The 144,179-nt window shown below is 38.7% G+C and overlaps 9 protein-coding genes and 1 long non-coding RNA gene across 16 annotated transcripts; 4 read left to right on the forward strand and 6 right to left on the reverse strand.

Annotated features, from left to right (window-relative positions):
- Window positions 1-3,806: 3,806 nt before the first annotated feature.
- On the forward strand, window positions 3,807-10,160 carry LOC101739639 (tubulin gamma-1 chain). 2 transcript variants are annotated; one of them, XM_004926183.5, is made up of 10 exons: window positions 3,807-3,974; window positions 4,060-4,262; window positions 4,707-4,853; window positions 5,294-5,430; window positions 5,958-6,152; window positions 6,605-6,725; window positions 7,142-7,273; window positions 8,094-8,276; window positions 9,012-9,198; window positions 9,932-10,160. In XM_004926183.5, the coding sequence occupies exons 1-10, from the start codon at window positions 3,926-3,928 to the stop codon at window positions 9,946-9,948; spliced, it is 1,371 nt and encodes a 456-aa protein (XP_004926240.1). In that variant the 5' UTR covers window positions 3,807-3,925; the 3' UTR covers window positions 9,949-10,160. The 2 variants fall into 2 exon arrangements, with proteins under 2 accessions (XP_004926240.1, XP_062524521.1); XM_062668537.1 differs by having other exon boundaries at window positions 3,828-3,956.
- On the reverse strand, window positions 10,146-14,775 carry LOC101739874 (cAMP-regulated phosphoprotein 19). 2 transcript variants are annotated; one of them, XM_004926185.5, is made up of 4 exons: window positions 14,314-14,775; window positions 13,995-14,041; window positions 11,820-11,936; window positions 10,146-11,722 (listed from the first exon to the last, which is right to left on the reverse strand). In XM_004926185.5, exons 2-4 carry the CDS (start codon window positions 14,031-14,033, stop codon window positions 11,531-11,533), a joined length of 348 nt encoding a protein of 115 aa, XP_004926242.1. In that variant the 5' UTR covers window positions 14,034-14,041; window positions 14,314-14,775; the 3' UTR covers window positions 10,146-11,530. The 2 variants fall into 2 exon arrangements, with proteins under 2 accessions (XP_004926242.1, XP_004926243.1); XM_004926186.3 differs by having other exon boundaries at window positions 14,194-14,325.
- Window positions 14,776-14,826: 51 nt separating this feature from the next.
- On the forward strand, window positions 14,827-35,721 carry LOC101744650 (structural maintenance of chromosomes protein 6). The gene is made up of 18 exons (XM_021348037.3): window positions 14,827-15,177; window positions 15,660-15,815; window positions 17,084-17,325; window positions 17,974-18,224; window positions 19,362-19,559; window positions 20,407-20,600; window positions 21,386-21,532; window positions 22,033-22,160; window positions 22,809-23,028; window positions 23,623-23,788; window positions 24,296-24,515; window positions 25,152-25,322; window positions 25,829-26,016; window positions 26,753-26,921; window positions 32,789-32,899; window positions 33,771-33,953; window positions 35,097-35,230; window positions 35,559-35,721. The coding sequence occupies exons 1-18, from the start codon at window positions 14,964-14,966 to the stop codon at window positions 35,578-35,580; spliced, it is 3,114 nt and encodes a 1,037-aa protein (XP_021203712.2). The 5' UTR covers window positions 14,827-14,963; the 3' UTR covers window positions 35,581-35,721.
- Window positions 35,722-35,791: 70 nt separating this feature from the next.
- Cyce (cyclin E) lies at window positions 35,792-59,456 on the reverse strand. Of its 2 annotated transcripts, XM_012690398.4 has the most exons (9): window positions 59,177-59,456; window positions 58,349-58,402; window positions 58,194-58,260; window positions 57,837-58,120; window positions 57,421-57,622; window positions 42,641-42,752; window positions 41,956-42,387; window positions 40,950-41,155; window positions 35,792-40,222 (listed from the first exon to the last, which is right to left on the reverse strand). In XM_012690398.4, the coding sequence occupies exons 2-9, from the start codon at window positions 58,360-58,362 to the stop codon at window positions 40,037-40,039; spliced, it is 1,503 nt and encodes a 500-aa protein (XP_012545852.1). In that variant the 5' UTR covers window positions 58,363-58,402; window positions 59,177-59,456; the 3' UTR covers window positions 35,792-40,036.
- A 429-nt stretch (window positions 59,457-59,885) lies between these two features.
- On the forward strand, window positions 59,886-79,313 carry LOC101744506 (protein pigeon). Of its 3 annotated transcripts, XM_062668535.1 has the most exons (15): window positions 59,960-60,014; window positions 60,081-60,167; window positions 60,506-60,931; window positions 61,574-61,713; window positions 64,325-64,456; window positions 66,069-66,239; window positions 67,172-67,352; window positions 68,946-69,250; window positions 70,455-70,631; window positions 71,975-72,175; window positions 72,386-72,547; window positions 73,321-73,511; window positions 75,132-75,346; window positions 76,376-76,579; window positions 77,936-79,313. In XM_062668535.1, the coding sequence occupies exons 2-15, from the start codon at window positions 60,107-60,109 to the stop codon at window positions 78,085-78,087; spliced, it is 2,718 nt and encodes a 905-aa protein (XP_062524519.1). In that variant the 5' UTR covers window positions 59,960-60,014; window positions 60,081-60,106; the 3' UTR covers window positions 78,088-79,313. The 3 variants fall into 3 exon arrangements, with proteins under 3 accessions (XP_062524520.1, XP_037867051.1, XP_062524519.1); XM_062668536.1 differs by lacking the exon at window positions 60,081-60,167 and having other exon boundaries at window positions 59,886-60,014; XM_038011123.2 differs by having other exon boundaries at window positions 59,947-60,167; window positions 76,382-76,579.
- On the reverse strand, window positions 79,299-81,639 carry LOC101739501 (replication termination factor 2). The gene is made up of 4 exons (XM_004926182.5): window positions 81,384-81,639; window positions 81,106-81,285; window positions 80,524-80,733; window positions 79,299-79,998 (listed from the first exon to the last, which is right to left on the reverse strand). Exons 1-4 carry the CDS (start codon window positions 81,450-81,452, stop codon window positions 79,474-79,476), a joined length of 984 nt encoding a protein of 327 aa, XP_004926239.1. The 5' UTR covers window positions 81,453-81,639; the 3' UTR covers window positions 79,299-79,473.
- A 766-nt stretch (window positions 81,640-82,405) lies between these two features.
- LOC733051 (CG10993-like protein) lies at window positions 82,406-83,593 on the forward strand (the record flags this gene model as incomplete). The annotated part of the gene is given in 2 exon segments (NM_001044135.1): window positions 82,406-82,669; window positions 83,243-83,593. Coding segments are annotated over 2 exon segments (609 nt in total). The 3' UTR covers window position 83,593.
- A 549-nt stretch (window positions 83,594-84,142) lies between these two features.
- LOC101739361 (uncharacterized) lies at window positions 84,143-84,994 on the reverse strand. 2 transcript variants are annotated; one of them, XR_002430514.3, is made up of 2 exons: window positions 84,525-84,943; window positions 84,143-84,444 (listed from the first exon to the last, which is right to left on the reverse strand). XR_002430514.3 is itself a non-coding variant. In XM_004926181.5 (2 exons), the coding sequence occupies exons 1-2, from the start codon at window positions 84,635-84,637 to the stop codon at window positions 84,165-84,167; spliced, it is 378 nt and encodes a 125-aa protein (XP_004926238.1). In that variant the 5' UTR covers window positions 84,638-84,994; the 3' UTR covers window positions 84,143-84,164. The 2 variants fall into 2 exon arrangements, 1 of the variants encoding a protein (XP_004926238.1); XM_004926181.5 differs by having other exon boundaries at window positions 84,143-84,429; window positions 84,525-84,994.
- Window positions 84,995-88,924: 3,930 nt separating this feature from the next.
- LOC101739222 (uncharacterized) lies at window positions 88,925-91,581 on the reverse strand. The gene is made up of 3 exons (XM_004926180.5): window positions 91,265-91,581; window positions 90,565-90,825; window positions 88,925-89,177 (listed from the first exon to the last, which is right to left on the reverse strand). Exons 1-3 carry the CDS (start codon window positions 91,367-91,369, stop codon window positions 89,064-89,066), a joined length of 480 nt encoding a protein of 159 aa, XP_004926237.1. The 5' UTR covers window positions 91,370-91,581; the 3' UTR covers window positions 88,925-89,063.
- Window positions 91,582-118,860: 27,279 nt separating this feature from the next.
- LOC134198839 (uncharacterized) lies at window positions 118,861-119,606 on the reverse strand. The gene is made up of 2 exons (XR_009973087.1): window positions 119,490-119,606; window positions 118,861-119,207 (listed from the first exon to the last, which is right to left on the reverse strand). It is a non-coding gene; the product is annotated as an uncharacterized LOC134198839 (long non-coding RNA).
- Between the last annotated feature and the right edge of the window lie 24,573 nt (window positions 119,607-144,179).

Here is a 144,179-nt window from a genome sequence, read left to right on the forward strand (position 1 = left end):
GAAATTTCAGACAATAATAGTCTTTTTGTTAGTTGTTTTGTACTTTGCTTCACAGGCCATTTTAGGTGAAATGTGTCGCTGTTAGTGTTCCAGGTAAGTCCCAACGTTTTTGATGTTTCATCAATTTTGAAATCGAAGCTGTTTGTTGTTGAAATTTGCTCTTTAGGTAAGCCTTCTAATAAAGTTGGATAGTTGCTGGACCATTTGCGTAAATTCATCCCCGCACCCTTTAGTAAATCGATTAGGGACCGCTGTAACTCCTTGGCGGTTTCAAATGACCTTTCGCCACTCACAAGGTCATCTACGAAGAAGTGGTTCTCCAGGACCTCTGCAGCTGCAGTGGGGTACTTATGACCTTCATCAATGGCGAGTTGTTTGAGTGTACGTAAGGCTAGCCAAGGAGCGGGTTTGGTACCGTAGGTCACCGTACAAAGTTTATATTCTTGTAAAGGTTGTTCTGGTGAATCTCGCCAGATAATTTTTTGTAGGTGTTGCTGATCATCATTTATCCACACACAACGATACATTTTTTCAATGTCAGCAGTAAAGGCAAATTTGTATGTTCTCCACTTCAAAATAAGCGACTGAATATCTTTTTGAAGGTTGGGGCCCTTTTCCAAAAGGCTGTTTAAACTGTGACCACTCGATGTTTTTTGAGATGCATTAAAGACTACTCTCAATTTGGTTGTTGTAGAGCTCTCTTTCAAAACACCGTGATGTGGTAAGTAACAGTCGGTGGATGTTATATGAGGCGACAGTTTCATGTGGCCCAGGTCCGCATATTCTCTGATAAATTCTTTGTACATAGTTGAAAGTTTTTTATTTTTAGCGAGCCGTTTTTCCAGTTGTAAAAATTGTGAGACAGCGATGGGTCTCGATGAACCTAATTTTTCTTTAAGGTCAGGGCGGAGTGGCATCTTCACAATATATTTTCCGTCGGGAGCACGTTGTACTGTTTCCGAATAAAATTGTTCACACTGATCGTCCTTGGAAATATCTTCAGAATTTTGTATTTCTTCGCTCTCCCAGTACTTTGTTAATTCATCAAAGTTCACCAAGGTCACGTGGCAATTAAACGTTTTCATTTTCCCACATAGGATCCATCCTAGATGTGTCTGTTGTGCCACAGGGGATTGACAGCTTCCTTTTAAAACTCCATTGAGTATAATGTCTGAATAAACATCGGCACCCAGTAGTAAGTCGATGGGGCGAGAGATGTTGAAGTCAGGATCAGCCAGCTTTAAGTTTTCCAAATGAGGCCAATTCGATTTTTCGAAAGTAGCATTCGGTAAGTTATTTGTAAGTTTTTTCATTATAAGTGCTTGTATTTCGAAGTCGTATTCAGAGTTTATTGATTTACAAGATAAGTTTAGTTGACCCCTGCAATCACCAGATACTGAACCAACCCCTGAGATGGTAGCAGCGAACCTTTTCCTCGGCAGGCGTAATACCTGAGCAGCATTTTCTGTTATTAAGTTTACTTGCGAGCCCTGGTCCAAGAGGGCCCTAAGTTTTACATAAGTGCCATCATAAGCCTTTATTTTCAGTAGAGTTGTAGTTAGTAAAATTTCAGTTTTATCCGATGATAAGTGATTAGTTGCTGAGAAGAGGAGGCTTGTTGTCCAAAGTTATTTTTACCATTCGCTGGAATTTACCAGTTCACGTTGTGCAACATGGTATGATGTTTCATGTTACACTCCTTACACGTTTTCGCTGATTTACATTCTTCGTTATTGTGGCTATAGAGATAATTTTTGCAGAGTTTCAATTTCGCAACAGTGTGGTTTCGCTGTACAGTATCCATGTTAATAAATTTAGCACATTGCATTAAAACATGATTTCCATTACAATTCGGGCATTTTCCATAAGTAGCGTGATAGTTATAAGTTTTCTTAGAGTCATATGTAAATTTTTTTAGCCGGTTTCCAATGAGATGTTTTTTCGGAAGTGGTATTTTTAACAGATTTTGTTGATTTTGCAGTTTCATATGCCATAAACTTGCACTCCAAAAAATATAAAAAATCTTGCAAGTTTTGTAATTCTCTGTGATCTCGGATTTCGTTCATATAATCATTTAAAGTTGTTGAATCTAATTTCGGCAACATTAAATGCACGATCATTGGATCCCACGTTGCCGTATCCAGCCCGATGTTAGCTATGCCGTTCATGCATTCCTTAATGACGTCATGCATTTTCTTGAGATTGTTAGCGTCGGGTTGATGTATAATAGGGAGACTCATCATTGTGTTGAAAAACGATGAAAATTGTAGGCGGCGATTATCATACCGTTGCACTAAAATATCCCAGCAGGAGTTGTAGTTTTCAGCACAGACGGATAAATGCTGTACCAGACTTTCTGCTTCCCCCTTCAATTTGGTTTTCAGGTGTTTCATTTTTTGCGCTTTGTTAATTGTTGGGTTGTTATGGATGGTTTCGAGAAACAGGTCCTTAAAAGAGATCCACTTACTGTAGTTTCCGTAAAAATCAGGTAATTCCATTCTCGGTGTCGACTGCTGATAGTGTGCATTCGACCAAATTTTAGATTGAAGTTGTTTTCTCAATTCATCATATTTTTCTTCTATATCTGAGTACATGCGGTAATAGTGATCGTTAGACCCCTTCAGCTGAAAGTCAATTTCCCAGTGCAGTTTGTCGATGGACTCCCACTTTGATTTTAAAATGTTAAAATTATCTTCCAGCTCCCACTTTTCACTAGTTCTAATGATGTCAATTTTAGACAATGCATGATAAATCGCATTAAAATTGCATTCTTGTTTATTTAAAAGTTGTTGTATTTTCTCAGATTTTCCGTCCTCGCAGTCTTGAGTGTAGTCAACAGAAATGTCACTTAAATCAAAATTCACACTCTGTTTTTGCTGTTTCAAGTATTTAAGTCTGTTATTTATGTCTGTTTTTGTTGCTAGATACATTTCTTTAGTTTTGTTGTAAACGTCTTCAGAGAAATAATGTATAGTTTTGTCTTCCAGTTCCAGTAGTAATAAGGCATTTCTCGCCTCGAAGTCTCTCCACTGTTCTTCCAAAGATGACAAACGTATGTTGAGGTACTCTTCAGTTTTTCGAGACGAAGAATCTTTGCGGTAGTTTGTACACAAAGTCTTGATATTCTCGAAACAAGTTGATTGAAGTTCAAGTTTATCCATGTTGATGTTATGAAATAATGTGATAGCTCACCAAACTTGGCACGTAGTTGACGGTGACAAGTACAGCTAGGCGTAGTTCACGACACGAAGATCCAATTTCGATGAATTAGTCGTATCCAAATCTCACTATGTTTATGCACTCTTACCCAGTGTGTGCGCCCTTGTCTCAATGCGGCTGGGGATTCTCGCTTGTGAGAGGCCAGCCGAACCGATTCGCCACTGTTGTAAGAGACACAAAAACATGCGAGAATAAGCTCGAAGGACCAAAAATGATGTTGGGGCCCAAGGGGAAGTTTTGTTGAGTTCCAAAGAGTAAACTAAGTATGTTGTTTGAGCACCTTTATTATGTCGGTTAAGGACAGATGGTAACGTCTTAACGAGTGCGTGTTGCTAAGTGCACTGCCTCTAATAATATAATAAAATAACCTGACACCACAATGACGACGCACGGCGTGTCCACGTATTATTTAGGTATGTGCAAACCGTACAGATATATTTAGTGCATACTGCATAAATAATAAACTTAATATGATTTACTGCATACTGTAATACACTTAATATATTTAGTGTACTTATTATCTATGGTTGTCTAGTTTGTATGGGCGGAGATCCTCTTGCCTTTTCTAATAAGGATAAATTTTACCAATATAAAATATCTATGGTTGTGACTGTTTGTTTAGATTGTCGAAAATCTTGAATCTTTTAAAAATCCTACAGTTAATTTTGATAATACTACTACATATCCAGAATTAATATAAATCAAAATGCCGAGTGAAATGATAACGTTACAATTAGGTCAGTGCGGAAACCAAAGTGAGTATGTAATAGAAGACAATGTTTCGGTTAATTAAAATTAATTGTTCCTAAAGTAAACCTACCAATTTGTTATATACTTTAGTTGGCTTCGAATTTTGGAAACAGTTGTGTATTGAGCACGGAATATCGCCTGAAGGCATATTAGAAGAGTTTGCATCGGCGGGATCTGATCGTAAAGATGTGTTTTTCTATCAAGCTGATGATGATCACTACATACCACGAGCAGTTCTGCTGGATTTGGAGCCGCGTGTTATACACACGATTATGAATTCACCCTATGCTAAAGTTAGTACTAATATCTAATCTTTTTTGTCTAATTATATTATTATATATATTAAGCTATCTAACTGTTAAGTGGACAGCTTAACTTGAAGTAGTAGTGGCCTAAAGGAAAAGGCGGCCCGGGTACTCGAATCTAGCGATGTGAATATACTTACTTGACATGACATATGCTGCATGTTTCATATTGTGCATGGGTGAGCAAACTTATGGCCATCCTGGTGTAAAGTGGCTACTGGAGCAATAGCCACTACAATGTGAAGACTAACACCCTTTTTGAGATGATGATGTCTCAATTGTTTGTATACAGCTGTTGTTTAGCAGTAAAAATAGACAGGATGGTGTTACCGGTTGAACAAAAAAGAAATACAAGTCATTATATTGGTATGATCAATCATCAATTAATGTAATATTATGACTATGATTAATATAAATTCAATATTGCTTTAGTTGTACAATCCTGAGAATGTGTATCTATCTAAACATGGTGGGGGTGCAGGGAACAACTGGGCTTCAGGATATGCTCAGGGGGAGAAATTGAATGAGGAAGTATTTGATATAATCAACAGAGAGGCTGATGGGAGTGATAACCTTGAGGTAAGGCACAGGAAGTACAAGTGAATTTCTGAAATGTTTTATTATATTTAAAAATATTAAATAGTTAAAAATATTCAGAATGAATGATATCCATACAGTGTGTCTCTAAATGAGTATTAAACCATTAAATTTATAAGTATCTAATGTATCAATTCTACTATTAAATCAACATGACTAGTAGTTTAAATAATAATATTAATTTTTTTTATAAATCAGAATGGTAGTAGAATGGTAAATCAGAATGGAAGTGGAAAAATTCCTTAATGTTTCTTGTATGCTCACTTGGCCTAATGTCTGAGTTCTTGGTATCTTTATTTAAGGCTCAAGAACTCAGAGATTCATTTGTAAAATGTTATAAAGAAGAGTTTTCTATATTGTTAGATTTAAAAGTTTTAGTAAATGTTTTGAGATAAAATTAAACAGTGTTTTCCTCTCTACAGGGCTTTGTTTTATGTCACTCAATAGCAGGAGGTACAGGTTCAGGGATGGGCTCATATATACTGGAACACCTGTCTGATAGGTTTCCTAAGAAACTTGTTCAGACATACAGTGTCTTCCCAAACTTAGATGAAATAAGGTATGTAGTAATTACATTCAAAAAATTACATAGATAAAATCTATAATGCCAAAAAGGCAAGATACATATTTGATGTCTCAGTGGTTGAATTTACTTTTACCAAGAATTTTACCTTATTTCTTTATCTTTATCCATAAATGTAAATTCAGATACATTCTAGGTACATGCTTTTAGATAGATTACTAGATATATTGTCATCAATTAGATTGAAAATGTATTATGGGTGTTAATATTTATTTAGCCTGTCTACTGTACAAATACAATTACAATTATATGAATAACTTGGGCTTGGGGAATGTGGGAATTATAAAATCAGGTGCAGAGACTATGAATGCATGAAAATGTTTGTAAGTCATGGAGGTAGTGTTGCATAGCATATCTGCAGAATGTAATTTTCAGATACTTTTATCCCAATTTCTAAAAAATTTACCAATTATGTGTATAATGTACATGATGGTATTAATAATAATAATAAGGATGATTTTCATGAAATGTTTTATGCATTAATTTAATGCCATATATTTCAGTGATGTCGTAGTTCAGCCATACAACTCTTTGTTAACTTTGAAACGTCTCACTGAGAGTGCAGACTGCGTGATGGTTCTGGATAATACAGCATTGAATCGCATTGCCAGTGACCGCCTCCACATACAGAACCCATCATTTGCACAGATCAACACGCTTGTGTCTACTATTATGAGTGCAAGCACTGCTACCTTGAGGTAATTTCCCCTCTCTGTACATTTATGACTTTTTTATAATTAGCCGACTTTATTTACATATTCAAAAGTTACATTAAAATGTTAATAAATGAAATACTATTTGTTGTATTGGTACATTACAAGTATGAATTTTTTTCATAAGTTTCAATGTACTTTTTGTTTAAGGTCTTCTTCATAAACTTTTTCATAAAATCCTCGTTGTGCAGTGTTTGGTATTGTTCGTTGTTTACATGTGTACTTGTAGTCTTGTAGACCAATGACTTGAGCCCCAGTCCATGTCTCAAGGTGGGTGGCGGCATTCACGATGTCTTTGGCTTCTGTAACTGTTTTGCATAACCTAGAGCTCGTTCTTCCATACAAGCAGTTAAAGAAGAATATTTTTAATTTGTTTTATAAAAAGAATGTTTATACTAGTTGATGAAGACGACATCAAAGTTTTGTTATTCCTGCAGGTATCCGTCATACATGAACAATGACCTGATCAGTCTGGTGGCGCCGTTGATTCCTACCCCTCGACTGCACTTCCTCATGACTGGGTACACGCCCCTCTCTGCCGATCACGAACAAACCGCAGTGAGTTTTGCCAATAGTAATTAGCATTTTTAAATCCAGTAGTAGTATAAAATTGGAAAAGACTTAGATGGAAAGTTTGAAAGAGGATATGCAAGAGAAGAGTGCGATTGCAAAGATGATGTATGATGGAAAAAGAAGACACGCAGCGCCGACCCCACGTGGTGGGATGAGGGCAAGGAAAACAAAGAAACGTTATTGGAACCCTGAATCAGTTGTACTATAAATTCTGAACATAAACATTTCAACTGAAGTTAATTCCTGATCAAAGTGGATCATCCTATCTGCCAGAAATCACGTAGAACAATGTCTTGCCGAATATTAATTTTAGGTGTCGAAACCAGAGAAAGAGACAACTGAATGTGTGTGTTAGGAAATTTACACCGGAACGCTCGTGAATTCTGGTTTGTTGCTTGCAGGCTCCGAAAATTCGCAAAACGACAGTACTAGACGTGATGCAGCGGCTGTTACAGCCCAAGAACATGATGGTGTCGCTCAGTCCGGACAGGGCCAACCAACACTGCTACATATCCATACTGAACATTATACAGGTGAGTCAAACTGACATCAGTTACTAGGGTATGTATAGTGTCAAATGTCGACGAATGACGTCTCAATCGTCCGCAACCACGAGCGGCTTCATTTCGCGTTTATTATTTTAATTATATGTGTGCTTAGTGCGAGTGTTTTAACGTTCTCGATACCGTAAAAGTTAACTCAAATTTGATAAACAGTTGAAACAGCGCCCCTAGCGGCAAACCTAGGGAAACATTCCAACTGCATACAAATTTGAGTTAACTTTTCTGTCTCAAGCCAGGCGACGACAGTAGTTATGTGATAAAATAATTCACACACAATAAAATAATAGAATAGAATCAGATGTCTAATAGCAGATTACACAATATTGTTGTGCCGTGAGTTTCTCTTTGAATCATACCTGGTATGCAGTCCCAGCAAATTGGTTTATATTGAGGCAACTGGAGGTGATCTTCGTGTTGATACTGTAGTGTGTAAACACTCAAGTATGTATACAGCCTTATTTAAAGTGCTTCTTCAGCACCACCGTCTTATGGCACAATAAACCGGACCTTCAAACTGAACGGACGTATTATTTACTCTCTTCTAATCCGTCGTGACCAGTGTGCTTAGTGCAAGTTTTTTAACGTTCTCGATAACGTAAAAGTTATCTCATATTTGTATGGAATGAGATCGTTTGCGTACGTTTGCCGCTAGGGGCGCTGTTCCAACTGCATACAAAATTGGGTTAACTTTTACGCTATCGAGAACGTTAAGAAACTCGCACTAAGCACACTGACCACACCACAATACATTATATAAGGTGTATAAAGGTCAGCACTGACGTGGTTGCAGGGCGAGGTGGAGCCGTCGCAGGTGCACAAGTCGCTGCAGCGCATCCGCGAGCGGCGCCTGGCCGCCTTCATCCCGTGGGGGCCGGCGTCCGTGCAGGTGGCGCTCTCGCGGCGCTCGCCCCACGTCACGGCCGCGCACAAGGTGTCGGGCCTGCTGCTCGCCAACCACACCAACATCTCCTCGGTCGGTGCACTTCCTCTACTATCGACCCACATTGCCCACATCTAGGATTCTAGTGGGATGTCATGTTCTGCAGTAGGGTAGATACCACCGCTCCGCCTATTTCTGCCGCTAAGCAGTAATGTGTTTCGGTTTGAAGGGCGAGACGGCCATTGTACTGTTAAAAGTGAGACCTTAAAACTCATCTCTAAAGGTGGGTGGCGGCATTTACGTTGCAGATGTCTATGGGCTCCGGTAACCACTTAACATCAAGTGTTAGATCCTGGTTGCTAATTTTGGTTTACCAAAGTTGGTAAACCGCGCTGTTTTCACTCGACGCTAATTGTAACATTTTAAATATTGTAACAATTTAATATTATCAACATTCTACCGACCGCAGGAGCACACAGTGAGCACATTTCGCGTTTCATGTTAAATAGTAATAAAGTAAAACTAGTTGTAGTTGTGATCTCAAATCCTCAGACTGCAGTTTCACGAACGCGCCTTCACATCTATACTAATATATAAATCTACAGTGGTTTTACGGATGTTCCGTTTTAACTACTGAACCGTGCATCCGATCGACTTGAAACATGGTATCAATGTAGAAAATACATGTACTTAATGGATAGACTAATATTTATATGAGTGTTGGACTCCCTAATAATAATGACAATAAATAATAATGTTAATTTTAAATGCCCAGCGAAGCGGACGAGTATGGCTAGTTCATATAGATAATTAAACGAGTGATTGCAGCTGTTCGATCGATGTCTGCAACAATTCGACAAGCTGCGCAAGCGCGAAGCGTTCCTGGAGGTGTTCCGCAAGGAGCCCATGTTCCGCGAGTCGCTGGACGAGCTGGACGCGTCGCGCGGCGTGGTGGACGAGCTGGTGCACGAGTACCGCGCCGCCGCCACGCCCGACTACGTGCACTGGAACCCAGGTCCGCGTCTCCACCGCACCACTCATAACCAGACGTGACAAAGGCAACGACTTGACTCTGCCCCTGGTATTGCTGAAGTCCATGAACGACGGTAACCACTCACCATCACGTAGGCCGTGTGCTCGTCTGCCTACAAGGGCAATAAAAAAAAAAGACTCAAATCTTGGTAATTCCAATGAGTAACAACAGTTTCGCAGCTTGATCGTTAAGGGACTCTTTAAGGGTCCGTAAGCTAGTTTCACTACCACCACAGATGCTCGGTTGATCTGATCCCAGTGGGGTCAATAAATAACATGCGTACAATGGAAGTAAAAGCTTGAAACTCCGTACTATATCTCCACCGCAATAAAGGACCTTCGTTACAACACGAACAGGCGGATTTTTCACTGATGTTTTGTGTTAATTCTGATCATACTATTCATTTTTGTAATATACCATGCTCCCTTTGCCCTTTTTTTTTCATTACAATGAAATATTATTCTTAGAAAAATATTTAAGTACCTAGTTCCGTAATTTTGAATTAGTTTTATTTTAACAATTATCGAATTATATAGAATATCGTTGAACAATGATTGATGTGCGCGACCTCTGACAGTGTTAAACTCGACTCGTATGTACACATGGTCTGCCTCGTGGCTACGCGTCTTACAGTAGAGGAGTGCATGACCGTACTGTGTGTACTATTACCTCGTTACACACATGAATGAGAAACCGTATATTTCTTTTTTTACAGAGAGCAGCCAAATATAACACATACAGGCGACGGAATGTTGGATTCATATCACGAAGCTCATCACCAGCAGAGTTTAAAGAAGAATGCCAAAGATGAGTCGTCAAATCTATAATTCTAAGACGTTGACAATTTAATTTATAACCAAGTGCCATTATGTAATCTCATTTATACCCTGGCCGCCGCTGCCGTGACGCCTTGTTCAAATAAAACGAGCTTTTTTTTTACCCAAGATCTGTTTTATTTTCAATAATCACTAATTATTCAACATCTTAATCTTTACACGATCACCTTCGTATTTCACATTATGTATTTCGCGCATTATGTATGCGATTCTCTGATGCAACTGACATTATGAGTATCTTAAATAACAAAGGAAAGACTCCAAGGTATATTTTAAATTTACAATTAACAGTATGCATCTCATCAGAGAGCAGTGAATCAATACATCTCATAAACCTTCATTATGGCATTTTTATATACATGGACTGAAAATAATTTTCAGTTATTTCACATGCTTTCACATTCCAATTTATGTACTAAATGTTTGATAAAATGACATGTTATAGCATAATGTTACAGTAAATCTTGTGATATAAGAAAAACAAATATAATATGTTCGTAGTGCATTCAGTGATGGCCAAGCTGCAAAAAAACTAATCGTAATGTTAATCATTATATATATTCAAATTTTGAATGATTTTAAAATATTAACATTACAAAGGACAGTTAGTTATTCAGAATATACATACAAAAATAGCTATCTAAGTAATAATCAGGCTAGTGCTATTGTAACATTAGCTGAACTTACACTACTAATTTGAAAGAAGTAATTATATCCTTAATGTAACGATCACACTCATACATATTAATAGATAACATAAGGACCAAAGCTGGAAAACTAATAATGTTCACTATAATAGCTGAGAACAGTTTTAATTTTGCAGAATGAAGCATATACACTTGTTATGTCACTAAATTCATTTTTCATGACAAGAACTAAGCCATAGTGGATATCCATACACACAGTGAGAGCCTAAAGTAAGAAACCCTGCTTCGGCTGACTTAATGGTGTTACTTTGATACTAATGCAATATCATGGTTAAATATTATTCATTGCTGTAGTGTTCAGGTATCATTGGCACTACCACTTAACTTCGTTTTTGAGAATGAGTGCTTATGATTCAAATGCTAAAATCATCAGATTATTTATAATCAATAACTAACTCATTCTCACAAACTATATTAACAGTACAGATTCTAATGGACACATTTCTAAAGAAAATAAATGAAATTTTAATTTAATTAAACTGATCCCAATCACAAATTTGAATTTTTATGCAACCAGTACCAAAGAACACATCACACTTTAAATAAAAGGACATTATTTAGGTCCTATTAAATGGTGGATAAAAGTATGATTACTTCAAGGTTTTCAATTATTTTAGAAATGTGTCTGTGTTTTATTCTTAATGAGATGATAAAATGAAAATAGACTACACTATACATTCCAGTATGTAAATAGTGAATAAATGTTTTTTATGATGTGTTCTTCAATATTAACTTTTTGCAATTGTAATGTGGATTCATAGTGATACAAGGCTAGGATGTCTGACTTGGTGTAGTGTATTTTGGCTGAATGATGGAAGTCTTCCTTAATGGTACGGTTTCAGGAGTAGGGATTGCATCACCAGTAGGCAACTTTGCTGGTGCAGCTGGAGCCTTAAATGGTGCAGCTAAGTTGCCTGGTCTCTGCTTTGCCATTTGATAGTCGCCAGAATCAAAGAATTTTTGCTGAAAATTGAACAAGCGTTTAGAAAAAATGAACTATAACTAAAAAGTAAACTAACAGTAAAAGTTTCTCAGTGTTAATAAATAGTTAAATACATACTCCCTTGGCTAGTCTTTTTTGCAGAAATGCAGAATGACCACTGGGCCCTCTACCCAGCATCGCATTAGGGAATTTCGCTTTTAATTTTGCCTCTTCCAGTTTTTCTAGTTCTTTTGGCTGAAATAAAAAAATATTGCAATAATTAAAATTTATTGACAAAAAATAAACAATTATGGTCAATTAATTTAACAGTAAAACAGTTCAATTACAAAACTACAATATAAAATATTTGTTCCTAAGAAGTTTGTTTAAGAATTTTTGCATAAGAAAGCTGAGAAAGGAAAAAAAAATTATGAAACATTTGACACACCTATTGCTACTATGAAGACTACAACTATGAAGTCGTCGTGGTCTAAATTAATAAAACGTTCGGTGCATTTGTATCTTTCGATGCATTGGTGTTCGAATCCCACTTGCGGGTACTAATTTTTCTAATGAAATACATACTTAGCAAATGTTCACGATTGACTTCCACGGTGAAGGAACAATAACATCGTGTAATAAAAATAAGGCCATGAAGCAGGCCGAATGCGGGCAACATTGGAGGAAGCTAGTGCAAAAACTGGACCAAGGTGGTCACGACCCTCAGTAATGTGGAAGCGACAAAGAAGAAGAAGAAGAATAAAAATCAAACCCGCAAAGTGATAATTTGAGTAGTTACTGGTGGTAGCCAGTTGTAGGTGTCTATGGGCTCCAGTAACCACTTAACATCAGGTGGGCTGTGAGCTCGTCCACCATTCTAAGCAACAACAAAAAAATGTGGACACAGTTATATCAGTAAACAATTATTTTTATTAATGCTTAGGTGGGTGAACAAGCTCACTGGCACCTGGCACTGGTGTCAAGTGATTCCATGATTTTGAGTATGTATTCAGAAAGTTACTACTGAAGAGGGTGTTGATTCTTTCCTAAATATGGCAGAGCATTTATGATGTATCGGATATCATATTTGATGCTGCTAACCAGAATCTGATCAAATTCAAATTTATCAGGTTTGATAAGCATGAATTATGTAAATAAAGTATATAGATACAGATTTATCATAATTTCTGATCCAATGACGATGAGGCAATAAATTCGTCTTTTCGCATTAAAAGTGTACAATTTCCAAAAATATTTGGAATTGAGTTAATATGCGGAATCATTTGGTATCACCAGTATTTTTCTCATAAATACTGTCAAAAGAGCGTAGTTTAGTTTTAGTTTTTTTTTTAGTTTACCTATATTTTGCCTACTTAATAGTCAATATATATCCAATACTAGTACCATTATAATTATCTTTATCTAAACATTATAATTATCTAAACATTTATTTTTTAGTTTTTACCAGTTACATTATCTGTCTTTTAAAGTATTAAAAGACAGATAATGTAACTGGTAAAAACTAAAAAATAAATGTTGCAAAGATGATTAATATTAAAAAATCATATGTTAAACCTTTAAAATGCTCTCCCGTAAAATTTAGTAAGCTTTGAGATTATACAGTTTTCATGCGAGAAAACGAATAATTGTGCTCCTGGTTAATTGTTTGGTTGTGTAGATATTAGATAAGGTGTTTAGTATTCTTTGGTTTTCACAAGTTGTATACATAACATTTTTTACTACCTAGGACCTCTTGTGAGTCCGCACAGGTAGGTACCACCGCCCCGCCTATTTCTGCCGTGAAGCAGTAATGCGTTTCGGTTTGAAGGGTGGGGCAGCCGTTGTGACTAAACTGAGATCTTAGAACTATATCTCAAGGTGTGTGGCGCATTTACGTTGTAGATGTCTATGGGCTCCAGTAACCACTTAACACCAGGTGGGCTGTGAGCTCGTCCACACATCTAAGAAATAAAAATAAAAAAAATATAATTACACTACTTTAATGGTTAATTGTTACAATCAATTGATACATTGTTATAGTATTTATTATCAATAAGAACCAATTTACACACATGGATTATTATTATTATTGATTTACTGTTTTGTTTGCAAGGTTATTTGTTCAGTGTAATAATATACAAACAAACAAGTATCTAAGGATAATTTTTTGATGAACTGTCTTTCTAGGTATAATTAATTTACAGTATTGCAAAGTATTTTTAAATCAGCTATCATTTTTTATTCAAAAATAGTTTATTACGCCTGGAAATTAGGTTTAGGTTTCAAGAACATTCTACGATTTTATCTACTTACATCTTTTGGTGGATCATTCTGGTCTGGTGAGTCACTCATGTTGCTTTCTAAAAATAAGTTTAATTAAAATATTAAGAATGTAGCTTATACATTTTAAAACATTGGTTTATTTTAACAACTTCTCTGATGATGTGACAAGATATCATACAAATAAATCTATAGATTTCAATATTTTACGACTAAGTCTAAATACATTTACACTCTAGACACTCTTTAGGCTTCCATGCGCTTGTGAACGATTATGGTAATCTTTTTAATAATTATTATTTCAAACAAATTAAAAAAAAACAGGTATGTAAAGGCACGTTTGAAGGCCTACCTTTATGTATTTATTGACAGGCCTATTAACTTCAAAAATTGCTACAAAACCACTTTTTATTCAAAGTTAGTAGAGAATAAAGGAATCCCGAATTAGTATCGGTATAGTACTATAGAATTCCTATGCTCAGATTTTCACGATTTTAGTTTGGATCGTCTCTTTTCCTGTTTCATTCTCTTCAACAAAATTTAACTGACAAAAATGGCGTTTATTGTTTTTTAGTTTTGATTTTTCTTAGGAGCAAATTTTCACAATTTTTGAGCAAAGGAATCTTTTGCTTGGGTTTGCTTGTTTATTCTATATTGGTAAAACATTGTTATTATTTTTCTTTGCTTGATTTTAAATTTGTTTTGCTAGAACGTAAATTTATGAAAGTAGAGTTTTTATGGATGAAAGTAAATTTGATAAGTAATAAAAGTGATCAACTTGCAAGATCATTAAATTAGTCAGTAGTAATCAGCTGTAACAGCATGTCGCCCTTTGTCATTGTCATAGATTAAACACTTGTCATTGTCATTTGTCATTTACTAAGTTTGACTCGGTTATAAAATATATGTTTCTCTCACTGCTCACTGCTCACTCATTGTTTTCTCGTTTAAAGTAATTAAATGGTAACCTACATAATCTAAGTTCATGATTTAATATTAACTATGGAAGTAGACACAAATGAAGAAAATGATGGTACCATTATTAGTATTCATATGCGTAACTGGTTTTGTCTCGAAAATTTGAAAATAAAGTTTAACAGAAACGTAAATTTTATCGTTGGTCGTAACGGATGTGGAAAAAGTGCTATTCTATCTGCATTAGTGATTGGCTTGGGCAGCAGAGCTGATATAACTTACAGAGGAAATAATGTGCAATGTGAGTATTTTATTGAAACGTTAACTAAGAACTTGAAAGTCTTCGCGCCATTTATGACAACATTGGTCATTTAAGACCGAATTAAAATTAACATGTTAAATATGTAACGCATAATGAAATTGCTTTAAATTTCTTTTACTTACAATTAAAACTTGATGTATCCAATGCTACAATTTCAAAGGCTTAAAAATGGAATTACAAGCCAAAATTTCAATTAGAGACCAACAATTACAACCAACATTTATATGTGCATTAGGTAGGTACTATGTTTTACAAGTAACCTATAATTTATATGATTGACAATACATCTTTAAAATTAGTAAATATGGTTTAAATTTGTGTAAATTAATCATAATTCAGAAATTCCAAATATTTCATAGTTTTATGTTCAGAATTGCCTGAGTTTTGAAAATAAATAATAAAAGCTTTAATCAAATCCACAACTAAGTAAAAACTTAAGAAAACATATTTCTCTATTTCAGCTTTAATCAGGCGTGGAGCAAATTCAGCAACCATTGAGATTCAACTGAGAAACAGTAGTTCTAGAGCATACAAACGTCACATTTATGGCGATCACATTACAATAATCAGAGAAATCAATGCAAGTGGTTCGCATTATAAAATTAAAGCTGCATCAGGTATGTACTTATAATATTTCTATAATCTATTAAAGTCAAAGTTAATTATTGTACTTAAATTTATCTTGCAGCATTATTTAAAACAGAATAGAAGTATTGTAAAAATCTGATTTGCAATGATATTTAGAAAACAAGCTTATATACAAGTTTCAACCACTCACTCCATGAAATATCTTCCCTTTTTTGTTTATTGCACAGATACCCATTTCATCATCATATCATCATCTCATAGCCTACTTTGTGTTAAGTGCTTACTGCACTCCATAGACAGACATAGATATTCTTATGTGAATTCCACCACTTCATCACTATGCAAAATGAAAAATGTAATTAATGTAAAGATGGGCATCTTTGTTTCCTGCATCTATTTTTTACTAAGTATCAACATGGTGAAAATATTTCTTGTTATGTAGGTAGAGTGTCTTTTTCTAAAGTCCAATCTCATTACTATCAATTATCTGTCGCACTAAATGTCACACACCGGGTTGATTTTGCTCTGATGAATCTCTCTCAAGGGTAGGATAGAGTTAATAGTCATGCCCTAAAGGATAAGACAATCAATGCACTCATATAAATCAATCTCACTGTTTGTCAAATCCCATAGTCAAGTTCCAAATTTTGTAATAAAATTGGACTTATTTGCATTAGCAGGCTAACATGATAAAGAAAAAATATTATAATAACACCTGCAAAAATATAATTTAATTAGTTACTGGTGGTACGGCATCTTGTTATCTTACATAGGTAGGTAATTCATAAAAGATACAAATGGTACAAATAATCAAAGTGTAGAAAATATAAATTAAAAGAGATATACATATTTGTTACAAAACTTGATACTGATCCTTATCATATAATGATACTGATACTGACTGATACTTATCATACAATCAAAAAGTAAATATTTTAAATTTAACAGTCAAACAAACTTACTCTTGTGCCATGACTACTGGAAATATCCATACGTGCAGAACTCTAATAGAATAAAGAAGCCAACTTTGCCAACTTAAACTATGCCTATAATTTAATCTATCTGTTTGCAGTTTTTTGTATACATTAGGAATCAGATATTGATATATTTAAATATTTGTATACATAATTATGGATATTAAACAAATCTGGTCCCCATAAGAATGTAAATGTTTCTAAATTGGGAATCTAATCTATGAAACTTGGCCCAGCAATCAGGCCCATTAACCCTTAACATTCTAACTTCATAAAAATTCACTTTTCACATACTTGATCCCATTTTTATAAATATTTTACAGGTGAAATAATATCAACTAGGTTAAAAGAAGTTGAAGCAATAAAACATGCTCTTGGAATACAAGTTGATAATCCCATTTCGGTGCTTAATCAAGATGATGCTAGGAGTTTCCTTGGTAAAGGACCTGAGAAGATGTATGCCCTGTTCCGGAAAGCCACAAATTTGGACCAGGCAGAAGATAAATATAAAGAAACATTGAAAACATGTGATGAGGCAATTGAACATTTAAAAATGAAAGAGCAAGTAAGTAAGTTTGAAAATATTTTAATTCTAGATGTTAGTCCTAAATTCTTGCTTGGTACTTTTTTTTTTTTTTAGTAGCAGCTCCCACCAGTCTTGCTAAGACTAGGCTCGGACAAAGTCATGTATGATTTTCATGTACTTTTATGGTGGTATAGCACCATCTTTCAATTGTGATGTCCACTTCCAGGAAGAGTGAGAGAGAGTTTGATTAGTAGACTTGACTTAAAAAAATTTGAAAAACTAACAGATTGAGTTTGATAAAAACAAATTGTCTATTGCACTGATTTTACGATAAGACTTAAAAACAAAAACTGCTCATTATGTATAAATATTCTACATTATTATGTAAATGCTAACTTTGACTTGTCTCAATAATTCACTGCTAGAATTTAGCGGGAACCCAGATTAACTCGTTGATTAGCAATTCACACGATTTTTTGCTACAATAACCTCAAGTACAGGGATATTCTCTAGATTTTAAAAACGAATGTTAAATAACAAAAAATATTTTTGGAGTATTTATGACTACTTTTCTTTTTGTAAATCATTAGGAAGTGGCCAGTACATTGCTCAACTGATCATTAAAATGATTACTAGCGATTTTGAACGTAGTTGCTCAAACCAATTCTATTTTGTAATTTTTGTCAGGCTTCGAAAGAGTTGGAAAAAGAATACCATAGTCTAAGGGCGAGCTATGATCAGATGAGGTCATACGAAGAATTTGAGCAGCAAATTCAGCAATTACAAAATGAATATTACTGGAGAGAGGTGGTTGAGGTTGAGACAGAAGCACATGATGCTGAGACACAGTACAATACTGTTTGTAAGAAGATCACTGAGCTCACACAGAAGGGTCAAGACATTGAACAAATACATAGAACAGGATTGAGTGCTCTTGAGTATGCCATTCATTATTTTTCTAATTGTAAAAATATTTTGTTGGAATAGCTCTCGGTTACAATTTAAATTATACTTTTTGGATTATCAACTGTAGGGCTTAAAAACACATGTATCTTACACAAACTTATTTTTCATTGAAATTAAATTGTTTCAGAATCGTAATTTCGGAATTTTTAAAATATGATTTTACCATAAACATTACTTATCTTCCTTATCACAAATAAAATAAACTCGACGAAATTATATAAAGTGTCTACTTTTTCCTTTGGATTTGGTTTAGCTTGGCACCTGGAGTACATTGGTCACCCGAGCGTATAGACATTCCAAACTTGAATGTTGCGACCTACTTTGGGACGGCCTTAAAGTGTAAATTGTAAAGAAAGGATTACCTATCTTTCAATGAGTCCGAACGGGTAGGTACCACCACCCTGCCTATTTCTGCCGTGAAGCAGTATTTATTGCGTTTCGGTATGATGGGTGGCGTAGACGTTGCACTTTAGTATAGAGACTTATGTTTCAAGGTGCGTGGCGGCATTTCCGTTGTTTATATCTATGGGCTTCGGTAATCACTTAACATCAAGTGGGCCATGAACTTGTCTATTCATTTAAGTAGTAATAAAAAGTAAAAAAAGGCTACGTAAAAAAAGTTCATAAATATCATAACGCATTTGCAACGCGATAATTGCATTTGGACTACTGAAGTGGCATTTCTCTCCTCCAGGGAAACAGGCTGCATCATGACGCGCTCCGCTGCGACCTCCGTTACCGGCGCCAGCAATGATAAATAGTACTTTTGCCCAAAACATGTCATTACGGATCCTCCCGATCCATTAACGATGGTTTTAGGTACCACAAGTACCGGTCACCGTCCTCGTCGAACCCGTCGCTTGCGACGAAGGGCTCGACGAGCGAATTAACCCACAGACACAGCCCACTGAGTTTCTCGCCGGATCTTCTCAGTGGGTCGCGTTTCCGATCCGGTGGTAGATTCTGCGAAGCACGGCTCTTGCTAGGGTCAGTGCTAGCATCACTCCGGTTTGAGCCCCGTGAGCTCACCTACTAGTTAAGGTTACGCTGTAAAAGCCTCTTAAGGCTCTCAGCTTAGGTAGGAAAAATTAAAAAGTACTTTTTTACAGAGTCTTAAAGAGAGAGCGAGATGAAAAATCGTTACAAAAGAATGCCTTACAACAAGATGTGTCGACGTACGAATCTCAAGCCCGAGAAGCTCAGAGTTCGTTGAGAACGGTGCAACAAACCGTTCAGAAATACCAGGACAGGTTCGACAGAGAACAGAAGAAAGTCTTAGATTTACAGAGGGAGATAGGGAATATACAGTAAGTCATAATTTTGTAGTTTAATGCCCTAATTCTATATTTTGCATTGAGTAAAAAAATATATCGATTGGTGAAAGGCTATTTGGTTTAAGCGACATTTCGCTTTATACTCGACATGTATCTTTGTAATTAAAGGTCCCTTTTATTTAGTACTAGCTGTACCCGTCCGCTTCGCTAGGCAGTTAAAATTAACATTATTATTTCTCACCCCCACAAAGATTCTCATCATTAACGCCCCCGCAACTGGTGAAGGGAGTACAACACTCATATAAATATTGGCCTATCCATTAAGTACATGTATTTTCTACATGGATACCAAGTTTCAAGTCGATCGGATGCACGGTTCAGTAGTTATAACGGAACATCCGTAAAAACCACTGTAGATTTATATATTAGTATAGATTAGCATCAAAAATTCGATGTTTTTAATTGAACTTCAACTAAGTTTACTCTATTGAAATAGCTGAAGAAGTTTTTTTGTTATGATATTTTTTCCGAATTTTAAACTTTAAATGGTCCTCCTGAAAATTTGCACAAATGTCGCTTAAACCAAATAGGCTTTCACCCCTCGATATAGTTATTTGCCTTTAGCTCTTTTGTTTTGTTTTAAGAGAGTATACATACTAGGAAGTTGTCACGGTGTTTCCCGAGCGCTATGACATGTCCTTCTTCCAATGAGGCTTGTGGATAGTATTAAGCGGTAGGAAGCAGCTTGGCTTTGTCCCTGGCATTGCTGAGGTCCATGGGCGACGATAACCACTCACCATCAGGTGGGCCGTATGCTCGTCTGCCTACATGGGCAATAAAAAAAAATCAAAATCGCCATTAACAGCGTTTGTGTGTGAAGATCAGGTGCGCAGCGGAACGAGCGCGCGCGGCTGACGTCACGCGCGGCGGCGGCCCGCAGCGCGGCGGAGGCGGCGCGCGCCCGCGAACGCACGGCGCAGCACGACGCGGCGCAGGCGCGCGGGCACGCCGCACACACGCGCGCGCGCGCTGACGACGCGGCCGCCGCGCTGCGGACGCATCGCCACGCGCTCAGTACGTTACACATGCACATGCGTGTTAACACCGATAACCATTGCACGCTTACGAAATACTTAGACTTATATCTCTTTTTGATGTGAAACAAATAATTTTTTCGTAATATTTTATTTTACCATTATGACATATTTAGTTCCTATCACAATCTGTTCTTTTCTGCATATTACTTTTACAAAATAATATCGATCGTTCACATCTGCCAGGCGTCCCGTGACGGGTCACATTTTTTTTTAAATTTTCTTTACGTATATTGTTAAACAATTAAAACCGTTTAAAGACATTATAAACTATACTATAAACTTCGTGTAAACAATAATAATCAAACATAGGAAGCAATTAAGCCGCCCATGTAACTGTTGAATTGTAATTTAATGATTGAAATAGGCTAATGATGATGTATCTTTTTTTTTAATATAAAGTTTTCTCAGTACATATATACTTGAATACATACTTGAAAAGCTTGTTAGTTAAGTAATCGATTATAATTTAAAAAAAAACCGTGTCTTCCTCTCGGCGCTATAGCAGGAGTTGCAAATTTCTCCCTTAAATAGCTTGAGTCATGAGGGCATCATCTATTTTGACTTTGATGCATGATATTTAACATCCTCCAAAGAAAAGTACTCAAGTATTTATTTTATTAATTGCTTAGATGAGTGTACAAGTTTACAGCCCACCTGGTGTTAGGTGTTGAGACATGAGCTCTAAGGTCTCACAATTTTGTGAGTAGTTTTTTCAGGTAGACCTTGACGTTTAAGAGTAATGTCATTGTAATGTTTGTTCAGATCGATTAACCCAACAACTGCGCGACCTGGAGTCCTGCTCCAGCGACTCGCTGGCCGTGTACGGCAACAGCATGGTGACGCTCCGGAAGGAGGTAGAGGAAGCTGTGAAAAGAGGAGAATTTAGTGCTCCTCCCAAGGGACCTATAGGTTAAAATTGATCTTGTATAATTAACTCATTTAATTAGAAGTTTGGTTTTTAAAATAAAACTTTAGTTTTCTTACTTCAGTCGCAAAGGAAAGAATCATGCGCTCCGGTTTTCACATTTTTTTATTTTATTTTTATTGCTTAGGTGGGTGAATGAGCTCACAGCCCACCTGGTGTTAAGTGGTTACTGGAGCCCATAGACGTCTACGACGTAAATGCGCCACCCACCTTGAGATATAAGTTCTAAGATCTCAGTATAGTTACAATGGCTGCCCCACCCTTCAAACCGAAACGCATTACTGCTTCACGTCAGAAATAGCCAGAGTGGTGGTACCTACCCGCGCGGACTTACAAGAGGTCCTACCACCAGAAAAATAGACCAGCAAGCTTGAGACAGTCATCTTACTGTCGTACCACGGAGACTTAGACCTCATGTTTCAAGGCTGACGGTCTAGTCCAACTTTTAAGCTATCGTTTAATGAATAAAAAATTTGATTGACAGGTGATTACATAAAAGTAACCGAAAAACAGTGGGTCGGGACCCTGGAGCACATCCTCGGTGGCTCCATCACCACGTTCTGCGTGAATAACGCCAGTGACTCTAGGAAACTTATCGACATCATGAACAAGGTGAGTGCCGCTCCGCCTTACTGGTGGTAGGACCTTTTGTGAGTCCACACGGGTAAGTACCACCACCCTGCCTGTTTCTGCCGTGAAGCAGTAATGCGTTTCGGTTCGGAGGGCAGCCGTTATAATTATACTTGAGACCTTAGAACTTATACCTCAAGGTGGGTGGCGCATTTACGTTGTGGATATCTATGGGCTCCAGTAACCACTTAACACCAGGTGGGCTGTGAGCTCGTCCACCCATCTAAGCAATAAAAAAAATACAAAATGTGTGCAATTCACACGTGGTAGAAGTGAAACCTTTCAAAATTAAAACACAATTATCCTAAACGTCTTAAGTATATGTAAAATTTTGTCATTAGTAAATAATTGTAAGGTAGCGCCCTCTGTGAATTGATATTTTAATTTCACGTATAATCCTAAATTAAAATTCACTACAAGAGCTTTCATATACACGTTAGTATTAAAAAATCTCACAGATGGCGCTGTATTAAATAGTATGTATATTTCTGTCTCATTCTTTGCTGGCTTCATCCTACACATTTTTGAATTTGTGTCTCTTACCTGTCGTTTTTTCCGTTGCATCCGGTTTGAAATCACAACGATTCTAAAGTTTTCATTTCAAAAAAAGCTCTGCGCCGCCTGCCGCAGGTGTACGGGCCCGCGCGCAAGCCGGCCGTCTCGTGCAGCGCGTTCCTGCGGCGGCGCCACGACGTGCGGGCGCGCGAGGTGCGCGGGGCGGGGGGCGGCGCGGCGGGGGGCGCCCCCCTGCGCTCGGCGCTGGGCTGGCTGCAGGTCGACGACCCCGAGGTCTACAACCACCTCGTGGACGCGCTGCGCCTGGAGACCGTGTTGCTTGTACCCGATCACCGTTAGTATTGTCAATCGACATTTTTACTTTTTTTTTATCAAATTCGAACTACCAGACTAAGAGCTCACCGCCCATTTGACATTCTAACTTGACCACCGCTGCTCACGTTGAATGTGTATTAGATAATTAGATTAGCCAATATATACATATTAAAAATTTAAATTTAAAATTTATTCTTATTAATTAAAATAAAGATATAACAAAAAACATTATAACCAAACTATAGTTCGGCCGCTGTAAGGTTACTTTTCTGACAGATCGTCATCGCAGAAATCGGTGTATGTCGAAGAGATGTAGATGTGTTTGAAACATAAATGAAAAATCTTTTATGTTTTATACGATCCTAACGAATGATTGTCATTGAGATATAAGTCATTTCGTTAAATTAGGACAAAATGCTTGTATCATTGTACTAAATGTCCTTTTGGAAATTTCGCATTCGGCGGCCGGACTATGGTTACTTTAGTTATTAATATTCGCAGTAATGTTAGAGTTTCTTGAGCAGTATACGGGTACTTAATATGTAGCCTGACTGTCGCAAAATATCCCATCGACAATTTTGAAAATATTTGGTGTTCCGTCTGTCGAGTCCAGAGACAGCGGTGGAGCTGTGCTCGGAGGAGCACCGCGTGCCGCGCCACCTCAGCAAGGCCGTGAGCCGCGACTGCGCGGAGTACTACCCCGCCCCGCGCTACCGCTCCTACGGCGTGCGCGCCCGCCCCCCGCGCTACCTGCAGCACTCCTCGCGCGACCGCACCAGGTGCGCACCCACCACGGCCGCAAGTGCCAGTCGCAGCACGAGGCTCGCCACTTCGATAAAGCGGCACGACACGAGAACCCTCTTATCGTGGCCGCCGGTAACTACATTTCCGATCCTGCGGACAGAATGGAAAGCAGTCGACGTCGCCCAAAACACGGCATCTCGGATCCTCCCGATCCACTAACGGTGCTTTTAGGTACCTCAAGCACCGGTCATCGTTCTCGTCGAACCCGTCGCTTGCGGCGAAGGGTTCGATGAGTAAATTAACCCACCGACACAGCCTACTGAGTTTCTCGCCGAATCTTCTCAGTGGGTCGCGTTTCCGATCCGGTGGTAGATTCTGCGAAGCACTGCTCTTGCTAGGGTTCGGGTTAGCAACGTCATCAGGTTTGAGCCCCATGAGCTCACCTACTAGTAAAGGCGACGCTGATATAGCCTCTCAAGGCTATCAGCTTAGGTATAAAAAAAAATGGGGCTCGGCAGTCACGTGGAGCGTTTGATGTTTAGGCAGCTAAAGTCGGAGATACAAGAAGCGCAAGTAAAGTTGCGAGAGCTGGAGGGCGGCGCCCGCGCGTGCGAGCAGGAGGCGGAGCGCGCCCGCCAGTACGAGCGCGCGCTCGCCGACACGCTGCACGCGCTCGCGCTCGACAAGATCGACAAAGAGGAGAAGGAGAAGATCGCCATAGCTGAACTCGAGCAGTACCAGGAGCCGCGACAAACTGTGCTGGTCAGTTCATCATTTGTTTCCCTATGCCTTAGCACAGAGGTCGGCAAAGTCTTGAGTGTGGCTCTGGCACAAATATCCTACGGGCATGCCCGGCTTCTAATATTAACACCCTTGACTGATGTCGATTATTATATATATTGATCGAAGCAGTATACAATATCGCATTTATTTTATGATTTGCAATAATAAATGTTTACTACATTTACAAACACATTTGGCTCTCAGTTTTTTGTAAGTCGTTTTAATTTGCATATTTGGCTCTTTGGCTAATAAGTTTGCCGACGACTGCCTTAGTACATCTGCTTTATTGTAAGGATGGGCGTACGAGCTAATGATCACGTGCTATTAAGTGATTACCGGCGCCCATAGATGTCACCACCACCTATAGCCCGAGGTCGGAGTCTCTGTTGTATAGTGTAACGGCTGTGTCGCCCTTCAAACTGTAACAAAAGTAGTGTTAATAAGTTTGAATACTCGCGATTGTAGTAGTACTCGATAGATGACGTTACTAATGTTCGAAATGTTGCTCTGGCTATGTTACGTCCTTTAGTATAAAATTGCATGTCTACGCGTCCTTATTTCTATCAGGAAAAGGTCGCATGTACAGTTAATCTCAAGTATGAGCTCTCTCCCCAGGAGGACGAATTGAAATTGTCCAAAGAAAAAGCCCAAAGCGTACAAGAACAGTTGAACGCGCAGTTAGCGGAAGAGCAGCGTTGGAGAGGCCAGCACCAGCAGCTCGATAACAAAGTGAGGGAGCTCCGGAACCGACTGTCGGACCTCACGTCCGCCTGCAGGGACCTCACGGTGAGTCCAACACCGCGCGCTTAGTCCGACTATTGGCAGCACTGCAAGACATGAGCACTAGGCAATTAAATACCATTACAGTAAAAGTAGACTATATTATATAATTTTATACAGGATATCATTAACGAGCGGTTTGCTAAATCCTTGTATTGCTTTTTGCACACTATTTAATTTTAATCATAAAACGAATATAATATAATTTATTATTAAAAAAAAAGCTCAGTAAAACTTATTAAATATGCAATTTATTAAGTATATAATTTATTTATAAAATATCATTTGGAAGATCGATATTTGAATTATTTGGTTTCACACTCTTTTAAATAATGCGTCTACTGGAGAATATTGTATATGGCACAAAGTCTCCTATGTACAACTTGATTTATTTTGATTTATGTATATTGTCTAAATTAATTAATTAAAATACTGATGTTAGGTACTGGTTTATTAAGAAATTTCTTCCTCGGCATCTAATATCTCATCGTTGTAACTTCTTCTCGACTCAGGAAGAAATAGATCGGGAGCAAATCAAATTAGAGAATATTGCGTCTCAAATAACCGAATGTGAAGTTCGCGTGCAAAAATACCGCAAGGAGTTGTCTCGAACCAAAGCAGCCTTGGAAGAGAAAAAGGAAGTCGTCAGAACAAAAATTGAAGAAACGTCGAAGCTTTGTCCTCGTGTTCGCAACCCCAGGTACCAGCTCGCCTCGCACCACATCAGTACCACACTCGTACCACTTTCGCATCACGCTGGCACCACATTCGCACCACACGACACCACACTCGTATTTTTATTTTTTTTTTATTTTTTTATTGCTTAGATGTTTGGACGAGCTCACAGCCCACCTGGTGTTACGTGGTTACTGGAGCCCATAGACATCCACAACGTAAATGCGCCACACACCTTGAGATATAGTTCTAAGGTCTCAGTATTGTCACAACGGCTACCCCGCCCTTTAAACCGAAACGCATTACTGCTTCACGGCAGAAATAGGCAGGGCGGTGGTACCCACCCGCGCGGACTCACAAAAGGTCCTACCACCAGTAATTACGCAAATTATAATTTTGCGGGTTTGATTTTTATTACACGATGTTATTCCTTCATCGTGGAAGTCAATCGTGAACATTTGTTAAGTACGTATTTCATTAGAAAAATTGGTACCCGCCGGCGGGATTCGAACACCGGTGCATCGCTCGATACAAATGCACCGGACGTCTTATCCTTTAGGCCACGACGACTTTATCTCACAAATAAAATTGTACATGTGTTATATTATAATAATATTTAAGTTAGCTTTTTGTGTCGCTTTTTCCTTTCGTCCGATTTCAAATCATAATAATCCGAAATAAAATTTTAAATTATCGAGCGAGTACTGAAATCGACATAAAATTTCTTCGAAACTTTTATTCCTCCATCTTTTCATCATCAGACAAAAAGCATTGATAACGGAAGAATTGAAAAATACAAAAGATAAGATGAACGCGATGCGATGCAACGGCATGACGAAGGTGCAGGTGGCCGAGAAACTGATCGTCGTTAAGAAGAAATATCATGAGATTAGCGCGGAACTGCAGCAGCTCGGAGCCGTCATTGAATCCGTGAGCATTGCTTTACTTTGTCAAATAATAATAATATAATAATTGAATTTATTTACTCCACAATACAAATACAAATAAATGTTCAATTAACACAGTGATTATCAAACTTATTTCTTTTACCGCCCCCTTTGAAAATCAATTATTTTTCAGCGCCCCCCATTTTTTATACACCCCTAAAACTTTAAAACCACAATTTCATTAATTTAATTAATAAATGTTGTATTAATTTTAGTAAATTTAGTAAGTACCACGTAGTACATATATATTTGTAGATGCTATTATTGTTTCTTCACATTATTATACGTCCGTACATTGCTACAGAGCCTGTATTTACAAATTTGCAAAGTAAAAATGAATTCTTCTCATCAATATGTTTGTTTAAATTCAGAATTACCAAAATAAATTGCTAGTTCACTGTAGGTACTATTACTATGCTAATTTATTAGAACGAAACTATTTTTGTTGAATATCTTTCTCATTAATATAAGATTCTCATCATAAGATAATTAAAAATTTATATTTCGACTAGTAAATAATACTACTAACAATAATAACTTATTAAAGTACGAATAAGCTAAACCTGGAAGTCGTAGAGGATTTCATTTATCTGGGCTCCGCCATAGCTAGTAATGGATCCTCCGAAAAGAACCTCAGATGGCGAATCAGTATGGCAAAGAGAGCTATGTCCCAAATGGACCGTGTTTGGGTGGCATTTTTCTTTACGACGCAGAGACTTGGATCCTCAAGAAAGCCGACCGCCAACGTATCAACGCGTTTGAGATGTGGTGCTGGAGGAAAATGCTCGGGATTCGTTGGACAAAACACAGAACCAACGAATCCATTCTTACCGAGCTCAAGATTCCAATGCACCTCCGCACTACATGCGCGCGGAGGAGTTTCGAGATCTTTGGACATATCGCCAGAAAGAGAGGTGACAGTATGGAAAAGCTGCTGGTGACAGGCAAGGTATGCGGGAGAAGGCACAGAGGCAGAAATCCAATGCGCTGGTTGGACCAAATACGCTCCACTCTCAATACCTCAGTCCACGTTGCTATTCACACAGCCGAGGACAGGCAGGAATGGCGCAAGATGATGCAGGAGAAAGTTATTAAAGGAGGCCACGACCCTCAGCACTGAGGATTATCGAAACTACGAAAAATAAATTAATATCATTTCGTATTATAGATAAATATGGGTAATTTTTCATAGAATTTTAGTTTATAATTTAGAACTGGTTCAAATAAAAACCGCCGCCTAAGTCAGCGTTTGTAATAATTAATATCTATACTAATATTATAAAGAGGAAAGATTTGTTTGTTTGTAATCAATAGGCTCCGAAACTACAAAACCGATTTGAAAAATTCTTTCACTATTTGGAAGCTTCACTATTCCCAAGTGACATAGGCTATATTCTTTTTTGAAAAAAATTAGGTATCCTTACTAAATAAAACTCCAATAACCCAAGGTGTAAAAAAAATTTACCTAAAATATTATTTACGTCGCGTGCCCTACGAAAACTATTGATTATAGAATAAAATAATGTACTACGACTTTGTAAAAAACATTATTATTTACAAAAAGTGTCGCGACAGCATAATAATATTTATGCCGCAATAAGTGTTCTTTTATTTAAAAAAATGCCCCTGGTAAGACACGGAGTGCCCCCCTACCTTCGCCGACTGGTGGCTTCCTACTTGGAGGACAGATCGGTCACGTGTACTGAGCACGGTGGGATCGTGCACAGGTTCCCGGTCGTGCTCGGTGTTCCACAGGGGTCGGTGCTCGGCCCCCTTTTGTGGAATATCGGGTATGACTGGGTACTGAGAGGTGCCCTCCTCCCGGGCCTAAGCCTAATCTGTTACGCAGACGACACGCTGGTCATGTCCCGGGGGGAGTTTTGCTGAGTTTGCTCGTCTTGCCACCGCTGGGGTGGCGCATGTCATCGTATCGGGTCGGGGTGCAGTTGAAGTACCTCGGCCTCATTCTGGACAGTCGTTGGACCTTCCGTGTTCACTTTCAGAACGTGGTCCCTAGTTTGTTGGGGGTGGCCGGCGTGTTAGGCCGGCTTCTTCCCAACATCGGGGGGCCTGACCAGGTGACGCGCCTTATACGAGGCGCCCGCGTGAGGCCAGTCACTGGCCTTGGGGGTAGCGAAGTTGCTGCAACGGCCGCAACGCACCATCGCGGTCAGGATCATCCGTGGTTATCGCACCATCTCTTTCGAGGCGGCGTGTGTACTGGCTGGGACGCCGCCTTGGGTCCTGGAGGCGGAGGCGCCCGCCGCTGACTATCAGTGGCGGGCTAACCTTCGTGCCCGGGGCGTGGCGCGTCCCAGCCCCGGTGTGATCAGAGCGCGGAGGGCCCAATCTTGGCGGTCCGTACTGGAGTCATGGTCCAGGCGGCTGGTCGATCCTTCGGCTGGTCGTAGGACCGCCGAGGCGATTCGCCCGGTTCTTGTGAATTGGGTAAATCGTGACAGAGGACGCCTCACTTTCCGGCTCACGCAGGTACTCACTGGGCAGGGTTGCTTCGGTGAGTTCCTGCACCGGATCGGAGCCGAGCCGACGGCAGAGTGCCACCATTGTGGTTGCGACTTGGACACGGCAGAGCATACGCTCGTCGCCTGCCCCGCATGGGAGGGGCGGCGGCGTGTCCTCGTCGCAAAAATAGGAAACGACTGTTCTGGCATCGACGCTCGGTGACGACGAGTCGTGAAAGGCGATGCTCGACTTCTGCGAGTGCACCATCTCGCTAAAGGAGGCGGCGAGGCGCGTGAGAGATGCACAGGCCCGCCGCCATCGAGCGGGGTCCAGGGAGGCGAATCTCGCCCAAGCCCTGGCCCTCTAAGTGTTTCGGATCTCCCTCACATGTCGGCCTGGGGACCGGCGAAGGGGGCCTAAAAAGACGATGTGCAAGCTGATCTGCACACGTTTTACGCATGAGCATCCGTGTGATTGAAGGCCGGCTATCCTTAACCCACGCTGGTTCTGACCCAGCGGGGTATTCCGTAGGATAGACCATTCTAACCGGCGCCATCTAGGCGGGCTTCGGACAGCCTGCCGACCGAGAGGGCTGGTGGTCGTGGCGCCGACGACCACCAGTCCGGCGTCCCGAGGGGGAGGGTGATGGGAGAGATGTGCTCCGCACTAAACACTTCACTTTCCCTCCTTTGCCTTTTCATGAGCTCTGTCTCATGCGAGGTTTGGATGCTGGTTGTTGAGCGACAAGAGGTTTTAGTCGGTTCGACTCCGACATGCCCCGTCCTCCATCCCCAGTGAAGGGCGGAAGCCCGGCGATTTCCTCTTGACAAAAAAAAAAAACCGTGTGGCACTCGGGAACTGCGGTATAGCTATTGCATAGCATTTTTTATCAACTTATGACATTATAATTAGACAATGATAATTTAATATTAAAACAATAATAAAACAAGACCACGCTATATTAAACCTTAATAAAGGCAAAACCTTAACTGTCCCCTTCATACTCATAAGCTAAACCGCGCGAGAGAGAGATGGGCAGACTTTTCATGATGCGCATGCAGTGTGACGTCATGCCACGCGCTTATTCACAAACTCTACACAAGCGCAACGTGTGAATGTGTTGAACGCGAGCTACATGGTAGGCGGAGTTAGGGACGTTAGGTTTTTTTCGTTACGGAATTTCATGATTCGGTCGCCGCGCTCAAGGCCCGTGATAAAAGCTATGCAATAGCTTAAAAATGTATGAACTTGTAATAAAATCTCCTTGGCTATACTATTTGTATCTGGCTGGTTTTGGTATCATTAAAAGTTTAAGTTCGAAAGAATATAATTCCAAATTAAAATTAGGAAGTTAAGTGATTTTACTTATTTTTCGTACTGTCAAGATGAGTGAATCTAATGAAGATATTCGATAAATTTTAAAATTTTACTACAAAAAAGGTAAAAAAGCAACGCCAGCCGTGAAAAAATATTGCGATGCTTATGGACCTAGTGCAGTGTCTGTGAGAGTAGCACAAATTTGGTTTAAGCGTTTTCAATCCGAAAATTTTGATGTCAAAAATGCACGTCACTCTGGTCGCCCTATTACGGATAAAATCGATGCCATTTTTGAAAAAGTGGGGCAAGATCTGCATATCAGTAGTTACGACGTAACTGAAGAACTGGGAATTGACCACAAAATAGTTATGGCGCATTTGAAAAAAAACTGGGTACACAAAAAAGCTCACTGAAAGAAACCTAATGAACCGTGTACTCATTTGTGATTCTTTATTACGACGTAATGAAACCGAACCATTTTTGAAGAAGCTGATAACTAGTGATGAAAAATGGATCACGTACGACAAGAACGTACGAGAAAGGTTGTGGTCAAAGGCCGGTTAGGCTTCACAGACTCTGGCAAAACCCGGGTTAACTCGCAACAAGGTGATGCTGTGTGTGTGGTGGGATTGGAAGGGCATTATACATTATGAGCTGTTACCACCAGACAGGACCATCGATTCTGAACTCTACTGCGAACAACTCATGAGATTAAAGCAAGAAGTTGAGAGAAAGCGGCCGGAATTAATCAACAGAAGGGGTGTGGTTTTTCATCACGATAACGCTAGACCTCACACATCTTTAGCCACTCAGCAAAAATTAAGAGAGCTTGGCTGGGAGGTGTTACCTTGCACCTTCAGATTTCTACCCTTTTCGGTCTCTTCAGAATTCCTTAGGCAGTGTCAGGTTAACATCACGAGAGGACTGCCAAAACCAATTGTCGCGGTATTTTGATCAGAAGCCCCAAATTTTCTATAGCAATGGGATCATGTCCCTACCTACAAGATGGCAAAAAGTTATCGAACAAAATGGTACCGACATACTTTACTTAAATGCGAATAAACCATATTAAAAAATGTTGTGAATGTTCTTATAAAATGCGAAGAAACTTTTTCCCCAACCTATTATTATATTGAAATAAAATAGTAAACAATGTTTACAATAAGTGAGCTGTTTAGGCTTACTATACTATTTGACATTGGACGGTAATGGGTAAATTAAGTAAATGAAATTACAAGTTTTACAGCGCCCCCCTAACCCACATCAACGCCCCCCATTTTTTCCTGGGCCCCTTAACGCCCCCCTCTAGGTTTCAAACGCCCCCCAGGGGGCGCTATCACCCACTTTGAGAAAGACTGAATTAACATGACATAAAGATTCTAATTCTAAACAATCGATCTTCTATCTATCTATATATATATAAATGAATTTCCGTTCATTAGTCTCGCTAAAACTCGAGAACGGCTGGACCGATTTGGTTAATTCTGGTCTTGAATTATTTGTGGAAGTCCAGAGAAGGTTTAAAAGGTAGATAAATATGAAAATGCTCGGAATTAAATAAAAATAACAATTTGGTTTTTCCTTTGATGTGTCCCCCTCGGACGGATTCCTTTTGTTTGTTTAAGTTTATTTTATACAAAACTTTAGGTCTTTTATTGATCGATTGAGGCACTACGAAGTCTGCCGGGTCAGCTAGTAATAATATAATAATTGCATTTATTTACTCCACAATACAAATACAAATAAATGTTCAATTAACATGACATAAAAATTCTAATTCTAAATAATATTAAAATATATATTATTATACTAACACAGTGGAGATAAAAAGGCCGCGGCACAGCTTTGTGAAACTATCGCTGTTATTCTGCCGCTGCCTGTAATCTTAATCTATAAACTTAAATTTAATAATACCTAAATTTAAAATTATGTGGCATAAGATACAGAATTTCTGCCTCCGCACTTTGCAAAGTATTTGAAAGGGCCTGGAAATGACCTATGCTGTCGCGAAGTCACTCTAGTATTCTAGAGTTAAAGAGTTTTACAGTGATTTAACTTCATATTACACAGATCAAGGAGACCGCCAAGCAACATCTGCAGTTCAGTCACTTCGCGCAGACCTACATCATCAGGCAGCTGTACTACATATTCCAGTCCATCCTGACGCTGAGAGGATACTGCGTGAGTTCCTGCTTGTTCCCTTATGACTACTAACAAATGAATGTGTCATCTTTGTATTCAATTAACTTCGAATTTAATTTATGATACCGTTCAGAAATATGAAATGCATTACTTAAAAGTCAGGATAGTTACGTAAAGCATTGATATCAGATAGTAACCAGCAGTAGACTAGCGATACATATCGGGAAGGTCGCCCTAAGTACTAACTTTACTGGTGGTAGGACGCCTTGTGAGTCCGCACGGGTAGGTACCACCGCCCCGTCTATTTCTGCTGTGAAGTAGTAATGCGTTTCGGTTTGAAGGGTGGGGCAGCCGTTGTAACTATACCTGAGACCTTAGAACTCGTATTGCAAGGTGGGTGACGGTATTTACGTTGTAGATGTCTGTGGGTTCGGTGGGTGTTGATGGTGGTTGTAGCACAATAAGCAGTCCGTAATTGGATGGACAGTTAATTTCTTATCACAGACATTATAAGAATATTTAGAAGAAGGAGAAATTACGGAGAACAGAAGGCACAGACAAAGCAGTAGCAAGTTCAAACACAATAATAGAAAATAGAGAAAAGCAATAGATCGCAACAAAGCAAGAGAGTACGCGTAAGTCGAGGAGTGACACAATCTTAGCGTGGCGTTGATCAAACCCGAATTTCTCCTTCTTCTAAATATTGTTATACTGTCTGTGATTGGAAATAAACTGTCCATCCAATTAAGGACTGCTTATTGTGCCGCCCGGCACTGGTGATCCTACAACCACCATCAACACCCACTAAAGTAGGCTCCGGTAACCTTTTAACATCAGGTGGACCGTGAGTTCGACCATCCATCTAAGCAATAAATAAATAAGTCCATCGCTATGGGCGTGGCGTGTCCAGGGGAACATCGAGGTGGACGCGGCGGCGGGGCGGCTGCGCCTGCAGTGCAGTGCGGGCGCGGCGCCGCACAGTGCGGGGCTGTCCGGCGGCGAGCAGTCCTACTCCACCGTGGCCTTCCTGCTCGCGCTCTGGGACTGCGCCGAGATGCCCTTCTACTTTATGGACGAGTTCGATGTCTTCATGGTCAGTTCTACTTCTCTTACTAAGCAACTGATCCATTAACGGTGCTTTTAGGTACCTCAAGCACCGGTCACCGAACCGGTCGAACCCGTCGCTTGCGACAAAAGGCTCGACGAGCGAATTAACCCATAGACACAGCCCACTGAGTTTCTCGTTGGATCTTCTCAGTGGGTCATGTTTCCGATCCGGTGTTAGATTCTACGTAGCACTGCTCTTGCTAGGGCCAGTGTTAGCAACACACTCGGTTTGAGCCCCGTGAGCTCACCTACACGTCAAGGAGAAGCTGAAATACTCTAGGCTAGGTAATAGGTAGGAGAGAAAAAAACAACAGGCAGACAGGCTAACTCGGGATCCACCTAATATTTAGATGGTTTCGGAGCTATTGACTCGAACGTATACCCCATTAGTCAATTTGAGAAATGTGATTGGAACCTTAATGTGCATTGTTTCAACAAATGTGTGATTGCGTTATGGAATAAATATAATCCTGGCAGCATCGATCGTGAAGATATTTTTTCCAAAATATGTTTTATGAAGTACAGATTTTTTTTTGATATGTAGGTTTTTTTTTTATTGCTTAGATGGGTGGACGAGCTCACAGCCCACCTGGTGTTAAGTGGTTACTGGAGCCCATAGACATCCACAACGTAAATGCGCCACCCACCTTGAGATACAAGTTCTAAGGTCTCATGTATAGTTACAACGGCTGCCCCACCCTTCAAACCGAAACGCATTACTGCTTCACGGCAGAAATAGGCAGGGTGGTGGTACCCACCCGCGCGGACTCACAAGAGGTCCTACCACCACTAATTACGCAAATTATAATTTTGCGGGTTTCATTTTGATTACACGATGTTATTCCTTCACCGTGGAAGTCAATCGTGAACATTTGTTGAGTATGTATTTCATTAGAAAAATTGGTACCCGCCTGTGCGGGATTCGAACACCGGTGCATCGCTTTAACACGAATGCACCGGACGTCTTATCCGTTAGGCCGCGACGACTTCAAAAGGTAGGTATTTAGTAAACACTCATAATATTGTTGAATCGAAATACAATTATATAAATCACATCCATGTTCTCCACTCATTCAATGCGCTTGACATTCTGTATTTAATTTTAATACAAACATTCATCTTGTTAAAGGACGACGTGAATCGTAAAATTATAATGCAGTTATTGATCAATCATGCACTTAAAAATTCTGGACGACAATTCGTCTTTCTCACGCCAAAGGACATCTCCTGCGTATCTGCCGGGCCACAGATCGACATCCACTTGTAAGTAATTCATTTCTACTAGATGTCAGGGTTTAAAATAAGCAATTATAAAAGCATTTCATCAATAAATTGCCCTATTGAGGTAGCGGTTTACTATAGTCAGTACCGGTCTTGTGCAGACCAGTCCAGTCTAGTAGTACTGGAATCTATCTGTGAAAGTTATTTCACATTCGGGGTTTGGGTGTAATCCTAGCTTGGAATGTGGGACATTAAAAATAAGATTGTTGAATGAATATATTCAACAAATAAAATGTGTACCTTTACAAAAATACTATGCAACTATTCAATTCAGTATTCTGACGATTATAATTCATTTTCTCTTTTCCAGGCTGCCCAATCCCCGATCCTAGTTATCATGAATAAAAATAAGAAAGTTTAAATATTTGTGTATAATCATTTGTGTTCAATAATTGTGTTGTAACTTCTATCATTATTCTTATCTAACGTACGTATGTACGTTTTTTTTTTAAATAAATGCCTAAGTAAAGAAACTGTCTTTTCGCTAGTACTGTTAGCATAGAAGGTAATATTTCTGTTATTCACAGAAACGAACAACGAAAATTCACATTTTCAAAACCATTTATTTAATACTATATCGCCGTGAAATCCAAAGTGTACATACATAAATGTGATCAATGCATAATTGCACTATAGATCCTAGTACTAACAACTATGGTTAATTCCACTTATGAGATCACATGCACATCAATCCGGAATACAATTGAAAAAAAAAAAATTATTAATATTTTTTTACTTCCTTTTTTTATATTACTTTCAATAAATTGATATAAAAATAACTTAAATCTAAAAAGCGATGTTCGTATCACTAATGATATATTTATATATTATTCAGATAAAACGTAACAAATCTAAGTCTTATTTATAAGGCGACAAGACACCTTAGTGGATAAGCGTAATCGTTCAACTTAACACTACAATGAAATTTACTTAGTTTTATACAATACCCGGTTCTACGACGCTGCTATAAGGTACACTTTATATTAACAATGGAAGAGAAAACTCCACTACAAACGTCAAAATAAACGTCATTTGTAATGATACAGAAGATTTAAAATCATAAAATATTTAAAATGAACGCAATCAACCGACTACCGAATTATTCGTACTGATAATCCTCGCTTCTAAAAGAAAAATAAATATTTGTACAAACATCCATTTAATTTGGATTCATAAAAAATTAAATTGTTATCGTATATGTTGAACCATACAGTTACCACATGTTAAGGACGATGTTTAATGTATATTTACAGCTTAAACAGGTAAGTATAAATGAAAAACTATTATCGGCACTGCGCGATAGTCGCGGTTCGCTAAAAAAAGGGAGCACAGACTGTAGTGCTAGTGCCAAGGCCAGCGCTTGAGTCCGTTTTGTGGGATTCACATTTGAACGACAGTAACGCCTGTTATTTTTTTTTATTTTTTTCTTTAAAGTAAAATACGAGTAGTACAATATTGTTTTGTGGTTACTATTTTAAGGAAACCTACATAAATGACAAGCTTTGAGATAAGTGCATTAATGTCATTGACGCCCGTTTCATACAGCCGAGATGCAGTAGCAATTTTTTTTGTTTTTTTTTTTAATTGATCTAATTTTTTTGCTGACGTGTCGACAAGCCCACGTTTGTAAACATAGATAAACTATTAACACAAAAACCTGGTGTTGGTATGCCGCAACCTATATGCCAGTTTCTCGCCTTGGCCGACATGTATTGCAGCCTTTAACACATTTTATTTGAAACTTCAATCTCTACTACATTACTCAATGAACACAACGAGACAAGAGTTTTTTGTTTTGTTACTATACTTTTTGTTCTTAGATACTTGACATCATAAACAAATCATATCAGTAAGGAAAAAATACTCACACGTATTAGTTCAATTAGTAAGTTAGGAAGCTGACACACGACACTGTTAGAAGTATTAATAAAATTCGTTAGTCGTTCGTTCTCTGTGAAGATTGAGTAAGGCCAGAAAAATTTCATGCAAATAAGATGAATTCTTCAGAATCGCTCCTGGCGGAGTAGCCATGGTCATGTTTCTGACATGCTGCTATTGACTTTTGTGTTATTTCTCCATATCAATCTATTCACGGGTGTGTATATTCAGTCAATATTTCGTAGCCGATTATGACACGGATATAAAACTTTGATTTGCGTATTTGTTGACTAACAGAACGTCAGGTATGTCAAGCATATCTAAGTTTTACATCGTCGTATTTACACTCGGTCCAACAAATGCATTTCTGCATGTACAATCTACTGCTTGCCGGTTGATATCGTATACCTTAGTATTTCCCATATTAGTACACTATAAAAAAAACTCTTGTCCCTTTATGTTACAGATATAATTAAATTTTTATTATTCAGTATCCGGTCATCTCAGTTTTTTTAGTATTTTTTTAGTTGCCATCGAAAATTTGTAACAAAGTGTAGAAAGCAAATCACTTTGTGTTCAATCTAAGTTGTAATTTCTCAACCGTATTCGGTAATTTTCGTCGAAATTTAGCTAACGTGTTTTTCTATTACTTAACTACAACTTTAACAATTTTTTTATCCTTTCGCATTGTTTACTAATTTTTTTATCAGTCTCACGAACAAATGTTCATTTATCATTGCCATTAGAAATAAGTTAGAATTTTATTATTTATATTTACATTAAATTTATATAAAATAAAATAATTAAACAAAAAAAGTTATACAACAGTTCTTATTAGTGCTAGTAGCCAATAATGGCCATTTTTATTTACTTCTCTCAAAGAAATTGATTAGAGTATAAATTTGATTGAAAAAAATCTGGATGTGGTAACTATAGACTTTATAATGATTATGATGATGGATCTTAAACTATTTATAGTAGTGTTAAAATGTTGATTCAAAATGATTCTGTTCTGAATGCATTCTATATTTACAATAAATGAAAAACTACACAAACCTCTTACATCTGATGTATTAAAACTAAAAATTAAATACATATTAACAACAACGGTGGAAAATGTAATTCTTAATGATTATTAGGAATTATTTATAGCAAAATTTGCTCTAAAAAAGTTATATTTATAAGTAGTATGTACATCTGTGAGAATTTAAACACATTAGCTGTATTTATTGTTATTATAGTTATTTTATTGTTTGTTGTAACTTTGACTTTCGGTGGCAGATAAGGGATACATATGATATAAAAGTATAGTTGTTTAACATTTTACACAGCGAATGTGTTAATCTAAAATCATTTTAATAATAATAGGCTTGCTAAAAACAGATCCTATAGTCTCGCAGTGAATGCACAATGAACATACGTTTGGAATGTTTAACAACGTAACATGGCACTCCTGCCAAAATTTTTATTTTACATTAGGAACATAAATCTGTCCAGTTTAGTTTTAGTGACAAGAAAAAAAAGTGATTTTTCGGGAAAAAGTAATTCGAGGTTATAATCTTACTTAAAAATTCTTCTAGTATAACTTAAATGCGTCACAAGTTAGCAAAAAGTCGCTGTGCTGAACAAAAATTACTTTTACTAAAAAAGTACTTTTATTTACGCCATCAAAATAACTGAATTATGATATTTGAGAAAAACTATGTCAAATGTGCCTATAAGTTCTTAAGTATGTAACTTTATTAGTAACACATTGCATTGTCACATGTATTTAATGAAACTGGCTGTTTTTGACTGGTAATAAAATAAGTATATACCAAATATACTTGGGTAAATAAATATTAGTCGAGCATGTGAATGAGTCAAGTTTGCTTGATAAATTTAATTGATACAAGTTTGTATCTCATTATCTTGAATTGTGTTTTACTTTTAATAGTTGGATTTGTATTTTCAAGTCCTAAAAACCCAATTATAATTTAGCTATTTTGGTTTTTTAGTACCTGCAAAATGAAAACAAAATATAAGCAAGTAACCGTGGACGTCTAAATCGACCGTGTACTGGTATGAGGAAATCCCATAACAGTCGATATCCTTGTCGAAAACCTATTAGTAAAGGACCACACTTCATACATTAAGTTAGTCATTTAATGTGTCAGACAAAAGGTTCACGTCACAACGTTAGAATATATTAGTGTAACACTTCGACAGGATATCTCTGTTTATGTTATATTTAGAGACATCATAACAGACCACGGAAGACAATGAACACATTTCAGAAATGTTTCCTTTGCTCAGGCAACAGTAACTCTTTGTGCTAACTCTGAAAGCTATTGAAACAATTAAGCTAATGGTTTATTATTTTAAAATGTATTTTGAGACAAAAAAGAAAAAGTTGGACAATATGATGATTGTTCAATTTACATATTATAATTATACGAAACTGAAGCATCACAAGGACATCCGTTTTCATAAATCCAGTTGGAAAAGTCAATAATGCTACTGTAAACTGAAAAGTTATTTATAGTTTTACTATTACCTTCAGTTCTTTATTTTTATGTTCTAAGAGAATTATAATATTATAAGGTTCCACAAAGAATATCTTTGTTAAGGCAGATATCATTGCAAGATTTGTCAATAGACATCTGTCTGATCTTGCCATGAAGTGTCAAGACAATTCTGAACTTGTCAGTTGTTCATTGATAAAATGCATGTATTGGTAGGTGCCAATACAATGCTTATAGTTCAATTGTAGTTTCTTTAGACTACATTCAGCGCATGTTTATTGTTAAAATAATAATTGTATAATAGGATACTCATGTTCTTTAAACTAGAAGACATTCTTCTGACAATCAATAAGAACTCGGAATATCTAAAGACTTAACTACACAGAGCAGTGTACATACAGATGTATCAGTCAGCATGTATCCTTAGTTCGTGTTCATGCCTGTTCGACGGAGTCTTTGTAGTGGGAGTCTTGGGGCTTTTGTGGTCGGAGTGCGGAGGGGTCGGCGGGTATATGTGGTCCGTGTCTACCGATGTTGATGGGCAGACGTCATGTTGTGATGAATGCTCTAATATGGCTTGGTAAACTTTATCCTGTATAAAATAGAAATAAAAATCTTGTCTTATTTGCAATATTTGTTTTAGACGTTGATTAGATAATTGATGTGAGATACAATATATTATTTCCTAAGTATGGTATTAGGAAAACTATACAATTGTGTCTCAGGCTTCATGGCGCAAGATATGTGGCCGGATTAATCTTGTGAATGCGGGCTCCGGTAACCACTTAAAATGGGGGGAGGACAGAATTAGAGCGAGATTTATAAGGAAAGGAATTTTCGAAGGAGAAGTAAATAAAGCCAGGTGAGAGGTAGAATTACGGTACTCCTTCAATAAATTTTTTGTATCCTCAATGTGCTCAAATCTCTGTCTCAATGTTTATTAAGATATAGCACCGTCCATGCTAGTTTGCTTATTCCTTTCCCTGCAAGGTTACCTGGAAGAGATCGCTTTCAGCGATAAGGCCGCCAATTTATGTCACCGTCTATTATTTGTTTTATATGCTTACTCTGTACATGTGGTGTCAAATAAAGAGTAATATTACAATGTGTATTAAACACTGCCTCGCCTGGGAAGACGGCAGGACACACTCCGGCGAGGTTGGCAACAATCGGCCAGAGCGTTAGGGACTATTGGGAGAGAAACCGGCGAACTATACAGGCATTGTCGAGCAAGACTGCTTTTTGCATTTGGGCCACCACCGACTTTTGTTGAGACATATATTATTATAATTATTATGTCATTTGTAAGTAGTACTCACAAACATGTCGAGCGTGACGTTGTGCTGCTGGATGCGGTGGCTCTCGTCGGGGTTGATGTCGGGACAGATGTGTCGCAGCGCGGCGGCGGGCTGCACGAACTCCCCGTCGGCGGCGCGCACCTGCCCGCCCGCGCCCGCCTCGCGCAGCGACCGCGCGAACGGCTCCAGCCACGTGTAGCACTCCGACAGGGACTCCCACTTGTAACCTGGAAACATTTCCTACTTATAAACCCACTAAGACTTTTTGGCGGGAACGCGAGGAGTGAAGTTGTGTGATTTGTTTTATTTTGTCTATTTAGTGTTTCTTCAGGTTTAAAGATGTAATAACGGTAGTTTATTAACAGTTTAATATCTGTGAAAATGCCCAAACGTGGGAAAATAAAAAAAACTCCTGGACGTAACTTCTCGGGATCCTCCAAAAAGTCCACTGAAAAAATTTCAGTAAATGACCCCATTTTACTGAGATTATATGTCATCTCATTTAATTTCATCCCAGTTGATTAATGTCTCAAATTAATCATCTTCATTTCACTCCATAATATCATTTTTCATAAAAATAAGAATATAAATTAAAATAAGACATGACCTACAGGTCTTAGTTACCAGGTCATAAAATCCCTTATTAAAAAAAAACCACTAATAACAGCTACACTAGTAGTAGGACCTCTTGTGAATCCGCTCGGGTAGGTACCACCACCCTGCCTATTTTTGCCGTGAAGCAGTAATGAGTTTCGGTTTGAAGGGTGGGGCAGCCGTTGTAACTATGCTGAGACCTTAGAATTTATATCTCAAGATGGGTGGCGCAGTTACGTTGTGGATCTTTATGGACTCTAGTAACCACTTAACCAGGTGGGCTGTGAGCACGTCAACCCACCTAAGCAAAAAAATATTCACGACTACATATAACAATTGCAGCCCATCAGTAGCTTGATAAATTAGTAAATTAAACCTTTACTGAGCAAAGCCTCGAGGCTTTCATTGATGAAATGTTAATAATTCTACTAACCTGAGACCCTCATCGCCAGCTCCCTGTTGTACGTATGCGCTATAGCCGCCGCCGCGACAGCACTGTACGAGAACAAATTAACGTCCACATGTAAAACAGCCAAGTCCACTAATTGTCCACATATCACAAACTCTAATGACGAGTACTGAGGGAACACGAATGTGTACCCTCTTAAAGCGTTCGCGGCCACATCACTCTCGCCTAGCAGCCTTCTCTTGGCAGATTTCCCTTCGCTGGCTAGCTGCATGTACACGTTCAGCCAGCTGTTGATGGTTATTGGTGTGATGCTCCACGAGAGAATCTTGAGAATTAGAAGTTCTTCCAGAAGTATTTCCTCGGTCGTGCAGGCTCCGTCGGTGACGTAAGCAAACTCTGCTATTTTCGGCGGATATACCTCTTCCACTTTAGCCGCTATGAATAAACACGTTATACCTGGAAATTATTGAAACATACGTTTTGTAATTTGATTCTGATGTAGGCCAATGATTACTTTTTATTACACACGATGGGTGAACGAATTAATGTATAGGATGGTGATTTTTATACATGATGTTGAAGTTAGTGCTTAATAACAATGTGGTCGATGAATTATCGATGGTTATAAGCAATTCAAAATTTTTATATAAATCGTTAATCCAATCCCAAATCCTGTAACAAAATAAAACTCATAATTATATAAACTTGCCTATAAGTTGCAGTCTCCCTTTCTGTACGTCTTCTGTATTCGATAAGTATCTGTCTACGTAGTCCACTGTCAGATGAAACGTTTCTCTGTGTAATTTGTATACCTCGCAGACCTACCGAAGAGAAATGACCTTATGAATAATCAAATCATTTCCAAATTGATCGCAGGAGCACGGAAAACGGAGGCCATTCTTATTAATCTAATCTTTCCGATAAGTTGTTATTCCTCGGAAGTAAATAAATTCCTCGGAATAATTAAATATGAATAAATAATTAAATATCAAGAAAGTGAATTATTTACAGGACAGATAAAAAATGTAAGAGTTAGGTATGGAAAACAATACTCTTCATATTTTTAATCTAGGTAAGAAAGTCATACTCTCAGTCAGACAATACTAGGCGTGTTGAAATGTCGGACTTTTCTCTTTAGGCTAAATTTTTTATCACTTACGAGGGCTGCACTAAGAGTATCGGGAATGGAATATTTCCACTGTTCCTGTCATATTAAAATCTTTTTAATTGAAAACTCCTTGGTTTTAAAAATCGAATACCATTTATTTATTTAAAAAAAGATTCTCGGTCTTGTCACGAGGTTTTGTCAAACTTGTTTAGTCGTTGAGAAAATGGAATTGACTCGAGAAAATTCAGGAGCGATGATTTATTATGACTTTCGAAGTGGTTTAACACAAAAACAGTGTGTTGACCGGATGATTTCTGCATTTGGTGATGAAGCCCCATCCAAAACCACAATTTATCGCTGGTTTGCTGAGTTTCAACGTGGACGTGTCAAGCTCAGTGATGATCCCCGTCAAGGTCGTCTAAAAACTGCAGTCACCCAAGAAAACGTTGATGCTGTGCGTAAGCTGATTGAGGAAGATCGACATGTGACATACCGCGAAATTCAGGCAACTTTAGACATTGGCATGAGTCAAATACAAATAATCTTGCATGAACAATTAGGTGTAAAAAAGTTGTTTTCCCGATGGATACCGCATTCGCTCTGTGAAGAAAGAGCAAAAAGGGGCTCGCGTTACTTGGTGCGTCAGAACTCTCGAAAGATTCCATGCAGGATCCTCAAATGCTGTATACAACATTGTATCAGGTGACGAATCCTGGATATACGCGTACGAACCCGAAACAAAAAACCAGTCACGAGTTTGGGTGTTCGAAAATGAGTTAAAGCCAACAAAAATTGTTCGTTCACGGAGTGTTGCAAAAAAAAATAGTGGCCACGTTTGTCTCCAAAACCGGCCATGTTACGACTATTCCTCTTGAGGGACAAAGAACGGTTAATGCAGAATGGTATGCTAGCATTTGTTTGCCACAGGTCGTTTCTGAACTCCGTAAAGAGAACTGCAACCGCCGCATCATCCTCCATCACGACAATGCGAGTTCTCACACCGCGCACAGAACAAAAGAGTTTTTAGAGCAAAACATAGAATTATTAGACCATCCGCCGTACAGCCCCGACCTAAGCTCTAATGATTTCTATACTTTCCCTAAAATAAAGAATAAATTGCGTGGACAGAGATTTTCATCACCTGAAGAAGCTGTGGACGCCTACAAACTGCCATTTTGGAGACCCCAACTTCCGAATGGAATGGTTGCTTCAATGATTGGTTCCATCGTATGGAAAAATGTGTCAAATTTCGCAGAGAATACTTCGAAAAGCAATAAATACATTTTTAAATAGTAATGTTGTGTCACTTCGTTAATTCCCGAAATTTTCAGTGCCGCCTAGGTACAGAGCGGAAGTTCATTGAAAACATAATATTTTTTATATAATAAAGGTTGAAAGGAGGTTTACAGGAAGGTCCACGGGTTAAACTATTGTCGGCATTGAGGAACAAAGCCTCCCTTCCTAAAACGTGCAAAAATACAAAGCTGTGACGATCTATTCATACTAGTAGTATATACTAAGAAATAATCAGATTATTCACCTATAAAGAAAGAAAATTCGTACGGAACCTGATTTTTGCGTTTCTAACTTAAGGTTTATTACTCGTAACTAAAATAATTTAAGAAAGACACCTATAAAATTGTCGTAAATGTGAAGATTGATTTATTTGACTTATAATAATTTATGTATAATTTCATGTAACTTTCTTACGGAATAATGAGTTTCACTCAGGAAGATATTCCGAAAATATCGATCAATTTGGTACATCATTGTTTTAACTTGTTTTCCTACAAAAAAGGTTCATAGCAATATCCTTGTCAAGAGCGTGTCGCACAACACAACTTAAAAATTCCATAGTCATAAGAAAAGTTAATAATTAACTTACAAATAATATACAAAAAAAACATTCGCCGAACTTAAGAAATTAGCACTTACCTGAAAAAAATATGTTTTTCCTTCTTTTGAGTCATATAATACTAATTTTGTTTCCTACTTTTTTTCGAAGCGGGATACCTCAGAAATAATGATGAAAAATTTGAAATATAAATTATTTAGAAACTTCAATTGGATTTGTTTAGAATTATCTAAGTCAACATTTTTCTCTCGCTTTTCTCTTCCCATTATAAGTAAGAAGTGCCAGGATTTTACAGAAATTTTTTTGGCCTTTAAATTTCCACATTCTTTTACGATTAATAGCAACGTGCCCAAATCTCATAGTAAAATGTTGTGAAAAAGTTACGATCTAATAAAGAGTTTCAATTTTGGCCTTTTAACTATGGAACCCTAAAAAGTTCGCCCACGCAACTTTAATAGGATTACTTAATGTGTTGTAGACGCATAGGACGAAGAGTTTTCGGACGAAGGACGATAAACAATTATCGTTGTCCCCATTCTTTACACCTAAGATGAGATCACACTATGAGTACGTTGCAACTAACAGATCTAGTATTGATGTCTAAAAGGCAATTTTATATTATAACATTTATCAGTGATACTACTTTTGCGGTAGAAAGTGCGGATTATGTGAAAAACGTCCTGATACAAGCGAAAGGCTCATCACTCGTCACGTAACACTGCTATTTAGCGAGTAAACTCTTGATATCCCTTTGCTTGAACTACATAAAATTAGAAAAAGGTTTTTGGGTCAAAGATGTTGTAATAATATTAATTAATTTAAACATATTTGTTTTTATTGATGTTAAATCTTAACGCTTAAACTTACTACAGAGGTCAGGGAATTTTAATGATAATTATATTCTTGGATTATTAATCAGAAGACACGAGTACCTGACCCCTCGCCGCAGCCGCACAGGGGGCGCGCGTTTATGTTGGTTTCTAATTAAGTGACCATCTAAGGTTTTTTTTTCGGGAGAGGTAAGCAGAGCGATCATGGTGTGACCTGTGGTGCGACTGCTTCAAAAGCCCGCCACTGACGAAATTGGCAAAAACGACTCTAGGACCCTTAGACACGAAAATGATATACCGCCAACTGCGCGCCTATGATTTTTTTCCTACCTATGCTGATAGCCTTGAGAGGCTATTTTAGCTTCACACTAACGTGTGTAGGTGAGCTCACGGGGCTCAAACCGGAGTGTTGCTAACACCGACTCTAGAGCAGTGCTTCGCAGAATCTACCACCGGATCGGAAACGCAACCCACTGAGAAGATCCGGCCAGAAACTCAGTGGGCTGTGTCTACGGGTTAATTCGCTCGCCGAGCCCTTCGTCGCAAGCGACTGGTTCGACGAGGATGGTGACCGGTGCTTGTGGTGCCTAAAGCACCGTTAATGGATCGGGAGGATCCATAATGACGAACTTTGGGCGACGTCGACTGTTTACCATTCGGTCCGTAGGATCGGGAATGTTTTTTTTGTTGCTTTGTTGGGTGTACGAGCTTACGGCTCGCCTGGCTCGAGTGGTTACCAGAGCCCATAAACGTCTACAACTGAAATGCCGCCATCCACCTTGAATTATGACCGAGCACGTGAAGAATCGTCGTCAAACAATATATAACAGGTTTTTTTTTAAACTTTTCTCTTCATTTCTTTAGGCAAGTTGTCAATGGCGATTATGCTTATTTTAAACGAATTAACCCTCTGATGTAATTACAAATATATATATTCTCACATCAGAGATAAAATTAAAAGATCTATACTCATAGCATATATGAAGGGTCTTTAAGAAACGTAACGATTTTACTGCGATAATTGTTTTTATTATCAATACGTTATTATGGGCGTAGGTTTATCAACGTTTTTAGGCCAAGTTCGTTATTGTGACCCTTTGTTCAGATTCAAGTTTATAATAAAATTATGTAAAAAACGCGAGAAAAGATAAACGTTTGACTTTCAATATTGGACTTGATCCCAGTCTGGAATTTGCTCCCAAAACTAAAGTGTGAGTACTATTTTACTTCACTAAGCCGATTTAAATACAAACATATTTGTGATCTAATTGTTGCCGAGTGGTGTCGACATAGTGCTTTTATCGTAGTGATGCGACTAAAGTTTCAATTGTCAGACAGATATTTTTACTAAGTAAACTTAAAAGTAAAAAATAAATTTTAAAATTAGGTGTTCAACAGTTATTTCCACCGTGATTATAACGTGTATTAAAAAATCTAACGTTTCACTTTTAATATTTATTACTGTAGTAGGTGTATACTACTGACTAGACTATTACTGTAGTAGGTGTATACTAGACTGTAGTAGGTCTATTAGGGTATATTGCGAGCGTGCAAGGGTAGGTAACCAATACAGGGAGCTAGAAGGAAGCAGATTTGTGATCCGGTTTAAAGCCTAATGGCTGTTGTACCTCTGTTTTCAAACGGTTACCGCTCAAAAGACTTAAATATCATATCCCAAAATGGTTGGACTTATTAAAAATAACGAGTATTTACGTACGCTCTTTAATAATTAAATTTATTTTCCATTTAATAAGGATCCGTTTGCATGTTTTACATCTATGTATTAAATTACTATAGGTCATAATTGATTATTAAGCAAGGCATTTTTATGCCAATTCTCGTGAACGAGTGAGTTTTTGCAACGCATGCGTTATAAATTTAATTCATAATATTATTATAATCTTAATGGAAAACTATCTAGTACCGAAATGCTATTTTACGGTCTTATTATGAGGAATGGACACATCAAAAATAATTAATATGGAATAATACAATACAGAATAGAACTTAAGCCTATTGGCCACGTTTAAAATCTGTAAAAGCAGAGGCGAATTTTTTATTCGCGTATCGTAAAATAAAAATAGATCTAATGACAACGAAGTTCATACGATAGCGTGGATTTATAAAAAGATTTCTCAGATCGAATTATAAGTTAGACGATTATGTTTCAACGGTTCCTCATTGTGAGGTATTTTTAGGGTTCGATGTTAAAATGCAATAATTTTTTTTATTTATTGTTTAGATGGGTGGACGATCTCACAGCCCACCTGGTGTTAAGTGGTTACTGGAGCCCATAGACATCCAGATCGTAAATGCGCCACCCACCTTGAGATATAAAGTTCAAAGTTCTCAAGTATAGTTACAACGGCTGCCCTACCCTTCAAACCGAAACGCATTACTGCTTCACGGCAGAAATAGACAGGGTGGTGGTACCCACCCGCGCGGACTCACAAGAGGTCCTACCACCAGTAATTACGCAAATTATAATTTTGCAGGTTTATTTTTATTACAGATGTTATTCCTTCACCGTGGAAATCAATTGTGAACATTTGTTGAGTACGTATTTCATTAGAAAAATTGGTACTCGCCTGAGATTCGAACACCGGTGCATCGCTCAACACGAATGCACCGGACGTGTTATCCGTTAGGCCACGACTTCAAATAATTTTTCAAAAATATTTTGTTTGGTGGTAGTATCTCATGTGAGTCCGCATGGATAGGTACCACTAACCTGCCCATTTCTGCTGTGAAGCAGTAATGCGTTTCGGTTTGAAGGGTGGGGTAGCCGTTGTAATTGAGTTGAGACCTTAGAACTCATATTCCAAGGTAGGTGGCGGCATTTACGTTGTAGATGCAAATAGGCTCCGGTAACTACTTAATACCAGATGGGTTGTGAGCTCGTCCACCCACCCAACTACGCATTAAAAAAAAATCCAAATTTCCTAATATCTAGAACTCATAGTCGATTCTTTTTATTGATTTTGAAGGTAGACGTTAGGTTAGACGAGCAAGCCGTTCCCCTGATACTTCACTTATACATACAACTTCAGCAATACTATGAGGGACATTACAGCGATTTTAAGCGCACAAGTACATACATACTTGACTACGGAATCCTTCTGCTGTAAGTTTTCTGACACGCATTTGCCGGGTTTTTTTTGTCCCGATCTATGCGCCATTAGCAATGTCAAAATATGTTAACAGACTGTCAAACGAAGTGCTTCATGAACGTTTCATTTTATATAAATGCATAAAAATAAGAATTTCAAATTCGATTTTACGCTTTGTTCTCAGATTTTCGTAAGGTTTTGGTTCGGGAGTGCGAATTTAAACTCGCACGATCCTCAGTAGGAAAAGTAGTCGAGAATTTGTGTTCGTATTACGATTACGGTTTGAAGTCGTCGTGGCCTAAAGGATAAGACGTCTGGTGCATTCGTGTTGAGCGATGCACCGGTGTTCGAATCCCAGGCGAGTACAAATTTTACTAATGAAATACGTACTCAATAAATGTTCACGATTGACTTCCACGGTGAAGGAATAACATCGTGTAATAAAAATCAAACCCGCAAAATTATAAGTTGCGTAATTACCTCTTGTGAGTCCGCACGGGTAGGTACCACCACCCTGCCTATTTCTACCGTGAAGCAGTAATGCGTTTCGGTTTGAAGGGTGGGGCAGCCGTTGTAACTATACTTGAGACCTTAGAACTTAAATCTCAAGGTGGGTGGCGTATTTAAGTTAGGATAGGAGCTGGTCCACCCATCTAAGCAATAAATAAATAAAAGGTGGCGACTATTAGAATTGACACTTTCAGAAAAGGTTTCGGCAATGATCTGTGCCTATCTCCGTCGAAAGCGCGCAATGTAATATCAAGTACCGAAATTTTCAGACGTGACCAAAAGAGTTTCATTCTTACGAATGCTAGTTATTACATGTGACGAGTAAAAACAATCATGATCTGTATTTTTATCTTGTTTTCTTGGAACTTAATTCGTTCGAACATTGTACAATCGATTAAATTGATACGTTCCTGATATCGCATTATCAACAGGTGGCGTCTATTCATTTCAACAACAAAGTGTATTTAGAATTTTATAATATAGTTTAGGGGCAACGTTGTGGCAGGAAATAACTAGTGGTTTTTTTAAAAACCCCAAGCCCCCTTAAATTTTTAATCAGATTTTTCAAACCCTTACCAAGTTTCATAGTTTCAGTTTTTCGTTGTTGTAATTTCTTAATTTACTTACTCACTTTTAAATCCTTTAAGAAGTTACCGTTTATCGACATTAAATATTCAAACGTATTAATTAACATTCACCCCTCAAAAGAGGCAAACGAAACACGGTGGTAATTTTGTGCTTTTAACAACGCTATTATATATCTTTAGGATCAATCAGTATTACTTCTAAACCCTAATATGGATCTGGTCACCGGTCTACTGCGGTCTTCTCTAATTTTATCTAAATCATTTTAAATTGAAACTTATAATTTGTACATTATAGTCGCTATTCTAGTGCAATTTATAACTCCGATCTAATGGCTCAGATGGGAAACAGCTTTAAGCCGTTGTAACTATACTTGAGACCTTATATCTCAAGGTGGGTGGCGCATTTACGTCGTAAATATCTATGGGCTCCAGTAACCACTTAAAACCAGGTGGGCTGTGAGCTCGTCCACTCATCTAGCAATAAAAAAAAAAAAAGATTGTTGTCTGTGGACTCCATGTTACGTTATAGAAGCTTAATAAGCACTTCAGCGTTTTAGCGTCACACAATTATCTATTCAAATTTAGAACATAAGTCGAGACTCCGCCCTACTGTGTCGAGGTGAGCAACCATATTGTGGTGTATACGGGCTAAAATTGCTTGGCAACTACATGAATATTATAAATCATTTCACCCCGTTCACAAGTGTCAAACGTCATTAGAAAATAAGCTAGCAAAAGCATTCGCGCATACGATAACGTTTGGTGGGTACACGCGATAACGTATTAGTGCTGTGGCGAAGTGGACTATTGTAGGTGGTACTACATTATTATATTATTATATAATAATTCTATTGTTTTACTATAGATGACGAGCTCACCGATCATCGGCTGAGTATGAGTTTACTGGAACTCATAAAAAGCACCGCATGAATAGCTGTGTCCAATATGAAACAGGTTGTTATTGTAAGTCATATTTGTTATTCGACGACAAAAAAAATATTGAATAGATTTGGATGAAATTTCGTTAAAAGATAATTAATAGCGTGGATTAAAGTTAACTTAGAAGACTTTTTACCCTGCTAAATGACATGAGCCGGACAACGCGGAGGATTTACAAATCGACTGGTAGGTCACGGAGCAGACAACGACATAGGCGACTCTTTATTCCGAGATTAAATATTATATAACGCGGACGAAGCTGCGGGGCACGTGTATATTCTAACCGGAACGCGACAGTAGAGGGTGAGCCTACTGTTGCAGGTGCTCCACCCACAAGGTGTACAAATTGTTTTAAAACTTTGTGGTTATTAAATTTAATTGAAGTCGTCGTGGCCTAAAGGATACGACGCCCGGTGCATTCGTGTCGAGCGATGCAACGATGTTCGAATCTTGAGCGGGTACCAATTTTTCTAATGAAATACGTACTCAACAATTGTTCACGATTGACTTCCACGGTGAAGGAATAACATCGTGTAATAAAAATCAAACCCGCAAAATTATAATTTGCGTAATTACTGGTGGTAGGACCTCTTGTGATTCCGCACGGGTAAGTAACACCACCCTGCCTATTTCTACCGTGAAGCAGTAATGCGTTCCGGTTTGCAGGGTTGGGCAGCATACTGAGACCTTAGAACTCATAACTTAAGATGGGTGGCCGCATTTACGTTGTAGATATCTATGGGCTGCGATTACCACTTAACACCAGGTGAACTGTAAGCTCGTCCACCCTTCAGGGCTATAAAAAAACTATTATTTAGGATTCATACGATTTTTTATTTTAATGAGTTCCCGATACTTCGCTGTTGTTGTTGTAAGCGGCTTCCTAACTTTTTTTTGCCTACCTGCCCTGCTAGTAGCCTCAAGGGACTATTATGGCTACATCCGGACTGGGCGAGCTCACGGGTCTCAACCTGGAAGAATTTATTGACACTTTCCGAAGTAAGAGCAATTTTTAGCTCTGAATCTACCACCGGATCGGATCGCTAAACAGAGAAAATTCAGCGAGAAACTCAGTGGGTTGGCTCACAACTGCAAAAGTACTTAGAACTTAGGAGTAACTTAGAAAACACCCACTGGTAAAGGAATTGATACATTTAAGCGATAATTTTGAAAATGAATAAGGTTGCAAAATCTGATATAGCTTCTTAGGCGGCAAGCAAAGTTAGGTAACAGATACATATATTTCTTAAAACAAGAAGTTTTTCCTGTTGAATATTTTAATTAACAGTTATCTGGCTTTATTAGTGGTTTTATTTTGGCTTTCAAGCTAAAACTGAGTCATGTTTTTGTGAGAAAAAATAAATTAAAGTGTTTAGACCTCTTAACGACACTATATTCTATAATCATGAATGGTTATTACAGCAAGTCTGAACACTGAGCCTATGGAGACTGACTAATGTTTAGACCCCATCTTAATAAGCTTGGAATTACTTTAATATTATTTATTCCTAGTTATTTTGGAGTAATGGGAGTGTTCTTCTTCTCGCTTTGGTTTCCTCAATAATGAGGGTCGCAACCACTTCCCCGCAACAAGAGTTTATTCTGGATCATTCTACACAATTTGCTCCTAGCTGCCGTCGAGTGTAGAGCATCGTGAACTGTGGTGTCGAGAGTAGTGCGGATCTGGTTGGTGCAACCTGTCGGGTCTCTACCTCGTGGTCATCTTCCGTTCACTTTGGACGCGTTAAACGACATGTAATCATTTGGAATTCCTAACAAAGCGCATGTTTAATCGATAAAAACAGCCAATGAAGGTAGGTAGCTGTGATTGAATTTCATGTTTTTAAGCAGCTAATATATTAATGTGTAAAATAACGAAGATTGCAGTACATAAGGTTTCACGTAACGCAATCTTAATTTACATCTGTAGTGTGTCCGTTTTGGTTAATGTAATTGACAATCATTTGAGGAAAGGTGCGATCTTGTTTAATGACATACATACATGTCTACATTTACAAAAAGCCTTACAGAACCGGACACGTCCCGAGTGAAACATTGTACGGTTAAAACAATAGAAGGCAGCTTCAGAAAGAAAACTTTGGACCGATAGAGCAAGTAGTTAGTGAATATGATTAGTTCGATGCATGAAAGTAGGACGCACCTATTGTACTGTGTGATTGTTAAACGTAACACATGCGTTATTGATTTTAGCACAATCGCAAATTATCAATGTATTCTAAAAAAAATAATTAGAAAAGCAAAATTTTTGCGCGAACAACTGCATTAATTTGACGTCACGTATAATAGGTAATATTATATCTATATTACGTATTGAAGAGCTATACGAGATATCAAATTGTCTTTCGATTTTTTTTCTACCTAAGCTGATGGTCTTGAGAGACGTTCTCAGCATAACCTTAACTAGTAGGTGAGCTCACGGGGCTCAAACCTGACGTCGTTGCTAACAACTAACTCTAGCAAGAGCAGTGCTTGGCAGAATCTACCACCGGATCGGAAACGCGACCCACTGAGAAGATCCGGCGAGAATTTCACTGGGCTTTGACTTTCGAATTCAAGCAAACATGTTTTAAATATTGAGGGGTGAGAGGTTATTTGATCTAACCGAAATTTTTGCAACTTTACAGGATTCATTGAAAGTATAAAACATGGAAAAAAATATCATAACGAAAGAACTTCTTCAGTCATTCCAAAGGAGTAAACTTAATTGCAGTTCAAGTAAAAAGATCGAACTGTTGATGCTAATACCAAAGAAAATGCACCTTTAATTACAAAGATAAATGTCGCGTATTTAGCGAAATGTTGCTTAAACCAAATAACCTTTCACCCCTCGATATATGTGTAGTTGAAAAAGTGCAAAATATTGATATAAATTTTAATGAAATGGTTTAAATGAAACCTTCCTAAACTCTTCGAAGACATTCTGCGTTTTAAGTACCCCGTTACCTGAACCGCGGTCTAACATTAAGTATTATGAATTTGTTGAAAGGCATCTCATGGAGTTCCTGAGCACATAGCAAAATCATTTCGAAAGGCACTGTAGTGAGCGCAGTGGTACCGGGTAGACGTGGTGGTGGTACAAGGTGGATTCTGCAGCGGTGGCGTGAGTTATGGTTGTAAACGAAACGAAGGGGTCATCTCAAACGACCAGAGCACTCTCAGTACCATTGGGCGTGCAGAACAACAAATTACCTCCGTACTAAAGATAAAGCTTTCAAATGTCCCGTAAATTCAGACCAGATCGCGGCATACTCAAGCTTGTGTCAAGTGGTTTTCGCAATCCACCACATATTTTAAACTTCGCCCCACCAACGTTTGGGCATAGGGTCAAAATTACGTGGTAACGGTTCTCCTACCCTTCCACTTAGAACGCTTGATGGCTTCGCGGTCAGAAAAGACAGGGTTGCTGTATCCACCCGTGCTGCCTCACAAAAACAGACGCTTGTATTCGGACGACTTTAAGAACTTTAGATTCTTGTGAAAGTTAAAGACGATTACCGTAGGAAGTCTTCACGATCTTTCTTTTTTATTGCATGCTCAATTATTTACGGATTTAATGCGTAATACATTATACTCGTTTGTCAAACAACCAAAGGTAGTACAGAGATAGTAATAGTAGGTGCATTAGCGAGACTGTTGCATTTATTATTGTTATACAATCAATACGCAAATACGCTACACAATACACACACGAAACACACACACTTCTATATATTATTAATACGCGAAGCAAAAACTTTGTACCTCTTTTTACGAAAATTGCGCGGATGGAAGAGTATGAAATTTCCAACACTTATAGTGAATATAGAGGAGTGCAGAATGGTAATATTTTTTATTATAATCATGCATTAATAATACATTAAATCAATAAAAAAAACATTACACACACTACCATATATACACACATTTAAATAAACTCTTAGTTTATTGTCAAACTTTTGTTATTGCTTAAAGTCTGTGGTCAAATTGAGAATAGGTTAATATAGTTTATCTTTAAAATTACTTTTCCATAGTGTTTGCGAAATGTGTGATAATAGAAGAATGATAGTAGTCTTTGACAATAGAATCATAATAGTGTACAAACTTATAATTTCAATGAATTATAGTCGAATTTCCACTACTCCGGGACCACTTGTATATATAAATGGACATTATTTTAAAATAATAAATGTACTTAATTTTTTTATACACTTCTTATCACACAATGCTTTGAGATGAATGTGCTATTTTTTCTCAGAACAATTGCCGAACCGAACCCTTAACAAACAGTACTCAGTAGCGATCCTGATGCCGAGACGGAGCGTATTCAATTGAAGAACACTCTGTACGATGTAAGAAGAAAAAACAAAACCAGAACTGAATACGTGAGGAAGATGATAGAGTACGTTATTGACAGAATGTCCCGCTCATGACTGAAGCGAAGATATTAAAAGTACGGGTTAAATGGGTAGAATTTAAATAAGGATCAATTATCAATGTACTTAAGTTACAGCCCTGAAGTATCGGAAGATGTATTTATTATAGTCGATGGCCACAGCGCAAACATTCCACATTGTGGTAAGTAGTTGGCGTCGTCCATTGAGGCTTATTGCTATTATAGCCTTGATGGGTTGGCGAGATCACGACCCATCTGATTTTAAACGGTAATCGCAGCCCATAGACATCTACAACGTAAATGCCGCCACCCACCTCGAGACATGAGTTGTAAGGTCTCAGTTTTAACAGTACAACGACTGCCCTACCGTTCAAACTGAAACGCATTACTGCTTTACGGCAAAAATTGGTAGGGGACTCACAAGACGACCTAACACCAGTAATCACGCAAATTATACAAGGCCAGGGCCGCATCCAGACCGCTTGAGCAAACTAAAATATAATATCCATACGATCAAACGCCCGAGTTTGGTTAGATGTACCTCGGGTGAAATGGCTCAGATTAGCTGGGTAATCCCATTTCCTACCAACTGATAGACAAATAACTACTTGTCCTAGAACTACGCGGTTATACCGCACTTTGTTACTTATTAGACCATGGACGCATCATACCTAACAAACTTGCCTAGATGGTTGGACGAGCTCACAGCCTACCTGGTGTTAAGTGGTTACTGGAACCCATAGACATCTACGACGTAAATGCGCCACCCACCTTGAGATATAAGTTCTAAGGTCTCAAGTATAGTTACTACGGTTGCCCTATCCTTCAAACCGAAACGTATTATTGCTTCACGGCAGAAACAGCAGAAACAGACAGGGTGGCGGCACCCACCCGCGCGGACTCACAAGAGGTCCTACCACCAGTAATTACGCAAATTATAATTTATACACGATGTTATTCCTTCACCGTGGAAGTCAATCGTGAACATTTGTTGAGTACGTATTTCATTACAAAAATTGGTACCCGCTTGAGATTCGAACACCGGTGCATCGCTCAACACGAATGCACCGGACGTCTTATCCGTTAGGCCACGACGACTTCGACTTCGGGGTTCCGATTCTGATTTCAGTTTTTTTATTTCCTCTTTATTTCCAAATGATACCACCGCTTTCCTGATCAAAAGTTCTTAAAAGAATGACGTGCATTTCGAACGATTAATGCGGAAGTTTCAACAAGAGACGTGTACTACGCGTCCTTCCTTTCAAAATATATTATATTATTAGTATATAATCACATAGCTGTCAATCGTATATACTATTAAATAAGGCGATTTAGAATAGTTAGTTAATTTTTAAACAAAATCACTAAGAGTTAATAATTAGAGCAATGGCGTGAGCCAGGAGAGGGCAAGTTTCTATTTTTGGAACGAGATTTTTTTCTTTCTGATTCAATGTTGTCGGCTATCGCAATGGTGCAGGGCGACTTATTCTAGACAATTCGAAATGTCAACTACAAACATTCTATTTATGACGTCACATTTACGCCTATAGTCGTAGCATAAAACCTAAAAATGTGTGAGGTTATAAACTTGTAATTTGCACTTAAATATATAAAAAAAAAACAACTGAAACATGGTTAACTGAACCATATTGAAATCGCATTGGCTTAAAGTTCAATGAACACAGCAAAAAACGGGTCATTGACCTTATATTACATCACTTTCCATATATACCAATTGTAAATAAAAAACTGTAACATTATGACTTACCTTTTTATGTCAAAAACCACTATGGGGCAGCATGAAACATTTTACAATAAATAAAATAAAGAAGAGGTTCTAATTTCAATTTTTTTTTTGAATACCTATTTCCTAAAAAACACTGCAGTAGCTTGCCTGTCAACATTATGAGTGCAAGACAACTTTTTTTTAATGCACGAGTTTCATCTAGACATATGTAGTTATGTAAGGTTAAAATTGGAAGATTTTATTTTCTGTATTATCACTCCTATTTTTATATAATATTCATTGCCAAATTACATTTCTACTTAACAAATGGATATCTGACAGCCAGACTTGGTAAATCCTGATCCATAAATTATCCATTAATATTCGTAAACAAAGCCCCTCACCCTTTATATCATATTATGTTGACTTACCTCATTTAGCCAGTCCAGTAAAATAGCTCTCATCCGGGGCTGAAGATTAGGATGATTGTCAAACATGTTAGGGTTCTTCTTCTTGCTGGACCTGGCATCACACTCGCACATGCTGTTCCAGACATCAGCAGGATCAGCCCAAGACAATCCAGGCAAGGGACATTTGCGTTTTGGAGGTGTAGGGCATGGAGGCTTACTAGCACTGAAACAGTTCAACTAAGTAAAAGTTTTGTTTAGTTACAATGCAAATTCAGAAACTGACAGATGATGTGTATTTGGCAAATCCCACAGTGATAAACTTTTTTCTTTTGTTTATAGGCAAATAATATAAGAGCTTAGTCATCACAAGATAATGTTTGGGGCCTTGATATTATTAAGATAGTTCAAAAATAATTCAGATCAGAAAAACTACTCACTTAGCCCTTTTATTAGAGTGTGGGGTGGACTCGCCTCTGGCCACATTTTCTAAGGGGCTCAGTACGCTGTTGGGCAGATCAGAAACACTAGGTGGGCTCAGAAAGCTGTCAGGGTTGTAATCAATGTCTGTATAAACACTCCTTGGTTGATCACTGTTCCCATATTGAGAGCCTTCATCATCGCTTGAGCATGATGATGATTCTACCACAACATGAAGCGCTGGTTGATCACATAATTGTTCATCAAGGGTTGAGGCTATCTTCTGTGGAGGCTGGTTTTCTAACTAAAAGAGTAAACATGTAAATATAAGTATAGGTTCAACTGAAAAGCATTTATTGTGTTGAAAATGTACACACCTCATCATCAGAAGAGCTTCTTTTACGTTTTAAGGTCATGCGCTTTTCACTGGCTTCAGAGGGAGACCTGTAAAATAGGGTCAACAACAGTCAATATGCACTCAAACTTTAAGCTAGCTATTTCTATGTGATTAAAGAATGGAGTAAGTACATACCCAGATTCAGCCATATTGGAAGAGACAGTTGGGATGTAGTACTATTTTTTCAGCCTGAAATAAAACAAAGTTTCAATATCCAGATCGACATCTTACATTCGAAGGTCCAAATTAGAATTATACTGTCTAAAATTACCGCATGTCATGTTCAAGTTGCAAATAGGGTTATGTCACTTGACAACCGTATTGAGGCCATAATTAGCAAATTATCGTACTTAATAAATTATCTTATTTATCAGGGATCCTTCAGGATACTTCCAAAGATGCAAATAAAGGCATATTAATGCATATTGTATGAGAAATGAGTGTGTGTTTCTGCAGCGTGCCCCCTGCTGGTTGGCGGGAGAATTTTTTTTAGAGGACAATATCTCGTGGATTTAACATTATTATGTGTGTATTTTTATGTTATATAGTCAGCAGAAAGGCTAATGTATCATTTCATATTAAAGAAAAGTAAAAATAAATCGATCAGCTGCTCCAAAAAATGCCACGAAACCGTCATATTCGCGCGCGAAATCATTCCGTCAGCGCCATTAGACACGTCGCAAGCTTGGGTTTCTCGCCCAATCCACATAAGGAAATTGATAAAAATAGCTTAAACGTGACACTGTATTATCTTGTTATTAAAATTCGTCTAAAATACTACTTTAAAAACCGAATTTGAGGCAATTTAGGGAGCCTAATAGTTGACAATCTAATTGGCTTGGCTTATCGCCCACAGTAGTTTATAACCTAATTTGTAAAGAAAGTCTAAAAATTACAATAGATACCGTATCTTAATTCGATTCCTTATATACTTGGGTTGCTAAAAAATAACTCAGTACATACCTGATCATTCACAAATTGATTTAATTTACACAAAACTAAATTTCTTCATGCACCAGATATGGAATGTCAATTTATGACACTATTAGTTTAGTTTATTCCGAAACATTCACGTCCGTGGTCGTAAGTTAGCCAAATGTAGGTAAAAAGGTTACAGATCAGATGATTTTCTGCTTACACATAGCACTTTTCAGGTTTTCACGGCTCGATAACGCCCGGCTTCCGCGCGAAAATGTCGCGGTAAAACTTAGGAGCCCAACGGGGTTAACATTGGCTAGCTTCATGATTGTTTCTTCTGAAAATGTACGTCACTGAAATAACACGTTTCGTTGCACGCATAACATTTTTGTGTATTTCCGTTCCAAGACTAATTCGAAATAAAGAAAAGGTTTGATTCATTTTTAGTTCACATATTTTCTACGGTCTTAATTGGTTTGAAAATTATTGAAAACTCATTCATTTCGCGAACACTTTTAATATTTAAAAATATTAATTTTTAGATTTTTTAAATAGACAAAAGGAAAGACTAAATAGATTTTTTTAAAAGCTTGTTTGCACTGCAGAACCTTTTTTCAATTTCAGATTTTCCGTGGAATGAATCAAGGTTAAAAATCTTTATTGTTAATTCTTCATCTAATTTTTTTCGAGTGAAACGAAATGTAGATCCAAAATCAACGCTTCTTTTTGATTGGACAGTTTGTGTCTGTAGTGATACAGGAATACCAACAAAGTCGTATTAAAATTATTTTCTTTTTGTTGGCAAAAAGCATAATCCTAACTTCAGACCACATTAACAGCTGGGCGCCAGCTGATGGAAAATGAGCGAGAAAAGTCAATAAAGGTGCGTTGATTCAATTGATAACGTGGCGATATGATGAACTGTTGTTATTATTTGTAAATGTAACAGGTGAAATTGAAAAAAACTATTTTAAAATGGCTGTTCAAAATATTGCGGTGAAATTGTGTGGAATACTTCAGGCAGCAAGTGAGGAGGGTATGTTGAAGCTTTGCGTTATGGATTGCTATCTCAATCGGGCCTGACGCTTTAGTTAAAAATATTGTCGACTGCAGGTTGGCTGGCCTTAAAATGGTTTCTAATTACTTACATACTCATTTACTTGTGTTAATTGGTCAAATAAATTTAAACATTTATTAATAATATTTTCAAATTCACTATATGTAGTTCTAATGCTGTAATTCCAGACAATATTATTTTATTTATATATAAATGAAACTATTAACTACAAAAAAATAAATGATTTTACGAAAAAAAGGCAGTTAGAGCAACAGCCATCCTCTAAATATATGTAAATCGAGAAAAATGCTTTTCAGAAATTACAGCACGAGAGTGGCGTCTTTTAGGACAAGAACAAGATGGTTCACAACTTCTTACTTGGCTTTCAAATACAAAAAATAATGCGGAGGTCCTCAACATTGGCATATATGTAAATAAAACCAAATCTCTGACTATTCTACACACATTTGACAAGAAAACTAATATCATACAAGCTTCAGTGAATGCGACACAAAGTCTTTTAGCATATGTTGTCAAGAAACTTCCAACTGATGATGCTGAGGCAAAAGAGCCTTTGTACTGTGCTTATTTAATGTGTTTACTTCCTGACAAAGAAAGAGTCAGTGAACAAATTGAAGATAGCTCTACAAAACAAATAATGGTACAATATATATACGGGAAGAGTAATAAATACAGCCCTGGTATAAGAAATGACAGATTCCTGCTGTTCAAACATTTGGAATGTGAGTTTGTTTAAGAATAAGTAATAGATTAAAAATATATATTTTGCTTAATAGTCAATAAGTTTAACAGCTAGCTCTATCTAAGATATCTTGGTACAGTAAAACTGTACTGTAAGTCAATTATTTATTTCAACATAACCTGGTTCAGCAATTAAGTGTATGATGCATTTCAAATTCGACTACTATAAAATAAATGTTAAGCTAGAACACAATTTTGTACCAAGCTCAAATAATGCAACCGTTTCAAAACATATTGGTAAAATAGCAGTGCAACAGATATAGACTATCTTAGCTATACTCATATCTATAGCTTGTATCGCTTATATCTAAGCTATACTCATATCCTATTTTGAACAGTGCTAGTGTCTGTGTTAAAATAATTACTTCTTATCTGTAGTAAATGAACTGCTGGATAATGCCACGTTATTAACTCCCTTCGGAACACAAGTGGATTAGAAATGATTGTTGTCAATGCAATTCTTTTGTTTGATGAGATTGCAAACAGGTTACCAACCATGTGAATATAACATTCAGAGCAATTCATAATATAATTTTAAAGTAGTTTTTGCATAAGTCTCTGTCCAAAACTGTATGATTTCACGTAATAAAACAAATCTAATACTTTATAATATCATATTTCAGACATAAAAATATATCGCACGCCAATGTTTCTAAATGAATATGACGATGGAACAGAGAAATGGGGCTTTGATGGCATATATCCTGAACCGGAAACCATTGTAAAAGTTTTTTCCTGGGCTCAGTGGGATTGTGTTAATCAGGTAAATATTCAATCAGACTTTTTATTCCGTTTCTTCTGAGAAATGTGACTGTTACGTATTCTGAAGGTTAGTAAAGCTTACGCTATTCTTCTTCTTTAAGATTCCCTGACTAATGAGGATTGAGAGTATGTATATTGTATTGTATGTATGATATGTCTCCATTGACTTCTGGCCCGCGCCAGTTCAATACGGACGGATGTAAAGTTTCTCCTGTTGTCTCTGCAATACTCTACACCATCGTGTTGGAATTCGGCCCCTAGAGCGCTTATTGCATCTGTTCCACGATCAAATGCTACCCCAACTCATACAAATTTGATTGTATTCTATTATAAACGTGCCTATATTTTAATAACTGTGTGGTACTGTCATAGTACTTATACAGTTTATAATGGATACTGACTTACATCCAGTGGTTGAAATTCAACTTAAACCAAGTGGTACCCACTAGATTTAAATGCATTTTTTCTATTGCATTTTCTATTTGGATAAGTTTTTTATAATTTATTGTAAAACAGCATGCAATTTAAAAAAGATAGGTTACACTTAAGCTCGTCTATAGCTACGAAAGAAAAAAGACAAAAAAAAGTTTTTGCATTCATGACTAAAGACAAAAATATTTAGAATTCTTAAAATAAAACATAGAAACGAATAGAATATAATAGAATATCAAAATATTATAATAATATTAAAAAGCCTATGTCACTTTTATTTAGTGCTGGAATATTAGCGTCATTGTGTGCATTGTCATATTTTATTAATTTTTATTAAGTAGGTACCTAAGGTCTTGGTTTTGTCGTTGAACTTTATATTAGCTTCAGGTTGTTCATTGCAAATAAAGCCCGCTCTATTTATACAGTTTTATTATTATTGATGCTGTAGGCAGAGGATACGTCCCATTTAATGGTGATTGGTCTTTACCGTGGCTGATGACCGTCAGCAATACCAGACGTATAGCTAAACTGCTGTCTAACAATGACCTATGAATGTTACAATGCCTCTTGTCTCTCTGTGTAAAGCTATTCACACTCCGGTCACCGTCCTTGTCGAACCCGTGGCTTGCGACGAAGGCCTCGACGAGCGAATTAACCCATAGACACAGCCCACTGAGTTTCTTGCCGGATCTTCTCAGTGGGTCGCATTTCCGATCCGGTCGTAGATTCTGCGAAGCACTGCTCTTGCTAGGGTCAGTGTTAGCATCACTCCGGTTTGAGCCCCGTGAGCTCGCCTACTAGTTAAGGTTACGCTGAAATAGCCTCCCAAGGCTATCAGCTTACGTAGGAAAAAAATATATTCAAAGGTGAATGAGCAAGAGTGTTTTCATCGTATTATAGGGTACTGCGACCCCTATTGGAAATTCTTAGTCATAGGGTCCGCTTTTTAGGTGCATTTATATAAGCCCTGGACCATACATGAGTCCATTGTCCAGAATAGGCTCAGGTTAATTGAGTCGACTATTATCAAAGCCGGGAATGTGACTTTTGGACAATTATTGGTAAATCAGAAAAACGAATTATTGACTTTGTATTCCATTGGCAGTCACAAAACTCTTCTGAACGACATCTTACATAAATAACAGGTTAACTATTAACCTTTATTTAATGCAGGTTTTGAACCGTATTCTTTGAAGGAGACGATTATATTCAAAAAATCAATCTGTATTGACATATCAATAACATTTTTTTGTCTAAATGCACAGATTGCCACCTTTGATAATAGACGACTCAATTACAACAAATAACTTTAACATGGAGATAGTCCAAGGATTTAAGGAGAGAATAGAATTTCTAAGTAGAAGTGGTATGGACGAAAGCATTATAGTAGTCAACTCAGACCTAATGGTTGATTATTCCTCTTGCAGTATAGGTACCTCATCATTTTGAAGTTTATTTAGTTAGTGTCAGTATTCTAGTTCATTTCTGTTTCACAAGTGTCCCACTCATGTCTTTCTTCAAACTATGCTTAAATGATTCCTAAGCATGACTGCAGGGCATAGTTTTGCCTCTGGCATTGCTGATATCCATGATTAATAGTGAACACTCACCATAAGCCGGTCAGAACGCACGTCTGCCCAAAAAAGCAATAATAAAAGTGTATATAGTAACCAGACCAGCATGGCAAGCATACCAAAAAACATTGAATATATGTTACAAGAACGCACTGGTCACAGTGAACGAAGTCGAAGTCGTCGTGGCCTAAAGGATAAGACGTCCGGTACATTCGTATCTAGCGATGCAACAGTGTCCAAATCCCGCAGGCGGGTACCAATTTTTCTGATGAAATACGTACTTAACAAATGTTCACGATTAACTTCCACGGTGAAGGAACAACAGTATGATGAATATGAATTAAGTAAAACAACAAGGGCATAATGTTTAGGTTATTAATATCGGCGCGGGGAAGATAACCTTACATCCTGTACTGACAATATAGAGTGAACGAACCAGACCGAACATAAAAGTGCTTTTGGTATAACGTAACTTATACTTTAGAACCAATCCATAGACCCTCGATCCGAGCAGCCAGCCGTGGAAAAACTTCGTCTATATACCCACATACTGAATTATGGTTCAATAACATTATATTTCTCGTTCAACGGGGTTATTACGTTTAGGTTTTGTACCACATTCATTTTCGACAAGCATCGCAGAGCTTCGCTGAGGGCGAGGAGGTGAAATCTCCCTCAGAAATTACGCCCACTCTATCCGCTCTACAGTTCCACGCCGATCTCCCGCACGAGACTGTCGTAAGTGTGTTTCAGATCAATGTTATGAATTCCGCGTCGGATTTTTATTGTTAAATATAATGAACTAGCGACCCGCCCTCGCTTCGCTTCAGAAATTGTAATTTATTATTGATTTTTCCACTATTTAATGGATGTTATTATACATAACTAGTCAGGTCATAAGTATTGTCACACAGTAAAAACTTTTCTTTTAGAATGCTGGCCACAAAAAAGTTTATTGAATTCGAATTTCAAATTGTTCATGAAAATAAAAATTTTCAATAAAAATAAAAATTTAGAATTTTACTCCTTTTTTAAATATGGAGTGGACGCTTAAAGAAGACCGTGTTGCAGTTATTGCGTTGCATCGTTGCGGTTACGCGCCAATTAAAATTTTTAACATACTCAAAATTTTGAATATAACCAAAAGATTCGTTTATCGTACCATCAAACGATACAATGAAGACTAGTGTAGATGACAGGTCAAGAAGTGGTCGCCCCGGTCTGTTAGGACTCCAGCAGTGATAAAAGCTGTGAAGGCGCGAATTCAAAGAAATCCCAAACGTAAGCAGAAACTGTTGGCCCTTCAGATGGGGTTAAGCAGAACCACGGTGAAAAGGGTGTTAAATGAAGACTTAGGGCTTCGGGAATATCGAAGAAAAACAGGACATCGTTTGAATGCTCGTCTAATGGACCGGAGACTGAAGAGATGCCGCGCTTTGTTGAAGCGGTACGCGGGAAAAAAACATCGGGAAATTATTTTTTTGGATGAAAAAATTTTTACCGTAGAAGAGAGCTACAACAAACAAAATGATAAAGTGTACGCACACAGTAGTGAAGAAGCGAGCAACCGTATTCCACGTGTCCAACGAGGTCATTTTCCATCCTCGCTCATGGTATGGTTGGGAGTTTCTGATTGGGGCTTAACAGAGGTACATTTCTGTGAGAAAGGTGTAAAAACGAATGCAGCTGTGTATCAAAATACAGTCCTGACGAACCTTGTGGAACCTGTTTCTCATACCATGTTCAATAACAGGCACTGGGTATTCCAACAAGATTCGGCGCCAGCTCATAGAGCGAAGAGCACACAAGACTGGCTGGCGGCGCGTGAAATCGGCTTCATCCGGCACGAAGACTGGCCCTCCTCCAGTCCAGATTTGAATCCGTTAGATTACAAGATATGGCAACGCTTGGAGGAAAAGGCGTGCTCAAAGCCTCATCCCAATTTGGAGTCACTCAAGACATCCTTGATTAAGGTAGCCGCCGATATTGACATGGACCTCGTTCGTGCTGCGATAGACGACTGGCCGCGCAGATTGAAGGCCTGTATTCAAAATCACGGAGGTCATTTTGAATAAACTTTAGTGTCATAAGAATCTATGTTTTGTTAAGTTCATTTTGGGATATGAATGGTTACATAATGAATAAACTTGTTTCAATTATTTTACATTAAACATGTGACAGAATTTATGACCTGACTAGGTATAAACCTTCCTCTTCAATCACTCTATTAAAAAAACCGCATCCAAATCCGATGCGTAGTTTTAAAGATTTAAGCATACGTAGGGATATAGGGTCAGAGAAAGCTACTTTGTTTTATACTATGTAGTGATGCTACCGATGTTTGAACAAGGTGAACATCCCCCTAAGTCTGCCTCACGTATCGAGCTCGGCGGAGGGGGCCGCTTGCGGGGCTTACGAGGACGATCCTATACCATTACGAGTCCACGACTGCAGCCTCGACTTGCAGATCGTGTGCGACCAGCGGGGCGTGTTGTGCATCTGTCATCACTACTTGTACAAGGTACACAATAGTAGTGTTTGATGTATGTATGAATCGCACTAATGTCATTCTCATGATAAGCCTCCACATAAATTCTAAACAACAATATTGGGGCCGTCGATTTACCGAGCAATTTCATCAGCTCGTTGAAAGGGAATATCCCTTTGCCTATTTCTAAAAAGTTAAGTAGCGATGTCAACCAGATATGTAATGGAAAAATGTAAGGAGATCTGTCAAAGGTATCCATCAACCGTTGCTGGCTGTCGCTAATGACTGATTATTAAAATTAATTACTAAGTAAAACCGGAGACGATTCAGGTTGACTCGCTAAATATTAAATGAAGTCCCATTACCATAATTACTGTTTTCGCGGACTGTGCTGCCTTGTTAGTACTGCAAGAGTCACCTTATCTGAAACGCCGAATGAACTGAAACTTTAAACAGCTTAAATTCATTCTAATAAACGAATTGCACACGCTTCGTACACAAACAAACAAACCCGCAGTTATTGATTTTAATATATGTAAGGATATACACAGGCTGTTTAATGCATGATTCCACTGCGTGGTAACACTTCACTTTGTCGTGGGGTCGATAGCGGCATTTTGATTTTTATTAGACGGCCTTATTCATCAGAAAATCAAATATTAAAACCTCCGACCGATCGAATTACAAAAAAAAAAACATCACATTGAATTAATAAACTTTTTTTAATTCATTTCAATCAAATTATTTTAAAAAAGACATACAAAGTATTTTTAATATCTAATACCATAGAGTTTTTTTAAATAATTTAAGATATTACTCTCTGTAATTTTCTAGAACCCCTTATTAGCTTTAAAAAAATACGTGATTACTTTTCCTTGACCACGCGAGCGAAGCCGCTGGTAATAATAAAATAAGTTGAATAGGTATAAAAAGTCAATGGTACCATAATAATTATAATCTGACAGCCCCTAGACGATTCCGCCACATCCCTAGTGCTGGAAGACAGCACGGACCTGAAGGACTCCGGAGTCAACTTCGCGTATTCGATAACCCTGCTGCATCACGGCTGCGTGGTGCACACTGTAGTGCCGGACCTGCCGTGGGCCTTGGCCAAGTCGTTACGGCCATCTTACACTTTATACGAAGGTAAATCTATGCTAATATATAAATCTACAGTGGTTTTTACGGATGTTCCGTTATAACTACTGAAACATGCATCCCTTTGACTTGAAACTTGGTATTCATGTAGAAAATACATGTACTTAATGGATAGGATTAAATATTTATACGAGTGTTGGACTCCCTTCACCAGTAGCGGGGGCATTAATGATGAGATTCTTTGTGGGGGTGAGAAATAATAATGTTAATTTTAAATGCCCAGCGAAGCTGATGGGTACAGCTAGTATCTTTATATTTATATTTTCTTAAATTTATATCTTAAATATTATATTTATATCTTTATATTTTCTTAAACTTTCCATATACAAATTATCAAAGTAATTTATTCTAAGGGAACAAGTGAATCAAGCTAGACTATTATAGAATCCTTCTTCTTGCGTCGTTCTCCTCATTACTGTGGGTCGTGACTCCCCCGCTGTATCAATCTCTCTTGTACGATTGTTCTCCATCTGCTGCGATCCTTGGCCTCGTGGAGGGCATCGTGGATTTTGATGTCCAGACAAGACCGAATTTGGTCCGACCATCTCGTGGGACTGCGTCCTCTGGGACGTTTGCTCTCTGTCTTGCTCGTCACCATCAGCTGAACAGGGTTGTGACCTTCTGTTCGAGCAATGTGTCCAAAAAACTCCAATACTCTACTAATGCTCTCTCTACTAATACTCTTGTGGAGAGTCTAGTTTTAACATTAAGCTCCTTTAGTATTGTCACATTCGTGCGAAAAGCAGTCCATAGATTATAGAATAGTGCCATTTAATGCGCATTGCTTAATGTTTTGAAGTAGTCGTGGCCTAAAGGTTAAGACGCCCGGTGCACTCGTATCGATCGATGCGACAGTGCCGGTGTTAGAATCCCGCAGGCAGGTTTAGGTTTAGGCCTTTAGCAAATGTTAGCGAATGACTTCAACGATAAAGAAAAAACATAAACATAAAAATCGACCCGCTAAAAAGAAGAAGAATAATTTTCGTAATGACTATAAAATTGAGACATAGACCACAAGTCACAAAGTGGGTGGTGCATTCTCATTTTGGTATCTATGGGCTCCGGTAACCACTCAACACCATTTTGTTTACTCGTCTATACAATATACCAATTTTTTTCGTTCAACATAATGAACTGTACCGCTATTTGATGCCAATAATTATGGATCGAATATTTTTGGTGAAAATTTCAAGTTGAATTGACCAATAGGATAGATTTTAGATATTTTTGATGTTTAAATATATTTGTGATTTTATTCAATTATCATCTCCAGAGCTAGCATTTCAATTTCAAGTTGAATTGATTGATCGAAGTTTTATAGATTTTAGATATTTTTGAAATTTAAATATTGTGGTGATTTTATTTAATTATCACCTCCGCGACTCGTGGCAACCGAAGAAATTTATTATCTTATGTGTTTTTTTTTAAATGCTTCGATGGGTGGACGAGCTCACAGCCCACCTGGTGTTAAGTGGTTACTGGAGCCCATAGACATCTACAACGTAAATCCGCCACACACCTGGAAATATAAGTTCTAAGGTCTCAGTATAGTTACACGTAATCCTTGATTGTTTTTCACAGAAAATCATCTTTTGGTGAATATACCGATGCTGTACACGCATCTGATAGACATCAGCCTCCACCACGAGCCGTGCTGTCACATCGTCCTGCCGGTGGACGAGTGTGACAGCGGGCCCAGCCTCGCGCCCCTGCTGGGCTGGGGTCAGCACGCCATGGTCGACCTCAATACTCTGGACGTGGTGGCCATGGTCATCCCTGAAAAGGATTTGACCGCGACGTTCAAGAGCAACACGGCCATAGAAAATAAACTCGCCATCATACATTACTTGGTGCAGCACGAGAACAATATGGAATTGGCTGAAGAGGTAACTCGGTTTTCTATGTTGTGGAAGTCATAAAATAGTTACAAATTATTCTTAATAAATTTACAAGCTAAACAAAAAATGTGTGCATAAAAAACCTACATAATTATAGTGGAATAACAAAAAAACAGTGAGCATTGTTTTTATGTATATAATCATTGAAGACCATCAAAAAGTATATGGCTGTTAATAATCGTTTCCATTTACCGTTGTACTAAAAAAAAAGTGTAAAGTGAATAGGAGCTTCAGGTGGCAACACAAAAACTGTTAATAGAATATTTCCTTGACTCGCGTCGATCGATGACTTATGTTTCATTACAATAGCACTTTTATTTTCCCCTTCCTATCAATAATAACTGTTATGTGACATTCTGTATCAATAGAGATCTTTGAAAACGAGGTACAGTGCTAATTGAGTTAGAGGAATTTTTCGAATCGTATTAATTATATTAGAATGCTGCTGGTTTTTTGGTTACGATTACGATAATGGTTTCTTTCGATATTTCTGTTGTGCAAAATATTCCATTATATCTTTAAAGTAAATTTTTTGAAGGATATCACTTTCTATGCCCATAATTGACAAATTACTCAGCCGTTCTTGTAACATTGTTGTTCGCAATTCATTTTTTATTCTCTTATGCTGCGAAAATGACCGCTCTCGACTACAATTGGTAACCAAATTGTCGGTCCTTCGGGTGCCCCTGAGAATGGGGGCCCTGGGCACGGGCCCCGTGTGCCCTTATGGTAAAGACGGTATTGTTCACGGCAGAAATAGGCGGGGCGGTGGTACCTACCCGTGCGGGTTCAACTCACAACAGGTCCTACCACCAGTAAACCAGCAGGTTTGTAGGGCGGGGCAGTCGTTGTAACTACACTGAGACCTTAGAACTGATATCTCAAAGTGGGTGGCGCATTTACGTCGCAGATGTCTATGGGCCCCAGTAACCACTCAACATCAGGTGGGTTGTGAGCTCGTCCACACATATAAGCAATATTTTTTTTTTTTGTAAAATTGGTACCCGCTTGCGGGATTCGGACACCGTTGCATCGCTACATACAAATGCACCAGACTTCTTATCCTTTAGGCTACGACAAATTCAGGTGGTAGGTGTCTATGGGCTTCGGTAAGCACTTCGCACGATATGCCACGAGCACGTTAATCGCAGTAATGATGATGATGATGATGATGAGGATGAATGTTGAACAGCTGATATCGTGGATGTGCCTGAATCAGCGCGGCGGGCTGGGCTCGTTCCAGCGCGTCATGCAAGAGTACCTGGTGGCGACCACGTGCGCGGTCACTCGACGCTCGCTACCCTCTTCCGCACTGGGACTTATGAAGATGCTTCCATTCATGCTGCACCTAAAGTTTTCTGATGTCAAGGTAATGTATATACGACATTTGCAGTCAAGTAACCAATCAGCGAGCGATGGAATAGCATCCACGTAATGGAAGGCCAGAGTTAAAAGATAGGGAGAATACGAGACGTTGAAAGTTTATCAATAATAGCATTAAAATTAGAAAGGCGTTGCTACGAGGTGTGCTTCTGGGTTTTTAACAAAAAATGCTTTTGTTGCCAGCTCTGGGATAATCAAAATTAAAATTCCCATCACAATTTACAGAATATTGTTCAGTTTTCACAAATATCTGAATATTCACGAATAGTCTTTCGCCTAACTTCCATATTGCCGCTCATATACGCCCCACCCTACACTAGAACGCAGTCAAACCTTCCCCAACGTTCTTGTGGACGATTTCAACTATGATCTCGATAGTTCTGTGAACTGTGGGCCCTATTGGCTTCAGCTGTTATTGGACTGTTTGTTTGTTAGTACTATTGTTGGCTAAGAGACAACTCCCGCTGCCACTTGGTGCACTTGTATTGAATGGAAGATAATGAAGGCAGACAGCGGCTTCGTTGTGCCCTTGACGCTCATGGGCGATGGTAGCCATTCACCATCAGGTGGGTAGTATGCTCGTCTGCCTACTAGGGAAATAAAACAGTATTGTTATCCCCAATAGAATAAGTAATACTTATAATTAGTTACCGGAATATTAAGTACAATATACGGAACCTTATTATGCGAATTAGGTGACTAGATTACTACCATTTTTTAAATGATTTTGATTAAAGTGGGCGGTCAAAGAGGTTACGTAGCCGGGTGTGTGGACTGCGACTGTTCTTGCAACTAATTATGATGCTGTTTTAAGACATTGATTTTTAATGCTGCTTACTGTTTCGCTTAAAATAATGTCGATTACGACCACGAGTTCGACGAGCGAACTAACCCATAGACATAGCCCACTGAGCTTCTCGCCGGATATTCTCAGTAAGTCGCGATTCCGATTCGGTGGTAGATTCTGCGAAGCACTGCTCTTGCCAGGGTTAGTGTTAGCAAATTCTCGTAGGTTGAGAGCCCGTGAGCGCACCTATCCGTCCGGGCGAATCAGGAATAGTCTTCAGCTACTAGCGAGTAGGTAAGGGGGAAAAAAGGTGTTTACTGTTTGGAGTAAAATAATGTAGTTAATCAAACATCCGAAATATCATTGAAGGATGTGAGGGTACGCTGATTTAAAACGAATAAATAATGAAATAAGAAAGCGAGGGTAGGCAGCGGCTTGACTCTGTCCCTGGCGTTTGTAAATTCCATGGGCGTCGGTGACCACTTACTGTCAGGTGGGCCGTATGCTCGTCTGCCTACAAAATGTAGGTTTCCTTTTGTCAGGTTCGCGACATGTGCGTGTCGGTGAGCCAGGAGAAGCTGTGGAGCAGCAGCGCGGTCGTGCTGGCTCCTCGGCAGCGCGTGTGCCAGTTTTCCGAGGACGTGTGGACTAGGGTCTGGGCGTCTCTGTCCGCTCCGTCAGTCACCCGTCTACATCCGACCGTCGTCACCGATAAGCTGCGAGTGAGCCTGCATTGTTACCAGGTATTCCACAAAATCTTAGTTTTTTTTCCTTTTATTGCTCTCGTGGATGTCAAGACCTCCTCCTTGCGTCGATAATCCTCAATGCTGGGGGTCGTGGCCTCCTCTAATAACTTTCTCTTGGATTACCTGGCCTACATGGTGTTAAATGGTCACAGGAGCCCATAGACAGCAATAGAGCATCGAAATTCTATATATAATAACGAATTTCAGCCGGAAGCGTTGTCTCGGTGCAGCACCCCGCTGTCCCCGAGCGGCCCGGGGCCCGCGCTGGGTTCTCAACGCCGTTCGTCGCTGGGCAACGGGCAGGACCTGCTGCCCTTCTTTGAACTGGACGTGTGCACTGCCAGCAAACAGGAGCATATAGTGGCTGCGGTGAGTACTCATCGATAATCAGCACTTAATAAGGGTCGCGAAAGAAAAAAAAAACAAACACTTCCACAATATACACTTACACACAACCGGTACGCATTTACATACATCACATTACATTTGGTCCCGACACAAATTTCAGCCGTGTCGATGCGCACCAGTCGACTACATTGGACACACGCACCGAAAACCGGTTTGCTGTGACGTCGGGCCGATACGTCGTCGTCCGCGCAAAGCACCGCGCTGACTTCAGTTAGAGCCTACCCACATCGACTAAAGTTTCGTTCTGATAAATTTGTGTGTGTACGACATTTTCAAGATAAGTCTTCGGATATGCAAGTTCCGAATAACAACATTCGGACCGTCGGTCTACCGAGCAATATCAATGGTTTGGTAAAAGATCATCCCACCGTTGTTAAACTTCTCCAAAACTTTATGCAAACGTTTCGATATGGATTCAGTTTATAGAATTTCCAGAAGATTCTGCTGCCGTTTAGAAACCCTTCTTCGGCGTCTAGTTGTAGGAGTCGCTATCCGCTATTTTGCGGGTCGCAGCTCGTAGTGAGCTAACGCGTTAGTTTGGTTAGTGACGGTACTTTGTGCTCTGTGCTAGTTTTTTTACGTTCTCGATAGCGTAAAAGTTATATTTGCATGGAATGGGATCGTTTGCGTACGTTTGCTGCTAGGGGCGCTGTTCCAACTGCATACAAAATTGGCTTAACTTTTACGCTATCGAGAACGTTAAGGAACTCGCACTAAGCACACTGGTGGCACAGAACTTGCGCGAGGTGAGCGTGCACCTGATGCGCGAGAGCGGCGGCGCGGCGGGCGTGCAGGGCGGCGTGCACGCGGCCGCCACGCGCTGGGCGGCGGCGCAGCTGGATGCCGCGCGCGCGCTGTGCCGGGCGCTGTGCCGCGCGCTCGCCGCCGTGCCCGCGCACCAGCAGCAGCGCGGATTCACTTTCATGTAACATTCGACCCTCAACAGTTCGCTTGCAGAAACTTGCCCGTGTCGTGCGTCCAACAACAACACTCTCATGGTTTAATTTCGAATTCGTGTTTAGTGTATAAATAAAATCAGAGGGATGAGCGCGAATAACTATCGAAAAAGTATTTGTATCGCTATCGATAAAAAATGTCTAGGATTTAAACCGCGCCCCTATCGTCCGTAAAAAGAATTAATTTCAGCAGCACCGAGCACGAATGCATTTATTTGCTTTCGTTTCGCAGTCGAATCGTCACGTTCTCGAAACTCGAAATTTATACTTATAATCGAGAGCGCGAAAATTGTTTTGACATACGGTAACGTAAATCTCGAAGACTGGCTATCGAGTACCGAGTATCGAGTTTTCGTATCGAGGACTCGATACATTACGAATTTTTTTGCTTGACAGAAACAACTCGAAAATATTTTAAAGCCGATGATCGTTGATAAATAATATGGAAGCGTATATATTTCATAACATAACCGCTATGAAAGTACGGGTGTGAGATAACAAGATGTTCGCACCGCGCACGCACTTGTAGCGATATTTAAAAAACGCCTTGCTATAATATTATCTTATAAAAAAATTGATTTAAATTATTTTTTCATCACATGCATTTTATTTTGACAAATAAACACGAGATTAAACTATGAAAGTATTGAGACAGTGTTTTTTTGCTTCGAAATGTTTTGTTTTCTTGGTAATCGACTTCAAAAAGAGGCGATTATTATTTTTTAGCTTTGCTTTTTTTCGCACTCTATCTAGTTCGTGTGGTACTTTTAAATGATTGATGCGTTGTTTTGATGCAGCTTCTGTACGTAAAAATTGTTTCTTTTATTATTCAAGTGTTTTGTTTCGAATGGTCTTTTTTATTTGGTGTTCATGTGTTTTTGTTTTGTTTTAGTACGAAGCTGTTTTGATTTTCCTTTTCTGACCGTTAGTGTTGTTACAGCTTGGTTTTCTGTATCTAGCCTTGTGTGTAGCTTCTTTTTTTTAAATCAGAGTTGATCCGTGCCAACCGATTTTGTTTCTTTTAGTTTGATTTCTGTGTGTGTTTTAGCTTTTTTTATCTTTCTGTTTGTCGTTTCATTTTACATTATCACATTGTTTCTTTGTGGGGCAGCACTGTGTTAAATATAGCTTTATACGCGAGATAAATGACAGAGCTACATACATATATCTCTAGGTTTAGATTCTGTGCAAAAAAATCTATTATCGAATGAATAAGTCGAATGAAGTTCATTTGTTCTTTACTTATACTAGAAACGTCACTTTGACAGCTGTCACGTGCATCAAGCTATATTTGCTTAACTATGGGTAGTTGTTTGAGCCATGAAGCGGTTACATGTTGTGAGTTCAAAGGTAGGACGACTTACTTGATACTTTAATTTCATATCTCACAAAAAGTGGTTTTAATATGGGACTGAGCTATTTAAAATACAAAAAGATTATGAATAGTTACTGATCTAAGTCTAAGTTAACAGATTGGTAATGTTTGTCTATTTTTTTGGTGCTCCATTTAAAATCGTCAAAGCCGACATCGATTTTATTTGACTTGTAACTACATTTTTGTTTGAAAAAAAAAGTAATTTTCCTTTCAGTGACGATATGGATCCTAACCACGCATACATACTGTTCAAAGTCCTAGAGCAGTACTACCTGGCGACCGACTCCATAGCGTTCCCTGTGCCGCAAGGATTCACATCATTCTTCACGTACTTGGGTTACCGCACTCTGCCCTTTCCCGCCTTCGCGCAGTACGTGCACAGGAGCGTCTTCGAACTGCAGATCGACGTTCTGAAAGCTATCGTGACTGGTGAGTGCAACTAAACAAAACAGCCATTAAATGTAATAGCATACAGAACGTTGTAAAATGAATTTATCGTGGGGTGAAAGGCTATTTCAAGCTACTACGACTAACTGAAGCTATGTGAATTCTTTTTTTTTTCCTGCCTATGTTAATAGCCTTGAGACGCTATTTCAGCTTTACCCTAGCGTGTAGGTGAACTCTCGGGACTCAAACCGGAGGTGTTGCTAACACTGGCCCCAGCAAGAGCAGTGCTTCGCAGAATCTACCACCGGATCGGAATCGCGACCCACTGAGAAAATCCGGCGAGAAACTCAGTGGGCTATGTCTATAGGTTAATTTTTTTTTCTCCTACCTACGACGAAAGTTCGGTTTTCGTCCCGGTGTACAGGGAAGAAAGTCTAAGTTTTCCTCCCTCGGTACTGGCAAGTGCGCATGCGCGTTAGTGTCTACGTCTGCTCTCACGCACCTAAAATTCTCCGCCATTGTTGTGCTCGGGTAATTTGCAATATTGTGTTTAGTGTAAAAGTGAAATAAACAAAAGGCAATAAAATTTAATAGTGAAGTATTAAACAAAAATGTGTTCATCAGACAGTTCTTATTCAATTAGTAGTAGTAGTTTATTTAAAAATTAAAAAACAGTTACATTGTTTTTTTTTATGAAAATATTGTTTAATTACTGTTCAGCCTTTTTTTTACATATTTTGCAGAAATTGCTAAAGGAATTTTGAAAAAAAACTAGCTTATTAAAACTTTGACTTAAAAAAAAACAATGCCAAATTCACAGCAAATAAATATTTAATGGTTATTTATAAATGTTAGGCTAAGACACGCTATTTTAAGGAATCTAGCTAGTAGCTGTAGGATGGAAATGATTTTAATAGACCTAGAAATATATATTTTTTGCGCATCGAATATGGTTATTGCCTATCATTTATGTACAAAGCAGTTATTATCGCTTAGTCACGTTTACCTTTAAAGCGTCGATATGCGTGTTTAGTAAGAGCTTTTTTCGTAAGCAATTACGATTGTTGTCAGATAAAGAAGAAGACAAGTGCAGCGTGAACAAGAAGCTGCGGCTGATTCAGGTGGCGGGGGAGGGGCGCGGGCGGCGCGCGCTGGCGGCGTGGGGCGCGCGGGCGGCGCTGGTGCTGCGGGCGCGCGACCACGCCGCCGCGCTGCTGTCCGGCGCCGCGCCCGCCCGCCACGACCGCGCGCGACACCGCCCCGTCCGCGACACCGGTACGTACAGAGGCGGATTATCCGTAAGGCAAACTAGGCATGTGCCTAGAGGCGCGAAGTTACAAGGGGCGCGCGAGCTCAGAATTTTTAAATAAATATAGAAAATAACATATCAATGATTAAGAACTAAATGCTGATCCATAATCTAAATCTATAATAGATTATATTGCACAAGCATCGATATACTCGTATTATGCAATATTGCGTTTTTTTGTATTTCATTGACGCATTAGCGTAAGTACAAGGGTCCTGATCTACTAAAGTCTAGGGTTTGATGATACAACGTCATCGTAATTACAAAAACAACTAGTTAAAACTTATAGTATTATGATGACCATTTATGGCCGGTACAGGGGCGCCGATAAAGTGATTGCCTAGGGCGCTCTGGACCTTTAATCCGCCAATGAGTACGTACGCGCCATATTGAAACCCCGGCCCTAGAGACACACTCCTTGCACATCCTTCACGCCATTACGGATCCTCCCGATCCATTGACGGTGCTTAAGTATAAAATGTAATATTAAATCGTAAAAATAATTTTAATTAATATGTTTATGACTAGAGAAAACATTAAATACTAGATTAGTTCATTCGTTTGTTTCCCAAATATACAAAGGTGACAAATAATGGTTTTTTATAATACTTGTGCACGCGTCAACAGACCCGACTTCTCTAATGCAAATTGTAAGCTGTGTTGAAAGATCTGATATTTAACTCAGTTTTATGAGTTTAAGGTTCCCAGATGATCTAAGAGAAAACATACATTGGAGGAGTGTCAGAACTTAATCGTTCTTTCAAAGACAGGAAAGTGAATGGCTCAAATAGAAAGTACAATAACATATATATTAACCACACCTGAAACCCCCACCGCGTGGACATCTCGTAAAAAAAGAATTAAATATCGCTCGAGGGTCTGGAGCAAAAATGGTCAATATTTTTAACACAGCCGTGCTGTGTATTGATATTTGAATAATAATAAATATTTACTAACAATCACGCCACGTTAACTGGTCCCGTGCTAAGTTCGTAAAGAACTTGTGTCACAGGTACCAGATAACGGAAATAAATGTAAGATTTTCATTATACACATATTTAATATACATCCATAACCCTGGAAAATACATTTTATATTTATCATACAAATATCTTCCCTTGGCGGGATTCGAACCCGTGACCCCCTTATGTAGTGACCATGTCACTTACCACTACACCAGACGGCCGTTCATTCGTACAAGTAGGTTCCACTATTAGGTACCATTATTTCTGCCGAGAATAAATCATGCGTTTTGGTTGGAACAGTGCGGTAGCCATTAGAAACAAATAGACCGATTATTAAGTAATTAGTTATTCCGACAGGTATCGCAGCGTTGCCGTCTGGAGAACGTCTTTCACCGTTGGACACATTCCTGGATCTGCTGACGGCCAAAGCAAGCCTCAACGAGCTGGACTTCAATCTTATAATAGAGGCCACTCTAGCGTCAGTGCAACAAGACAACAGCGTTGCTTAAAATTAAGGATGCAGTCACGCACCGCCGTCGGCATTGTCTGTCTATTAATTTCGATTTTAAGGGTCCGTTCACACAGACCGGCTCGGAGAGCATCGACCCGCTTTTTTCTTATCGCACAGACCGGATCGTATACGTTTGGAAGCGGCCGGAGCGGAGTTTTTTACTGGTGGTAGGACCTCTTATGAGTCCACATGGGTAGATACCACCAACCCGCTTATTTCTGCCGTGAAGCAGTAATGCGTTTCGGTTTGAAGGGTGGGGCAGCCATTGTAACCTTAGAACTTATATCTCAAGGTGAGTGGAGCATTTACGTTGTAGATGTCTATGGGCTCCAGTAACCACTTAAAACCAGGTGGGCTGTGAGCTCGTCCACCCATCTAAGCAATAAATAAATAAATAAATTGCCAACTATTTCACATAGACAGACTGAAAGAGATCTGAAAGCGTATGCGCACGCAATGGGAGCCGATCGGCTAGAGCGCGCAATCGGATCTAATTATTTCACAGTCAACGCGTTCAAGCATTCTTAATGACAAAAAAGTGCACATGCAAAAATAAACTTTACTACAATTACTCAAAACTCTGTTTCCAACGTGATAAAAATTTGTTCTCTCCGAGCTGGTCTGTGTGAACGGACCTTGATAGTAAATTCTAGTTATGATCTGTATTTGACATGAGGAGCGGTGTATTACAAGCTGCTCAATCGACTAAAAAATAAAAAAGATTGGTGACATCCAACAATCTTCTAGCGATACTGACAGGGGTCGTGTCCCCTAGTTTGCACCCCACTGATTTAGAATACTTCGTTTAATTATTCGCTATGTGAAGTTATTCCTGTGCAATTTTAGATTTACAAATTTTAGAAAGATATTAATTAGCATTATTGATTTTTTTTAATTCGACTGTGTTGTGTCGTCTCTGTACACGTGAATTAACTGGTATCTAGTTGAGATTTATTGTTAATTATTTATTTATTACTAGTCTTAATTTACTTGTAGCTGTAGACATGAAGACTATGTTTTTCTTAGAAAATTTAAATACATTCCAATTATATAAGTATATGAACGCTAGTAATTTACTCTCAAACGATTTTAGTGATTAGAACTGGTGCCAAAGATGCACAAATTTTTAGAAATTAGAATTTTCGGCTCTCATTTGATTTCTGTGCAATTTATTCGTGCAATATAGAGGAATAAGTTATAAATAAACAATTATGAAAAAAATAATTGTTTTTTATTCATTTAATAAATTCTAAGCCATTAATATAGATCACATTAAAATGTCATACTTGTTAACATTGTAAATAAACCATCAGACACATGAAAATACATGTGGAGTATGTAAACAATGACTCAAGAATCACTGGACTCCACTCTGTGACCAGTGTCAGTTGTAGAATGGATTGTACGTGATCCAATGTGCTCTCTCTTGTTCCTTCTCATCTTTGTGTGATGTAAATAATGATTTGTAAACATCAGTGGCCTTTGGATCTTTTGCAATACTGTAATCTTTCTTTGTCTTTTTGTATGATGGATCCTGAGCCAGTTCAGTTGGGGCTGCTCTCTTTTGCGATCCAAAATGTCCTCTAGGTTGTTTGTTGGGATTGAATTTTGGTAAAGACAATGGAATTGTTTCAATTTCTTTTGTACTACTTGTTCCAGCTTCTACTTTAATCTCGCTTTTAACTTCTGTTGACTGCTTCTCTGCTGTCTTACATGGATTATCTTGAGAAGTCGATGGTCCTGAATTGATTTCAGTTTTAATTATGGACTTTTCCAGTTTCTCTGCCTTGTTCTTTTTAATGTTTTTCCTGTTTGATACTCGAATTGCCATCTTGTCTTTCAGTTTTTCAATGTCTTCCTCTGTACCATTAAGAACAACTATGTCATTATCGGTGAATGGTTGCTGACACTGGAAACAGAATGGAGTGTGATGTAAATAATTAGCTAATCTTATAATACATCCATCCTTAAGCGCAATCTATAATAATAATAACCTAGTTGCATCTATGTGAACACTACTAGAGATATGAAGTGGAATTTTCAATTGTATTGTATGTCAGCTATCCTAACATTCACACTAGACTGCATTGATATAACCATAACTTGATATGTTTGACTTTAAGCTTATAGAAAACCCAAAACATTTTTTCTTGTATGATATTTTATACCATATATATATTTTAATCAGTATTTTTCTAATCAGGAAATTGAACATTTAAAATTTTTAGTATCTACAGTACAAAATGAATGTATTTTTATGGATGTAATAAAAGTTACATTCTAACATACACTTGTAAAAATAGAACTTTGTTCTGTAATAAAAAAGTATTTATCATCCTATGTAGTCACATCTTTTTTGAATTAAAACTATATTTCAACATAATTTTCACTTAATAGTTAATCTTTTCAGATATTAAAAACCATTAGGTCATACCATATGGCACAGGTTCTGTCGGACTTCCTTCAGTGCCCTCTCAGCAAGCACACAGCCACAGCTCCAGAGAAAAACAAAACGAAATTTTCCAGTCATCTCCAAGCCACTAATAGGGCAGATGTAAGGAGCACTCCCATTATCAAATGTCCCATCAGTATGGTCTGTAGGAACATATGCAGGGTTCTTGACTAGTTTCAGATCTTTAATATCCTGGAATAAATGGGTAAAGCAATTTTTGCATTTGTTCTTGATACAAAATTAATGTCTATTAAATTATATTGGTTTTTAGATCTATTTGAGGACTGGCGATATCAACTTGTTACTGGCATCTTTGATCTTGCCACCATAATAACTGCCATGACAAAATAACAATTTTCAGAATAAATTATCAAAAACCAAATGGGACATCAAGTTAATGGCTGCAGATCTGCTAGTTTTATCCGTGGACTCGTTTAATACTGTGTGTTACTTGTTTAATATCAGGCTTAACAACCTAGGTAAGCTTAACTAATAAATATATCTAGTGTTGTTGAAAATGGAAATCAAATCAAATAGTTTGTATATAGCCATATGATTACTGACCTTCAGATTTTTAATGTGATTAATTGATTCTGGCCTAGTTTCCTTGTCAAGTAGTGCCTCAAGAACGGAACTTTTGCTGTAAAGTCTTCCAAGACTGCATGCCACTATTGGTTCTTGTAGTATTTGCTGCGAGAGCGCACAATTACGCCACTTGAAACTTCTTTCAGCATCTTTATCTTTCTTTGAAATAAATTTAACAAATAAAACGTCAATGTAAATCTTAATTAAAAGGATGATGAATTGATGATCAATCAAGGATAATGTTCATGCGATTATACCTGTTCTGGCTTCTTTTTCATTCGAACGAGCTCATCGCGTCGAGGAATTGTACCGCCATCACAACCCATTTTGTGAAAAATATGTGTTTTTTCACTATTTCTTTATCCAAGACAAAACCAACGTTGTGTTATTTTTGCCTTGAATTTTTACTACGGTACATAAAGTCGTATTTTGTATTAGACGAAGTCAACTGACCAAATATATTATGTGTATAATCTATGCAACTGACGTTTACTGTGCTGTCAGTTATTGATTAAAAAAAAATAATGGATTTTATGACCTGGTAACTAAGAGCTTTAGGTCATGTCTTATTTTTATGAAAAATGTTATTATGGAGTGAAATGAAATGAGATGAGATGATATAGGATGAAATTTAATCTCAGTAAACTGGTAGTCATTTACTGAGATTTTTTCAGTAGATTTTTTGGAGGATCCCGAGAAGTTACGTCCAGCGGCTTTGTTTCATTTTCCCACATTTGTGCACTTTCACAGATATTAAACAGTTAATAAACCACCATAATTACACATTAAAACCTGAAGAAAAACTAAATGAACTAGGGGACTTTTTGGCGGGAACGCGAGGTGTCAAGTTATGTGATTTGTTTTATTTTGTTTATTTAGTGTTTCTTCAAGTTTAAATGTGTAATAACAGTGATATATTAACTGCTTAGTATCTGTGAAAATGCACAAATGTGGAAAAATGAAACAAAGCCGTTGGACGTAACTTCTCGGGATCTTCCAAAAAGTCCTCCGAAAAGTCTCCGTAAGTGACTACCATTTAACTGAGATTATATTTTATCCCATATCATCTCATTTCATTCCATTTCGTTTTCATGTCATTTCATGCCATGTTTCATATTAATCAACTTCATTTCATTTTATAATATCATTTTTTATATATAAATAAATATAAAAGAGTACCTGTATGGTATGATACCCTTGCCTTTCCATTTGGAAAAATAAAACTACTTTGTACTGTAATTTAAGGTTATAATGTGTATCAAAACTTTCAAAACTAATTTGTAAATTGGTACCTACTTTAAAACGTGTGAAATGCCTGATGTTGAAACAGAAAGAGTACCCGAGAATGGTACAGATTGTGAAATCAACCATAAAAATATAGACAGAACATCTAAATTTGATAACAAACTATTAAAACAGAAAACACGAAAACGAGGTATAATATTTTTGTCGACGATTCCCCCTTACATGAACGTTGCCAAAATACGTGAAATATTCAGTCAGTTCGGAGAAGTTGGTCGAATTTATCTTCAGCCGACTGGAAGTAAGTATTTTAAATGTGTTTATTATTTATTGTATCTAAGATATTTTAGTAAATAAATGACCTGTGTTGCTAAATTTTCTCTCTACCACGCGCGGTAGTATAAGTCCTTATGAGTAATATTCAATAACGAGTAAGAAAAAATTGAGTAAAATTGTAGAACGAGGAATCGTCATTTTCACCAACTTCAGCAGTGTTGCCAAGTAGTTTAGACATCAGAACCTTTTAAAATCATAATAGATATCTTTCTTTACAGTAATTAATTCTCAGTTTACTGAGCTTAATATTACTGACGGTGTAGCTTAATGTAACTGAACATAATAAGGTATTATTATCTCTGTCTCTGGTCGGTTAAATATAATCACAAAAGTCTTTCCTTCTTTCACTCTCAATTCACTAATGTTAGTGGTTGCCATGATCAAAAGTATATGTGTTATGACTTGACTTATATATATGTAAAAATTTTTTGAAGAAAGCTTATATTGACACTGTTCTTACTGTCTTTAGCAACCTAAAAAACCAAGACAATTTATTTTATCTACATTGCTAAACTCACAAATGTTTAAATTATTTCAGAACCAGGTGAAAAACGCAAAAGAGTTCCTAATCAATTCTCAGAAGGGTGGGTTGAGTTTGAAAAAAAGAAGATTGCAAAGCAAGTCGCAGTGAAATTAAACAATACAAAAATTGGCACAAGAAAGAAATCCCGCTACTATGACATGATTTGGAACATTAAATATATCCCTAGATTTAAATGGATTCATCTCAGTGAAAGATTAGCATACGAGAGGGCTGCAATGAAACAGAGGCTGAGGGCTGAAATTGCACAGGCAAAGAAGGAAGCACACTATTTACAGAGTAATGTAGAAAAAAGTAAAAAAATAAAAAAGAAGAAAAGCATGGAAAATAATTTAACTTCTAATTAAAGTTCTAAAATCTATATATTTTATTTTACTGATCCACTTTAAAGTACAAGGACATCAGCAATGTCAAGAATATCACGGAGTCACCACCTGGTTTAGCAGGACATATGCAGCCTACAAAGCAACAATTATGATGCCCATGACTGCTTGTTTGAATGTATCAGGAGAGCTAAATTTGTATAAATCATTAATAATTGAACATATTTTTCTGAGCACTGTCCACAAAAAAGTACTTTTATTTCTTTTGTATTTTTCAGTATGAACAGCAGGGATTTTACTATACGTGGTGATTTGGAAGTTGCTTCTTTCGCTTTGTTTTTTTTAACTTTATTTGGATAGACTAGAGAACAAGCTTATTATAACGCACTTGGTGTTAAGTAGCAACCTACTGGAGTTATAATTTGAAGGTTGCCATTTTATTTTGACATTCGAGAAAGCACATTGATTATGGGAATTGGCTTATATGGTTTCGACCATGTTTTTCATTGACATGTAGCGATGTTTTATGAGTAATCTCCTTTACTGTCTAAGCAACAAAAGAAAGATTACAATATTCGAAAAGAAAACCCATATGTTTATTTCTGTCCAAAATTAACTCTTCCACTTATAATCTCTTCAACACGCATTCTTTCTTTAGGAGTCAAAGGGTCCGTTGTCAGTTTCTGCATGTATCTGCGTGGGGGTATCACATGTGACAGTATACCCTGAGAAAATTCCCGATGAACTCTAACACCATCTAGGGCGTTGGCCTGTAATTTCTCGAAGCTGTGTAGTTCTTTCATAAACTGCTTGCGTTGCGCAACTTTAGCCCAATGGTAACGATGGCGGCAAACCACGCGACTGTTAAAAACATATCTTTGTATGAAATTTTGAATGTATAACTGTTTAAGTAAAAGATTCAAGAGTAACAGATTCTGAATTCGTTAGGTACTCACTACGCCAATCCTAATTTTGTGTATGATGGGTATATGCTGACATCCGATCTTGCTAACTCTGGGAAGCCTGGGTATAGCGGAACACGTCTTTTAATTTCGTCTGGATTATTCATTTTACAATTTATTTGTGTTTTTAACGGTTTCTTATCAAAACATATCTAATAGTGACTGTAAGCTACTATCAAAAATAAAATAATCAATACTTTTATATTTACGACTGTCAAAGTTACAATGTAGTTGTAGTTATTACTATAAAATAACAAGAGTAGCTGTGAGTAGCTATGGTAACTAAAACAGTTAGAGCATCTCTTGTACCAACATTCATTTTCTGTGTTCAGTAGGTATGTCAAGCACGAAAATCTATCGAATTCATGATGTAAATGTATCGAGTCCTCTATACAAAAACGGATTATTACATTAGGTAGTACTTGATAGACAGCCTTCGAGATTTACGTTTTTTTTATTGCTTAGGTGGCTGGACGAGCTCACAGCCCACCTGGTGTTAAGTGGTTACCGGAGCCCATAGACATCTACAATGTAAATGCGCCACCCACCTTGAGATATAAGTTCTAAGGTCTCAGTATATGTAGTTACAACGGCTGCCTCACCCTTCAAACCGAAACGTGTTACTGCTTCACAGCAGAAATAGGCAAGGTGGTGGTACCTACCCGCGCGGTCTCAAAAGAGGTCCTACCACCAGTAAAAAAATTTCGCGCTTTCGATTAACAGTACCTATAAGTTTCGAGTTTCGAGAGCGTGACGATTCGATTGACGAAAGTAAGTAAATTCATTCGTGCTGCACAATTTTTTTTACGGACTGTTTAAATCCTATACATTTTTTCTCGATAGCGATACGAATATTTTTCGATACCTACTCGTTCGTGCTCAATCTCTGATCAATCAAAAATATATGAGAAAGGTACGGTACAGTAGATACAGTAAAAAGTATAGGTGTGTAGCAAATTTTAAGAAATTCGCTTAATATAATGCAAATCTGTACAAGTTTCGAAAAACGTTCTGACTAGCGGAATATCGAGTAAAAACGTTCAGCTGGAAGGCCTGCTGGACGATCGTCGAAGCGGCCGGTCTTTTAGAACATTTTTATTTTTTTATTGCCCTTGTAGGCAGACGAGCATACGGCCCACTTGATGGTGAGTGGTTACAGTCGCCCATCGACTTCAGCAATGCCAGGGGCAGAGCCAAGCTGCTGCCTACCGACGACATGACGAGTTGTAGTCATGAACCCATCACCTTCCAGCTCGTGCAGATGTTGACCGGACATCAGGCTCAGCCAGGAGGGGTGGGATTTGCTAACAGCTACCCGACCGCCTCCAAAGGAGACCTAACAACTCAACAGTAACTGCTTCGCGAATGAATCTACTACCGGATCAGAATCGCCGTCCGCTGAGAAGATCCGGCGAGAAAGTCAGCGGCCTAATGTTTAGGTTAGGTTGCAGGTGTGCCGAGTTCGACGAGTAGTACGGTTATCGGGGGTTATAAGCCTCCTAGTGTTAGAGCCAAAGGCGTCTAATGCAAGGGTTATTGGATCCGCAAGGACGTGTCTAGGGCATTGACGGTGATCGGCTCCTGCGTGGCCAGGATTCGGGGAGTAGGCAGTGGCGGAAACGATAAGGCGATTGTCATGATGCATAGCCTTATCGAAGTAGCGTTCCGACGCCGACTTCATGTATTTCCGGATTGATTCGAGGCCCAGGTCGTCGAGTAGGTCTACGTTCCTCACGAACCACGGAGCTCCGACGGCTAACCTGCAAAAGTGGGATTGTAGGGTGTGTATGTGTGTGCAGACCGCGTGAGCGAACACCACATGCAGAAACGTATGGTGGGGCTCGAGAGAAAGACTTCTTCTCTCGTCAGCCCGCTACCTCGTCATCGAGTGCGATGTAGTAGGAATTTGCCACTGACTTCCATAAAAGTGTTTTGGGTTTTTTCAAATGCCGGCTTGGGACAGGTGACAGATTGCACTAACAGGGTTCCGTCTTCATGGAAGACTGCCCACGTCCACCCTATCCCCAAGAAGGGTGACCGGCCGGACCCATCGAGCTATTGGCCTATCGCGATAACTTCCTTGCTTTCGAAGGTGATGGAGCGAATAATTAATATACAACTCCTTAAGTATCTGGAGGATCGCCAGCTGATCAGTGACCGACAGTACGGTTTCCGTCACGGTCGCTCAGCTGGCGATCTTCTTGTATACCTTACTCACAGGTGGGCTGAAGCCTTGGAGAGCAAGGGTGAGGCTCTTGCTGTGAGCCTTGATATCGCGAAGGCCTTCGACAGGGTCTGGCATAGGGCACTTCTGTCGAAGCTACCATCTTACGGAATCCCCGAGGGTCTCTACAAGTGGATCGCTAGCTTTTTGGATGGGCGGAGCATTACGGTCGTTGTAGACGGTGACTGTTCTGATACTATGACCATTAACGCTGGCGTTCCACAAGGTTCGGTGCTCTCCCCCACGTTTTTCATCCTGTATATCAATGACATGCTGTCTATTGATGGCATGCATTGCTATGCGGATGACGGCACGGGGGATGCGCGATATATCGGCCATCAGAGTCTCTCCCGGAGCGTGGTGCAAGAGAGACGATCAAAATTTGTGTCTGAAGTGGAGAACTCTCTGGGGCGAGTCTCCAAATGGGGTGAATTGAACTTGGTTCAATTCAACCCGTTAAAGACACAAGTTTGCGCGTTCACTGCGAAGAAGGACCCCTTTGTCATGGCGCCGCAATTCCAAGGAGTATCCCTGCAACCTTCCGAGAGTATTGGGATACTTGGGGTCGACATTTCGAGCGATGTCCAGTTTCGGAGTCATTTGGAAGGCAAAGCCAAGTTGGCGTCCAAACTGCTGGGAGTCCTCAACAGAGCGAAGCGGTACTTCACGCCTGGACAAAGGCTTTTGCTTTATAAAGCACAAGTCCGGCCTCGGGTGAAGTGCTGCTCTCATCTCTGGGCCGGGGCACCCAAATACCAGCTTCTACCATTTGACTCCATACAGAGGAGGGCTGTTCGGATTGTCGATAATCCCGGTCTCACGGATCGTTTGGAACCTCTGGGTCTGCGGAGGGACTTCGGTTCCCTCTGTATTTTGTACCGTATGTTCCATGGGGAGTGCTCTGAGGAATTGTTCGAGATGATACCGGCATCTCGTTTATACCATCGCACCGCCCGCCACTGGAGTAGAGTTCATCCATACTACCTGGAGCCACTGTGGTCATCGACAGTGCGTTTCCAGAAGTCTTTTTTGCCACGTACCATCCGGCTATGGAATGAGCTCCCCTCCACGGTGTTTCCCGAGCGCTATGACATGTCCTTCTTCAAACGAGGCTTGTGGAGAGTGTTAAGCGGTAGGCAGCGGCTTGGCTCGGCCACTGGCATTGCTGAAGTCCATGGGCGACGGTAACCACTCACCATCAGGTGGGCCGTATGCTCGTCTGCCAACAAGGGCAATAAAAAAAAAAAACCTAAGGCCTTGTATGAGTACTCTGCTTGCACCTTGAAACAAAGCAGTGGGGACATAGTCTCGCGCTCTCAGATCCAGGTTGGTTCTGAGTCAGTGGGATATCCCGAGAATAGAATGCCGGATTTCGGAGAGCCCATCGATCGACAGATCCGACAGTCGTTTTGTTTGTTTATTTTTTATTGCTTAGATGGATGGACGAGCTCACAGCCCACCCGGTGTTAAGTGGTTACTGGAGCCCATAGACATCTACAACGTAAATGCGCCACCCACCTCGAGATATAAGTTCTAAGGTCTCAGTATAGTTACAACGGCTACCCCACCCTTCGAACCGAAACGCATTACTGCTTCACGGCGGAAATAGGCGGGGTGGTGGTACCTACCCGTGCGGACTCACAAGAGGTCCTACCACCAGTGATTACGCAAATTATAATTCTGTTGAGGTCTGTCTTGAAAAAGCTTGGTTCGACTTCGACATATTTCCGTCATTCCCAGCACGTGAATGGAACTCCAAATATCCTCGTAGACCAAACTCATGTACTGCAATAAAAAATAAAAAAAATCGGGTCGTATTTTCGGATTAATAATTTACATATTTACGGCATGGGCGATGAACCATGTTTCATAAAAACAAAATGCTGGTACGTTGTGAAAATTGTTAGGAAAATAAACAACGGAAAAATAGTATATATTATTATGTAGTTCCGTGCTAGCTGTCTTCTGTTACAATCTCATTATTGATCTTTTTAAAACATCTATATACTATACCACAATTTTTTATTTTGAAACTTGATCTTTTGACTAGTTACTTAAATGGTTAGCATTGGTATGGTATTAAACAACCTATTTAGGATTCGTAATTACTCTTATAAATTATAATATTAATAAAGAAATTACCAACAGAAATATAAAAAAAAAACCCAAATGAGAAATCATTAACATTTTATTTAATACAGCAATAATAATTATTAAATCTACATCTCCTGTGCCGCGTCATCATTACTTTTAACAGTTTATTTTATGTAATACACGGGCTTGGAATTATTTATCTTTATGGAAATAAATCAAGAAGCTGTGATAGCGGCCACCCTGCTTCGGCATACGCACTCATTGAACTGATTCACTAACACTGAACAAAGGAGAGACTTGTCCGCATTTGTACTGTAACACTGAAGTACCTGAAATATGATATAATTAAAAAAATATATTAACATAAATCAGTAGGAGGAAGTACAGTATGGTGGATTCGTTCATGGTAGATATATCTCTATATCTACTAACATAACTTGCAGTATTTGTCAGTAACCGTTTGTAACATACCATCAAAACTACATTTTTATGTATAGGCTCTGGTAACCTTTTACCGGCTGTGGATAGTGAAACTATTGCCAAACATTTACCATCTTTATTAATATACTTAACCATATCACCCTTAATGCCTCAATTAACCCTTAAATGCCTTAAACCTCAATACACATGAAACCAGAACAGAAATTGCATAATATAACTAATTAAGCTATATTTATAATTCACATATGGGATATTTAGAGCAGGCCCAGAGAAAGATTTTTATAAGGATATTACTAAACGAGTCCTAAAGTTTCATCTACAACGACAGTTTTTTATTGGGCATTGTTAATGAGCCTAACATACAAAAATAGACCCTATAACCTGTAAGTGGCAGTTGCCAATTGCAGTACATTGATATAATACTCATATAATGCAGCTACACATTTTGACAGAACCTGCAGGAAGCGATAGGATGGTGCTATTCTACTTCAATAACTAACTTACTATTTAATTACAAACCCTCTAGGTCACTGTGTGTGCTGGGGATTAATTATTGAATCAAGATTTATCTTTTATTAATATTTGGAATTATTATTTTAAAGATAAAGAAGACAAAAAGGAAAAACATATAACTACATAAATATGCCCTTCCATATAGTAGTAATATGTTTTCTTCTTCACAACCTTTATAACCCTTCATAACCCTTTATGACCATGATGCTAAAATGTTTCCTGCCATAACATTTAAAGGGCTTTACAATATTCATACTTAGCAGTGAACAGGTTAGGAAATGCACCAAAATGTTTTTAGTTGCTCTGAACCTGTCTAATAACTAGCTTGTTCTTCCTACATATGCTGGTAGCCTTAGACGGCTATATGGATACCGAGCAAGTAGGTGCTCTCACGGTACTCAAACCTGAGGATGTTCCTAACATTAGCCCTAGCAAGAGCAGTGCTTCACAGAGCAGCTAGCTAACTGGTAAAGTAAGCAATACACTTACTTTACTAGCTTTTTGATTTTCAGTTCTGTGGTAAGTCTAAAGTCATAGCCTATGAAAATAAAACAAGACCACTTTTGGAGTTATACCGAATCTTGGTGAGGTCAAACCTGTCTTAAGAAATAATGTAACTAATCTATCTTTAACATGGCTAACCCAAGTCGATCTTCCTATACATATTTGTCCAATGATAATATTGTTGTCTAACTTCCTCACTAGTTTGTTACAGATTAAAGTTTTCAAAATAAAATATTATTAAACATGTAACAACAATACCTTTTCTTTTTCTTCTTGGCATGGAGGCAGTTTATTCACATTTTTATCATTATTTATGAAATTAAATAGCTCATTTGTCTCTTCCAGTGTTTTCTGATATTCTAATTCCATGCCACTATTGATTTTTTCATGTACTCTTTTTAAGTTTTCAATGCGTCGAGTCCAGTATGCTTCTTCAGCAGCATGCTCCTGTTGTTTTCGCTGATCATAGTATGGAGGTGGAGGAAGATACTGTGGAACTGGTTTTGGTTGTTCCGCTTGCTAGAATATATTGTAAGGCCATTACACCAAGTATTGTTTCTAAGCATTGGCAACATTTCTACCCAGTATTAGTGTTTAGGATTTTTTTATTTATGTGATGATAAATTCATTTATTCATGTTTTTGTTGATACTGTTTATGTTATGTTTTTGGCAATAATATCTATTTCTTAAGGATAGAGACAGCTGAGTTGTTAACGTCTCTATTTAACATTAGTGGTTATTTTTTAATAAAAAAGATTGTCTATAATATCGTGATAAGTGGTTATTGAAAACCATGTTAACCTAGTTTCGTAATGATTTACAGTGAACTGGCAAACATTTTATGAAGTTTGATATAAATTAATATCAATTTAATTCATTTTTCACACAAACTTTGTTTTATTTATTTTATCTAGATGTGACATTGATCTAAATTATGTAATTCAATAATATATTTACTTTCGCGTTTAGTTGAGCCTGTATTCGGTCTATGGCTTCTTGAGACACTTGAATAGCATTTTCATTATCCACGCTAAGCTTCCGCGCACTTTGCGAACTCCCCATATTTAAAATTAAGTAAAATTTCTAAATTTTTGTCGGCAAATTACGTCAAATGACCATTTTTGACAAATATGACAGAAGTCAGGATGGTACGTCGCGCAAAATGTCTTCAAGAATGAAATTGTCATTTGTCAATATTAAATTGACAATTTTTGAGTCTGTACATTAATTATCTTGGCTTTTGCAATTGACATTCTCGGTAGTAATACCAAGCTGGAACAGATATGGTAGTCTATGGTCGGATGTAAAGTGTAAAATTAGTTTTGCTATTATACAACAGAGGGCGTGTTTTTATCAAACCAAATCATACATCTTTAGATTCAAAAATTTTAAAACAAAACTTTCCGTTTCAGTAATTTCTAACTAATCTATGAGAGTAATTAATATTAGGAGAGGCAGCGAAAAAAGCCACTGCGCTAGAAATAAGAGAGCTAAAGAAAATGCTGTACCTACTTTTTTTTGATTGAGGGATTACTGGTGGCCCTTTCCAGTTTCACAAGGACAGGTCGGCGAGCAAAGGTTCAACCAGGAGGGGAACTTTTTAATGCAAAACGACCACCTCCTAGAGTAATAACATAATGGTATAAATTAAGAGGAGACTTTTCTCATAAATTGAAATTAAGTTGCGGCAAGGCTTGCTGTTAGTTCCCACGACGGGCGCACCTAAGGCGTTAATTTTATTACAGAGTTATTATAAATACATCTAAAGCGTTGGACGCAGGCGCGTGAAGCCAAATGTCGCTTGATGTTCCCCGGTTATGGTCAAGGAGATCTCATTGAACTTAAGATTCTCTCAAAAATATACAATTATATAATAGAATCGAATTTTGTATTCGGTTCGTATTTTTATGCGAGAATGGAGACAGAAATGCTTACAGCTCGTGTTATGGGGCTACTGGGGCTCAAAGATAGCGGTGAGTAGCAGTACCTAAGTACAGGAGTGTCCAATACCAAAAGAGTGGGTATCTTAATGGGAATACTTAAGACTAGGTCAAAGTTTTAACTGTAGTCACATTTATATAGTGTTCATTCATGACTTTTGCGACAGATGTAGGCAGGAGGGTTGTGCCGACCCGTGTGACACGGGCAGACTTAGAACAGAAAATAAAACGAAGAGAAAGAAGTCAGAATTTGTAGGTTTTTTTATTCTGATTAATTCTATTCTGTCTATTCTATTATATTTCTATTTTGTCGTATTCTGCTGTTTTGTAAATAGAATTTATACGTAGTTTAAAAAAAAGTGGCAGGACTTGGAATGTTTTTGTTGTAAGATATTTGAAATCGTTCGTAAAGTACAGGGTCGCGAGTCAATCGTTTTATTTCATCTCGTCTCGAAGGCGGGAAAGTTGGCGGATGATAGCGGCGAGCCGGCCCGACCGGTTCTCCGACTATTGTGGTCAGTTTTTATGCTCCGAGCCCCGCCGCTTCGATCCGTAGTAACGAGGCTAAGGGATTGCCAAAAGTGAACCGAATTCTTTATTTAATATTTAACACGTTATTGACACAGCGGAATGCATGTCACATACAACTATACGTACTTAGTTCTTAGCTCCAAATAAAGTAAAGATTGTTAAGAGGTATTCAAGATAGGCAGCTTGACGCTACGAAGCAGTCACGCGACATGGTTCGAAAGGCAAAGTTCAAGCTTGTGTATAAGATAATTGCAAAATCGATTTTATGTCTCAAAGTCGATGGCGGTATTCAGGTAGTGATGTCAACACAGTGCAGAATTAAGCAGAGCAATGGTACCCGGTTTTGCGGGCTCGTACCACGTGCTACCATCAAGAAATGTCCAGTATAATACTCAAATACCGCTGCTGCTTATATTCCGGTTGATTCCGTGGTCGTTTTTTACGATACCTACCGAAAGAGATGGTGGGCGACACCATACTGTCGTTCTAGGTCAACATAACACAGCTATGGCTATTTTTCCAATCAAACCCGAACGTGTTTTTACTTTAGAGCAAAAATCTTGTACAAGATAATGGATATCAGAGTGAGCAGTAGACGCTGTTATGAATGCTGTTGAAATTTACCGCTAATTAAATAGAGTATTATTTAATATAAGCTATGGTACAATATAAAGGAAATATCAACCTAAGGTAGTAAGTAGTACCAAAACACCGAAGGAATTTAGACCTAAATAATTTTAAAACCTTTTTTGTTTGTTTTTTATTGCCCTTGTAGGCAAACTTTTTTTAGACTTTACTGGTGGTAGGACCACTTGTGAGTCCGCGCGGGTAGGTACCACCACCCTGCCTATTTCTGCCGTGAAGCAGTGATGCGTTTCGGTTTGAAGGGTGGGGCAGCTGTTTTAACTATACTGAGGTCTTAGAACTTATATCTCAAGGTGGGTGGCGCATTTACGTGTGTAGATGTCTCTGGGCTCCAGTAACCACTTAACATCAGGTGGGCTGTGAGCTCGTCCACCCATCTAAGCTTTAAAAAAAAGCTTCAGAAATACCAGGGTCAGAGCCAGGCCGCTGCTTACGGCTTACGTTTGAAGAAGGATTAAAGAAGGATGTCATATACCTACTAAAAATAACTATAGTTTAGATTTATGTGATGCTTCCATCATTTTCGATTATAAGTTTTATGAATACCACTAAATAAATTATAAAAGTTATTGATTGCGTACTTGCCGTGTCTATATAGTGATTCACAACACAATTTTAACTTGAATTATACAATATTATATTAGTATTATGAGTTGAACTGACAATAATAACAATCGATTTTCTACCTGCTCGCTTTGCCGTTGTCAGTGGTCGAATCTCCTCACCCTGCGCTCCTAAAGAATTCACGAAGATTTTTCTTAACTACAAACAGAAAATTGGATATTGGAGCTTCAGCTTAAGGTCTAAATTCCCATGATAATGATTTTGTTGAATTTTTATTTGTACAAAAATCACCAGTCATCGAAATCTCGGAAGGGTCTTCAGACAGGTGCTGCTTGCTCTGTGTTATAAAAAAGGTACAAAAAACAAAAAAGAATCCTGACCGAATCCGTGGTAATTAATGGATTAATTTTTTTAAACGAGATGCGTAAACGTTCTTATAAAGTTTGAAATTCTAACCGTCCGCGAGAGAAGGCTCATTATAATTCTGATTTTAGTTTTTATGTTTATGAATTTCGTAACTGAATGTATAGGCGAATTTGTCTCGTTATTAATAAATCAAATTATCCGTTCTACTTCGAACGGTCTCAAGCGTGGGGTTTTTCTGTGGCGTGAGCGTCGGAAACTTATCCACGGCTGAATAACTTTAACTTTAACAAAGATTTTTATTGGTGGTAGGACCTCTTGTGAGTCCGCGCGGATAGGTACCACCGCCCTGCCTATTTCTGCCGTGAAGCAGTAATGCGTTTCGGTTTGAAGGGTGGGGTAGCCATTGTAGATGTCTATGGGCTCCAGTAACCACTTAACACCAGGTGGGCTGCGAGCTCGTCCACCCATCTAAGCAATAAATAAAAAAAAGATACTGAATCAAATCTGCACTCGGGGTGACAATATTCAAGTGATTTATTTCTAGATTACGGCACAACTAAAACAACGAACTTTGCATCTAATTTAGTAAGAAGATTTAGTTAGAACGAGTATATAACAACGAGTGTAAAGCAACAAGCTCAAAACAGACAAACATTTTAATAATTTCGAAGGTTGAAAGGCTGCTTGGTTTAAGCGACATTTCGCTTAATTCGCGTCATTTATCTTTATAATTAAAGGTCCGCTTTATTTGGTATTAGTATCAATAGTTCGATGTTTTTAATTGAAATTCAATTTTTTTTTTGCTTAGACGGGTGGACGAGCTCACAGCCCACCTGGTGCTAAGTGGTTACTGGAGCCCATGGACATCTACAACGTAAATACGCCACCCACCTTGAGATATAAGTTCTAAGGTCTCAGTATAGTTACAACGGCTACCTCACCCTTCAAACCGAAACGCGTTACTGCTTCACGGCAGAAATAGGCGGGGTGGTAGTACCTACCCGTGCGGACTCACAAGAGGTCCTACCACCAGTAAAAAATCAATTAATTTTATTCCATTCAAATAGCTGAAGAAGTTTTTGTTATGAAATTTTTTACAAATTTTAAACTTTAAATAGCTCTCCTGTAAAGTTGCAAAAATGTCCCTTAAACCAAATAGCCTTCTAAAATTTTATTTGTATCATGTTATCTATGCTCCACAGGCTTAAGTTGTTTTTGCAAAAAAAAAAAAAATTCGGGTTCTGTTTACGATTTTCTTATATCTATAAAAAAAAATGTGCTGTGCATATCAAAACTTAATATTCATTTTCTAAATATATATTTTTTCCTTTATTAAAAATAGCGAATTAACTATGTGATTACGAAGATAAACTTGAACCCAGCGGTATTCCGTTTCTCATCTCATCTAGGCATCTGTATAAAGCACAGTCGAATATTTTATTTCTACACAAAAATATTAAAGTTGTTAAAGTAATTTTGCACGCTTGTCAGCCACATCCTGTACGCATCAAATAAATACATACGAGATGTACATACTTACATACTTTTTGTCGGTACATAAAGTTCTTGCGTATTAAGAAGCTAGTATTTATTCCGCGACTGACTTTCGGAATGAAATAAATGATCTTTAGGATTATACAGCACGAAATCATTATTCATTTAAATGTAGCATACAAATGCTAAAACGAGCCGAGGTATTTTCGGTGTATGATGAATATTTTAATCATAAACTTAAATTGTATCTTTTCGGAACATTACGTTTTAGCTTGCGACCGTAAGCTATGCGTATTGTTTATAATAGGCAAGTTTGTCACGTCACAATACGAGAATGAACGATAACAAATCCGAAGCTAACTTTTTGTGAAGATGTAGATAAGATACTGGTGGTAGGACCTCTTGTGAGTCCGCGCGGGTGGGTACCACCGCCCTGCCTATTTCTGCCGTGAAGCAGTAATGCGTTTCGGTTTGAAGGGTGGGGCAACCGTTGTAACTATACTTGAGACTTTAGAACTTATATCTCAAGGTGGGTGGCGCATTTACGTTGTGGATGTCTATGGGCTCCAGTAACCACTTGACATCAGGTGGGCTGTGAGCTCGTCCACCCATCTAAGCAATAAAAAGAAAAAGATAATCTATATAAAATTACTTACCATCATTTCTTGTCTTAAGTTATTAAGCCTGTTATGATACTTCTATTGTGTTTATATTTAATTCCTAGTCTTAATGTTCTTAGCTTGCACGAGGTATCGTCATTCAGCATGTTTAACGAAGACACGTAGGCAATTTTTTTTTTATGGCTTAGTTTGTGGACGAGCTCACAGCCCACCTGGAGTTAAGTGGTTACTGGAGCCCATAAACATCTACAACGTAAATGCTGCCAACCACTTTAAGATATGAGTCCTAAGGTCTCAGTATAGTTACAACAGCTGCCCCACCCTTCAAACCGAAACGCATTACTGCTTCACGCCAGAAATAACCAGGGTGGTAGTACCTACCCGTGCGAATTCACAAGAGGTCCTACCAGTAAAAAAACCAGCAAATAGACACGCCTGTCTTACTCTTCTTTGAAATAAAATATATTACAATTAAAATTATGATTTCAAACTCATTTTGGCAAGGCATGTGAGATACGCTATCTTAATATGAGTGATGTTTCAGAAAAAAAAAAACACGAGTATAATATGAATAAGATAGTGATTTGTGGCCGCGAGCAGTACGTATCCTAGGACATAATTAATTGATGATAAACGTTCTTCTAGATGGTCGCCTGTGGGCCCGAGATGTACCGAGATACGTTCTAATAAATATCTTGTAATATATGTCTCGCTGTCTCGACTTCTACCTTGAGATTTGTAGTTCACGGTACAGATTCATCTAGACTATTATGATTGCATACAATTTTATATATTCGTTTTGTTCCTTTTTAGGAATTGTAGATGTCGCATCAAAATTTATTAATTTTAGTATTTCTATCTCGTGAAGCGCTTGTTTGAACGATTGATTGTAGATATTTTAAAACTTTATTCTTCGTGCTTATTACTTGATATAGTTCTTCGATATTACATTCATCGATAGTCACTATCGGAGACAACCAATTTTGTAAGCAACATGAGAAATTCTAAAAAACTCTCGAAGCTTGATTTCAAATGAAAATTTTGTGAAATAAAATATAGCTTCAGATTTATACAAGCTGATTATCAAGTATCCGTGACTCAATTTTAATGTGGAGTTTCAATAAATATTTAGAGCTATAAATAGCATAAATCTCTTTTGTTAGATTTATGTGTGAGTCCAACTAATACCCGCGACTTTTACGTGGTTTTGAAGTACGCGTATTTCATGATATTGGAGTTACTTAAAAACATTGAACATAATATTTTTTTTGAAATGATTGTAAAAACTATATGTTAAAAATACACTTCACATTAGTCTTGCCTTTGTGTCAGTAATTTCCTAATTGTTAGCGTAGTCGTCTAGTTTGTTATTCTCGTTACGATATCACGGCTAAGCCGATGCTAAGAGGCTATCAAATTCATGGAGTCTAACGGCAATGCCACCACCTCTTCGAAGCTTTTAGGGAGACTAAAATGGCCACGTTCATCATGTATTGTCTGTTATGCAAATTATCATATTCGCTATTGTACTTTGAAATTTTTATTTTTATTTTTTATTGTCAGGATGATATCGCCGGACTTCTGCCCCGCACTGGGTTGTACTTTGACTTAATCTTTGATGAACACGGTGGCCACGACTGCACAATAAAACGTTTATCTCTCTAACATTTCTAAGATAAGTTTATATTGTACTAGGTGAGAACATACTGAATCGTTCTTTGATGATATTTAGTTATTACACAGCATATTTCTGTGAAATTCTCATGAACTTTGGTTTTAACTGTAGGAGAGCTACTGTACAACCGATTTCATGTCTCAAATTTCGTTCGTTCACGTTGTGAGGTCGATGACCACCAAAAACCACTCAAGAACAGGTAAAACGAATCTTTGACCTGCTCTCCACAAAAGCAATAAAAAAATAGGTATTTTGATTATTGCTCAGTCTGGATTCCATAAGATTACAGAAGATCCACCATGCGTTAATCAAATAATTTGTAATTGAAGCTGACTCCGGTGCGTCATAATCTCCCGTCATAATGCTTTAATGTGCGGTTGGATTGGCGGCGGCTGTGGTCGCGGGAACATCGTGTACCGAAAATTGAGGTATGCGAAGTGATTCCTTTAGTAGGGTGAGAATACGATTTCATGAAACCCGTTCCAGTATTGTTGCGTATATATGCGTATGTTAAATTGAAGCCATCGCGGAAGAAACTGTGGCACGTCCATTATGTTGTTAATAATCTATATTTAGTCATTATTATTATTTCAATGTTATGAATGTGAAAGTGTGTTTGACCTTCATATTTTTTTCTATCTATTCGTTAGTAGTCTAAGCCGTTATTCCAGCTTCGCTGTGACTAGTAGGTGAGATCATGGGACCCAACCTGTCAGAATATGTTAACACTGGCGCTAGCAAGAGCAGTAGGTACTTCGTAAAAACTACCACGGGATTGGAATCGAGACCCATTGAGAAAATTATAATCGACGAGTGAGAGAGAGAGGGAGAGAGACAGAGAGAGAGAGAGTGAGAGAGAGACAGAGAGAGAGAGAGAGACAGAGAGAGAGAGACACAGAGAGAGAGAGAGAGAGAGTATTCTTTATTGTCTTCTTCTTTTTCTCCATCTTATCCCACTAGGTGGGGTCGGCACAGCTAATTTTTCTCTTCCATGCTCTTCTATCAGCCGTTATCCCAAAACTCACACCTCTCTCTCTCATATAGTCATTCATACACTCCATCCATGTCTTCTTCGGTCGACCTCTTCACCCTCTACCTTGCACTACCATTTTCATACACATCCTAGTCACATGCATCTTCTCTCTACGCATCACATGTCCATACCACGCTAGCCGTCCGCTCTTTAATTTGTTGCTTACCGGGGCTACATTCACACTTCCTCTGAGAGCATTCTTTATTGTACATAAAATAAATGAACAATGCGAAACATTTAATACAAAAAAGTGCACTTGGCTTCATTTGACGATCAGCATTGACAAGGATAGTGACCGATGCCTGAAGAGCCTAAAAGCATCGAGAGCGGTTCCGGGGGATCCGAGAAGACATGTGTCAGATGACGGAGGTTTTGCGTTGCCCCATCGCATGTCGAAACGAAGCAACGAATTGTTTTTTTTTTAAGTTATAGAGTTAAGTGAGGAGAGTAACATGGTTTATGTTTTATTCCGAAAAGTTATCTCATTCCCACGAAAAACTGTTTTATTGTCTTTAAAAAATCACGTGACACTTTAGAAAAATTAATTGACACTTTTCGTTGACCACGATGCGATACCGCTGGTAACAGTTAGTATCTTGTTTGTCCAATTACATAAATATATTGCTGCATTATTTTGATTAAAAAAAGCATTTCAACCGAACTTTCTGAACTTTCTCTATGTACATCCTACCACAGTTTTTTTTTTTTTTAAATTGGTTTAAAAATTGTCAGTTCTGAAAAATCACAATCGAATAGAGAACCTCCTTCTTAATTTGAGGTCGATGGAAGACCTAGTACTGGCTGGTTGATAATGTTTTTGCGGCACATTTATATTTAGTAATTTGACTCAATGTCTCACGCGGCATCAAAGTAGTCATGCCCCCGGGCTCCAGTAACAAAACATGGACTGTGAACTCGCCGGCTAACCTAAGCCAATTAAAAAGGGATCAAAAATATCCGAAAACTTAAACATAACTGAAATAAAACTTTTACAATTATAAAGCCCGTGCAAAGTAAATTGAGATTAACTTTGTTTCAACGCCGGTCCGGCTTGCAAACTTATTTTTGCGCGCGACTTAAGAGATTTTTTTCTTTGAAGTCAAAGTAAACGTCTTCCGTGCAGCCGAACTAGTATGTTTGTTTTTGTTTATTTTTTGTTTCTCAGGAACGCGTACGTTGCTGAAGTTTAGCGGCATAGTTGAGCTAATTCCCTGCCTATAATGCTTCGTAATTAAATAGCTTAGTAAGGTATTCTTGTATACAATGTGAATATTATTTGTTTACCGTGTTTATACTACGCTACGAATCCCGCAGACTTACTTTAGAACACGTCCTTACAGATCCATCGGATCCAATAACCTTTGCATTAGACTTCTTCAGCTCTAACACTAGGAGCAGGCTAAAGGACCCCGGTAACCGTACTCGTCGAACTCGGCAAAGAGTTCGACGTGCACCCTAGCCCGTGCATCAGCTCGCTGAGCAATTTAAAGTATAAAAAGCTTATTCGAAGTGGTCTCCATTGGCTGCAATACAGTCCTTTAAACGTTGAGGCCAGTTATCAATAGAAGCACGCACTCTTTCCATGGGAAAATTTTTCATTGCCAATCGTACGGATTGTTTTAGGGACTCCAAATTATCATGGCGTTTAGAGCAAGCCGTACTCTCTAAAACTGACCATAAATCATAATCCAGCGGATTAAGGTCGGGACTAGACGACGGCCAGTCTTCAGCTCTGATGAAGTCCGAAACGTTCGTTTCCAACCAAGACTGCGTAGACCGAGCTTTATGACCTGGCGCCGAGTCTTGCTGGAAGGACCATTCTTGATTATTGAACATGGTGTTGTTAAGGGGCTTCACTACCTTCTCAAGAATGGTATCTTGATATACTTGTGCCGATGTTTTGATACCTTTTTCACAAAAGTATGGCTCAGTCACTCCTTCATAGCTAATACCCCACCAAACCATCACTGTAGTCGGATAGTGCCCACGTTGCACTCTGTCGACTAATTGGGAAGCTTCCTTAGAGCTTTGAGCATAAATACGGTCATTTTGTTTGTTAAAATGGAGCTCAATTGTAAAAATTTTCTCATCCGTAAACAAATTTTTTCTATGACCTCCCTTTGCGTACCGCTTCAGTAGTTGTTTCGATTTTACCACCCTATTCTCTTTTAAATTATCAGTTAAGAAATGACCACTACGTCTCTTATAGGCTGCAAGTCCTAAGTCATCTTTTAAAATACGCGACATGGTTCTAGGTGCTATCTTCATCTCCCGAGATAAAATCTTTTGCTTTCGGACAGGATTTCTTCTAATTCTTTCCCTTACTGCTTTGACCACCTTTTTCGTACGAACACTACGTGGACGCCCAGATCTTTTTCTGTCACAAACAGAGGAGGTCTCATTGCACCTATTAATAGCCCGGTACACATACATTTTGCTAATACCAAGCGTATGGAGAGTTTTAAAAATTGCATTTGGCTCCATACCTACTTTGTGTAATGCAATCATAGCGATTCGGTTCTCTTTATCACCCCACTCCATTTTAATATCGCAAAATATTGTACAATCTATTGGCGTCAAAATGAGAAAACTCAATGAGCAATCATATAAAAATGACAGATTCCAAATTGAAATGTAATATTTTGTTTATTTTTAATTGTAACAGTATTTATGGCCAGACTAAGTATATAGATTAGTCATAGCTAGAGAGCCGTGTGTGACATCTCAAAACAAAAGTATACTATGACCAGACTGGAGGGGATGAATATTTTATTGATTGTTGTCGACGTTTTTTTCATTATTAGAATGATCTGTACGAATCTGAATGCATCTGTACGAAGCGGGGGCGTGTTGTCGTATAAATGGCAGCAAAAAAACATTAATTGGATTGTTTCATTTCTTGAAATTAGAAGCCGGATTTGCATAATATCAACTTAAGATTTACATATTCAAATTATAATTGATTCTAATACACAGGTTTTTAGGACGAAATTCGTTTAAATAGTTGAACTATACCTGATCTAAATTCGGAGATTCTAAGAAACGTCCAAAATAAACTACAAATGAATTCGTATAAATAAGCAATTTTAGCAAAAGTAGACTGTGTGTGTTGAATGTGACATTATGATTTGGTCGAAATTTAATGAAATTCTTCTAAGACTTCGACGGTTTCTTCGTAAGTTGTTCTCATTGTTGCAAGCGAATCCTAACTACAATATATTATAATCTGTGAGACAAATGGCACACTAAAAAGTCCTATTAGCTTGCTTGACAGACTATAAATCACATCATTAACTTATAAAAAATTTAAATTTTATAAGATCTCTCCTTGGCTTAGCGTCGACTGACTCGCGAGCAGCTACTGTTCACGCGAAACCCTTCTCCACATCAGTCCTGCAGGGCCTCGCTGGAGTATTTGCTACTACCACCAAGATCTGCACCGGCGGAGGCTCCAAGCGGTTTCACGCCCAGACCTTTCAGTGTTATCCGTCGCGCACGTCCTACTCTTTACGGCTTAATGATACTATATACTAAAAGCCGGAGCATCACACGTGCCAGTAACGGTAGTGTATAGACATAACGCTTCAGCGCCATCCATTTTCAGGGTGGTTGCTTCGGCAGGTGAGTCTATTCACAGTAACAACGACATGGCCGTCCTTGGCAAGCTGTCGTCCACGATCCACGGTACTACTCAACACAGTTGGCCCGTATGCTCGTCTGTCCACAAGTCAATAAAAAAAAAACATAAATAAAATATATTATGAATAATAAGATTGGCCTTTTTTTTTTAAGTCGTCGTGGCCTAAAGGATAAGACCTCTGGTGTCAATTCACGGTGAAGGAATAACATCGTGTAATAAAAATCAAACCCGCAAAATTATAATTTGCGTAATTACTGGTGGTAAGCCCTCTTGTGAGTCAACACGTGTAGGTACCACCACCCTGCCTATTTCTGCAGTAGATGCAGTAATGCGTTTCGGTTTGAAGGGTTTGGCAGCCGTTGTAACTACATATACTTGAGACCTTAGAACTTATATCTCAAGGTGGGTGGCGCATTTAAGTTATAGATGTCTATAGGCTTCAGTACCCACTCAACACCAGGTGGGCTGTGAGCTCGTCCACCCATCTAAGCAAAAAAATAAATAAATAAAAGATTGGACGTCGGATGAGAGAGTGTAGGGGAAGTTGTTTGGGGGGCAGGGCCTTGAGCCCGCGGTCTACTCCCAATATCTGCTGAACGATAAGTCCCACATACCCCGCGCGGTCACCTTGCACGAGGCTAGGTTCCCTGCCCGAAACAAGTAAGATGAATATTAAGACATTCATGAGAATCACATGTGAGATTTCATTACAGGAAAATTAAATCACATTATTTTTTATTGATTTATCAACGAAGATGTGCAAAACGGTCAGAATCTCGCAAGGCATGATTCGTGGCTTGAGTCATGGATTCCGAGTATCTATCTATTGAACTAAGCCTTTTCTCGCCCTTAACGCGATACGTGTGCTTGTTTGAACACGTAGTATGTAGGCTCTGAGTAATCTTTAGGTCTAGTCTTTAGAATAAATTGCGGGTATAATTTAGTACACACGCAATATTTTTTATTTTTGTTTGTTACCTGAGAATTCAGTTATTTATGAACCGTTTCGAGATATCTTTTTTCGAAAGCTTTTTCTTTCAAATTGGTCCCAGAAATATCATTGGTTAAAATTGAGTTCGTTAGTATTCTCTATAAATAAAAATAAATCGAATGCAGCACCGATCAGGCCATTTTCGTTCGTTCGGATTTACTTAGCACTTAATTTTGTTTGTATTCCGTTGGCGCGTGTCCGAGTGGCTGTTAGAACATGCATCATCATTGAGTGGAGATTGGTCGTGTCATGTACCGGGCTGAGTACAAACTTCACTTATTTAATAAGTTAGAAGGAACGTGGTATCGTTAGCTGCCGGCAGCTAGTCCGTCGGCTAAGAAATAAAAAAGCATGGTTTCTAGAGCAACAGAAAGAACTTCTACGGAGCGGATTACTTGGGTGGACTTGGGTTCCTCCCCTTGCGTCGTATTCCTCACTGCTGAAGGTCGTGACCACCCTTTTGTATCACCTTCGCACGCACCATCTTTCCATTTTTTTTATGATTGAAGGATTACTGGTGGCCCGAAGGCCTTTCTAGTTTCACCAGGATAGGTGGGCGAGCAAAGGCTCATCCAGGAGGGGAGGGATTTGCTAACACTTGCCCGAGCGCCTCCGAAGGAGACCTAGCGACTCAAGAGCAGCTGCTTCGTGAATGAATCTACTACCGGATCGGAATCGCGACCCGCTGAGAAGATCCGGCGAGAAACTCAGCGAGCTGATTCATGGGTTAGGTTGCACGTCGAACACGACAAAGAGTTCGACGAGTACGGTTACCGTATTCTCCATCTATTCTTGTCTTTGGCGGTGTGGAGGGTGTTGTGAAGTGTGGAATCATGAGCGGTGCGGATCTGGTCTTACCAACGTATTGAGCTGGCTCCCCGAGGTCTTTTCCCATCCACCTTACCGGTTACGATGAGCCTCTCGAGATTGTCACCATCCTTCCTTGGACTTGGGTTAAACTCACATATATTCAAGAATTCTTCAAGCTATTTTTAGTGCTATTTAGATTTTTTTTAATTGCTTGGATGGGTAATTTAGTTCATAGCGCGTATATGGAGTTTAGTGGCTAACGGCGCCCATGGACTTAACGTGAATGCTGTGGGCCTGGAAACACTGTTTCGCCCTTTAAACCGACTTCGTTGAGAGCAACATAAATATGGTAATGTGTAATGGTAATGTTGTGTCACGTTGGGCTGCGTTGTTGATGTATGACGCGCATGCGCGGACAGTGTCCGCCGATGTCCATTGTCAGAGCACGCGCAGCTTTTCATATACGTATAAAAATCAAACTGTTTCAGTTTTTTCGGTCATCGCGTTTTATATAAAGAGATAGGCGATATTGTGTTCCAGCGTTGTTACAAATTTCAATATTTATATTACGAATAGATTTAGTCCGGCTCTGGAATGAGCTTTCTGGGTGTTTCTTGGCCCTACGGCATAACATTTTAATCAAACGAGAAATAATATATTAATAATCATACAGCAAAAAAAAATCATGCTTGAATAGCAAACCAAATTAGCAATTTATTTTATCTTTTTCATCCTGTCGATACAGGAGAATAGAGATAAGCTATATACATATTTTTATATCTTTATCGATTCTTGTTGTATTTGAAAATTTTCAAGTTAATATAGCGTTTTTAATAAAGTGATCGATATAGTTCGCAGAGTTAGTAAGCTGAAGTGGCAGTGGGCTGGTCACATATGTCGCAGAACCGATAACCGTTGGGGTAGACGTGTTCTGGAGTGGAGACCGCGAACCGGCAAACGTAGTGTGGGACGCCCTCCTGCTAGATGGAGCGACGACCTGCGCAAGGCAGCTGGCAGTAACTGGATGCGTAGAACCGAAGATCGGGTTCAGTGGCGAGCTTTGGGGGAGGCCTATGTCCAGCAGTGGACTGCCGCAGGCTGATGATGATGATGATGATGATAGCGTTTTCAAGTCGGTAAAAAGATGTCGTTCATACAAAAATATTAAGTTAAAAAAAGCGTTAGAAAAAGTCTCCATGCAGTTTTGGTGGTGCCACCAGTGTGCTTAGTGCGAGTTTTTTTACGTTCTCGATAGCGTAAAAGTTAACTCAAATTTGTATTGAGTTGGAACGCTTGCTTATGTTTGCCGCTAGGGGCGCTGTTCCAACTGCAGACTTCGTAGTGCCTCAATCGATAAACAAAAGACCTAAGCTTTATTTAATTCGGAGAATTTTCATATTTATTTACCTTTTAAACCTCTAGACTTCGACAAATAATTCAAGACCAAAATTAGCCAAATCGGTTCAGCCGTTCTCGAGTTTTAGCGAGACTAACGAACAGCAATTTATTTTTATATATATATAGACTAGCTGACCCGGCAGACTTCGGAGTGCCTCAATCGATAAGTAAAAGACCTAAACTTTTGTATAAAATAAGCTTAAAACAAACGAAAGGAATCCGTCCGATGGGGGACACATCAAAGGAAAAACAAAGTTGTTATTTTTATTTAATTCCGAACATTTTCATTCATTTATCTACCTTTTAAACCTTCTCTGAACTTCCAAAAATAATTCAAGCCCAAAATTAGCCATATCGGTCCAGCCGTTCTCGAGTTTTAGCGAGACTAACGAACAGCAATTCATTTTTATATATAAGAAGAAGAAGAAAAGATAGATAATAATAAATAAATAATAGTATATAATCATTATGGTACATGAAGTAAACTGCAAACTACTTCTAAAGTTTGTAAATACAAACCTACGCTACACAAGTGAATCAAATAAAATAAAACCAATAAGATTAATTTCATTAGATCGCTTTCGTTTATTTAAAAACGCATTTCATTCGGACGTTTCTCTAAGAAGTAGTGATTCGAGACATATAATTTATGTTTTAGAAAGGACCTAAGTCTAGGCTCGTAACAGATAGTTAGGAGCTGACTCAGAGTTCGACGACCGACGATAAACGATCGCGCCCGGCTATCCTAGATCAGCTATGAACATTGTATCGTACATTTTATTGGCTACGGTTTTTTTTAATGTTCTAAAATATAATAACGGGGCACTAAGTTGTTTTGTTATGATGCCCCGATGCGCGCGTAGTTGGTATAGCCCCTTAGGCTCCCAACGATTAAGTAGGAAAAAAAAAGTTTGATGCAAAGAACATCATTTTTTACTGGTGGTAGGACCTTTTGTGAGTCCGCGCGGGTAGATACCACCACCCTGTCTATTTTTGGCGCGAAGCAGTAATGCGTTTCGGTTTGAAGGGTGGGGCAGCCGTTGTAACTATTCTTGGGACCTTAGAACTTATATCTCAAGGTGGGTGGCGCATTTACGTCGTAGATGTCTATTGACTCCAGTTACCACTTAACACCAGGTGGGCTGTGAGCTCTTCCACCCATTTAATCAGTAAAAAATTTTAAAAAAACCCATTATCAGTACATGTGACGATTTCGATGGGCTCCGGTAGCCACTTAACACCAAGTGGGCTGTGAGCTCGTCTATGTAATAAAAAAATATATCATAGTTTATGCATGAAGGTTCTGCATACAAGAACACCACACAGGACGTCCTGTGTCGCGGCTGCTGTGACATACAGCCGGTCAAGCATTCCAGAGTTCACTACAAATATTTGTGACGTGCAAACACGAATGTGGAATTTGTAGGAGTCGAAATATTGTTGGTTTTCGTAGTTTCGGAGCTCAGAAGCGTTTTTCTTTTGTTTTTTTTTTTTGGTCGGACATTTTTTTTTTATTGCGTAGTGCTTACCGTAGCCCATACACATCTATAACGTAAATGGCGCCAACCACCTTGAGATATGAGTTCTAAGGTCTCAGTATAGTTACAACGGCTGCCTCACCCTTCAAACCGAAATGCATTACTGCTTCACGACAGAAATAGGTAGGGCGGTGGTATCTACCCGTGCGGTCTCACAAGAGGCCCTACCACCAGTAAGAATTGGTAGGATAACAATTGGCTCTATGAATTCCAACGCCCAAGCGGTAGAAGTCTATGGTAGGAGGGTACGTTGACTATCACGTTTCCCATTAAGAGCTTCTTAATTGGTAAGAGTCGTTGCTGTCAACAATTGTAATCGGACTATTTAGAAGTATGCCCACAAAGATGAAGTCGTCGCTGGCTTAAGGATAAGATGCCTTATTTATTTTTATCCTACTTATGGCTTGAGAGGCTATTTCATCTTCACTCTAACATGTAGGTGAGCTCACGGGGCTCAAACCGGAAGTGATGTTAACACGGTGGCCGTTGCCTGTGGTACCTAAAATACGATGCCCAGTATCGCATTAGATCGTTAGAAAACGATGAGTTAGAATTCCGTAAACAGGTATCAATTTTTCTAATGAAATACGTACTTAACAAATGTTCACGATTGACTTCCACGGTGAAGGAATAACATTGTGTAATAATAACAATACCAAACCCTTAGAAATTAATTTGCGTAATTACCTATTAGATCTAAAGGTCAATTCACAAGGCGACTTTGGGTAATGTCGTCGCCCTCACTGACATTGTCGTCGAAGTCCCAAATGTAATACAAAGCTTTTGTATCTTTCGAACCAGACTAAAATAAATAAAGCTTGGCGGTATAGCAGCAGTTTTTAGTGCAATCGCATTTTAAACAGTTAATATCTTCATTGAGAAATCACTAGAAACAGCCAAGAGCACAATTAATAAAAGCGTTCCTTAACTGTTTCGATTCCCCATTAATGATTGAATTTATGGCGGCGAATAATTTATGTAATGCACGTTTATGGCCTTGTCTTTGTGAAATTTATGACTCGCAAACGAAACACGAGCAATATAATATCTTAATTAAAACTATACTGGCTCGCATAGGTAAGGAAATGAAGATTACTTGTAGATTGAAGTTCTCACAAAGTTATAATATACTTATATACATGTGTGGGTATGTTATAGGTGATATGTGTTATAGGTATTATTAAAAGCATTTTTTTATTAGCTTAGATGGGCAGTGTATGCTACCTACCTCAGCATATACGGTAAAAACTGATAATATACCATAATATTATACCATAATACCGATTTTGGTTCTAATATCTAACTAGTCAGGTCATAAGTATTGTCACACAGTAAAAACTTTTATTTTAGAATGCTGGCCACAAAAAAGTTTATTGAATTCGAATTTCGAATTGTTCATGAAAATAAAAATGTATGCTTTTAGAATTATACTCATTTTTAAATATGGAGTGGACGCTTAAAGAAGACCGTGTTGCAGTTATTGCGTTGCATCGTTGCGGTTACGCGCCAATTCAAATTTTTAACATACTGAACAATTTGAATATAACCAAAAAATTCGTTTATCGTACCATCAAACGATACAATGAAGACTCTAGTGTAGATGACAGGTCAAGAAGTGGTCGCCCTCGGTCTGTTAGGACTCCAGCAGTGATAAAAGCTGTGAAGGCGCGAATTCAAAGAAATCCCAAACGCAAGCAGAAACTGTTGGCCCTTCAGATGGGGTTAAGCAGAACCACGGTGAAAAGGGTGTTAAATGAAGACTTAGGGCTTCGGGCATATCGAAGAAAAACAGGACATCGTTTGAATGCTCGTCTAATGGACCTGAGACTGAAGAAATGCCGCGCTTTGTTGAAGCGGTACGCGGGAAAAAAATATCGGGAAATTCTTTTTTCGGATGAAAAAATTTTTACCGTGGAAGAGAGCTACAACAAACAAAATGATAAGGTGTACGCACACAGTAGTGAAGAAGCGAGCAACCGTATTCCGCGTGTCCAACGAGGTCATTTTCCATCCTCGCTCATGGTATGGTTGGGAGTTTCTGATTGGGGCTTAACAGAGGTACATTTTTGTGAGAAAGGTGTAAAAACGAATGCAGTTGTGTATCAAAATACAGTCCTGACGAACCTTGTGGAACCTGTTTCTCATACCATGTTCAATAACAGGCACTGGGTATTCCAACAAGATTCGGCGCCAGCTCATAGAGCGAAGAGCACACAAGACAGGCTGGCGGCGCGTGAAATCGACTTCATCCGGCACGAAGACTGGCCCTCCTCCAGTCCAGATTTGAATCCGTTAGATTACAAGATATGGCAACACTTGGAGGAAAAGGCGTGCTCAAAGCCTCATCCCAATTTGGAGTCACTCAAGACATCCTTGATTAAGGCAGCCGCCGATATTGACATGGACCTCGTTTGTGCTGCGATAGACGACTGGCCGCGCAGATTGAAGGCCTGTATTCAAAATCACGGAGGTCATTTTGAATAAACTTTAGTGTCATAAGAATCTATGTTTTGTTAAGTTCATTTTGGTATATGAATGGTTACATAATGAATAAACTTGTTTCAATTATTTTACATTAAACATGTGACAGAATTTATGACCTGACTAGGTATATATACAACTCATACTTACTGGTCGTAGGGCGTATTGTAGGCCCACACGGGTAGTTTATATTGGCCTGTTTCTGACGCGAAGGAATCATACTTTCGGTTTGAAGGATGGGTCAGTCTATATACCGTACAATTGAGCTTTCGACCTCAAGGATCTACGTGTCAGGTCATCTGTGTGTTCTTTTAGCCTCTTCACAAAGTAAATGTCGGTTGACGATCACGTTGCTACGATACTCAGAGAATGCTGCTGCTCATTCTCTGGTGTATTCCTTAGTCGCCATTCACGACTTAGTAGCCCACTGAGTTTCTCGCCGGACCTTCTCAGTGGGTTGCCATTCCGATCCGCTGGTAGATTCTGCGAAGCACTGCTCTTGCTAGGTAGCAAATTCTCTCAGGTAGAGCCCGTGAGCTCACCTACACGTCAAGGAGAAGCTGAAATAGCCTTTTAAAGCTATCAGCATAGGAAGTAAAAAAAACACAGGAGGTGAGATGTTGCTACTCCAGGGCCCACTACAGAGTCAAAGCTTACCAGTTGGGTTCCGGTGTGATATTTTAAAATCTATATATTAATAAGTGAAGCAAAAACTTTGTACCCCTTTTTACGAAATTGCGCAGACGGAGAAGGAGTGCAGAATGTTAATATTATTTTAATTATGCATAAAAATATATTAAAATAAATAAATAAACATTACAAACACTTAATACCATGTATTTGACAAAACACGTATATGTACATACATAATATATACTGTGTGTTAATTGTCAAACTTTTGTTATTACTATAAGTCTGTGGTCAAATTGAGAATAGATTCATATTGTTTGTTTTTAATATTATTTGTCTATAGTTGTAGTCCTGGCGAAATCTGTGATTTAGGAATTTTATTAGTCTTTGACAATAAAACCAATAATAATCGTCAAACTTATAATGTCAATTAATTATATTCGAAATTCGACTACCGGCGGACCACTAGCATGAATAAACATTCCCTCTAGCTTATACTCATTATGATTAAATAATTCAACCGGCGATAATGCGACTCCCATTAAAACATAAACATTATGTCCTTAGGCATTTACTTTAGATTAATCTTATAATCTAAATTTAGTTTTTTGCTCGAAGCTCCAACGAGCTTGAATGACAGGCCAATCTCGGAATACCTTCGGGCTGTTTTACTTGTTCGCGAACCTTTTTAAATTGTATTTTTCTAAGTCGATTTTCTGGTGGTTGGGCAATGATCGTTGATGGACTTTCAATTTATTCACATTCAATTCATTTAAGATTATTTTATGATTAAAAAAAGATATATGAATATCTAGATCACATATATAATTGGATTGTAAGCAAAATAATACATAAGTCATGAGTTTGAATTTAATTTTTAATCTGATAACGTTTGGTGATAGCGGTCGCGTGTACTGTATTTGGTTTGAAAAGAAGAATTAGAGTAAAGTGATGGCGCGATAACAATAGGACGAAGACTGCTATTATTATTATGAACTCAATTAAAGACAGAATTGGATCTTCTCGTGTAATATTAAAAAACAAAACTGTTTTGTCTGTAGTCTATAATTTCAATGTTTAGTGTCTAAAATGTAAAAAAAAACCGTAACAATATAACTAAAGCGGTTTATATAAAGACACGAATTTTTGATTCGATAGAAACCAGTTCTCGAAACTTAATTACTTAAAAATTAATGGGATATCGACATCAAGAATTTTAATGTATTAAAAATATAAAGGAATATGTGGAAATAAAAGAGCGTAGCGCGTAAAGTTAGTTCGATTTTTTGTTAATTTCGCTAACTTCAACTTTGCTGATACGGCATACATGGTCAAAGCGAAGCCGCGGTGTTTCACACAACACTTTATTTGCTTCAAATTAATCCTTTCCGTGGTTTTGCCGGCGCTGAAAAAAAAAACCGCTCCGATCTGCCACGAAGATATGCCGGCTTCACAAACGTAAGGCTAGCAATTTTGAGCTCTGCGTCTGCGTGCTAAGGTTGTCTGGTATTGTAGTAGGCGGTATGTGTGTGTTGCGTGTAGTAACATGTTGCGGGAGGTAGGAGGGCGCGTAGTGCGTCTGGAATGCGGTCTTCTGAGATACCCCATGGCTATACGTAGTTGTTGGTTTAATGTACAAGCGGTTATGTAGGTGCCCGACGTATACGAAAACTGTGGACTAAACCGTTACTGTCTACTATGGATTTAAAATTTGGAACTTTATTGGTGGTAGGACGTCTTGTGAGTCCACACGGGTAGGTACCACCACCCTGCCTATTTCTGCTTCTATTCCTGTAATGCATTTCGTTTCGGTTTGAAGAGTGGCGCAGCCGTTGTACTGTAAAAAACTGAGACCTTAGAACTTCTATTTCAAAGTGGGTGCCGCATTTATGTCGTAGATGTCTATGGGCTATCTAGGCTACAGTACCTACTTAACATCAGGTGGGCCGTGAGCTCGTCCACGCACATAAACAATTTCTTTTATGTCATGAAAAATTGTATTGCCTTTTTTTGGTATTTACTTAATTAGTGTAGATAGAGAGTGAGCTGGAGTTATCAGCGTCTTATATATCTCAAGATATGCGACCTTGAGGAGGGTGTTGCTATTCACATAGTTGTATATAGACAGCATCTGGTTCTGTAACATTAGGTGGACCGTAATCTTGTCTACTCGTCTACGTCAGTAAAAGCATACTTTACTAATCTCTTGTTTTGATTAAGTCCTTATTTTACGTAATAAACCTACCTATTAAATCGTTTTTTTTAATTGATCAGACTCTACGCACTCAATGTATAGTAAATTTTCCTGAGACTGAAAGACTAAGTATTTGTGTTTACGCTATCTGCAATGGATACATCGCATTAATATTTTTGAACGTAATTGAGAGCGCATCGATATAGTCCCGACCCTTTCCCCTCTAATATCAATGTAATTATAAAGTCGAGTTTGAATCGTGGGCATCAAAATTGTGCGATCGCGAAAAATAGTAGTGAATACAAGTAGAAAATACTCACTGGTGGTAGGACCTCTTGTGAGTCCGCACGGGTAGGTACCACCACCCTGCCTATTTCTGCCGTGAAGCAGTAATGCGTTTCGGTTTGAAGGGTGGGGCAGCCGTTGTAACTATACTGAGACCTTAGAACTTATATCTCAAGGTGGGTGGCGCATTTACATTGTAGATGTCTACGGGCTCCAGTAACCACTTAACACCAGGTGGGCTGTGAGCTCGTCCATCCATCTAAGCAATAAAAATAAAAAAAGAATATTAAGTGCAGCTAATTAATTACTTAAACAACTGAAAGTGTTCATCAAGATAAAAACAAGGAAGACAGGAGTGGCCACTCCAAGAAGATAGTGCTAAAAATATTATTATAACTACAAAAACACAGACCTACGGTAAGTTCCTAACAAATTACCAAGTATCATATCGAATGCGCTCTAAATTTAAAAACAAAACTAAAGAACCAAGCCCAAACAATTTGAAATATTTATCAAGTCCATACTTTTAGTACTCGAAGAGTTCGCATTAGCAGTATTGAAGAGTCGGCAGCGAGTTCCCGATCGAGTACTGGTGGTTTTTTGGCCAGTCAAGGTCGACGACCTATTTGAAACAATCAACCAATCGCCTGCACTCCATTTAATGTTCAGAACCGCTCACAAAGTCATTTCGGAGCACTTAAAATGAAAAAAAAAAGAAAGAAAATTGACTAAAATTCTGAGAGCATAAAATCTTTTGGAAGTACACTCGTTGTTTAAAAAGGGGTTCAAATTATATGTTTTTGTGTTATATTGTAGTCCTGACATTAATTGACATTAAAAGCAGCAGACTACCTCGTCTTCTGATCGTAAGTGATTACCTCGTCATAGATTTCGATAATCTTTTCGTGATGGTCTTTAGCTTTCAAGTCTGGGACAGGCGGAAAAGATGCTTTCGTCTCATTAAGAATATTCACTAATCATTACGAAAGGTGAGTTACTATTTAGTTTAAGCGAATTTTTTACAACTTTACAGCAGAGCCAGTAAGTCGTCGTGGCCTAAAGGATAAGACGTCCGGTGCATTCGTATCTAGCGATGCAACGGTGTTCTAATCCCGCAGGTGGGTACCAATTTTTCTAATAAAATACATACTTATCAAATTTTCACGATTGACTTCCACGGTGAAGGAATAGCATCGTGTAATAAAAATCAAACCTGCAAAATTATAATTTGCGTAATTACTGGAGGTAGGACCTCTTGTGAGTCTGCACGGATAGGTACCACCGCCCTGCCTATTTCTGCGGGGAGTAGTAATGCGTTTCGGTTTGAAGAATGAGGCAGCCGTTGTAACTATACTGAGACCTTAGAATTCATATCTCAAGGTGGGTGGCGGCATTTACGTTGTAGATGTCTATTTGCTCCAGTAACCACGTAACACCAGGTGGACTATGAGCTCGTCCATCTAAAAAAAAATAGCTATTTGAATTGAGTAAACTTAATTGAAGTTCAATTAAAGACATCGAACTGTTGATACCAAGACCAAATAAAACGCACCACTAAGTAGGTAATTATATAGATAAATGTCGCGTACCTATTAAGTGAAATGTCGCTGAAACCAAATAGCTTTTCACCCCTTGATTATGTCACAGCGCACCCCAAAGCTGTTGCAGAGCTTACGTGCGGTTGTGGCACAGAAGAAAAAGAGCTGTCTCTAAGCTGGATAACATAGCGTTATAAAATCGAACCCGTAAAAAATATATTTCCGTATTGGTTATTATTGATAGTAGAGATTTGTAAGGCCATAATTCTGTCGCGAAGCTTTTGCGCGTTCTGATGTCACGTCTGGAGTAGATATTGTGCTATACAGTAAACACTCCGAACTCTTGTTTCATAATAGGTAGTAAGTAGAATTAGCGTTGTCAAATGGGTGGGCGATGATCAGGCCGCGATTATGTTCACCCATTACGTGTAATAATTACGTTAATGAATTCAGATTAAGTTCCTAATGAGCTGGGCCTGTTATAAATGAATTACCTACCAATGAATTCATTTACCAAACTGCATTTATGAAAATAACGTTATATCATATCAATAGCTTGGTACTTAAACGTAAGAAATTCATAATTCGTTGCAGTATTTAACAATAGTTTTAAACGATGCTTTGCATAGCGGTAGTCATTCACGAGTTTCTACAGAATAGGCTTTCAAGAATCACGCTATCAAGGTTCATAAGGCCTTCTGCGTCTGTTTTAGGATTTAGGTTTTAGATTTGTACAGTGAGATCGGCATAGCAACAAGCTCTATGACGTCATCCCTCGATCCCCGAGTCGTGACCAGACCGACGGGAGGCGCATGCACGGAGAACTTATATCTTGCACACGAAATATCTGTACTGCGTTCCCGGTGCACGAATATGGAAGCTGCGCTCGTGACAGATGCCGCACGTATAGCGCATCGAATAATTGGAGATTTGTTGGAAATTTAAGTGGAATCAAACGAAACACTCGACTGACTTGGTGGTGCAGTAGTTAATGGTCCTGATTGTTGCGCCGAGGGTCGTGGGTTCGATACTAGTGTATAGTAGTAGGTTTTATTTATTTATTGCTTAGTTTGGTGGTCGAGCTCACAGTCCACCTGGTGTTGAGTGGTTACTGGAGCCCATAGACATCTACGACGTAAATGCGCCACCCACCTTGAGATATCAGTTCTAAGGTTTCAGTATAGTTACAACGGCTGCCCCAACCCTTAAAACCGAAACGCATTACTGCTTCAGAAGTAGGCTGGGTGGTGGTACCTACCCGCGCGGTCTCACAAGAAGTCCTACCACCTCCACCAGTAAACGAATGAAGGCTGACGTCATTCTAAAATATTGTCTCCTCTATCTAACATGAAATAAAAGTTATTATAACTTTCGTTATTTCTAAACAGATTTTTGTTTTGTTTTCGTTGATTGACTGTCATATAACTGGAAATGCAACTACTTAAGAGGTATTTATTCTATTAGGTCTCAAAGTAATAGGCCGTATCCATTTTTGAAAGGGACAACTCAATTTATTTCTGTGAAGGGGAAGCCGGTAATGGTTCCTTAATGTATAACCACTCACAGTTAAGAGCCATTCTGATTCCGCAGAAAATTATACAAATCTTGAGGGATAATAATGTATGACAATTTATCAAAATTTACTTGTATTCTTGTAACTAAAATAATTTAAGGTTTAATTATATGTTTTTGTTGTACATGACAAGATCACGATGCATCTGGTTTTAAACGGTTTCCGAAGCATATATGTACATACACAATGGCATTGTTACAAGCTTTTCTTTTTCTTTCGGATAGGTGTCCGCGTTTGGGAGTCGCGCAGGGTATGCGGGACATAATGATCTACAGATGTTGGGAGCAGACCGCGGGCACATGGATGTTTTAGGGCCTAACCCTCCAAACGACTCCCCTTTATTTCTCTCATTCTCTCACCCGGCGTCCGATCACCGACCGGGGACAGAACCCAGGCAGAGCAGGGGGGTTCCCGCCTTCAATACTACAACCAGACTCGCGGTGCCTCTAGGACGCCCGACCCCCGGTTTGTCATGGCGATAGTCGACGATTCTACGTCGGTCGTTTCGGTACGGCACCCCGTCAGACCGCCCCAGGGAGTGCTGCTGGTGTCCCGGAATACCCCGCTGGACCAGAACCAGCCTGCTAGGTCAGAACGCGATACACAGACTGTTGCTCTTACACAGCAATTCCGTAGAATTGTTTCCATGTTAAGCGCGCTAGAGTGCAGGTATCGCGCCGCGCGGCCTTTCCCCCTTAGGTTGCCCCTTAACCATCCCCCTACTCTGACCGGGTTCTGACCCCGGACGGAGATCGGACGTCGGGTGTAAGAGTGCAGGGGAGTCGTTTAGTGCGGTAGGGCCCCGTAACCATCACCGAGGTTGGAAAGTGATCTAACTTTAGCTCTGTAGATAAATTGCGGGCTGCGTTATTTCATATTGAGACATATTTCGTTATTTTTTTCCTAATTAATAGAGACAATGTTTTTATACCATACTAGCGGCCCGCTCCGGTTCCGCTCGGGTCTTTAACAAAAATTTCAACAATATTTGACGTTGTTTTATTTTTTTAAATAAAAGAACACTTATTGCGGCATAACTTTAATAATTAGATTTGTGCTATCTTGACACTTTTTATAAATAATAATGTATTCTACAAAGTCGTAGTACATAATTTTATTCTATCATCAATAGTTTTCGCACGGCACGCGATGTAAAGAATATTTTAGGTAATTTTTTTACACCTTGGGTTACATTATTGGAGTTTAAGTAAGTATCCCTATTTTTTTTTCAAAAAAGATTATAGTTTCTGTTACTCGGAAATAGTGTAGCTTTCAAACAGTGAAAGAATTTTTCAAATCGGTTCAGTAGTTTCGGAGCCTATTCAATACAAACAAACAAACAAATCTTTCCTCTTTGTAATATTAGTACAGGCTAGTGAAACTCGGTTACGATCCGTTGTGACTCTTGCTAATTGTATGAATAATAATCTCTTGAAACTTGTCGCGCGCTACTTAGTGATTATCTGGAATAGTTCCTTAGACATCTAGTCTACCCCTAGTCTACACCTAGACTAGTGTCTGCGTATAATGGCTGTAAAAACTTTAGCAGTAATGCTTAATACCCCCGTCTAAATTGTGTAATATTTCAAATATCAAGAGCTACTGTGCCGACTTTTGTTTTATAGCTCGAATTTGCCTGTTCCGGGGAAGGTCACCTTCGTAAACAAAACAGCAAACAAAGCGTAGCGCGTTCTATTCAAATCACGTAGCTATTGTAGGAGTATTTACAATTATAATGAGTTACGTGGTTATTTGCCTAAACCTAACGACAGTTACTTACATACGTATGAACTGGCTCAGGTGTTTGCACTGGTTTTATTGTTTCCAAAATTTGTTAATAAATTTCATAGGCTCGAAGGTAAGCTTGAGAATTGCCAATACGCGAAATTGGTGCCTTGTCGTTGTGTTGTGAGGCGGTCTGTCGTATGAGCAGACGACTCAAGACCTACTCTATGTTATTATTGAAGCTATAGGTTCTAGAAAGGCAAATGATGGATGCTACCCATTTTGACTCGAGGTCTAAGAGCTAGCTGTATTGTAATTTCAAACACTTTTCAAACTGGACCGACTACCATCGTCGTGAAGCAGTAATGCGTTTCGGTTTGAAAGGTGGGGCAGCCGTCGTTACTTGAGACCTTAGAACTTGTATCTCAAGATGGGTGGCGCATTTACGTTGTGGATGTCTACGGGCTCCAGTAACCACTTAACATCAGGTGGGCTGTGAGCTCGTCCACCCATCTAAGCAATAAAAAATAAAAAATAAAAACCATTGAGGTTTGATAGTCGACGTTTTTATTTCGTCTTGCAAGTCGTTCATGAGAATATATTGAACACGTGTTTTCTTAGAAATTTTAGTGTTGTCTCGCATTTTGGAGGGTACCTAATTCAGTATTTTTGTTATATTCTTATTAACTACATAAAATGAGCGAGAAAATTTCATGAATTCTATTTACATAATTTCTAAGGAAACAAAGCACCTCTAACTATTAATATATATTATTTACATAATAATATATTATGAATAGATCTAACGTTGCGGTTATGGAGATACTCGTATCATGACTAGGGGATGTCGTTCTACGGATCGTTCACAATAAAATTGTTCAGTTTTATGACGTCATATATTTATTGAAGTGTTATCGCAAAATAATTTACGCCGTAAATATTCCGGTTGATTTGCCGATTAATTTTTTTTAAATGTGATAGACGATTTCACACAATCATTAATGATTCCAGTACATGTTGGCCTTGGCCCTGAGCTTTCGACTTATTTTCTACGTCATCCTAGTGAAGGCAGTAACCTCTTTTTAGGTCTGGCTTTATTGGCATACTAATGCAGATTAATTTCTCTTTCAGTCTTGTCATGGTAGGGAGTGGTATTCACTTTTTGTTTTCAACGGGCTCCACCGTCAGGTTATCTTCATAACCAACACTGAAATCGTCGGACGTACTAGCTAAAAAAAAAAAACGAATAATTCACTATGAGAAAATTAGTAATTTTATTTTGGGAAAAATAAATATACTATAATTGTGATTAAGGCTGTCTCGAGACTTGGCTGTGGGAAATGTAGTTTTTCGTTTCCGTAAATGGCATGTTTATTGTATTTAATTTATTATTTCGTTATATCCCGAGTACACCCTTACTTACTCTATTCTATATCCCCTACTGCACTTGAATCGTGACTCTATGAAAGGCTTCGCACAATCACTACATCAAATATTGACTCGTTACTTACCTTTCGTTATACTCGTACACCGGTCTCTTAACGTATATAGCGAAGACACAAGGTAACTGTGTTTGTTTGTTGTTCCAAACACGAGAACTCGCAGAGTACGTGACGTTTTTCCCTGAAACAGGGACTGCGGGCTTCGTTAATTAATCGTGACTAAAACGAATTAAATTAGAAGCCCTTATAGTACCAGAATAAGTGCTGTACTATTTTTAGCATATAACTGCATTTACATAATCCAGGAGAGAGTTATTTAGTGAGGCCACGACCCCCAGCATTGAGGATTATCGACGAAAGGAGAAGGAGTGCATTTGCGTAACTCGTTTTGTTCTCTACGTAACTCTTGGGTTTCGTTTTTACTGTGTAACTGAATATTGATCCTTCAGTGTGCTTAGTGCGAGTTTTTTAACGTTTTCGATAGCGTAAAAGTTAACTCAATTTTGTATGCAGTTGGAACAGCGCCCCTAGCGGCAAACGTACGCAAACGATCACATTCCATACAAATATGAGCTAACTTTTACGCTATCGAGAACGTTAAAAAGCTCGCACTAAGCACACAGATAACGGAGTTTTATTTTAGCCGCGTTCGGACGGTTGAGGGTCGAGTGATGACGTGTTTTTACAGCGGTTTGTCTGGCACGTAGCCTCCACGAGGTTCCACAAGCGCGCTGTTCTTTAAATGAGGTTTAAGACAAAGCCTGCTGAGTTTCTTGCTGGGTCTTCTCAATGGGTCGCGATTCCGATCCAGTGCTCGATTCCGAGTGTGGCTGGAATGGCCCCTTAGACTACCAGAAAATAGGTAAGGGATAAACAGAGGCTTAAACAATAGTCTGGTAGTAGTTTGACTGTGGTTGCTAAGACGAAGCCAGAATAGTCCCTCTGGACTACTGACAATTAGGTAGGCCAAAACAATACTTACTGATATCTGCGAGCGAGGTTAGCAATGATGTAGACTCATTCGCGTTCTGCTTTTGATGATATAAAATAAGTTTTATTGCCGCTCCAAAGGGGTGGAAATTGGCCGAACACTGAATTGAATACGAGTAGTTTTATTTATTTTAGTTATAAATATCATAAATTACAAGACGAAGCCATGGGAAACAAATAGTGATGAGTTTGACGGGAAATATTTACTTATCTTTTTGACTTGTGTGATTTTTGTTCTGTGTTTTGTTTCGATCGAATGCACACACGATAAAGTAAATGTTAGCGCAAAGAGTATGATTGTGTAAAATTGGATGTCATTTTGAGAAATTCTTGTTTTTATTGTAAAAAGAACTCACGGCTGGGACACAGCTGAAGAGGCTCGCGCTCGTCTGTTGCGAAGTGGTTACTAGAGTTCGTAGATGCCAGGAAGCTCCAAAGACAGCTTACTACTAGAAGAATCGCTGTCGTCTTTGGCAATTATGCGAAAAATCTTGATATTGAAAAAAAAATATTATTGAAATCCACGCATTTCTTTTGAAAATTACTAATCCCGATGTGTAATCAACATTAAACGACTGTCGTATTTATTACTTTCACAAAATAAACCTTGTGTAATCATGTTATTAATGTTGAAAACAGAAACTTGGACCACAACGTTCCCTTGAAAGTTATCGTTCAAGTTAAACCTAACAAACTCGATACAACTAACATCTTAAATTAAATCGAAGCACTAAATCTGCGGCGAGTCTTATGTACGTGCACGTGAGATGTACAAATAACGCACTTAATAGTTGGAACCTTAGCTTAATCGGTTTAATTTAAGTAATTTTCTAAGTTATTTGTAAGAGGACTTCGATAATAGGTCTCTTAAAGTGAACGTATCGGGTATGTTTAGAAGGATTATGTATTTTTGCGATTATCTAATCATTGAGCTATTAATTCTTTTGTAACTTTAAATGGGCGTAAATGCGTTGATCATTTACGGCCTATGTAATATTAAATAATAAATAATAATAATAATAATATTTATTCAAGCCTCTTAAAATACAAACACATACAAGAATTCTTAACACTAGTATAATAATGGCTTTATATTTATTCCCTGACTTTTATGCTAGGAAAACCTGTGTTACAAAAGTCAGTGGTTCAGTGCTAGGTTACCAGGTAAAGAAGGTTAACCAGGAAGAGCGATCTGTAAGAATAAGTACGTACGTGTGTGGGTGTGTGTGTGAGTGTGTGTGTGTGTTAGTGTGTGTGTGTATGTAGTAAATAGTTTCGTTTTAGATCTGGAAGGACCTGGAAGACCTCTGGAAGATCTGTCTGTGTTTACTATTAATTCAGCGGTACAGCTTAAGACATAAGTTTCTATCAAACGATCTCAAGAAAAAACGCCATGACTATCTTCAAAATTACTTGCAGCAGATGTAGCATTTGATACTTTATAGTCATTTAGATAGTGACAGCGGCTGCTTAGATCTGCAATACGAATAATCAAGCAAAATCCGAATGATTAACAAACTTAATGATTAGACACGTTATATTTGATTGCAGGTTTTTTTATTTGAAACGGGAAGTGCACGGGCTTGATGATAATCAAAAATAATTGAGATGGGATAAAGATTTGACTGAGCAGTCTACTAGGTACAATCATTGAAATATAGCGTTAAACCTCACAATCTGGTGGAAGGTAGACTTAAAAAAACATTGTAATTCTTATCCGCCATGGTGCATCACATGGTTCTCTGGAAGAGATTGCTCCTAGCGATAAGACCGCCAATTGTACTTTTTTTTGTATTTACTGTTTCGCATTGTTAATTTTTTTGGTGTACAATTTTGAGGAACTGAGGATACCTGTCAGCGGCGCACTCCACTAAGGTACAAAACGAGATCGATGGAGACAGCTCGTTGACGGAATCGGACGGAGTCACGATCCTCAGCAGTGAGGGACCGATCCTCTCTCTCTCTCTCTCTTTCTCTCGCTCTCTTTAGGAATAATGTGGACTGGGAAAGCGGTATGTAGAAAGCCTAAGGTCTATGTCCTAAGATCTATGCTGCATAGTAAAGTATAAAATATAATATGATAGTGAAAACCGGTCACGCACTGGTCTGACTATCTTCAAATCCATGAAATATACCAATTTGTCGAAACACGGCCAGAATTTAATTATACTGCACCTAACTGAGTACATAAAGTTTATATAAAGTTTATACATACTTTCTTTGGGTTTTGCGGAAATAATAAACGCGAGGTGCCATAGTAAATAAAATGGGTTCGCGGGTACCTGATTTTATTTGGTAACGTATCCAGAAATCGTTTGGTACTTTATGCGTCGACCCCTGGAAAATGCATTATTTCTGAATAATAACTTTAACGTAGGTGAAACGGGCGTTGCGTCTAGTGGGTATTAGCAGACTAAAGTTTTAGAGTGAGTAGAGTAAAATTTTTTCTATTGTTATTCTCAAAATATCAAAGTCTTATGATTATTCTTAAAATCTTATTACTTATTTTCTATAGGTCTCGAAATCTGAAAAGATGTCATGAGACTGGTGGCAAAAGGACTTAACCTAAGAATCTATTGGAATATAATTAAAAGTAATTTTTGCGGCTAAATCTTGCTTTGAATTTATATTCAGTTTTTATACCGTCCATTCCTTGGTTACGAACGACTTATGTGTTACTCGATGAACAACGAGAAAGTCCTAAATATGTGTAAATAAAAATAGACGGTAGAAGCCGTGAAATTGACTGAAGAAGACATGGATAGAATGAGTGAATGACGATATGAGAGAGAGAAGAGTGAGTGTTGAGATGACGGCTGATAGAAGAGAATGGAATAGAAAAATACGCTGTGCCGACATCGCCTAGTAGGATAAGGGGAAGAAGAAGAAGACGGTAGTTGAAACAATATTTGAATACGACGAATAAAACACCTTAGTCATTCGTGACCACGAAAACCGGTATTTGAAACATCGAAAACAATTGGTGACAATAAAAAAAGCAAGATTAAATCGTAAAAATACTCTTAGATATATATTTTCTTTTTATTGCTTAGATGGGTGTACGATCTCACAGCCCACCTGGTGCTTAGTGGTTACTGGAGCCCATAGACATCTACAACGTAAATGAGCCACCCACCTTGAGATATAAGTTCTAAGGTCTCAGTATATTTACAACGGCTGCCTCACCCTTCAAATCGAAACGCATTACTGCTTTAGGGCAGAAATAGGCAGGGTGGTGATACCTACCTACCACCAGTAAAAGTCCACAATTATATCCACGATTCGTGAAAATCGAAGGAAACTCTACAAACCAGAATGTTTCATTTGAAAAATTTAAATCGTGTATAATCTGTTCTTCATTCAAATGACCAGTACCATTTTATAATATTATGATGTAATAAAACTATGTAAATTCGAATAGTGCATTAAACATTTGGATCACAGACGATCATCGATGTTGTTAAGGCGAAGCGTTTCCGTGGCAACGTTATTATAAAACTAGATTTTACTTTAAACGTGATCGTTCGCCCTTTCCTCACTTAAATAATACTTCGCTCCGTTCGGTCGCAAATAGAGCTGAGGTGCGATTGTCGATGTTGTGTTTTTATAAAAATGCATTTTATTAATTTAATAAATTTTTGTTTAGTTGAATAAGAACGATTGTTGATGTGAGTTATTATTATTTCTAATAAATGTAGCACTAGATATTTGCATTTGTTATTGTATTATATTTTGCCTGTATTGACATAGTGTTTTGTGATACCTAAGAAATTCTGTTTTTAAATCGATTAAATATAAGTCGATAATCTTATTGTATACAGGATTTAATTTCTCATACAATAAAATGAATTTTTGTAGCACATTGTCAAACCTGGTGGGTTGCGGCCTGCTCGTAGTGTAATGTGTATGAACTTGGCTAACTACCCAACACCCGATAGACCGTAAGTTAATTCGTTCGTAAAAGCAAAAAAAATTCAAAAAAAAATGAGTGCACAATTTTATTGTGTAATGGTTTTCTAATGGCCATCAATGGAGTGCCACATATTCACTCTCGCTCTGTCTCTTTCTAATTCCTTCCCCAAGAGCGTTAAACGTTTAACGCAACCTTGTTGGAAGTCGCATTAGAAGTTTCACTTCAAAAAGTACGGTAATAATGGGAAACACCGAATAATAAGCGTTCCCATCTCTATTCCTTTAGCCGAGTGGAGTGGGCAAACCGGTCAGACGGGCCGTCATTCGAGTTAATTGATGACTGTCGAGATCCGCCCGAGACGAGATCGGCAATCATTCGAGATACCCTCGGCTTCGTTAGTAGAGGTCTCAAACAAAAACACATTACACCAATGACGTTCATGTGTTTGAGAAAAAAAAAAGGATTGTGTTTAAATTTATATCGATAAATTAATTTAGCCATCGACTTTTTCTTTCTTTTTTTGAATTTTCTGTTTATCTGTTTAAAATAAGTTTAATTAAAGTTTAAAATAAGTTTAATTAAAGTTATGTATTTTTTTAGCTCAAAAGCATAGCACTTGAATGGGACAACTCTATTTTTTTTAATGCTTAGTTTTGTGGACGAGCTCACGGCCCACCTGGTGTTAAGTGGTTACCGGTCTATAGACATCTATAACGTAAATGCCGCCAGCCACCTTGAAATATTAGTTCTAAGGACTCAGTACAGTACAACCACAAGGGTGAAGTTATACCGTAGAGTATTTATTTATTTTATTTATGTATTGAGAAAGCATATTTATTTCAAATGACATACATAAACTCGCATAACATAATCATTGTTCGTGTTTGTACATCTGAATGTGAATATCGGGGCGTGCTGTTAGCGTGTTCGATCATTGTCAGCGGGATCCCACTTCAATACCATCGAATATTCACTAGTCTGCTTTGTTCGGTTTTCCACACCAAGGGCTGGTATACTTTATCTATATTTTAATTATCTTTTATAATTTTATACTTTACCAATTTTTTGTAATATAAAAGTGGATTGCTGTTCGTTAGTCTCGCTAAAATTCGAGAACGGCTGGACCGATTTCGCTAATTTTGGTCTTGAATTATTTGTGGAAGTCCAGAGAACGCTTAAAAGGTAGATAAATATGAAAATGATCGGAATGAAATAAAAATAACAATGTTGTTTTTCCTTTGATGTGTCCCGTCGGACGCGTTCCTTTTGTTTTTATACAAAAGTTTAGGTCATTTATTTGTCGATTGAGGCACTACGAAGTCTGCCGAGTCAGCTAGTATTTTATAAAATCTTTAACTAATGCACGGGCATGTTGCGATACATAAGAACCACTGCTATGACGTAAAGTCATTTTCCTGGGTTGTTTTTCTCTAGAAAAAGGGTCGAGCTAGCGATCTTCTTAATGCTAAATGGTCACTGGAACTATAAATATGACAATACAACTCCGTTGCTCAAGTTGAGACGTATTGAAGGTTCAAGTTTCAATTATGTTGTATAACACTGGTGGTGTTACTGGTCTTACTGGTGGTAGGACCTATTGTGAGTCCGCACGGGTAGGTACCACCACCTCGCCTATTTCTGCCGTGAAGCAGTAATGCGTTTCGGTTTGAAGGGTGGGGCAGCCGTTGTAACTATACTTGAGACCTTATAACTTATATCTCAAGGTGGGTGGCGCATTTACGTCGTAGATGTCTATGGGCTCCAGTAACCACTTAACACCAGGTGGGCTGTGAGCTCGTTCACCCATCTACGCAAACAAAAAAACAATTATTGTGCCGGTTTGAGAATGTTTCATTCACCAGAAGTAGGTGGGTCAGCGAGAGATCCGCGTGGTTTCCAGCGACACATTAACAATCACTCAACATACAGATGGAGATCGATTTGCGAAATTCGTAACGGTACTTCGAGAATATCGAGCACAGATCTTGATATCTTCTGATCTAAGTGCACAATAGTGCGGACTCTGTTCGAAATTAATTTCGGTAAACAATAATAGAGTTATTGTTCGTGTATTGCGCTTCGGTAATAGTTATCGAAGTGAGTTTGTATTGAGTGAATTTTGAGTGGTCCGCTCTGGACTCAGCGTTGAGCAAGAAGTTTGTTGTACGAAGCTTTATAACATTTAAGGGTTGTCATTGGACACTGACTAATTCGATAAGGTATATATTTTAGTGCATTCTGTAGTTATATTCAAATGAATCTTCATTGCAGTGGATGGTGACCTCAGAGCCGGTCCACACAGCAGCCTACACCCATCGTAGATATAAAAAGTCCTTTTCTTTCTTTTTGGGAGGGATCCGAACCTCTTACGAGGGGTCCGTGCTTAGGGGGCACGCGGGGTATGTGCGATTTGACGGTCTGCTGTTGGGAGCAAGCCGCGAGTCCAAAGAGACAAAACTTTCTGACGCATTCACTCAAACCACATTCGGTACTATTAGGCGCTACTATTATACATTACTATTTCATTCAATTTGAATGAAAAACTGAACACTTGAGAACGCGCGATTTTAATCGTAGGAAGTCAATTCAGACCTGTTCCATATGTTATAAGTTGACAAAAAAATAAATAAAAAAATCTGTTAGTTTTAAACAAAAGTATATTTCCGTAACGAAGCTGCCAGCCCTGTTCTCCGCATTGTTAGTTGGCTATTGCTATCGTTAAATTTAATATTCAGCAACGATTCTAGAATGTGGCATACACAGATACGACTTACAAATAAACGGTTATGTATATGGGAGATTCAATTCGCCATAGCGGAGATGACTTGTGTATAATAAACTTCACGATTCCTTTTCAGTATGATTCTAAAATTTCTGGAAGATTAAATAGGTTGAACCTAATATTAGGTCGCTAGGGTAAAAAAAGAGTCAGTGTCCATATTCTCCTATAGTCATGCTTTTCCATCCGTGACTTTCGTATTTGTTTTCAAAGGTTTCGACATTTTCAAAGATGGTGCGGATTTAGTAAGATCATCGCTGGGTTGCATCCCCTTTATCTTTTTCTTTCCACTTTGCCGGTGCCAATGTGTCCAAAGTGCTTTAGGATTCGCTTGAGACAGATGCTAGAAAGCCTGTTGGGATATTGAACCTTGCAAGTATTCATATATGCGTAAAATGATATCCGTCTATAGGATTCGCACCACTTTATTCCAGCACCACACTTCGAAGACATTAAATTGTTTGCGGTCCACAGATCTTAGGATCCGAGTATTGGCCCCATAGAGGAAAATAGAGAAGCGGGTGCACACAAGTTTGGCCTTCGTCTAGAGCGAATTGTTCCTCTCTAGTCTCTTCAAGTTTTATGCGCCTGGCATTCTTGGTCATTCCAATTGTTCTAAGCGCTTGTGAATCTGGAACTAGTGACCGCATATAGTTTCCAAATGTTCTTCGATGTTTCCTATACCGATGACAAGGTTTTCGCTTTTTTTGTGACTGACTTTTTTTTCCGTTTTGTTAATGTCGGTACGGAAATGTTAAAATAAGTTTCCATGTTTGGATCTTTGTTACTTAATCACGAAAAAAAAACTTGTTTGAATTAAATTTCGCACAAACCTTATAACCTGGATTAAATGCACAATATGACACGGACGATATGACGCTAGGTATGTAAGCTATAATAAATTCGACAGTGTGTTCGCTCGTTCGTGGTTTGACTAGTACGTACTCATGGACTGGACAGCTCTCGAGAAAATTTTAAAGTATTGCTAGCGTCCGAAAAGTAAAATTAAAATTTACAAAAGATTAAACCGAAAAAGTAGTCTGTATACCTTTTTGCGTACGGATCGCGATTACCGAAACTTGATGAAACTCACGAAATTACTCTATTAGGGCAGGTGAGCTATCTTTTTTTATGGCATTACTGTTTCGCAGCAGATAGAGGCGGGTACCTACTCGTGTGGCGCCTCACAAGACTATCAAAAGTAAAAAAGTGGTTGAGTCTATAAACACGGCAACCCGAAAACCGCTATCCCCTACCAAACTCTTATATATATACCTATATACTGCAGCTTTGATTTAAAATAAATCGTGCCTTCATCGTGTAAGTCGTTTTACTGTTACAGAGGAACTCTAAGGAATTTCCAAAGTGGTTCAAACAGGGAAATAAAACGAAGTATATTCTACCTACAGATATAGGAAGATGATTTGATTGTGCGACGCAGATTGCTTTAATACAACGATACGGGAAAAGCGATTGAAACATCAATTTCCTTTCTATCGATGCGATATTAATTTAATGTCTGTTTTATTGCGAAACGCGTTGATGTTGCTTTCGTAACTGTTCTGTTTATGTACGATTTATGTTTGTTAATTTTTTTAAATGTCCATGTTTTGTGTTTTATTTATGCGGTTTTGAGTGTTGCATATTTTTTCTTTAACGTGGCCACGATTCGTCTTATGGACGTGAGTCGGGGAATAGTCAGCGGCGGCAACGATGAGGCGATTATAATGACGCACGGCCTTATCGAAGTACCGTTCCGACGCTGACTTTAGGTGTTGCCCAATGGATTTAAATCCCAAATTGTTGTGTAGATCGACGTGCCTCACGAACTCCGGTGCTTCGACGGCTAACCTGGAAAAATAGGATTGGAAGGCTTGGAGGGTCTCTATGCTAGTGCAGGTCCCATGAGCGTACACCACACTCGCATTATAGGGCGTATACATGTTTTGTAATGTATCATCTTGTGGTGAAGAGACATTTTACTTAGCTTACAAATCATGGGATAATGTTGGCCAAGGATAAATGCGGTGCGGTCGTGGACAGACTTTGTGTGTAGGCGAAATACCATGGATGCATCCAGGATGACCTTCACGCATCCAGGATGACTCCCAGACCACAATGACTAATTTCAATTGGAAACTCCTCATGTAAATGTGCACTGTAATAAGTAACATTGAAATAAGTACTAATAATATATAATGTGCAGAAATATGAATTTTAATGCAAAATGAATTAAATTATTCATAAACACAATTTATCGGTTTTTATCTTCGAAATATGCAATGAACCGTTAAAGGATTCTGTGAATTGAATTTTCGAACTCGGAAATTTTAACGTTCAGAAGGTTCGCAAAACGTGTTGCGTAATTTTCGCTATAAGGTAACAGATTCATTAACGGTATCTTGAGTTGATTTTTTAAAAATTAAACTCCACGAAGAACGACCGTCTTCGAACACGTCTTAACATGTAATTTACGTGTATATAAATAATAATAATTATGAGGTGTCAGCGTATTTAATGTACTAAGCTGAAGTCGAAATTTTTGTCAATGCCATTTCCCATGCCCACCTCCCATCTGGTGTTGATTGCTTACCGGAGCCCATAAACATTAAGAACATAAATATCGCCATCCGCCTTGCGTCATGAATTCTAAGTTTTACAGTACACTGCTGCCCCAGACTTTAGGTAGAAACGCATTACTGCTTCAAGGCAGAAATAGCTTGGTGGTACCTACCCGTGAGGACTCTCTATACGCTCTACCTATAAGGACTATATTATACTACTAGCGACCCGCCCTCGCTTCGCTTCGGAAACATTAAAACACACATGAAACCAAAAAAAAAAAAAAAAAATTAAAAAAAAGTAGCCTATGTTCATCAGGGACAATGTCGGCTTCTAATGGAAAAATAATTTTTCAAATCGGTCCAGTAGTTTCGGAGCCTATTCGAAACAAACAAACAAACAAATCTTTCCTCTTTATAATATTAGTATAGATATAGATATTGTCAATTGTTTCATAAGATTAGGCGCCGTCATTAATGTATATCTATATCACGACTAAATAACTGAGATCAGATTTACATTGCACGGTAAAGTTTTATAGTGGAGCCACACCATGCTTTAGAGGGCATAAGTAGCTACTTGATTTAAAAAATATATCATTATCATTCGTTCCTATTATCCTCTGCTGGGATGTAGGGCTCGAATCAAATCATTCCATTTACATCGGTCTTGAGCAGTCTATTCTAGCTCCTCCCACATCATGCCCAAGACACCTAGCTCCTGCTCCACCGAGCGACGCCAAGTTATTCTGGAGCGGCCACTCTTCCTTTTGCCAGACACTTTCCAGGTCAGTGTTCTCTTTGATAGGAAAAAAATAAACACATACATATATTGTTGATAGTGAAGGTGATGGCTGCCATTCGTCTAGCATCTTAAATTATTGAAAAAAAGTTAATTTATAATAATAATTTAAGTTTACTGATGCCGATAATGAAGTGGTTCATTTACAGCGCCGTGTTCGACGAAACCGGTTGGTCGCGTTTCAATCGGTGAGCTTATTCGCCGACGCCCTGCCTAAAGAGCTCTGTGTTCCTTTTTCACACAGGTTCCGATACACAAATATTCGTTTACATGTAATATATGTACTCGAGCTAAGCTTATAAGAGTGAATTTCTTTGCGATTATTATTATCGAGAGAAAACGTTAATGGTATCGAAATTGCATTTACAGCTCAATTAGATTGTTTTTGGTATCCCACCACGTGTATTTTCCCAAGAAAGCCTCATTTAATATACAGACTCTAGATTAAGTGACGTCGGACGAATCCAGAAGAAAGCTATTAGAGAAGGTCACAATCCTCAGCATTGAGGAATATCGACGCAAGGAGGAGAGGGAGGTAGGCAGACGAATATATAGCCCACCTGATGGTAGGTGGTTATAGTCGCTCATGGACATCAGCAACGCCAGGGCCACAGCCAAGTAGCTGCCTACCATTGAGTACATACGTTAAGGTGTGTGACGTCATTCACGTTATGATGTGTATTTATTGGCTCCGGGACATAAATCAAACAGCTTATAGTTTGACCAGTGAAACTGTTCTACTATTCTTTCATGTTTTAGTATAAAAAGTAGATTCCAACTCGTAAACTATACTTAAGCCAAAAACAATTTTTTTCCTACCTATGCTGATAGCCTTGAGAGGCTATTTCAGCTTCACTCTAACGTGTATAGGTGAGCTCACGGGGCTCGAACCGGAGTGTTGCTAGCACTGACCCTAGCAAGAGCAGTGATTCGCAGAATCTACCACCGGATCGGAAACGCGTCACACTGAGAAGATCCAGCGAGAAAATCAGTGGGCTGTGGTCTATGGGTTCATTCGCTCGTCGAGCCCTTCGAGCGACGGGTTCGACAGGGACGGTGACCGGTGCTTGTGGTACTTAAAAGCACCGTTAATGGATCGGGAGGATCCGTAATGACGTGCTTAGGGCGACGTCGACAAGTGAACAGTAACTAACAAACAAATACCACATATGACATGGAAATTAAGGATAAGGAAATACAGGATTTTTTTATTATTTATTTATCATATAGATATTTGAATTTAAAAATCGGCAGCACGCGTTGTACCGAATCTTGTGGTCGGAACGTTGACTCCAATGAAGCATTAAGTCGCCCCGCACTGTGTACAACCGAACGTGTTCGGTGTGCGTTTCCATTCTACTACGGGATATAATAATCCTCAAAATGTTTTTGACGTGTACTTATTTGTAATGTGTGATAATGAAGACGTGAATTTTGAAATGGTATAGCATATTGAAAAGTAGCTGCCACCAACTGTCATTTATTTTTTATTTCTTAGATGAGTGGACGAGTTTCACAGCCCATTTGGTGTTAAAAGTGGTTACTGGAGCCCATAGACATCTACAACGTAAATACGCCACTCACCTTGAGATATAAGTTCTAAGGTCTCAAGTGTAGTTACAACGGCTGCCACCCCTTCAAACCGAAGCGCGTTATTGCTTCACGGCTGAAATAGGCAGGGTGGTGGTACCTACCCGCGCGGGCTCACAAGAGGTCTTACCACCAGTAACTAACTTCTGTACTATTTAAATTTATCAACATCTTCAATAAGACGACAAAAACGTCTTAAGTATGTTCAATGGACACAGTCGACACTCACACATGCGTACATCATGACCACGCCCCACACGCGCAGGAGTCACGACCACGGCGCGGCGGCGTCGGGATTACACGGAGATTGTCTCTTGTCTAGTCCGCTTTTATATTCTATATAGTACATAATGTCCATTGTCTGTGCCGACGTCTCTTCGATACATTGTAAATTGGATAGTAAAATCGTTTGTAGGTATTAAGGTACTCTTAGCAGAGTAATGGAGTAATTCGATGGTACCTTCTTCTTTTTTATTGTAAATGACGGTTTTTGCGTGACATTGTTACCTAAAGATTTTGAAGCTTCAGTCGTGTTTCTAATATTTAATCAAAAAGTAACAAAAAAAAAACTTGGTATCATGGAGGTGATTTCAGATTTGTAGATGTCGTATTCGCCGTAAGCCCTTAGTGATAAGATGTTTCAAATCATAGCACTCGATTTGCCAATCTAAAATAGCTTAGAAGCTTTGACGAAACATATGGACCTATTTGCACACATACATTCATTATTAAGCTTTGAAATGCATTTTATGTTGGAAAATTTAATACAAATATAGATTTTCGTCGATTCTTATACTGCAATGGATTATCTTTATATGGATCACATTGGTACTTGGTAGCAATGGCAGCCGTTGTAGCTATACTAAGACCTTAGAACTCATATCTCAAGGTGGGTTACGGCATTTATGTTGTAGAAGTCTATGGACTCTGGTAAGCACTTAACTTCAACCGAGCTTTGAGCTCGTCCATATATGCAAAGAAAAATTAAAAATAAAAAAAATGCCGCAGACATACTATCCGGTTCGAAGAATGGGATAGCCACTATAGAATACAATTGAGACATCGTTATCGAGTATTTTTTGTCTATTAAATAGAAGTGTAAACGTGCTCACGTGGTTCAAGTAGTTATCGGGGTCTATATACCCCATGTCTCAAGGTGGTGGTGGTGGTTTTCGTGTTTTGGTACCTTTGAACTCAGGTAATCGTCTATCACCGTATGGTCTATGAGGCGGTCACCCATTTACGCACAAAACTAAAAGTAGTAATACATATTTAAAGCATTGTTGGGTAAACGACTTGCTTGTGGATTCGATTTTCATCGATTGCTAATTGAGGAACTTAGTTTTTATTGAGGCGCCAGTTAAATCAAGTCACGCTTCGTGCTAACACGCTAATTGTGTTAAAAAATCCCGTACACTTTCCAGACCTTTTGTTTAATGCGAACCCTGACGTGTCAATTGCGAATACAACGAAAAATAAATCACTGAAATCGGTCGAGTCGTCCCGGTTTTTTTTCCTACTTATGCTGGGATTCTTGAGAGGGTATTTCAGCTTCTCCTTGACGTGTAGGTGAGCTCACGGGACTCTAACCGGAGTGCTGCTAACACTGGCCCTAGCAAGAGCAGTGCTTCGCAGAACCTACCACCGAATCGAAAACGCGATCCACTGAGAAGAGCCGGCGAGAAACTCAGTGGGCTGTGTCTATGGGTTAATTTACTCGTCGAGCCCTTCGTCACGAGCGACGGGTTCGGCTAGGACGGTGACCGGGTCATACCGGCGATGCCCCGTCATACAACTGGTATAGTATAGAGCATTGGCATTTTGAAGTCGTGATATCCTAAAGGATAAGTCAGCCTTTGTACTCCTGTCGATCGATGCGACAATGCCGATTTTTCTAATGAAATACGTAGGTACTTAATACATGTTTGCGAGTGACTTGAACTTGAAAATGGTAAAATGTATTTTTTTTTTTTATGGCTAAGATGGTGGACGAGCTCACAGCCCACCTGGTGTTAAGTGATTACTGGAGCCCATGGACATCTACAACGTAAATGCGCCACCCACCTTGAGATATAAGTTCTCAGATCTCAGTATAGTTACAACGGCTGCCCCACCCTTCAAACCGAAACGCATTACTGCTTCACGGCAGAAATAGGCAGGGCTGTGGTACCTACCCGTGCGGACTCACAAGAGGTCCTACCACCAGTTTAAAGTGTTTTTATTATTCCCTTTGTAGGCAGACGAGCATACGACCCACCTGATGATGAGTGAGCTCGCTCGTCTATAGGAAGATTAGCGCTTAGCGATTAATTAAACTAAATTTTAGAACACGCTTAAGTGCCTTTCGACAGAAATAGCATTGGTAAATCGAAGTATGAAATTTCGAAAGAATTCAATATAATACGCAATCGTACTTATTAATTATCATTAAATCTATATATTAATACGTGAAGCAAAAACTTTGTATCCCTTTTTACGAAAATTGCGCGGACGGAGGAGTATGAAATTTTCCACACTTATAGAGAATATAGATAAGAAGTGCACAATGCTAATATTTTTTTAAAATAATGCATAAAAGATACATTAAATCAATAAAGAAAACATTACACACACCACATACCATGTATTTGACGCACACACGCATGCATACTATTTATTGTCAAACTTTTGTTCTTGGCGTCTGTTGTCAAATTGAGAATAGATTAAATATTGTTTGCCTTTGTAAATATTTTTTATAGTGTAGTCTTGGCGAAATTTGTGAGTTTAGAAGTATAAAATACAATCATAATAGTGTACTAACCTACAATTCCAATTAATTATAGTCGAATTTCGACTACTGCGGGACCTCTAGTAGTATCAATAACGTATCTGCTTGTTGATTGTTTTGTAAACTGTATTCTCTCTTTCTCTGTCTTCTCTCAATCGTTAAGTAAATTCATCGTACTTAGTAAATAAATATGACCAATGCGTCTAGTCCAATTTTTTATAAGCCTTTTAAAACTCAATTAACTAAGAATTATCTGCGGGCATGCGAGCTATCTCATGTCTATTTGTCACAAAACGTCCGCGCATCTCCTGATAGAAAATCGAACATCTACAAGTCTCTAATTACGTGCATATTTGCACTCCATCTGGAACTTGTAAGAAGCAACTTAATTATCATTAATTATTGTGTACACAGTTCAAGAATAAATTGTTTTTTTTTTATTGACATTGAAAGCAGAATAGATCTCTGTCTACAAATTGAGGTTTAAATACTCTGTGACATTACATTTTTAAGCTCTTGGCAACAAGAACTACATAATATGGGGAAGAGCAACATGAGAAAGAATGCATCGGAAAATATTTGGGGAAGCCTTTGCCAAAAAGCACAGAGTATAAAACAAATAAGACATCTTATAATTTTTTTTTTTTTTTTTTTTTTTTTTTTTTTTTTTTTTTTTTTTTTTTTTTTTTTTTTTTTTTTTTTTTTTTTTTTTTCCCACAGGAGAAAATCGCCGGATCCCCACCCGCACGGCAGGTGGGGTATGTGGGAGTCGAACCTCACTAAAAACTCCTGCCACTCACAGCCGGCGCCCTACCCCGGACCGGGTGGGAACCCAGTCGGAGTTATTGAGACGGCGGGACAGGGTTTACGCAGAGCACATTACATCCATCCCGCCGTCCCCCAGACGCCGGACCGGCGGCCGCCAGCAACATGACCGCCGGTTCCCTCGGTCGACGGGCCAAGAGCCCGATTGATAGCGCCGCGCTACACCTTCCCCCGGAGCGGTCGGGGGAACGCGACCTACCACGCCGCCCCACGCCTAAGCTCCTCCCCGCACAAAGCGGGTGGAGCCCGAAGCTCTTAGGGGGCCGGGTTACGGACGAGACCCCGGTCCCGACCCCCTGCTCGGCGGCGGCGGGTTTCTGCGTAGTGAGGAGAGCTTTGCCTCACTCGCCCCGCCGCCTCCTTCTGCGAGATGGTGCACTCGCAGAAGTCGAGCATAGCCTTCCAGGACTCGTCACCGCCAAGCATCGACGCCACGACGCCAGGCAGCGACAAGTCCGGTCCTATCTTTGCGACCAGGACACGGCGCTGCACCTCCCAAGCGGGGCAGACAGCGAGCGTATGCTCCGCCGTGTCCAGGTCGTGTCCACAATGGTGGCACCTCGTCGTCGGCTCAGCTCCTATCCGGTGCAGATACTTTCCGAAGCATCCGTGCCCAGTCAGCACCTGCACCAGACGGAAGGTGAGGCGTCCTCGGCCACGATTCACCCAGTCATCAAAGACTGGGTAAACCGCCTCAACGGTCCGTAGACCCCACGTGGGGTTGGCCAACCGCCTCGACCACGATTCGAGCACGAACCGCCGAGAATGGGCCTTCCGCGCCCGCAGCTCACTTTTGGAGGGACGCACCACGCCCAGAGCACGAAGCTCGCTGCGCCACCGATAGTCGGCAGCGAGCGACTCCGCCTCCAGCTCCCATGGCGGCGTCCCCGCCAACACACACGCTGCCTCGAAGGAGACGGTGCGATATCCACGGATGACCCTGATAGCAACGGTGCGCTGCGGCCGGCGCAGGAACCGAGCCATAGCGGCCCGGTTGCGTGGCTCAGCCCATACAGGCGCACCGTACAGGGCCATCGATCGCACCACCCCTGCGTAGAGGCGGCGCACAGCCTGATCCGGCCCCCCGATATTCGGGAGCAGTCGGCTCAAAGAACCGGCTGTCCTCATCAATCGGGGGACCAGCTCCGCAAAGTGAGCACGAAAAGCCCACCGGCTGTCCAACACGAGGCCGAGGTACCTCAACTGCACCCCGACCCCTATTCGGACGCCTCCAACCACGATGTGGGAAGACATCTTATAAATAGTAGAAGTTAGTAATAATAATTTAAATATTGGATATTTTGTATTTGTTGTGGTTCAATGAGATCACTTGGCTTTTGGAATAAACTTCTGTCGGTATTTTCTGAGTGCTATAAAATGCTTTCTTTTTGAAACGATGTTTGCAAACAATACTGGGTGCTAGGCAGGCTCTAGGCACTGCTGGCCTCCATAAGCGACGGTGGCCACGTACCACCAGGTGGGCCGTATGTTCGTCTGCTTCATAGTTTCATAGAAGGGCTACTGAAATACCACGTGAGCACATATCCACCTTGGAACACTTGAGGTTGGAGTCTCAATTTGCTGTTAATCGTTTTACTTTTCACACATATATGCATCGCAGCCTAGTTAGGCAGGGGCTTGGCTCTGCCCCTGGCATTGCTGAAGTCCATGGGCGACGGTAACCACTCACCATCAGGTGGGCCGTATGCTCGTCTGTCTACAAGGGCAATAAAAAAAAGTTAACAGGAAGGTGCACAGCTCATTCACGAGGGCTCATAATACGCCTTCACTGATTCAGTGATTAAAAAATGATACTCATACATTGTCGAGGTCATTCATAGTGTATTTAACACTAATCATACCAACACTTTATGGTACATATTTATACCGAAGCGGGTAGATAATGGTATACGACAAGTATTCCTCAAAATAGACAAAACAAAACAACAAAAAAAGTATAATAACTGTAGATTAATAGGTAAGAAAAAGTCATGAAGTCAAATGTGCAAGAGCAAAAAGATGATACGTCCGTTTTGCAGTGCAATAGTTTAAAATGGATCATTTGACCCGTTATGGTTTGTTTAGTGTTAAACCCACAGTCACATCACTCGATATGACTACACAGGGCGGTCTGTCTGTAAAGCAACGGACACGCAATAATTTACAGTCTTCATAATTATACGGCTGGCTTGATATACGCGTGAAAATAACTATACACCATTAGTCATTTTAATAACGTCTGTGCATCGCCCGATGGCAAATCAAACATCGACTAGTCTCATAAATAATTAAGTGCGTACTCGCACCGGGACTGAAACTTAATACTTGTAACTTAATTGCTATTTAATTGTCGTAAACTCTTGTTTTATATAGACATGATCTCTTTTAATTTGTTTAAAGGAATTTCCTAGGTGTTGTTGTGAGAAGCGATCCGGTTCATTATTAAATATTTAATTTTAACTACTAAAGTAAACAAATAATTTAACTTTGGCTATTTTTAGGTCTAGTATTTAATGAATTGACGAAAAAATGTTACGCCTTTTACTTGAGTGGTAATTAAGATTCTTGCTTTTATTGGTATTTATGATAATAAGTGTTTGTAATGTTTAGTTAAGTAAATAAATAGGCAACAAACAACAAAAGTATCATAATTATGATTGATTTTCCTTCATTATTTTTATCCATATAAGCATTATGAAGAAGACATGATCGAAATATTATGTACAAAAGTATAACTCAAATATAGGTTTTTTCCACAAAAGCAATATAATTTGTGAAAGAACTGGCAGAAGATTCAATATTAAATAATCATGCCATGCTAGTAATACAGAATTAAAAAAAAAAATACTGCGATATGTATAAATCATAAATTATATTTATGACGTTATTAATACGTAATTGTAATGTATTAATAATGTTCAAATGTATTAATAAATGTAAAAAAATAGAAAATTATAATAATAACTGCGAAGTAATATTCGATAATATTTCTAAAGAGGCATCCCTACATCTAAGATCTAAGCTACAAATTTTAAATGGTATCTTCATTAAATAAACTAATAATATTACACTGCATAAAAATAAATGAATTTTTATTGGTGGTAGGACCTCTTGTGAGTCCGCGCGGATAGGTACCACTACCCTGCCTATTTCTGCCGTGAAACAGTAATGTGTTTCGGTTTGAAGGGCGGGGCAGCCGTTGTAACTATACTTGAGACCTTAGAAGTTATTCTCAAGGTGAGTGGCGCATTTACGTTGTAGATGTCTATGGGCTCCAGTAACCATTTAACACCAGGTGGGCTGTGAGCTCGTCCACTCATCTAAGCAAAAAAAAAAAAATATATTAAGATGTGTGCCCAAAAATATTATGTACTCTGTGTATTCACTTCTCGTTAACGATATGTTCTCGTTTTGATCGTTTCAAATTTCCGTCAGGTTTCCGATGACAATAACGAAGGGAACAATTTCACTATGCCGTTGAATTTTTTTTTTATTGTTTAGATGGGTGGTCGAGCTCACAGCCCACCTGATATTAAGTGGTTACTGGAGCCGATAGACATCCACAACGTAAATGCGCCACCCACCTTGAGATATAAGTTCTAAGGTCTCAAGTATAGTTATAACGGCTGCCCCACCCTTCAAACCGAAACGCATTACCGCTTCACGGCAGAAATAGGCAGGGTGATGGTACCTACCCGCGCAGACTCACAAGAGGTCCTGCCACCAGTGAAAAATGGGTAATATCTAATAATATACGATTTAAATACAATAGTATAGGCAAGCTGTTTATCTTGAGAATTCTCAGACTAACATAAGAATCAAATTTAAACGTTATCGAACCAACAGATCATCCAACTAGAGCGTGTAATGACTAACACAGATCGATATTCTAAAAACCAGTTAAGAAGATTCAATTTGTATTCTATTAAATAGCTCCTATTAGTTCTGCGCTTACGAATGCACGCTTATCTACATAATTAATGAAACATGCTTAATCTTTGCAGTGTTAGTAACCAGTGGATCCTGACCATTTCACTCTGTAGGAGGAGCTGAGTGGTACGTAAATCTTACTAGTAGATAACATGAGAAGTATTTCAGATAGCATGCTTCTAAACTATGAAGTTGACAAATTATTGAATTTATCGAATGACCTGTTTTTAATTAGTCAGATGGGTAAAAATTCATTAAGGATCGCTCTTCTCACGCCCGGGTTCAAAAATGTCTAAGAGGATTTTGCCTAACAACTAAAATCGCGGTTTTCCTTCTGTGTGGCATTTTAGAGATCTGCAATCGTCCATTAACTACAGGAATACTTACAAGACCCATCGATTTACTTCTCCCACTCGGCGAGCCATTATTAGAGTTGAGGAAAATAGAAGTGGCTTTCGAATGTTGTGGTATTAAACTTTATATAGAATGCTCAGGGTGACCAAGCGATTTTTTTATTGGAGTTTACTCCTTTAGAATCGATTTACATATATAGGCCCGGGGTATGAAAATTATGGGGACCAAAATCGTCACACGAAATGCGCATAACGCATTTCGTGTGACATGCTAGTACATGCGCCGGCAGTCCGCCACAAAGCCTCGTACTGATCGCGCGTTTCTCTCATTATTGTATTTTCATATATTTGTTAGTCGTTTGTTTTGTGTCTCGTTAATTTGTTAATAATCTGTAGTGTATCGTGTTGTCGTAATATAGAACTATTTCTCGTATTGTTTCGTTTAATTTTTTATATCCAGTAAACTCCAGTCGTGCGTCGGAGCGGACACACACACTTTTTTTTTTTTATTGCCCTTGTAGGCAGACGAGCATACGGCCCGCCTGACGGTGAGTGGTTACCGTCGCCCATGGACTTCAGCAATGCCAGGGACAGAGCCAAGCCGCTGCTTACCGCTTAATACTCTCCACAAGCCTCGTTTGAAGAAGGACATGTCATAGTCATAGATTAGTCACGAGGGAGACAATTTGTTTAATAATTATCAGACTCATCCATACAATCGACCTTCCACTTGAAAGTAAAACGCCAATTGTACCAGTACGAGTAAGTAATGAACGAGAGAGAATGTTTATTTATTTTTTATTGCTTAGATGTGTGGACGAGCTCACAGCCCACCTGGTGTTAAGTGGTTACTGGAGCCCATGGACATCTACAACGTAAATACGCCACCCACCTTGAGATATAAGTTCTAAGATCTCAGTATAGTTACAACGGCTGCCCCACCCTTCAAACCGAAACGCATTACTGCTTCACGGCAGAAATAAGCACGTCGGTGGTACCTACCCGCGCGGACTCACAAGAGGTCCTACCACCAGTTAGAAATATAGAATATAGTATGTGCGTCCGACATATTTTCCCAGAAGGAATCTAATTGCTAAGGTACCTCATCTTGATAAAAATGTGTTTTACCTACTGCTCAGAATGACTACAGAAGCTACATTATGAAAAGAATATGTTTGAAAGTGAGGTTTATGATTAGTTGGCTAAAAACGCTCTTCATTGCCAATCTAATTAGTGTATTGTTATGACCCTAGTGATAAGTTACCAAAGGCTACAAATTTTATACAGTTTCTTATTTTATATTTGGAAAAATGCAAATGTGGTCCGGAAGATAAACCATTGTGTCGGATATTCTCAGTGGGTCGCGATTCCGATCCGGTGGTAGATTCGGGAAACCACTGTTCTTGTTAGGGCTGGTGTTGGCTAGTACTCTCAGGTTGAGCTCCGTGAGTCCGAAACTTATCCGTTCGCGCTTGGAATAGCCCCTAAGCTACTAACGATTAGGCAGAGAACTGCGTAAAACTGGTACAAAAAAATTCAAACTTAACTACCTAACAAACTTCTGTCCGAAAAATATGGAAAGCATCAAGACGTCAACTGAAACAAATAAGATTTATCCTGAGATGAAAAAAGATTCACAAAAAATGACAAGCCACTCATTACTTTGGAAAGGAAAAAGCAAATCAGAGTTGTCGTGAAATTGGATAATCAGATCTGTAAATACGTTCTGAAGCTTTTGTGTGCTGCTCCACTTAATATGATAATTTTTAAAAATATATTAAAAATAAAGAAATATTTCCGGTGAGTATTATAAAACTGTATTATCTTGATAATTCATAGCTCAGCCATTGAACAAGATCGATTAAGACGCGACCCGGTCCTCAACAAAACGGGATCACATTGACTTAGCCTTATAAAAATGGAGAACACATCGCTCGGTCGAGATTTAACGGTTTCATAATGAATCATTCAGCCTACATAAGGTTAGGTAGCGTCAAGTATTCTTTCTAAGAAATAACGCGAGCGTTTCTCCGTATCTTCAGTGTGATCTAAGTGAACCAAATGACGTATGAAATGAGGAAAATTTTTGATAATATTCACGGCGTTTTATGGATCTGTTCCGGTAATCTTTTGATGTAGACAACAGATGAGCTTACGAGACATCTAGTGCTAAGCGATTACCGGCCCCTGAAACGTCAATTCTCTAATTTTCATCTCAGCTTGTACACTGTTCACTGTTGAACATAGGCCTCTCCAACTGAATTCCAGTGCGGCCGGCCGTTGCCACCTGTATCCAACGTGAGCCAGTGATTCGTAGCCAGGAATAGCTGGGCTGCCGGGGACTAGGGGCCTGGTCTCTCGGTTTATTTTCATGGAGGCATTTTTAGGCATTTAGCCTACCACCTAGCTGTACCACGCTGGCTAATTGGTAGAGGGTTTAATTTCAAGTTTTTCTTCTCTTGCACTGACGTATTGTGCATATTCACTTAGTCGGCTACTCCTTGGGATACTATAGAGGTGGTAACACGTCGGAGATCCGATGGTGATCTGTCTTCATAGGGACACACCCTTTAAGTTTAATTTGTATTAATACAGTTACGAGCAAAAGTATTAGGCACCCATAATGTTTATACCTGTATAGAAAAATCGTGCATGGATAAACTTTTAATGGTCTTATTATTGTTTTAGGTGTGCTATCTATCCTACAACTAGCTATCCTAAAACTTGGAATTCAATAGGGGTGTCTAATACTTTTGCTCGTGGCTGTTGACGCATAAATATGGTAGGGCAGAGAAGCTTGAAGTTAGTACCATAAAGAGTAACCGGGCACATTATTCTGTCATTTTTGAGTTAACAGCATTTCGATAGGTATCTATCTAAGAACATATTTGGTAATCCTGTTCTTTTTTATGCCTTTGTAGGCATACCTGAAGTTAAGTGGTCACAGTAGGTAATGAACAGGCCGTCTAGTGTAGTGGTAAGTGACATGGTCACTACACAAGGGGGTTGCGGGTTCGAATCCCGCCAAGGGACGATATTTGTATGATAAATATAAATGTGTTTTCCAGGGTTATGGATATATATTAAATATATGTATGTCTATAATAAAAATCTTACATTTATTTCCGTTATCTGGTACCTGTAACACAAGTTCTTTACGAACTTATCACGGGACCAGTTAACGTGGCGTGATTGCTAGTAAATATTTATTATATTTATTTATTTATGACCATTCGCAATGCCAAGAGTACAGTCAGTTCATTGCCTGCCAGTGAGAATAGTCCTCACCGGTAGGCATCGACCCGTCTGCGGCTCTAGCAGTGTCAGTGTCCATAAGCGACAGTAACTACTTACAATCGAGTGGCGATAACACAAAAGTTGAAGTCGTCTTGGCCTAAAGGATAAGACGTCCGGTGCATTCGTATCGAGCGATGCACCGGTTGTCGAATCCCGCAGGCGGGTACCAATTTTTCTAATGAAATACGTTCTTAACAAATTAATGTTCACGATTGACTTCCACGATGAAGGAATAACATCGTGCAATAAAAATCAAACCCGCAAAATTATAATTAGCGTAGGTATCACCGCCCCGTCTATTTTCTGCCGTGAAGCAGTAATGCGTTTCGGTTTGAAGGGTGGGGCAGCCGTTGTGACTATACTGAGACCTTAGAACTATATCTCAAAGTGTGTGGCGCATTTACGTTGTAGATGTCTATGGGCTCCAGTGACCAATTAACACCAGGTGGGATGTGAGCTCGTCCACTCATGTAAGCAAAAAAAAAATGTTTACTTAATTATTCCATCGCTTTGTTGTTTCCAAACACTGGTGTTTTAAATCCGTACGTATGTTAATCCGACTCGTTGTTTTAACGAAGCCATGGTGTTTCACGGAACCAGTAATTGGCTGTTACGTCGTTGTGACGGAGTTCAGGGACACAAGCCACCCGATCAGTTTAACTTTGTAAGTTTTGAGGCTTAATGGATGGATTTACAAGAAAATGATGTATTTTTTTATGAGCTTAGATGGGTCAATTATTTTAGAACCCGTCTGATGTTAGACATCTATGGGAGACCGAAATCGAAGTCTCATATGTATTAAAAATGGGTTTCCTTCTCCTCGACTGAACGAAGCCGGTATTAAAAATGCTTCGTGGTGCAAAGTGATAGGCAGTAAGTAGGTTAGTTTTTAAAGTACTTATAGCTAGAAGTTACTTGAGACTGGGCTAAAGGAAGCCGCTATTGACATAGA

This window comes from Bombyx mori, chromosome 5 (assembly GCF_030269925.1).
Source record: "Bombyx mori chromosome 5, ASM3026992v2".
Lineage (NCBI taxonomy): Eukaryota > Metazoa > Arthropoda > Insecta > Lepidoptera > Bombycidae > Bombyx > Bombyx mori.

Excerpts from the sequence above, each read along its gene's own strand:
- Cyce (XM_012690398.4), bottom strand. Across the intron at positions 42,753-57,420 it reads TACTGGACTGGCTAAATGAG|GTCTGCGAGGTATACAAATT; the intron begins GTAAGTCAACAT and ends TCTCTTCGGTAG. Across the intron at positions 42,388-42,640 it reads AGGGAGACTGCAACTTATAG|GTATAACGTGTTTATTCATA; the intron begins GCAAGTTTATAT and ends AATAATTTCCAG.
- LOC101739874 (XM_004926185.5), bottom strand. The coding sequence starts at position 14,033 with ATGAGTGACTCACCAGACCAGAATGATCCACCAAAAGAT. Across the intron at positions 11,937-13,994 it reads AGAATGATCCACCAAAAGAT|CCAAAAGAACTAGAAAAACT; the intron begins GTAAGTAGATAA and ends TTTTTATTTCAG. Across the intron at positions 11,723-11,819 it reads AAAAAAGACTAGCCAAGGGA|CAAAAATTCTTTGATTCTGG; the intron begins GTATGTATTTAA and ends TTCAATTTTCAG.
- LOC101739639 (XM_004926183.5), top strand. The coding sequence starts at position 3,926 with ATGCCGAGTGAAATGATAACGTTACAATTAGGTCAGTGCGGAAACCAA. Across the intron at positions 3,975-4,059 it reads AGGTCAGTGCGGAAACCAAA|TTGGCTTCGAATTTTGGAAA; the intron begins GTGAGTATGTAA and ends TATATACTTTAG. Across the intron at positions 6,726-7,141 it reads CCGATCACGAACAAACCGCA|GCTCCGAAAATTCGCAAAAC; the intron begins GTGAGTTTTGCC and ends TGTTGCTTGCAG.
- LOC101744506 (XM_062668535.1), top strand. The coding sequence starts at position 60,107 with ATGGCTGTTCAAAATATTGCGGTGAAATTGTGTGGAATACTTCAGGCA. Across the intron at positions 61,714-64,324 it reads AGTGGGATTGTGTTAATCAG|GTTTTGTACCACATTCATTT; the intron begins GTAAATATTCAA and ends TATTACGTTTAG. Across the intron at positions 70,632-71,974 it reads TAAAGTTTTCTGATGTCAAG|GTTCGCGACATGTGCGTGTC; the intron begins GTAATGTATATA and ends TCCTTTTGTCAG.
- LOC101739361 (XM_004926181.5), bottom strand. The coding sequence starts at position 84,637 with ATGAATAATCCAGACGAAATTAAAAGACGTGTTCCGCTATACCCAGGC. Across the intron at positions 84,430-84,524 it reads ACAAAATTAGGATTGGCGTA|TCGCGTGGTTTGCCGCCATC; the intron begins GTGAGTACCTAA and ends TGTTTTTAACAG.
- LOC101739501 (XM_004926182.5), bottom strand. The coding sequence starts at position 81,452 with ATGGGTTGTGATGGCGGTACAATTCCTCGACGCGATGAGCTCGTTCGA. Across the intron at positions 81,286-81,383 it reads TGAAAAAGAAGCCAGAACAG|AAAGATAAAGATGCTGAAAG; the intron begins GTATAATCGCAT and ends TTTATTTCAAAG. Across the intron at positions 80,734-81,105 it reads ATCACATTAAAAATCTGAAG|GATATTAAAGATCTGAAACT; the intron begins GTCAGTAATCAT and ends CATTTATTCCAG.
- LOC101739222 (XM_004926180.5), bottom strand. The coding sequence starts at position 91,369 with ATGGGGAGTTCGCAAAGTGCGCGGAAGCTTAGCGTGGATAATGAAAAT. Across the intron at positions 90,826-91,264 it reads AGGCTCAACTAAACGCGAAA|CAAGCGGAACAACCAAAACC; the intron begins GTAAATATATTA and ends AATATATTCTAG. Across the intron at positions 89,178-90,564 it reads GCCAAGAAGAAAAAGAAAAG|GTACTTCAGTGTTACAGTAC; the intron begins GTATTGTTGTTA and ends ATCATATTTCAG.
- LOC101744650 (XM_021348037.3), top strand. The coding sequence starts at position 14,964 with ATGGAAGTAGACACAAATGAAGAAAATGATGGTACCATTATTAGTATT. Across the intron at positions 17,326-17,973 it reads ATTTAAAAATGAAAGAGCAA|GCTTCGAAAGAGTTGGAAAA; the intron begins GTAAGTAAGTTT and ends AATTTTTGTCAG. Across the intron at positions 24,516-25,151 it reads AGCCGCGACAAACTGTGCTG|GAGGACGAATTGAAATTGTC; the intron begins GTCAGTTCATCA and ends CTCTCTCCCCAG.